This window comes from Anomalospiza imberbis, chromosome 1, assembly GCF_031753505.1.
Source record: "Anomalospiza imberbis isolate Cuckoo-Finch-1a 21T00152 chromosome 1, ASM3175350v1, whole genome shotgun sequence".
NCBI classification, from domain to species: domain Eukaryota; kingdom Metazoa; phylum Chordata; class Aves; order Passeriformes; family Viduidae; genus Anomalospiza; species Anomalospiza imberbis.
This window is the reverse complement of record NC_089681.1, coordinates 70,730,545-70,873,585: the sequence shown is the minus strand read 5'-3', so window position 1 is coordinate 70,873,585 and position 143,041 is coordinate 70,730,545. Positions and strand designations below refer to the sequence as shown.

At 43.1% G+C, this 143,041-nt stretch overlaps 4 protein-coding genes across 4 annotated transcripts; all 4 read left to right on the top strand.

Moving 5' to 3' along the window:
- The first annotated feature begins 81,480 nt into the window (after positions 1 to 81,480).
- Positions 81,481 to 95,528, top strand: LOC137477335 (myosin-7). The gene is made up of 39 exons (XM_068196275.1): positions 81,481 to 82,522; positions 82,951 to 83,094; positions 83,500 to 83,656; positions 83,777 to 83,804; positions 84,032 to 84,143; positions 84,526 to 84,618; positions 84,743 to 84,806; positions 85,008 to 85,106; positions 85,195 to 85,298; positions 85,378 to 85,516; positions 85,600 to 85,718; positions 85,826 to 85,975; positions 86,150 to 86,320; positions 86,451 to 86,760; positions 86,844 to 86,911; positions 87,032 to 87,119; positions 87,238 to 87,355; positions 87,443 to 87,566; positions 87,756 to 87,892; positions 87,975 to 88,101; positions 88,215 to 88,343; positions 88,414 to 88,656; positions 89,010 to 89,186; positions 89,300 to 89,445; positions 89,531 to 89,621; positions 90,347 to 90,736; positions 90,826 to 90,952; positions 91,061 to 91,179; positions 91,478 to 91,674; positions 91,876 to 92,059; positions 92,288 to 92,453; positions 92,534 to 92,658; positions 92,740 to 93,048; positions 93,183 to 93,386; positions 93,590 to 93,715; positions 93,818 to 94,093; positions 94,565 to 94,660; positions 95,189 to 95,323; positions 95,411 to 95,528. Exons 1-39 carry the CDS (start codon positions 82,322 to 82,324, stop codon positions 95,429 to 95,431), a joined length of 5,814 nt encoding a protein of 1,937 aa, XP_068052376.1. The 5' UTR covers positions 81,481 to 82,321; the 3' UTR covers positions 95,432 to 95,528.
- A 3,267-nt stretch (positions 95,529 to 98,795) lies between these two features.
- On the top strand, positions 98,796 to 112,164 carry LOC137477344 (myosin-6). Its single transcript, XM_068196286.1, has 38 exons — positions 98,796 to 98,996; positions 99,502 to 99,645; positions 100,208 to 100,364; positions 100,527 to 100,554; positions 100,650 to 100,758; positions 100,840 to 100,932; positions 101,054 to 101,117; positions 101,649 to 101,747; positions 101,892 to 101,995; positions 102,652 to 102,790; positions 102,876 to 103,144; positions 103,342 to 103,512; positions 103,651 to 103,960; positions 104,065 to 104,138; positions 104,272 to 104,359; positions 104,444 to 104,561; positions 104,643 to 104,766; positions 104,965 to 105,101; positions 105,191 to 105,317; positions 105,426 to 105,554; positions 105,643 to 105,885; positions 106,119 to 106,295; positions 106,396 to 106,541; positions 106,619 to 106,709; positions 106,972 to 107,361; positions 107,451 to 107,577; positions 107,680 to 107,798; positions 108,266 to 108,462; positions 108,663 to 108,846; positions 108,922 to 109,087; positions 109,166 to 109,290; positions 109,372 to 109,680; positions 109,759 to 109,962; positions 110,166 to 110,291; positions 110,394 to 110,669; positions 111,119 to 111,214; positions 111,777 to 111,911; positions 111,993 to 112,164. Exons 1-38 carry the CDS (start codon positions 98,796 to 98,798, stop codon positions 112,011 to 112,013), a joined length of 5,817 nt encoding a protein of 1,938 aa, XP_068052387.1. The 3' UTR covers positions 112,014 to 112,164.
- Positions 112,165 to 114,646: 2,482 nt separating this feature from the next.
- On the top strand, positions 114,647 to 126,499 carry C1H7orf57 (chromosome 1 C7orf57 homolog). The gene is made up of 8 exons (XM_068196263.1): positions 114,647 to 114,750; positions 115,207 to 115,300; positions 115,387 to 115,556; positions 115,794 to 115,902; positions 116,029 to 116,191; positions 122,801 to 122,901; positions 123,985 to 124,121; positions 126,228 to 126,499. Exons 3-8 carry the CDS (start codon positions 115,391 to 115,393, stop codon positions 126,296 to 126,298), a joined length of 747 nt encoding a protein of 248 aa, XP_068052364.1. The 5' UTR covers positions 114,647 to 114,750; positions 115,207 to 115,300; positions 115,387 to 115,390; the 3' UTR covers positions 126,299 to 126,499.
- A 4,276-nt stretch (positions 126,500 to 130,775) lies between these two features.
- UPP1 (uridine phosphorylase 1) lies at positions 130,776 to 142,663 on the top strand. Its single transcript, XM_068196252.1, has 8 exons — positions 130,776 to 130,873; positions 133,377 to 133,442; positions 136,310 to 136,427; positions 136,918 to 137,076; positions 138,062 to 138,176; positions 138,629 to 138,838; positions 140,306 to 140,452; positions 141,882 to 142,663. The coding sequence occupies exons 2-8, from the start codon at positions 133,390 to 133,392 to the stop codon at positions 142,019 to 142,021; spliced, it is 942 nt and encodes a 313-aa protein (XP_068052353.1). The 5' UTR covers positions 130,776 to 130,873; positions 133,377 to 133,389; the 3' UTR covers positions 142,022 to 142,663.
- Positions 142,664 to 143,041: the final 378 nt, after the last annotated feature.

The following is a 143,041-nucleotide window of genomic DNA, read 5'->3' as shown; positions in this document are numbered from 1 at the left end:
GTGAGATGAGAAGATGCTGGATAATGCTGCTCAGCACACAGTTGTTTAAAATGGAGTGTGTGCTCCTATTTCTATTTTTTATCCTACATTTAGGATAAAGTCAGTGTAAAATTCTTTTGCTCAGACACAGAAAGAAACGGATCAAGAAGGTGCTAAGGATTTTGCTGCAGCCTGTTAAGGCTCAGCATCCTCTCTGTCCCTTTTTTTACTGGAAGGAGAAACAGTTGAGTGCCCAGCCTTCCCCTGTCCTTGAAACATTTTTTGCTTAAACCTCCTTGTGAAGAACAAGTAATGAAGAGCTGTGCAGTCTGACAGGGACAGACATAGGTGCTACAGGAGTTGGACGCTGCTCAGCTGTTGGTTTATCCAACCTATAGCTCTTGTTAATTTGTTTTTTTTTTCATGCAGATCAAGGCACTGTCATTGTTAGCCAGTTCTCAGTGTAAGATGAATCACCAGTGTGCCTGAGACAATCTGTTTCTCTCATACCACTCAGAAAAGAGTCTCTTGATGGCAAAAAAGTCATCCTAGGCAGAGCAGTTGGGTTTCAGTGATTGATCTTTCTAATTCAGTTGGATGAACTGCTAAGTGGTGGGAATGGTTTGACAATTTCCCAGATATTTCATATTGTGATGTTTTTATAAATTACTTTCTTGATGAGTGCAGTTCCCAAGTGACTGAAAGTGCTTACTGTGTGATTCTAGCAGTTACCCCAGGTACTCTATAATCTCATCTCCGACTCTCCTCTGATCACAGCAATAGAGCAGATAAACCCTGCAATCCACTTCTTTTTGCCCTAAGTGATCTTTGACATTTTAACTAGATCAGATAGAAACTACTCACTGAACTTGTAGTTTTACTGAAACCTTGCTAAATAAATAATTTATTTAGTATATTAGTAAATTATTTGTTAAGTATTTTAATGGTGAATTCTATAAACAAAGACCTAAAAAAACGTGTAAGAAGTGTTCCAAACACTCAGCTTAACATCAAGTTCACAACAGAGAAATATCCCTGCCAAGAATATTTCTGGATACTCATGTTTCAACACAAAGTAATTTCTTACTCTACTATGATTAATAGCTGCAGCGTTTCTGGGCAGGTGCCAGATGTCCTTCCAGATCTGCAGAGCAGAGAGCCAAGGTGACACGTATATCTGCCCTGCTCTGAGAAAACTGTGCTTGCTGCATGTATTTCAATTACTTCCATATGCTTAAGATCCTTCTGTATATTTTCTTAATTAAAGTAATGGAGAAGCGAGCACACAATAAAGGATACTTTTGTAGCAGTTCTTGCAATGCTCTTAAATCAGTAGTCTGTATTTTCTGTATTGTGACATATTTCATACTGAGAACTAGATTGTATTTAGTCTCAACAAGATGTAACGCAGACAGTAAAAAGGAAACATCTTTCTGTACAGTATGAAAATTTCCAAAACAATTCTTTCTCCTCTCCTGGAAGAAAAGTCCCTTCATGTGTTATAAGGAATGGCACTGAAAATTTCTTTTCCTACAGACCTGACCTGAATCTACTTCACTTGCTGTCTGTAATTTCATTACATTAGACAAATTTTTCCAAATATTCCTTAAAGGAAGACAAAGCTACTTTTATATATAATCTGGGAAAAGGTAATTCAAATTAGTGTCCTGCTGCATTATTTAATAAGTTACTTGGGTGATATTTATATAATTTCTGCACAAAAAAAATTAGCATGTTAATTGTTGACATTCATAAACTTTTATTTGGAGAGTTATTAGAGATTCAAAATTCCTGTGTCTATATAAATGTAATGGCATATACCAAGCCACTTCTGTACCATCATGGAAATTTTCAGTCCTTGTCAGTAAACAAACAGAAACTTGTAATTGTCTCTGAAATCAGTGGTAGGTCCCATTTTTGCAGAGAAAATATTTTACCCTGAGTCACCTTAGAAAAACAGTGTAAGAGATTTTCATTTAAATATATGAGAAATTTCATCTTCAAGGTTATTATTTGTTTTAAAGTATTACTACATTTTCAATAATAGACTATTACCTACTATTTTATTCTATTTGACCTATACTTTTTTGAGATATTCTCTGATTTGGTCAAAGCATAAGACCCAAGAAGTTCCAGCAGATAAAAATGGTTTTGAATAGATCTCTGATCAAACACCAGATGTCACTCGGTCTAAGATTATTTAATAAAATTTGCAATCATCACTTATTAGGTTACAATACTTAAATGAATAATTGAATAGGCATCTGCTACTCAATAAAACAAAAGATGGATTCAGTGATACAGCAAATCCTGTTTAACAGAAGTATGTGAAAGAAACCCAACAACTTTTCTTCTTTCAGAGACCTTATGCATAAACGGTGTGACATTGCTTTTTACCCAGCCTGGGAATTTCTCTCCTTATGCAGCACACTGCAGAAGACACATAGCTTCACAGATACACTGTTTCCTTGGACAGACTTTCTGCTTTTATATAAATGGACTTCCTAAAGTTGCTCTGCTCTGGAGATGACACATAATCTCTATCATCTCTAGAGGTTGATACTCATGGTTGCAGAGCAATATGATTCCAAGAAAAATCTAACTTGCTGCTCAAGCTAGGTTGCAGAGCAGTATGATTCCAAGAAAAATCTAACTTGCTTAGATACTCTACTTAGATTGAGTGGAGGGGAAAGAGCCCGTAGGAGTACATGTTGTAACTCACTGAGGGCATGGTCAAAGCAAAAGAAAGGAAGTCATTAGTGAACCTCTTTTTTTTCTCTCATCTTTTTGGTTCCAAAATTTATCATAAAATCAGTTACAAAGCTTGCCATGCAAATAGGGATGTTGCTGTTACCTTATACCATTATCTGAGGAACACAAACAGGCTAAGATCACAGGCACATGAAAATTGTGCCTCAGAACAATGTAGCAGTACACAGCTGACTGACTGGCTATGCTTCCCCAGTCTCCACTGATTTAGGGTGCTTAGATGCAGCACTTGGGGACGTGGTTTTGTGGTGAACTTGGCAGTGCTGGGTTAATGGTTGGGATCAATGATCTTGAAGGTCTTTTCCAACCTTAACAATTCTATGATCCTGTGACATCATCATCTTGATGTATATTACATTTGAGTTTTATAAGTCTCAATTTTTTTCTTCCATGAATTTTTTGGGCTGCCCTCTGAATGCCTTTAAACTGCAACATCTACAAAATCTCAGAGCAGGGAGTTCCACGGTTCATATTTGCATTATGTGAAGAAGTCTGCTTTCATTTGTTTAGATTCAGTCATCCACTAATTTAATTCTGAGTGCTTGCACTGGAAGATGTATGGAGAACACATCTCCTTCTCTTCTCTTCACTTGCGGTTGTGTAGAATACTGCAATATTCCCTTCCCAGTCATATTTTTCCAGGTTTCAGGCTACTCTGTTTAGCTGTTCCTCATACAGAAACCTTTGTATGCTTCAGATCATACTTGCTACTCTGAACTGTTTCCAACATTCACTTCAGTATTTTAAAACCTGAGATGCCCTAAGATTCTTTATAAGGTATCTTGTTGAAAGCCATCAGGAATCCAAACAGAGCCTGTCTATGCATCTTTGATGTCTGACATTCACAGACACTTTTAGGCAGCTCCAACAGCCCTCCCTGTATATATGTAAAGCCTTTCCTGCAAAAGCTGTGTTAGCTTATTTCTAATACATACTTTCCTTAATATATAATATTGCTTTTGCTGTTTGTCTATGATTGTCCTTCCTTATTTCAGGATTACAAATGTAGTTGGCAAGTCAGATTCCTGACCTACAAAGATATCTGCACACACTGTATTTATCCAGAACCATGCCATTTAAGGCAAAGACAATGTACACAGCTTTTAAGCAAACATTTGCATAAAGTTTATGTCAATTTCGGTTCACATATTAAACCCTCCAGTATTTTTTCAGAGGATTTGTCTACACTGATAGAATGTTTAGAAATCCTCTTTTCTAAATGATGGCAAAGGAAAAGGACCTTAGCCACATGCGCATTTGCTGATCAGGTACATGTGCTTTTTGAGAGTAAATATTAAACTGGGAATTATTCTCCTTTGCACAAAGATCCTCCAGCATAAAACCATATTGCTGTGCCTAAGACCTCTTGCCACTTTTATAACGTTAAGTTTAATTTCAAAACAGCTTAATAGACCGAGTTTTAATATTGTAGCATGTTAACTCACCCCTGTAAGCCATCTGGGAACTACATCAGATATACATTTTGAAAAGTACAGAAAAAAAGAATTTCTGTCTCACAGCTTTGGCATTTCCTTTTCTTATCCTCTTATCTGCACTCTAGGGCTGGTCAAGTAAACACAGACACATTTAAATGAATATGTAAAAGTTCAAACTATCATAGCCTGCAGTTGTACAATCATTTAAACAGCCACAGACACATGTTAGTGATTATGTGTAAACAGATATATAAATGGTATTTAAATGTACAGGTATGCAGTTGTCCAGCCCTGCGCAACCTGGAATTGTGCATCTGTCAGGTTCTAATGGTTCCACACCACCTGTGCATATCATGCAACACTGATACTTTCTCACTTTTTTTTTTTGCTATAGGGATGTCCTTTTTTAAACTATAATTCTATATTCTCTACTAACTTATATTTTTATAAGTGACTATATGTTCTACGTAGTAGTGTTGAACATTCTCCAGGAAGCCATGGCCATATTTGTGCATTGTTCTCATATTTGTGCACGGCCAGAGAGCTGCTGCCACACATATTGTAGCTCCATGAGCTGTAACAGCTGCTTTATTTACTCAGTGCTTCAGCAATTTCATACAGATTAAAGTCCCAGCACAAGAGAGCTATTAAAAATTGAAAGGAATTATAACAATTTTGCTGGTCTGTTTTCTCTAAGTGATCTGGTAAACTGCAGAGCTAGAAAATTGCAGAACAATTTCCACGCAATTTTGTCCAGTTGTCAGTAGAATAAGAGGGGGTTGAAGTGGGTCCTGATACATGGTTAATACCCAAATACATGGCTAATGGGATGTGTATTCCCTTCAAAGAAGGCAACCTGAAGACTCATCAATAATTATAAATTGCTGCAAATTATTGAAGCTGGCTTATCTCCTGGGAATAGCAACAGAAAAAAGTATTGCAGAGGCAGCAGTATTTGGGGAGATGTGATGATGAGGCAAAAGTCTATTCTGATCCATTTTTATAGTAGTTGTCTTTGCAACACTCCTGAGGCAGCCCCATTAAGGGCAGGAAGAAAGATTTAGATTTGCCTGAGGACTAGACAATATTCTCCCATTCTTCCACTGGTCTGAATTGACTCTGTTCACTAGAATAAAAATCTTGTTTAATTTTGCATCTTTTGCAATTACTATGGAACCGAGGGACCCAAAGGCAGGGATCAGTTTACTGCCTCTTTAGTGTTTAGTTGCACTGACCAACAAATTGCTTGCTAATTTCAAAAGACTGATGTATTTTAAAGGAAGATGCTGCCCTATTGTTGCAGAGAGAATATGCAAAATTGACTGGATTTTTTCTTACAGTTGAAGATCTTATGTAACAGCAACCTTTAGTATTACTGGAACTTAAAAAAAAAAAAGCAAAACTAGAGTGACTGTAAATATTAAACCAATATTAAACCCAGAGAATTCAAAAGAAGATAAAGAACTTAATAAAATGCTTATTTGTAAGGCTGGAAGAGACAAGATCATCTTACCAGCCCTACAACATTCCTGAGAAATTCTTATAATTGGAGAACATAAGGTTTTACTCAGGCATTCTTTGACTTAGTTATAAAAGTTGAGCTAGGCTAAAGTGTTTCACTAAAAAGCAGGCAGAGTCCAAAAGTAGGTTTTAGACATGATGGCTCTGATGTACACTAAACCTTGTGACCTCCGAATTTATGAGCAAGCTCTAGCAGTTATGTGCCTGATCTGAGCTATCGAAGTGATGACTCATTGTATCCCTTGTTTTTCTCTCTGCAAGTGAGTTATCCGTGTTGCTCACGGCAGACAGGAACAGAGCCAAAACCTTAAGAGAGTAAGTCATGTTAATGGTGTGCTGGGAATAGTCTGTGAGAGGCAGACTGGGAATAGTGAGGGACAGAAGTCCATCCTGATGTCCTCTTCAACACCTCAGGTAAACACTATCATAGAATTGTTCAGATCGGAAAAGGCCTTTAAGACCATTGAGTCCAGCCATTAACCCAGTACTGCCAAGTCCAACACGAAACCATATCCTAATTGCCACACCTACACAGCTTTTAAGAAGCCCCAGGGCTGCAAATATTCAGCAGCAAAGTCCTTTCCTTGCAGAGCTGCACAGGTAAAGCTGAGGTGCAGCGTGCAGGTGCGTTAGGCTGCAATTATCTGAGGGGCTCCCAAAGTGCTCTTACAGTCCTGCCTGCAATTTCATGTCCCCACAACATCCCTACCCTGTATCAGGCATCTTCCCTGGTATGGGCTATCACATATAGACCCTGGACAGTTTTTTAAGAGTGAAAATGCCCTTGGTGCTCATTTATGTGAAGCAGCATTTGAAAACAGAACTCTACTGTGTAAATAAACAACCAGCCCACTGTCATCCAGAAAATAGCAGGAGTGAGGGTGAGGCATCAACAAAGAACAGTGAAAATACTAATTTTCACAATATTCCTTTGGCAAATGTGGTTCACATTGCAGAGTTATAAGGTGGATGAACAACATAAGCAGAGGCCACAGGCAGAGGAGATGTAGGAACTGGACTCCAGCTGCCTTCAGATCTGTTCCTCAGATAGCCTAGAAATGTTTTACATGTGCAGTACAGATAATCAGAAATCATGCCAGCCTTAAACTGAAGGAGTGCTAAACTGATCAATATGACAAAATGTTTTGAAGCAGCATTAGCTTGCAAAGCTGCTCAAATCTGTTTAGTTGAGGCTGTGTTAAAATTAATTTTAATGCATTTTAGCAAGTGTGTCAAAAGATTTCTGAGGGGAGAAGTCTATTGATACAGATCACTCACCAGCCTGGCATATAAAAGCAACTTTTGTCTATTTAGCAAGATGTCCTAGGAACCAATTTTCTAGAGCCATTGTAATTGCTCACCATGAAAATTGCAGGTTGTGTTCCAGAAAGGCTAAACACCAGCAGAACCTTTGTGCGTTTGCTCCACTTTCTGCTGAGCAGCTTTGGCTGCAGCTTTCTGAGTATCATATCTCATTTACAAGGTGACCCAGAACACAAAACCTTGTAATTAGCCTGAAAACCCAACCTGCTTTCTCTCCCTGCCTGCCAGCCCCCTCGCCTTCTGCTGCCCTTGGTTGCGATGGCAGCGTTTTCCCAGCAAAGGGGGGTCTCATGCAGAAGGAGAACAGCGGAGCCAAGATATTCAGAGCTTTTGCATGAGGCCAGATAAATATTCATGATGCAACTGTGTGCTTAAGAGCTGCGTTTTGAATTAAGTTCTGAGGCTATTGTTCACCCTCAAATAACACCCAGAAGAAACTTTTCCTTATTTAAAAATAAACAAATTCCTAGTTAGATTGAAAATGTGAAATTACCTTCATTCCCCAAAGAAGCAATAAGGAAGTGCGAGGAGAGGAGGAAGAAGGATGAATCAGGTGCTTGACCAGTGTAAATTGGTCTGTTGAGACCTGTAAAACCTCCCCAGCTTTCACTAGGTGACAATTATCATTTGGCCCATCGTATTCATGGTACAATCAAAAGCAGAATTATTCTGCTGATGAGAAGTTATGCAATGATCTATGTATTACTTCTAAGTATGTGGTACGAATTTCTTACACGGTACAAATCACAAAAGGTCATAAGTAAATATTTACATCTGCAAATGTATTAAGCTGCTGATCTTCTTTTAAATGATTTCCCATCTTATCCTGTGTGGCTTTCTCTTTTTTCATGACACTGATTTTTTTTCTTTACTGTAAGATGGTACAATAACCAAAATGTCTGAATATGCTTTGGCACCTATTTCAGCACAAAAAAAAAAGGTAAAAACTAAAAAAAAAACATACTCAGGGATGATTTCAACAGCATTTTTTGAAATAGTTAGCATATATGCTGACTAGGGCTTATTTTAGCTCATAAATCTTGTAAGCATCAAAAAAGATGCCGTACCTTCAGCCGAACACTGATTACTGTAATACGTCTTTCTGCCATGAACTGACAGAAATGCAGATACAAAAAAATATAAGGACTTGAGTGGTAGAGATGAACTTCAGGTTTGGTGACATTAAAATATCTCAGGGAAAGGGGAAAAACTGAAGAAAGAAGTTTGCTTCTATCTAGGTGTCCACATTTGGATTAAGAATTTTATATTTTTTAACCAGTGTATGAGTGTTATATATATGTTAGTAGCAGGCAGCTGTAAAGTGAAAGACTGAGAAGTACTCTCTCACTACTAAGTACATTTTGGTTTCTTCTAAATAATACAAAGTAAATTGTAATTTATTCTTGAAATAACAGAATTCACTTAATGTTAAAATTAATAACTTATGTAGTTGCTTAGCAACTCAGACAATACTAATGTCCTTAGCCAGGTATAGAGTTCCTTTTCTGAATTTCTGGTAGTATCTTTCATTTAAAGCTTTGGAATAACTTCCCTGCCTCTTCTGCTCTAAACCCAAAGCTTTCCCTTTCCTTTTCTCTCTGTACAATAGGTAGCCTTGATTTAGGGGAAGTGATTCCACAGAATTGAAAACTGTGATGTGGCCTTTGAACAATTTATAAGGAAAGGCAGCTGACTTTTGTTTTCATTAAGTAATTTGGTTAATTTTAATTGATTTTTTTCACCTCTTCTTTGTCATGAACCACCATGTTGCTGTTGTGATGGGATAAGCAGAAAAGTGGATAGGATACAGGAACAAACTTTCCTTTCATGCTGTAAAAGAGAACTTTGCACCAGACTTGGATCAGATATATGCAGTGAAATGACAAGAGGAAATTTTTTCAGCAACAAGGCAGAGCAATAGAACTGCCAGTGATGTGTAAGGAAGGAATTCTTCCATGATGAGAGTAGTTAAACACTACTTACTACTCTCAGGTTGACCAAAGAGGTGGTGAATTTCCTTCCTTGGCAATTCTCAAGACTCACCTGGATGACTTCCAGAAGTCCTTTCCAATCATGTTTTCTGTGATTCCATCTAGGGGACAAGTTATTTGTATTTTTCTGTGATTTCTGCACCGGGACACATTATGGATTACTTTCCCCACTGAAATACATTATGAAGATGACTAGGCCCCATGGTGAGGCTTAGGTAATGGAACAGAACATGAGAAAATAGGGACCATAACAAGAGAAACTGCCAAACATAACAAACAGCAGAGCAAGCAGCTGGCAAACATTAGAGTGTAACACCATGAAAAACGGCTGGATTTCACAGCTGGTTGTAGGGAACTGTGTGAGAGAAGGACAAGCTTCCCATGTAACTGTAAGAGAACTGGAAGGCAATATTGGAGTCTCTTTGTGGAGTGCAATCTTGGGAAAAAACCCGCAGCATCCAGGTTACCATATCAATAAACCTTGTAGAGGTTTGGGAAAACTTCACAGAAAGAGTTGTCAAGCATTGCAACAGGCTGCCCAGTGAAGTGGTAGAGTCACTATTCATGAAGGCATTTAAAAATGTGTAAATGTGGCACTTGGGGACATGGTTTAGAGGTGGACTTGGCAGTGCTGTATTAACAGTTGGACTGGATGATCTTAGATGTGTTTTCCAACCTTTCTGTATCATGTAAGGTTGAGATGTAATAGATAAAGCTATCAGAAATGCCAAATGTGGTTATGGATGTAGCAAAACTGGAATTAATGGGGAAAAAGTAACTACAGTTGTTTATTTGGGAGGAGACAAGGGTGGGAAAAGAGATGGGTCAAGGTAGGGGCAGGAATTAGAAGCATGGGAAAATGGAGAAAAGTGTGATTAGATGAGGACAGCCAAGCAAGCTGCTGGTTGATATGGCTGTCTGATCAAGTCCTGCTTCAACTGCAGTTTCTCTTACCTTCTTCCTAAAATATTCTTCATTCTATTTTTCCTGTGCAGTCTCACTCTCTAACCTGTGCTTGTGTGGAGAAGTCTCTGTCAGCAACCAGAGAAGGGGCCATGGGTCACAAGGGTTCACAGTGCTAACAATAGAACAGCACAGGATGTAGACATCCCTCTGTGAAAGGAGGTTTGGGCTGGAGCCTATGAGTTGCCAATATGAAGTGGAAGACTTGTCAGAGCTGCTTCTGGGAAGAGCTGATAGCTGATACCCAGTTGTTACAGCACTCGTTCCTTAGTCCCTCCTCCTTCCAGGTGGGACAGGATCAGGCTGAATACCTTCAGCAGGAATAGAACTGTGAAGGGATGGATATAAAATGTTTTGCCCTGTTCAGTAACTGTTCTCTTAACCTTGACGTTTCTGATCCAAACATCATAGTACATATTGCTGGCAAATAACAAAAAACAGGAAGAGGGCTGAGGGAAAGAAGTATGCAGCGGTAGATGTTTGCTTATTCTTTTCTTAATTGCTTGGCTGCCATGGAGATAACCGTAGTGCATAGTTCCAGCAGGAACTTCTGTAATTCTTGCACATGCAATTCTGTAGCTCTATATGTCTATCAAACCTTAAAAATAAAGTATTTCAGAAGAGATTTGCTTTATGAATTCCAAACCTCACATCTACAAACTATATTGTCTTTCAATGGTCTCTCAAAGACTTGAGACTAAGGACTGTCTCTCCATATATGAGATTTTGAAATGAGTTTTGAAGAACAAGAATTTTGTCTGTGAGTTGTTGTAATAATTTATTTTACTCTATGAGCTTTGTTCTGTGCTTTTTTTCTTGTATTTCAGTAACGCTTAAGCGGCTGAGCAAAAAGGGGGAGATGGTGGCAAACTATTGACATTTAATTTGTTTTTTGATTCCTCTTTCCATAGGCAACTCTTCCAGAAGGAGAATTTCTACACTTGACATCTCTGGTCTGGTTCCGTAGCTGGGAGGAGTATATCTGCATGTATAGACCGCTGTTCTTGTTTAAGTTACTGCCTCTGGAAGGCTTAATAGGAATATACTCATTCTCCCCATGCATTCTGATGCCTGCAGATAAGACAGAAGAAAGCCCAGCACCTTGAGAGTCTCTCCAGCTCATAAAAGAGGTTGAAGCAAGGAACGTGCTTTAATCCTCGCTCTCAAAATCTGTCACGCCTTCAACCAGGCTGTAGGAAAAGAACAGAAATACACAGACTGAGATGACAGCACGAACAGAAACTGATCTACATGAAAGCACCCCAAGAAGCACTAGAGCACAGGTTGGAAGAATGGCCAGCATCAATGGCCAATGGCGTATGTGATAGAAATGAAATCAGTAGCAGCTGAGGAAGGTGCTGCTTGCAGTAAGGCAGCAGGACAGCTGCCTCAGCAGTGGAAGACTGACTCTCTGACAGCAAGAGAATGGCTGCACGGCTATATCATGTGGGTTGTGCCCCCCCTCATCCTGGAATTCCAGCAGGAAGACAGACTCTACCACAGGACACCCAAAATGAGGAAATAACAGAAAATGGGCTAACATTTTTGAAGGCTGTTGTAAGTGAATTCCTGATGCAAAAGATTATGCTTCAGTGACTGGGGACTCCTGAGGGGTACAAAATAATTGGCCCAATACAGGTACCAGCAAAGAGATTTCAGAATACATAGCAAGGATTCAGCAGATGACACCTCACATTCTTCTTGTTAAGCAGAAGTAATCCATCCCATAGTACCAGTGTATATGTTTATATGAGTAAAACTGAGGAAAGAATGATAGGATGGGTGGAGAATAAGTTTTATTTTAAATTAATATCACCTTTCATTCTCATAGGGTTTTGTATTGATTTTCATTACTTTAATTTGAAAGGGTTACAGTCCTTGTTTTTCGAATATATCACTATCATATTGGGTATTCAGCAGCTTCTAGGCAAAGAAACTTGTTCTGAAACTTGAGCTACAGTTGCCATAAGTCTCTGATTCAATAATCAATAATTATTCCATACAAAGTAGGACAGGTTGGGATGCTGAGGGCTTTTCATCTCAGACTTTGTAGTATCAAGAATGTTCCACCCTTTTATTTGTGGGCGTAAGATCTGACTAATTAAAGGAAGGTGAATATGTACATGCAAAGGTTTGGACTGAGGGAGCAAGGACTGAGCAGTAGTGTGCCAGTTCTGCTTACTCTAGTCTTACTGCAAAAGCCTAGAAGTGATCTCTGGCCCCTCCCTCACTCACACACATTTATCACAGCCTGTGAAGTTTGGTGCAGAGAAAGACTCCTGCTATCAGCAGGATACTTGTTGGTTGCTTGCAGTTCAAATTAGCCTGTGAGGTGCCACTTGAGAAACTGCAATGAAGTTTCATGGAGTGAGTGTTCAAAAAGAGCTTTAGATTCTGATTTCCACAGGCAAAGAAACACTGTCTCAGCAGCATTGTCTCTGATGTCAACCTCAGGGTTCTTTTATAAAAGAGATGACAGCACTGCTTCTTCGACTCACTGTGTTCTCTTTCCTCCTTAGTTCCTGTCTGTGTACTGGGTGAGACCATCCTCTACAGGACTTTAGAGAATGTGAATTGTTAGCATATAAACATTGACACTTCTAGCCAGACTTTTTAGGGCTTAGGCATCAAGCAAAAGGGAACTTTTGAGAATCTAAAATTTGAGGGATAACTGGACAACAGTTGAGTACAGAACTCCTTGCCTTGCTAGAATTATTAATACCACTTCTTTCTTCCTTCACTTTGACCTTCTCAGGTCATCTGGTTATTCCCAGACCGGTTCCACTTCTGAAACAAAGAGAAGCCAAGGTGATATATATGTTCATGCTTAACACAAATGCAGTGCTACTAACCCTGTAAATCAGAATACAGGTGGAAATGATTTGATTCCCTCCTTCTAATGAAATATCTCACTCTTACTTGAACACCAAGAAGCTTAAACAGAAGCTGTAGCTCCAATAATCACCTGTTTAATTACACTTTCACTATGTAAGTCAGAATGCAAAGGGGACACCATAGGCTGTAGCTGTAGAAATCACTGAATGGAACACAGTAACTTATTCTAGTACTAAATATTTATAACTTTATGAATCTCTAGTTCACCTTTGTGACACTAGTTTTGTTGTAAATAATAATTTGCTGGGAGCATGTCTCTGCTTTGTGATAGAAGCCAAATGTGTATTATAATCGTAAGCATTGTAATTAAATGTGTATAGAAACAGTAAAACAATCCAAGCAAGGAATATTACGTACAGACAAGCAAATACACAAGCAAAAATATAAACATGTAACAAGCAATGCATGGACAAATATCAATGATTGTAATGGAAACTGCTGAAGATCCCAGATCAAAAGCTATCAGTGGAGGCTCTCAATACAGACAGATTCAAACCCACTCATGTGATGTTGCATTCAAGCCTATATGCAAAGAGGAAGCACACCTTCTGTATAAAGGCCAAGAAGTTATTGTTAGGAAAGGTAAAATCTTAAGTCTAATTCAGAAATCATTATTGGTCTAGATGTAATTATTTCAGAAAAAAATGCAGGTAGAATATTTATGTACAGATAAAAATCCATAGTAATAGCAGTAATACAAATGTAATTGTAAAGCACACATCTTTTAGTTTCTGCCATTTTCTTAGTGTTATCCTCACCCTTCCATTGATCTTCTGTGTCTGAAGGTCAGCAGTTTCATGCTGGTGTCAGCAGGGGAGGGAATATTATGGCAAGTGGACAACTTGTGGAATCCTTTACCAGGAGAAATATGATGTTCATTTTGACAGTATGATATGCATAATACCATGTACACACAAACTGTATGCTTGCTAACATGCCTGTACACCTTTCTCTTTCATCCTTGGTGCAGGTTACTCAGGACCATTTACATAAAATTTAGATTTATGTATGTTATATACTATTTCTTTGTTCTTCTTCCTGGCCCTAACCCCAGTTTTGCCCACCTCCAGGTCTGCAGATTAATTGATCATGACTGATCTTTTTATGGCATAGGATGTCCAGTGCCAATCCTGTGCCCCATCTCTTCTCATTCCATAGCTGTAATCCTGTCTGCCACATCTTGTGCTTTTCATTGCAGACCTGTATTTCTCTACTCAATAGCATTTTATTTGAGTTGTAAAATTCTTGGTCTACTTGGAACAACTGCTTTTTACTGTTACCTATAGCAAACAATGCTTCTATCAAGCAAAGATAAAGCAAACAGATCTGGTATAGATACGGCAGTTACAAAAATTGCTGCCACATCCAAACCACATGCAATAAAGCTGCAGACAGGTCACAAGAAACTAAGACAGAGCAGACAAGCCTCAGTCCTAAGCCCTTGCAGACTCAATACCAGGCTTATGGCATGTCACTAGCAGTGACAATATCACATTACAGGGCTACAGTTACACTGGCATGGTGCCCAAGGGAAAAAGCAAGTTGGCAAAAGCACCACAAAGGCACTACCTGAACTCCTATCACAGCTGTGAAACTTCATGCCCATGGCAGGAGGATGCCCTTGTACCACAGGGAGCAAGAAGTGTGAGGGAGCAACAAGAACAAGGCTTCTCCACAAGAGATGACTCAGGAGCTGAGGATGACCACTTCACAGGCAGGAACAGTGCCCTCTTCAATCAGAACAGATTTGCAGCGCCCAGGTCCAGCGGGTGGTAGTTTTCCTTCTTACCAGTGACCTCTCCTTCTCAGGTCTTTGGTTTCTACTCCTTTGAAGCCATTCTTGATACTGGCTTAATGACACTCTTGTTTGTGGGAAATGACTGTCTGGTGTGCTTAGGTTATGAGAAGAATTTATCCTTTTTCTTAGGTTTATGGAGGGTGTTTCTAAGGGCAGAAAACTGACTTGTGGTGAGTTGCAAAGGACACTTTGCTCTTCTTCAAAAATTGATGGAAGTAGTGATGGAGAACATCATCACAGAAAGCTGATAGAGAAAGAGGTCAGCATCAACACGCAGAGGTGGTAGAGTTAAAACGCAAAGGTGCGGATGGGCTGCCACCATGGGGAAAAGGCTGTTCTATGGTTGTGTTCTTGCTGTTATCTTCAGGAGCTGGACAGGTGGGGAGCTTTTGTCCCAGATGAGGGAATATTTTCTATATGCTGATGAAAGCATAGGTCTTGCCACACAGAAAGCAAGTGTCCTATTCTTTCATCCAGTGTCTCAATGCGGTCAAAAAGCACACTGAAGTCTGGGGCTGTTTCTGGCAGAAACTATTTGACAGAAACAGGAATGGTCTGTTCAGACCCACGTGAGTGTGCCTATGGGCAGAGTGGAGTGGCTTTGGTGCCTTTCAAGGATAAGCATGTTGCATCACCTATAGAGACCTGCAGCAGATGAGCTTGCCTAGAAAGGGAAGACCTTAAAAGCAGTGGTGGAGGTCAAGAAGAGTGATAAGCGTTGATAGCATGTGACAGAGAAGGTTCTCAATATGTCAGCAGATCGCCATGCAATGCCTTTACTTACCCAGATGGGAAAAGTCAGACAGTAGAAAAGACAAAGGGGAGGTGAACCTGCTCTTGGCCAAAGAGCAAGGAAAGACTGCACTCTCCAGACAATTCTTTAAACTTGCAGGTGCAATGTTGCTGGTGATTCCAGAAATGTGACTGGTTATTGTCAGGGTGAATAGAGGCTCAGAAAGTTTCTTCTACAACTACTGCTCTGACATCATCAGTTTAAAGTCCTGTTGTTGACCCTTTAGTTGTTTTTCCTCTCCTCATTTGTGGCATTAGCCCAGGTGCTCTGCCAGCCCATATCCACTCAGCTGGACGGCAGACCTCCACCAAGAGATCTGGGTGTGCACCACTGCTTATATGTGGGAGAAAATACAATACAGTGGAAATCTGTATTGTTTTTTCATGAAAATAAATATGAGAGTATCTTTCCTATATCTGCAGCATGGCAAAGGCATAAGTTGACTCACATAACTATTTGTGTGAATTCTTCCATGCCAACTCACTGTGGTCATAAGCTGCTAAGTTCCCATGTGCTAACTGGTAGAAATACTACAGAACTTTATTGGTTGTATTTTTTATTTTTAAGTTGAGAGAAGAAGAGAGTTTTAAAAAGGGCTGACAAGTGCTAAAGACAAGGTCAAAGTCATCCATTGTTCTCCCTTTGTCCACAAGTCCAGTCATTTTATCACAGACAGCAATCAGATTGTTCAGGCATGACTGACGCTTGGTAAACCCATGATGATTATTCCTAATTACTTTCTTCTGCATGGGCCCAGAAATGTGTTCCAAGGGTCCTTGGTCCAGGATTTTTGCAGGTTGGCCAGCCTATAATTCCTCATCCTTGCTCTCAGATCCTTGTAGGCACTTTTGACCCCACTGGCAGTGGGGTCTTGACCCCACTGGAGCGGGGTCTTGATCTCCTCTGGCAGTGTTATTGGCACCCGTGTGGATAAGAAGCAGGAAGTGATAGTCCAAGATCCTTGGTAGTACCTCTGCTACTTCTTGGATCTGAGCCCCTGGCAAGCCATGAATTGATCTAGATAGCAAGCCAAGGAGGCAGATGGGGGCTTCTGCCCACCACAAATGGAAACCTACCACTACTTTCCCCTGCCATTGCCTCCTGTCAATAATATGTGGTTTACACATGGACAACTTGGATGCTTCCACAGGTGCAGCATTCTGCTTCTCTCCTGCTACCAGGTCACCAAACCTATCCTACATCTGTCCTGCAAGTGGAGAAGGAGCCACCTTCCACATGCCTGAAGTCAGGTTAGACAAATCAATCGTATTTAATTCAGTAAAAAATGTTTCTTAATTATCTTTCCCTTTGATGTGTCATATTGCAAAGACTAAGCTCATGCAGTAATGCCTCGCTGCTACTTGTGGCCAGTCTTGATTCTTTGGTTAAAAAATACCAGAGAAGACAGTCTACAGTTTCCAGAAATGTATGCAAATCCTTGAATACCTGAATGTTTTACTGTCTCCAGCATTAAAATGGAGGAAGAAGAGGAGGATTATTACAGATAACACAGGGTCTAAACCTGATGGTTTAGACTATCAGACCATCTCCTGCAGTAAGAAGGCTCTGAATACTTGTCAGAATGCAGGGTTAGTAAACAGCATATGTTAAGAATACTGCAAAGCATGTTTCAAATTTGGATACTCTTGCAACAATATTTTTCAATTCAAATGAGTTTGTGAAGTTTGGGGATTATTTTTGTTGCTTACCTGTTTCTAATTTAGCTGCTATATGCTAACTGCATAATATTCTCCATATTGAAATATTTGTGGATTATTGCATTCATTTTCTATGTTATACCTGCTTTTAGGGGCTTTTCACACATCTGTGTTCTTCACTAAATGAATAAGATGGGAAGAATTTAATTTGGATCCCAGGATGTGGGACTAGTCATGAATAAGTCTTGCAAGAAAATATTTTGAAACTGTAAAAACAAGAGAGAAACTTACAGCAAATAGACTTGTTCTTGAAATTTCCTGGCTTGTTACACAAATCTTATCTTCTCATTTTGTAATACCACTTGAACAAAAACCCCAACCCCATGCTGCATAGCTTATACAGAGTGTTGTAATATTTTTTAAACCACAAGACCAGATTCATGGACCTTAAGCATAATTAATGCCTGATTGTAAAAACAAAGCATATGAAACTCCAAACACTTTCTCCCCACTGGAGCAGGCAGGCTTTTTTGTGAAGGGAGTGGGGCTGGTGCAATCATGCCTCATGCACAGCAGCCACATCCAGCTCTGTTCCTGGCAACCTACAGATGCAGCAGCTACCATTTTAATTACTTTTGTTTTCAAGAGACCTGAGCTAGCGAACAAAGGTTTTGTGAAAAAGCTATGACCAGTGCCTCACCAGTGCAGTCCATCCTGTCTTCCCCTGAAATTCCATTTCTCTTTTCCTGATTGTGGGGCTCCCTGTTCCATGTGTGTTTGTGGGGTTCTGTGTGCAGCAGCTGGGGAACAGCCGTGGGTCACAGGGGCTCCAGCGTGCTTGAGGCACCATCCAGAACAAGTGAGAGCATGTGTCGGTGTTCTCCCTTCCAGCTGCCTTCCAGGCAGTCTGCAGTTCCTTTGCAAACAGCTCATGGTGCCAAAAGGTAAAGAGAGGATGTGGCACTTCAAATCCAAACCTTTTCTCTTTGTCCTTGTCTCCCAGCTGCTATGTCCCAAACAGCCCGTGGCCTAATGACTAGGAAACTTTTTGAAGAGACAAGGAAATACAGTCCCCATTCTTGTACTCTAAGGCAGCAGAAAGAATGAGCATGAGTGCAGAATTATGAGGGAAATTTTCTACCCACTGTTACAGAAGGATGATGGAACACTTTTCAGCTGTTGTAGATCTGCCCTGGAAGCCTCCAGAGAAGACTTAAGAGTCATATGTGTACTGAATATTCTCCATCAGTTTACTTTAGGCAAACTGTAGCTGTTCCAGGTAACATTCATTTGACTAAAAGAAAAGGTTTACGATTTACATATTTACATCCAAGCAAATCACACCTGGCTCCATGTGTAACCAGCAGAGAGATGGGTTCATGTTAGCTTGAAGCAAATATTCACAACAGGTTGTCTGTCTGAGCTGGCCCTTTAGAGTCAGCATTTGGATGCACCTTAACTCTCTTCATGTTCTCTGTAGGGAACTCATACAGCTCAAAACATGCTCCTCAGCTCTGCTCTGGAAATTAGATAGTTTTACTTGACTTACTCAACTACTTTGGGGAATTTACCCATGCTTTCGTGTTCTGAAATCAGGCTGGTGTCACTTGTGCTCTTTTTGGGAAGATGGAATGTGTGAAAATATTCAAGGCTGTGAGGAACTCAAATGTTACAGTTGTGTTTTAAATAGCAGACTAGAGAATCACTCTTCGGCCTGTAAAATTTAATTTTTGTCTAGAAAAATGTAGCATCATGCTGCTGTAGTAATTTTTCTTCCATCTCCTCTTTCTCTATTGCCTCTTCCCCTTGCCCACCCCCAAAATAATTCAATTTCTAACTGCAAATGCTTTTCAGTATTGAAGGAGGTGAATAGATCAAATCTATATATGTCTGTGTTGTTTTCTGGTATATATGTAGCTGTGGAAGAAGCTGTTCTGCTGCTTCTTCAGAAATGTCCTTGTCTTTATGATTTATCTGCTTCCACATTAGAAGGCAAGAAAACAATTTTTTTTTTAAACTAAGTTTTCAAAATATTATGCCATAAGACAGTTTGCAACAGGGTGAATAATTGGACTATGAGACCCTGTATCTATAACCTTGTGTTTCAAGAGAATGTAATAATTCAGAAGTATGAAGAAAATGTAAATACAAAGATTATGAACAACTTCCAGTTTTTAATAGCAGATGTGGAACAGAGGCATTGGCTGAGAAGGTTACCTGTAAAATCATAATGAACTATAAAACTGGCTTCTATCCATACAGTTCAGGTTCCTGTCTTCTTGCATCTATTTCCATCTCTGTACTGTGGTTGCATATTGCTGTAACTTTCACACTCTACAAATTCTATAAGCTCTTCCAAGAAGACGTCACCCCCAATTGCTTGAGCAATAAATGTGCTTAAATAATGCTGCTCTGCTGAAGAAGATTTGCATTTCTGGAGAAAGCTAATTCTGCAGTAGATTAATTCTTTTTGAATTGCTGCTGAGAGGAAATGAACCTGCAGAGAGACAGCTGAGTCGTAAATTTCTTGTCTAAGGTTACTTAAGGTCTCAATGTTCATTCCATACAATTCACTTGTATTGGACACATCAATATTTATTTAACTGAGAATACACTAAGCTAAATTGCTATGATTTTACTAAACTGGCAATGCATTATTAAGCACAATAACCAAATTCAGGTTAAAATTTAAATTTGATCCATAAATCAGCAGTTTCAGTTAAGAGAAAATGATACAAATGCAGTAAACTCAACCTCTGAACCACAGAGACTGCAGTGTAATGTCTTGGGTAATTGTAGATAGATTTGTTTCAGTGCTGAGACACAGGGTCTTGGTTGACTTATGTTAGTAAATAGCTGTGCTACTGTCAAAAGTGTGTGGCTCACCTCTGAAATAATGCTATGTATAGAGTTTAATCATAGAGCAGCATCACAGAATGGTTTAGATTGGAAGGGACCTTTTGAGCTCATCTAGTTCAATATTCCTGCAATGAGCAGGGATACCTTCCACTATAACAGGTTTCTCAAAGCTCCATCCAACCTGGCCTTGGCTGTTTCCAGGGATGGAGCATCTACCATCTTTCTGGGCAATCTATTCTATATTCTAATCTATTCACTATCCTCATTGTTAAAAGTGTCACCCTTACAGCTAGCTAAATCTCCCCTCTTCTAGTTTAAAGCCACTGACCCTCATCCTACTGCTACATGTGCTTGTAAAAATTCTGTTCCCATCTTTCTTATAGGCCCCCTTTAAGTACTGAAAACCTGCTCTAAGGTCTCTCTGGAGCCTTCCCTTCTCCAAGATGAACAACCTTCATTCTCTCAGCCTGTAGGAGAGTGCTCCAGTCCTCTGATCTTCTTCATGTCCTTATCATCATAGCCCTGCACTTTTAGCACTAACCTTCAAGAAATGTTTGTTTCTTCACACACGACCTAGGTATAATCTACTGAAACAGCTTTTGAATCAATGGCTACATTGACTTTTTAAACATCTTTAGACTCATCTTTAGAAAATTGCTAAATTTTATGCCATTCCTCTACTTTTAATTCATTACTTCATCAAGTAGAAAGCGCTTCATCACAGCCTGTAAAGGTTTCGGGGTGCTCTGCCCAGCTAAGCTTCTGTCTGTTGACGTGGGTCTGTCCAATAAATAAAGTCTTTCATTTCATCTTTCTTCTCTAGACTTTCACAGGCAGGGAAAGATTTGGGGCTTCATAGGTCTGTGCAGAAGAGAAAGAAAACTACTTCTTTTCTGCAGGATGTTTGTTTCTTCTTTGAATGCCAATGTTTATTTTCATAAAGGAGTGCCACCTCTGTGCAAATGGTATTAGAAATGTAACTTTATATTTCAATACTGCAATATAATACCTCACCTTTTTAACCTTAAAAAATGGGCTTAGAGTACTCTTACCTCTCAACACTTCTTTTCAGCTTGAGTTCTGTTCATCTCAGATTGCCTTTTCTCAGAGTTTTAATTTGTTTTCCACTCTCTCTCTCTCTCTGGATGCCTTTGCAAGCAATCTCTATGAATCCTTTACTTCAGTTTTAAGGCAGCCTTTTAACCTGTGTGTTGCTGATATGACTTCAGTCTTCCCACCTGCTTCTAGACTGCTTACAACTAGATCATGTGGGGCAGGTTGGATAAGAAAACAATCTGTGCTGGTTTGGGCTGGAGCTGCTTTGATTTTCTTCACAGTGGCTGGTATGGGGCTGTGTTTTGGATTTGTGCTGAACACAGGGTTGATAATATGGAGATGTTTTTGTTATTGCTGAGCAGGGCTCACACAGAGCTTTTTCTGCTTCGATGGTGAGAGGGGTGGGGGTGCATGGGAAGATGGAAGGAGATACAGCCAGGATAGCTGACCACAGCTGATGAAAGGGATGTTGCAGACCATATGACATCATGCTCAGTACATAGAGCTGGGGGAAGAGGAACGAATAGAGAGATATTTGGAATGATGGCATTTGTCTTCCTAAATCAGTGTATAAGCATCCCCTGCTTTTCTGGGGATGATTGAATGCCTGGCTGACCACAGGAGGGGGTGAATGAATTCCTTGTTTTGCTTTACTTGTGTGTGTCTAGCTTTTGCTTTACCTTTAAACCAGTCTTTACCCCATGAGTTTTATCACTTTTGCCCTTCCAATTATTTTTCTGATCTTGCTGGGGAAGTGAGCAAGTGGATGTGTGGTACTTTGTTGTCAGCTGGTTTTAAACCCTGAGACCATCCTAAAACTGTAAAAAATGTTTTTTGGCAGAAAATTCTTGGGGTCTCTACTCCAACCTTCTGGTTGAAACACGGCTGTTTCTGCAGCAGATTAAGTAAGTTGTGTTTATGTTTAAGAAGTCTTGAAAACCTCCAAAATCATAGATTCTGACTGCCCCATGAATAACCCGTTTCAGTGCTGCACTACCTTCCTGGTGAATGTATCTTTTCCTAATGTCCACCTTAAGCCTCCCAAACTGCAACTCAAGTCTATCTTGAGCTTCTGCAGAGATGAGTGATACCATCAACTTTTAGATGCCATTTGCACAGACTTAGGCTGATGACCCCTCTTAAAGCCCAGCTCCTCTTCACAAGACCAAAGTCCAGCTCCTCACATATGTTGTGTCCCATCCTAGCTTTTATCTGCTGTACTCTCTCCAGTTTCTCCATGGCCCTATTGAACTTAAGGACCCCTATCTGCACGTACATGGGGATTCACCGATAATACTGAGAAAAAGAAGCAACGAACTTCCCTCAGTCTGCTTGCTATGATCCTAACATGGGGCAGTCCATAATCTGCCCTATCCACAGTAGTACCACACTGTCAGCTTGTACTCAGCCTGCCATTCCCTCTTGTTTCCGCGTTCTCCTCAGCAGGACTGCTGTTCATGCAGCCAGTTTCAACGCCGATTCAGTGTTTTGCACTTCTTATTGAACTTCCTGTCTCTGTTCTCCCTAATGATTAGCTCAGCTTTGGATTGCTAGATGTTTGTTACAGTCAGCAAAAGTCTGCTTTTATAAAAATATCTAATGACTTGCCTAACACATTCACTTTATTATGCCCTCTTTCATAACATGCATACAAACATTGCTCAGCTTTCTGGACTTCTAGCAATACAGCTTTTGGGATGCTAATAGAAATTCATGACTTGTCCTATTGGCTTGTATCTAAAAGACCCTGGACAGCCCTACTTTTATATTCTGTCAGAATAAATCCTGTGTACAATAACATCACTGTTTGTCTTGATCTACCTCAAATCTGTGCTCCTGACTGAATACAGTTTTCCCTGCTTTATTTTGTTCTCATGAAACACAGTGTTTCTGTTCATCTCAAAAACCAGTGGACTACACAGAAAAAAACTGTGAAGTACTGTACCTGTACTGATATACTTCCAAAGAACCAACTAAATGGCTCCCTATTGACTCTTGTAGACAGCAGCAGTTTTCTGATGGTTACCAAAGGCTTTCTGTCCTCGGCTTCAAGTATGTCTTTGTGACACAACTGCATTTCAAACACATTAAGTTTATTTTAAGCCCCATCTGCTGCTTGGTTAGATGTGTCTGTAGGGGTTGCAGAAGTGTCTCCCTGTGACAGTTTAAGAATATCTGCTCTGTTCTCTTTAGCAAATGGTCATGTGAGTGTCAAAAGTTTTATTAAAGCGATGCCACATAAACTACTCACTTCATCATAGCAAACTGGTATGAAAGTTTTCATTTAGTAGAGATGAACAAAACCTGCTCTTCTGAAGTCCAGCAATTATGCAAGAATTCTGGTTTGTAAAAGCAGTTGTGAATGTAAATACGTTATTAAACTCTGATTGTGGCTATTTAATGAATTGCAAATATTTAGCGACAGCATAAACAGAAAACAGGTGTTCTCTGCTGCCAGGACTTCATTTCCCACTTTCCTGAATCCTGTTTTATTTGCTTTATGGTTATTATAATGTCTGCCACCAAGCGCTGCCACTTCAGTGTGCTAACCATGACTCACAGAAGTGCCTCATAAATTACATCAATGGGAAAGCAGATGAGCACATGAAGAGGAGGTGCAAAACTCATTAGTCATGCAGTCTCCTTTTCTGGGAACTGAATTGCCTGACAGAAAAGCATTGTGAGCGCCTCGTGCATCTGTCAAGTCCACCAGATGCCAATCTTACTCTTGCAGTTTTTTTTGAAAGCTCTGAATCGATATGCATTATTCAGTATTGTAAAACAGGACCTCAATTAAGTGGCCGACTAAAGCAGAAGGAAAGAGGTAATCACCGTGAGTGATTCACAGTGAGTTTCTTCAGACAAAGGGAATAACATAGGTTTTGCTACTTTAAGCAATAACTAGAGCTCAGTCCTTTTATTTCTTTTTCATATACTATCTTGCACAGTGATTCAGCTGAGGACAGGTATTCTGGAACAACAGAATGAAATGAAGAATCTGTGAGCTAGACATTGATTTTGATCAATCTGCATGAAATGAAGTGCATCAGTGTACTAGATCAAAATCAGAAAAGGACACAGTATCACACTCTGTCTGTATTTTTGGAGATGAGCCAACGTCTTCATTATAACCTGTGTGATTTTGGGGATTTATAGCATACCTATAATACTTCACCTAAGGCTGAAACTGTGTAAGACCTTCAAAAGCTTTCCAGGATTTTCTTTTCTTGGTTTATTTTCACAGAAGGATCCTAGCATATTTACACAGGAGCACAACATATTTAAAAAAAAAAGAGGTACAATTTTTTTTTTTAATCTTAGCAGCTGCAACGGTTTTTTCTTTGTAAAAGAGTCTCACTAAGCTTGACAGCAGAAAGGACTGCAATCTACTACAGCCATTTTTATGGACTGATCTGTCAGTCAGAACAAGCTCCCATTTAGTGATTGAGTAAAAATGAAACTTGAAGGCTTTACCAACAGCAGCAAATGTCAAAATGAATCCACACTATCCCTTAGCCTGAAAAAGAGGACTTAAGAGACCACTTACAACAACCTGAAGAAATAAAATAATGACCATGAAAGCTTTAAAAGAGCAGTAGATAGAATACAGAAAAAAACCTCACAGAGCTGAACCCCATAAGGAGGCACAACACAGAGGTTTGTCTACCCTGAAAATATTTGTCTCTCTGAACAGAGTGCAGTGCAGGATTTTAATCCCAGAAAAAGACTAAAAAATATGACCTTTTTTTCTGTATGAGGATGCACTGAGTCAGAACTGTGCTTAATATGTCCAAATAATCTTATATTATAATCCAATATAAACCTGCCTCTTCTTCTCCCAGTTCTTCTCTGCATCCAGAGCAAACACAAATATAAACATGCTGAAGCTGCTACCTGCAGCAAGTCCCCTGCAGAAGCTTCAGGACTTCTCTGGTACCAATTTATCCAGTTGTCTGACTCTGGTGTGTGGCTGGCAAGTTTGTCTTGTTTACAGCTAACAGGCATATGTCAGTATTTCTTGGCAATGGGGCAGATATACCCAAAAGGACAAAGCCATTTGAGTCTACTTTCAAGTATTCATTGTTTAGGTGAAGCTTTAGGCAGCTTAAATGGACTGCAGCACTTGGGCAGAGCAAGAAAAGGGGGAAATAATCAGTAAGTGGTGTTTGCTTCTGGCACTTTTTGATTCTCCCCAGTTTTTACTTTACTTTGTTTTTGTCTCTTGTGCACTAACATACTCTTCAGTTTGTTTCTGTAACTCAAGAACAGAATGTGCACAGAAACTTTTGCATGTCAATATGTCTCTATGTAAACCAGCCTATACTTGCATTCATTCAACTTTTTTTTTCCTCCAATGAGGATAGCAATTTATCTCCAAAAATTTGCCATGATTCTACTCTTCATTATAAGAAATGTTATATAAAAAAAATAAAATCAGTGGTTGGCCTGCACACATCTGATTGCACCATTAGGAGCACTCAAGAGAAATGTACCAGTAAAATAGAGCATTGATCAAGGTAATTTTACTATCACAATAATAATGATGCTAAGAAAAATCCTGTTCACCAGCAGGGGACTTCCTTATTAATAGTCCACATGCTATATGCATATTCTGCATTCTGAGACTGCTTTTGCCAAATTGGTGTGTTGACTGCTTTATATGCCACAACAATTAATAATATACAGATTTACAATTGCCATCTTTAGGAGCTAAAACTGTAAAGTAAACCTAGCTGCCAGCTAAAATGCTGTCTTGGGAGGTGGGATGTGTTGCTGTGAAAATGTTCACATTATATGTTGTTTACAGGCATTTTATGAAAAAATACTCCTCGTGGTAACTGAAACTTGTAAGGAATTTTCAATTACTAAAGCAAGCTGCAGAAGGAGCATTGCTGTAAATGGACAAATTTCTGCTTTCAAAGCATTAAACAATGTGAAAGCTTGATAAACACATGCACTTTAGGAGAGGTCAAATCTGGGAGAGTTGGGAGAGAAGTGAGGAGCTGGGGCCTGCCAAGTCCAAAAAGCATCTTGGGCTGCTTTAGGAGCAGCAGTCAAGAGAGATGACCCTTCGCCTCTGCTTGGCACTGGTGAGACATATCTGGACTGCTGTATTCAGCTCCAGGCTCCTGAGGTCAAAAAGAGATGTGAACTTACTGGAGAAAGTCCAGCACAAGGTCACGGAGATGATGAAACATCTTCAGCATGAGGGAAGGCTGAGACAGCTAGGCCTGCTCATCCTGGAGAAGAGAAGGCTCTGGGGAGTCCTTTTAGCAGCCTCCCAGTAGCTGGAACTGCTTAAATGACTTGGTGTTCATTCATGACGTTGTCCTTCACGTATACTTCAAATTTCCATTCATTTCCCCTCCCTGACAGACCTGGCTTGGATAAGTGGAACTGAGCAAGGCTGGCTCCATGCAGCTGAGAGCAAGAGGACTGGTTGCCTGAACCACACCGTTGTTGTAGACCAGAGGAGGCTTGAGCCTCAGGCCAAGCCCTTGGCCCCAGGATACAGCTATTAGGTGTTGTGGGCTCTTCATTCAAAGCCTTTGGGACACCATGAAGTACTCTATCACAGCCCACCAGAATGTGTGTTTCTGTAACATTGGTATAATATGTGCCCATGTGCTCTGTGCCATGGATCCTGTGTCAAGATGGTTGAATTTAGCAGAAAGAGCCAGTTCTGCCATGCACTTACCCATATTTCCCATTTCAGTTGGTGAGGCAGTGGAACTGCATTTGCATTTTTTGCGGAGAAAACTAGTCGGACTTACTCTGAGATGGTGCTCAGAAACCAATAAACCTACAAGTGTGTAAGTATTTTGAACAAACAGGGAACTGGCATGGGGCAAACCCTTAAACTACTTGATAGGACAGATGTTCCCAGAGAGTATTTTGGATTATCTAAAATCATAATTTGACACATACTGGATCAGAGATTTGAATTCAGGAACAAAAGAAATTCCTGGAATATCAGGAAAGTGGTTGATAATTTTGCTAATAGAGCAAATCTATTTAGCACAGTGTATTTGAGCAATGGGTAACACATTTACCTCAGTGAAGTTGTCATTTATGACAGTCTTTCAATGGCTGATGTATAGAGAGAAGCAGCAAAGTAAATATTTAAATGAGTGTGAGAAGTCAGCCACTTTTTACCAAATGTGAAAGAAAATCTCAGACTGTGCCCTGCATGCAAGTCAAGCATAGGCTCCCTCAGATCTATTAAGAAAAGCACAAAATAAGTCTAAAGCTGTTCAGATTTCTCTTGGGCTGTAGACTTCTGCCTCCATGCTGTCACTTATTTCTCCTGCATGCCACACCATAAGTACACCCAGTTCTTCCCTAGGGAAGGAATCTTCTCCAGTTCCTACCAGGAGATCCTTGCACTATAAGATGATAGTCAAAAACCAAGGTCGCACTAAAAATCTAGATATTGTTGTCATATCTTCTCCAAAAGGACAATCCAGGTATGCACACAGCTCATTTCACACGTTACAAAACGTGTCTGAAAATTGTTCAGAGTAATTTGTCTTTCTCAGGACTTTGAACTATTTTTGCTTAGAATCAGAGAACTACTTTTTGAAAATTGGTTTGGGTTTGTTTTGTTTTGGGTTTGTTTTGGTGTGGTTTTCTTTTTTTTTTCCCTTGGTTGTTTTCCTGAAGAAAGGAGCAGTGAATACTGCACTAGGCTTTGCACACATGTCCAAATGAGGTATTTGTTATAACTGTAATATCTGACGTAACTGTGCCTGGGCAATCAGCACAGGTAAAGTTGTTTACAAAAATTGTTTATGGTTGTTCTGAATTATCTCTCCCCACATAAATGAATTTTCATTGTCAGCAAAATAACCACAGTCCAGTTTGTGTTCTCACGAGACCTAACTTTAGAGTTAGAAAGATCTTCGGATATTTTTGGTAAGGTTTATTTTAGAAAAGGTGCAACAGCTCTACCCCAAGGTTCTGACTAATGTGGTACCCTATCACTAAAGGAAATTTCTCATAACCGGAGCTCAGAGACCAGGGCATGCAAAGAAAACCAGACTAGATCTGCATCCAGGGGCTGGTGAATGAGTTCTAAGAGGAAGGATATGAGCACTTTAGACAGAATGACATGCAGAGAGGGAGTGGGAAAATAAGTTAGGCCAGGAAAAAAAGGAGAAATACTAATTATTTATCCATTGTAAAAGAAAAGCAATGATTACTGCACTAGATCAAAGTAATAGAAAAGTGGATAAAATTGCTTGGTTTTCTGTGTTAAAAAAGGAAGAAATAGAAAAGCTTAGCAAGATAGAAACATAAGACCGGGAGATGCCATCCTTGATGATAACAATTATGGTAAACAACTGTATCCCATGGATATTTTTATAAAATAATTCTGGATACCTATAGTGGTCTGAGCTTCCTATTTTGTTGTCTAAGCATTAGCTCTCCATCAGAAAATCTATGTAAAGGAGAAGAAAACGAGTTTGGAAGGTGATACCCGAGTAGATGGTTCTGTGGTGGATATGCTTTACTCAGTTTAGTTTTCATTTACTGAATGAATAACAAGGCACTTGCTGTATCTGCAGCACTAAATTAAAGTTATAATCATTCCAAGCTGTTAACCTACCCTGTATTCCTACCCTGTTAACCCCACACAAGTTCATAGTCCTGAGTAACTTTCACTCTTTGCAGAAGTCTGAGATCCTTGTGGTGATCCTGGAAACCAAAAGGTTCAGCGTGCTGAAATGAGAAGGAGCATTCTTACAAGCTACTGAAATCCAGATACTGTCTATACGGAGGTTATTCACCAAATATATGTGTATATGTATAACCTCCAAAGCATGAACCACTGTTTCTCACCTATGTCCTGCCTTGCAGTCCAACCACTGCTATTCCCATTTTCTTGCAAAATGTTAGAGATTGCAAGTGTTTTCAGGTTTGTATCAGTCATTTGAATCAAGATGCAAAATGTGTGTATTTTCTTTCCAGCTTGTGGCCTCTTATCGCAATCAGCAAAGAGCATGTGAGATATAGAATCCCACCAGAAGTTAGAAAAACCAGCCGGAATTTTCGTCCATGTACTTCCTATGTCTAATTGCAGCACACAAACAAGTAACCTACACTCACATCAGGAAATGTGAAGGGAAGATGCTCACACACCAGAATACTAGAGCAGCCTGACAGCTTCCAGTGGCTGACCAGAGAGAGCCATTGAAGGCAGCCAGCAAGTGTAGTTTTCATTTGCAGAGTAAATACTGACTACATTTCATGCTCTTGTGTGTGAACAATAATAGGTTATTAGTATCAAAAGTGAGAAGAAAATTATGGTTTATTTCATAAAAGGCCCTGTTAACGGAGGTAAAACAAAGGTCTGAGGTATTAAGAGATTGTGACACACTGAAGTTGTAGCAATAACATAAATTAAATCATTAGTTTTTGATAAACTCAAACTGAATTGCTAGAATGTGGACCCATCTCATATTCTTCCTGTTTATTAAATCTTTTCTTTAAAGAAATAATGCCAGGACAATGCCAGCCTTAAACAGTTCCCTTTCATCAATGTCATTTACTGTCAGAAAGGACCTGGGGATTTTCAGGAGCAAACATGATGAGTCAACTGTGCAGCCCTGTGCTAAAGCTCAAAGAATACTGAAACTGCAGAAGCAAGAGTGAAGGCAGCAGGTAGAGAAGTGTTTTCCCCTCTCTATTCAACACTGCTGAAATTGTATCAACTGTGCCCAGTTTTGCCACTCCATTACTATTTATGGGAAGGATAAGAGAAGGATCTTGTTGCTTTCTTCCACTACTAAAAGAGAAAGTTTAGAAAACATAGAGACAGATGCTTTTTAGGGATAAAAATGATAGGGTGAGAGGAAATGGGCAGACATTGCAATGTGTGAAATTCTAATTAATTGTTAGGGGAAAAAAAATAATGAGATTGCTGAGAGACTTCATTAAATGTCAAGCTTCAGAATTATTTAAAATGTAACTGCTCAATGCCCTGAATAATGTGATCTAAGTTGGTTCTGTTAAGAGGCAGAGTTTGAGCCAAGATGATCCTTATGGGCCCCTTCCAACCTAAAAAGTTCTCTAATCCTATGATCTTGTTGATGCCTGCAGAAAAAATAAAATCCTTTCTCATCTCAACAGAGCCAGATTATTTAGAATTTTTTATTTTTAAACAGTAGGTTAAATTCACCAGTGATATGGCTGCAAGAATGGAATTACATTGAATGTTCCTGATTTCTATGTAAACCAAGTATCAATTTTAAAATAAGGTAACTTTTATATTGGAAGAGTATCTGTCCAGGACAGTATGACATGACACAGTTTCTTATTTACAGACAGTGTTTAAATTCTAGATATTTTAAATAAATCCTGTGGGTTTTTTTTTTTTTTTTTTGGCTAACCAATGTTTAAATATATTTACAAAGTTGTGTTTAACCTGCTTTTGAATATAATTTTTATGTTATTGCATTAAGTCTGGATTGTGATATCTCAGGGAATGCTTTCAGAACTCACGATTCATGGAGCCCTAATCTTCAACTCAGCCTTAAGCTCTGAAACAATAATATGCACATTTTTATTTCAATTGTTCTTCCATAATTTATAGGGAATGTAATTGGACTGAGACTCTCATAATAATGTGAACAGATGTCTTCACTTGTAATATGTTGTTCCATATTAGTTTCTATTTTTATTACAGTTGAAATGGGCCTTTAATGCACATCTCCTTCCTGTGAAGTTCGAAAAATTTAGAAGTCCAGGAGCAGTGTCTAACTGATAAGCAGATATAGATGGGAAACAAAAATTTTGTATCACCCATCAGAGAGAAAAGCCATAACATTATGAAAGAAGTGTTTTACACTGGAGAGTGAAGATACTGCCTCAACATTTCTTGGATATTCCTATTACAAAATTAACAGCATATTATAAGATAAAACAACCAAAACAACAAGGGTTATTATTGTCCACTGGGTATTTCCCATTGTCTGTCATAGACACTTTAGTAAAAAGGAGCAGACAAACAGTCATTCAAAAATTTTAATAAGACTTGGGCACACACCTAAAAAAATTCAAAATTGCTCGTATCTATAGAGGAATACCTTAGTCTATTTTAGAAAATGTCTGCAAAAGAGAAGGGCAAAGAAGTACCTTCAGACTCTGCCTTCTGTAGTGTTTAATGGATTTGCCTAAACCAGGCAGGATTTGATACCAGCTCCCCACTTCACAATTGCAATTCATCTCAGTGTAATGAGACTTCACTTGACATATCCACAGAGGCGTTCCATAGGCATTCTGCATCAGGTAGAATGAGAACCCTGGATGCGGATGTATCATAGAATCATTGAGCAGAATATGCTGAGTCCAAAGGAACCCATCAGGATCATTAAATCCAACTCCTGGCCCTGCACAGGACACCCCAAGAATCACACTGTGTGCCTGAGAGTGCTGTCCAATGTAGAACCTTTCCAGAGCAACACCACATCAGTGCTGAATGACACCACTCCTCAGCTGTCCATAGCATTGCCAAAAACCAGTGCACTCTTCATGTCCATGGGACACCAGTGTACATCATTCCAGCTCAGCTGGCAAACTCTGCCTTGCAATGCTTTGCTAGAGGAGGAATTTACTGGCACACAGTGAGCTGCTGCCAGAAGGAAGGTTGTAAAACCATTACTAGGTTATTCATAGGGAAACGCTTTAGGTATTGTTTGCAGGGAGATAAAAAGTTCAATTTAATGACTTAAATGGCTTGTCCAAAACATGCTCCTACTTGTAGCACAGCAGAACTTTTTCACTTCACTCCAGTGGATTGGATTGGTCGGTCTCCCTGCTCTGCATTCCTGTACTTACTATGCATCCCCAAAGGTACCACAACAAATTGACACTGACGAGATTGGGGCAGCTTGGAAGGAGAGTGAGAGGCTTAGAAGGAAGGCTGTTTGGAAAGGTATCCTAACTACTGCAAGCATGACAGTGAATGGTACCTATCCTGAGAAAACATGATGAGCGTACATGTGGAGAGCCACCACCAGAGCTCTGGACAGGTAAAATGCCTACCAGGAATGACAGGCCCTCTGCATCTTCTCTCTATACCTGTGATTTAGAAGAACATTATACTTCTTGCTTCAGAAGTAGGTTAATCACAAATAAATCACAAGTATGTGATTCATATGGACATTTTGAAAAGGTATTAATGAGAGTTTGTTCAGTGCTTTCAGTCTGTGCAGTCAAAAATCTTGCTTTGATCCATTAACACTACAATTTAGGGGGAACAGGGAAGAAACATCTTGAGTAGTGTTGCCCTAGAGCTGGCAGAAGCCCTCATCGGTATCTATGGACAGAGGGGAAGCTCAATAAATAATATTAAAGCCAAATCAAGAGAATGCAAGACTTTTAGGACAAGGGTGATACACTTCCCTGTTCTTTTTTCAGCTTTACTTTTTTGACTCCTCTCCTTTCCTTTACTTTCATTTTCTCTCCATCATGCTAGTTTTATTTGTTTATTTATTATATTTTTTTCTCCTCAGGCTTTTTTTCCTTTGCATATTTTTCCTTTTAGAGACAGGAGGAGGATGGTACACCTTGATATAAATAAGTGAAAAAGCCATAAAGACAGTGGCAATTTGCACATTTTAGAGAATACTCTTATCTCTCTTCAAATGAAAGTTGTCTATTGAAAAAAAGAATTTAAAATGCTACCTGACTGAGTGTTGAATAAAAATTATAACAAAGCACTGTGGCTGTTCACAAACAACTGCTATTCCAAATTTATCACACTGGGAGTCCTTCCAAGTTGCTCCTGTGGATGTTTTTTTGCCCCCTGAGCTGCACAACAAGAAGAGAGGTTTAAACTGACTTTGCCCAAGTATCCTTGCCTTTCAGCAATATGATGTCTGAAAGAGACTAGGCAATGACAATAAATCAGAAAGAGTGCAGCATGTTTTGCCAAGTTTTGTTTGGCACATGAAGAGCAACATCTCACACCAGGAAAAGAACAGGCACTCTAAGTAATTGTTAAACAACAAAGACTCTGTGTGAAATCTGGTTTGGCTGTTCTTGTTACCCAGTATTGACATCCTGGAGAGATTTGAAAGCAGAGATTCAAAATTATCTCAAGTCTGAGAAGATACCTGACAAAGTAAAGCAATAACAGCCAGTATCTCCTGTTTAAAACCCATTACTTTTTTCTACAAGTAGTTAAAACTCATTAACACCAAAAAAGAGAAACATGAATTGCAAGAAGGATAAAGATGATGAAATCACAATAAAAGAATTTTAGATTACAGTGCAGAAAACCTTTCTAGCAGTGAGAAAAAGTATTGGCTGACAAAAATATTTTAAGTCTGATAGAATATGTGTAAGTATATAACCAGTATATATGCTTTTTTGTTGGAAGGGGTCTAAAGACATTTAACTACATTCTAGCATTATATTCAATTAGCCAAATTGGTTTTTAGTGCACTCTCTTCAAGCAATGAACTGCAAAATATTCAATATTCCATCTCCTTTAATAGGGGTCTGTGTGCACTCTTCTGCTTCTTCAAAAATAACAATTACTTTGGGATAAAGAATGCTTGAGCTTACATTAACTTTTTTTCCCCTCAAAAAGCAAAATAAAGACACTTAGAATAATAAACAGCAAAAAAAGGGGAGAAATATAATCTGGGATTTTTGTGCTTAGCTTTGAATGCTGAAAACTGTGAATGAAGGATGGGTACCTGATGATAGAATCATCTACCATATACAGGGAAGTTACCAGAAACTGTTTCAAGCTGAACAACCATGTGTCAGAAATACTTAGGCATATCATTGTAAAACAACACCAAAAACCCATCTGATTTTTATTTATGATATTTTAAAAAATAATGATATTATCTTATTTGTCTGTTCCAAATAAGTTTGGAAGATATGGGTAAGGTTTCATATATTTTTAATATTTGGGCAGGGGGGAGGGGGTATTGTATTAGATGAAGGTATACTTTTTTTTTTTAATAAACAGTATCAACTTTAACATTGTTATCTCCTTGTCCATAGCACAAAGTTTTTAAACTCTGATCAACCATCCTAAAGTTAAATGGGCCTGAATGTGTTCAGCATTTCTCAGCATCAAAGCATATGGTTAAATTCTAATCCCTCTCTGATTCTCCATCCCATTGCACAGATGGAAAATACGGCATGCTTTCAAGAATTATCAATAAATTGAATCTATATTATATACTACTAAAGTATGAATACACATTATCCCATAAGAATAAACAAAAATGTGCTTTTACCATGCATACAGAATTTATTTTTAGCACTCAGACTACAAGATAAACAAGCAAAGACACAATTGCTGTAGAAATATGTCCTGACCAGAATGTTTAGTAATGCAGTCTTGCAGTATTAATGATGTTCCATGTGCATGTGTGCATTTTCATGTGTAGTATGAAAAGCCACAGGTTTATTTTTGAAATTTCCATTCTCGTTTCACAGAATGGAAATTCAAGTGCTCACACAGGTGGAAATTCTTATTATGACTATAATCTGATTCATCTCATTAGGAAGCTACTTTAGCTGTAATAGCATTAGTACCTTGCACCACTATTAAATTAACAGGAAAAGTAAGTTAAATGAAAATATAATGTTATTAATATCAACAAAGTTGAGACCCAATCCCCATTGCTGAATTATCCAGATCAGCTGTACTCCATTGATTATACCATCAGTTACAATCTCAGAACTAGGTCCTTCTTTTAACCTCGTGAACGTTTATTCTGGGAATTTTTCTGCTGGCTCATTTGCAGCGTTCCTATCTTAAAGCTTAAAACAATTTTTTATCCCTGAACTGGTTTCATGTTACAATATATTGACCCTTCATGTATCCTGTAAGATGGAAATTGTAGAGAAATAATAAATTGGTGATAAGTATTTTTTTCTACAGCTGAGTTATTTTTTCTCTCTCTCTTTTGTATCTTTTCCTTATTATTTCTGCTGATTGTCTCTCTGCCTTTCATCTCCTGAAGCATTTAAAAGTGATTTATTCTTAAGTTTCATGCCTGGACAGTCCTAGGATATTTTTATATTTAATCCAGCAGTATTGATTATCCTTCCTCTTTCCTTATTGCTGAAGGATTGTAATGGTCCTTGCTTTTGTTTCTTTTACACCACCATTCAACCATTCTAGTTGCTTTCTGGCCTTTCTGAAGTTCTCCCCAGTAAGTGGAATGTATTCTGGATTTCCAAAGTGATGGATGATCAGAATGCTCTCTCTGCTGCCTGGGTGAGTAGTTTATTTAATTGATAGCTTCTTTTTTTAAAAAAAAATCATAGACTCAGAGAAGGGTTCAGGTTGGAAGCTTCTCTTGTAGTCACCTACTCCAAGCAGAGCTAACTGCAAAGCTAGATCAGGCTGGCCAAGGCTTCATTCTGGGCAGTGTTAAAATCTTCCAAGGATGGTGATTCTGTCACTTCTCTGGGCAGTGTCTAAACCTGCTTTAGTAAAGATTTCTTTGCCTCATTCAAAATGTATCCTGCTGCTAGTTGTGGCTGTCGTCTCCCATCCTTTGAGAAGCTCTCCTGTTGATGGTGTCTCTCTTGAAACTGAATGGATGCAGGGACTGTCTGTGTTGCTCCCACACTCTGCATGTGTTACAATCACTCTTACAGGATGACTCTGCAACTGCGGCATCCTCAATCAGGTCTTCATGCCCTGCTCAGAACCATGCCAACAAATGCTGATGGTATCTAAATGTTAGTCATAATCCATGCCATTTAAGCAGGCTATATGGTCTATTGTGGTTTTGGAGGGGGCTAATGACCCTTAGTGTGCCTATGTCAATCACTTTCAAATACTTTAATCCTCTCTCTAAGTAATACAAGCCCATAGCTCTTAATATAGTTTCATTTCACAGAAAAAGCACTAATTCCTTCAAAGTGACCTTTTTCCCCCACCTATTTTTGAAAATGCAAGTATATTTACTGCTGTACTGCAGGTGGTAAGAGTATCTGTAGAGAAGGACAACAGACAATATTATAAATACCCAGAAATAAATAAGCTGGATCAATATACTGTAACAGATTGTTTTGCTCATTAGAAGGTAAAAATAAAAAGGAAACTTGTCAATCTACCAAAAATCTAGCCTTTCAATAAGGATATAATTGGAACAAGCTGTCAAAAACAACTTTGAAATTAAATTCACAGCAGCTGGTACTCAATACATTTCATGACAGGTCATCAAAGATAAAAATTTACCTCTACATGTTACTTCTTTCATCTCTGTCACATATTTCAAAATGTCCAGGATTTTTAAGCAGTATTAACTATTTCATGTTATAATAACACACAAATTGTGCCTTTATCTTAATTGGAGGCTTTTTCTTTGCAGGAATGCTTCACTGTAACCTTTGTTACTGTTAATATTAATCCCTTCCTAACCCATCCCTTACAGCCTTGACTAATCCTTAGTTTTGTTGTAGCTTTATCTCTGTAGCAATAGATTAATTACTTCCTCCTCTGTAAATAATACCCAATATTTTCTATTAATCAACAGACTGTGGATACCATCTTACTTGTGAATATTTCTTAGGCACCCAAACATTCAAATCCAGAGGTATTTAGAAAGATAAGTCTGATAAAGATCACTGCAATTCTGCTCTGCAGCTCACTCTTGAAGAAACCCCAACTCACCTTTTTCATAATACTCTCATTGTAAAGAAACAACAAATTATTGTTTCTTTTCTACATTGAAAAGTCTCTTTGATATTTCCTATCCCTCCAGAAGCCTCTCCCCACTCCCAAATAGTATAAATTCCCTGGGTGACTAGTTTCCTCATTCAAGATAATCCATACATTCAGACAAAATCCTGTCTCAAGTGTGATACCTCTGCACTGCAAGGAAGTATCAGTGATGACTGTAAAGCAGAGTGGGACCTCTGACAGTGATTGCACATCCTAGGCCATTGCTTGAACTTGGGAATTTGGAGCTATAGAATAAAGAAGCCTTGCTCTCCATGGGTAGCTGCCATGCACCTGCTACAAGGTTGCTAGAAATCCAGGTGATTAGTTGGTTTTCACACATTCCACTCTTCTGTCATCAAGGTTGGTGAACGATTAAAACTTGCTGGTTACCTATTTTGTATTTGTTGTGTTTTGTACCCATCTCCACCTTGCCCTGCATCACCTTTACCGATCCTTTTTGTCATTTGCAAAAAAACAGTGATGGAGAGGGTGTGTTACAAAAGTAAAAGGATAAGAGCAAGCAGCTGGGGACTGTGCTAGACCTCAAGAGATCCCTTTTAGCAAAACTCTTCCTACAATTTTAGGGAAGCGTGTAAATCTGTTTCAAAGACCAAGCTCAGGTCCAGGGCTCCAGACTGAACTTGCTGCAAGCAGTCACTCACAAATAGTGGGAGTGGTATACTTTTAGGGCTAGCATGATGCTGCCTTTTTCTTCTTTAACTCCAGAATAATTTGACTGATTGTTCCTCTCACTGCTTCCCTGGTGTGTGAAAGAGAGAGAAGGAATGGGTAGGGTTGAAAAAAACTCATTGCACCTGCACCCCTGCACTGCCTGCACTCTTAGTCTTTAGCAAACAGGTTCATAAGGGAAGGTGTAATCTCAAAGAATTACTGTAGACCTGTAAGCCTTTGGTAAAATAGAATTCTTTACTAGGGAACTGGGGTCCCACCATTCAGGATGGTTTTATGAGCAAAATAGCAAAACCACAGTGCTTTCGGAAGTTTGAGGTCAATACAGCAAATATAATCCTGTGAAGTCACTACTTGAGCTGCCTTAGCAGTATTAGTTTCACTAATAAAGGATCCTGAATTGATTAAATTAGCAATTTTTTTTCCAAATTACAGAATACTCAGAATTTAACAAACCTTTGTCTTTATCTTATGTTACAAGAATAACACTGCATTTTATGGAATCATAAAATCATTTAGATTGCAAAGAATCTCTAATATAAGGAAGTCCATGATTATCATAATTATCACACAATTCATCTAGCAGCTGGGTAACATTTTATGGGAAGGTCTGTTACCTCAGTATTGAAAGTGAAATGTATTTTTCTGAGAACAAGTGCAATATTTAATTTTGGCCAGTTTCAGTTTATTAAATCTCAGTGAATCAGAATAAGATTTCCTCTTAGTTTTCCCCATAAGTCTCTTTACAGCATTTTGCAGACTGATTTAGATATACAAAGTTAAATACAAAGCTGTGTTTTTTGACATGAAATCTTTGACCTCTGAGATAAAGTGACATTGTTTCTGCTTGAGGACCAGTTCAGCTAATTGCCGAGTGATGGCTGTGACACAGCTGGTACATGATTTTGTTCCCAAGGTAACTCTGCCAGACAAAGTGATTCAGAATCAATAATTTGTTTTATAGGGAGACAGCAGGTGTTACGTGCTGCATATGGGAAAAATAGGCATTTTTACTGAGAGGGTCATCCTTTTATTAAAATATCCTTTCATCTCCCTTTATGATGTAGAAGGCACTTTTTCAGTGTTATAGCTGAAAAGGACGTAATGTTTTCAATAGGAAGGATACTCAGGACTTTCTCCTTTGCTTAACATGAATTCCCTGGGACTAACATGAACAAAAGAAAAGCTGTAATAAAACTGCAAAGAAATACTTTTACATCTTCTCTTACCTTCAGCAAAACCATAGAGCCTTTCCCTGTGCCCCTCACCTAAAAACAACTGTTCACAACAACAGTCAATAAGCTCCTTTATATTCACAACACACAGCAGAGGCCATCTCATTAAATAGCAATGTTTGGCAGTTAGGACTGAGTTCATCTCCCAGCAAAGTCTGATGGATTTCTGTGTTTACAGTCAGAGATGCTGGACTGCATTTGCAGTGCTGAAATTGTTGCTGGGGAAAGCAAAAAGTTCTATACAAACAATTACATGTGCCTTCTTGTTCTTGAGACAACATCAGAAATACAAAACGTAGAATTTGTTCCCCTGCCTCTGAGTGAAAGAAGTCTAATTTTTCATGTGTTCAAAAAAGAAACAATTTTAACAGAGACCCTAGCCCCAGATCAGAATTTATTAGTATAAAATAAAGAAATACTACTGTCTGCAATGCATTGAAGTATTTGTTGAACTGAAACAAGGACATGGGTTTTGAATTGCTGATCACTTTCTGTAGTTGCACAAAACAAACCTTGATTTCCATCAGGTTCTACCTGCAGGCAAAGCCCCAGAATCTGGCCTATTATTTCTAAGGAAAAACATAAAATTTTGAAGATGACATTAAAGAAGCATTTCTGAGTTGGGTGAAAAATAAATTTTTAAGAGCTGCACAAAGAAGTAATCTTTCCTTATTTTCTAAATATTTTTTGGGGTTTGTTTCTTTGTTTAAGACTATAACAAAAGGTTTCTTCAATAGTATTAAACCAAGTTTTCTTAGCTAAGAGCTGTGAAGAAAATCTGTGATTGAATTCCAATAAATTGACTTTTCTATTAAAGCTTGTTCCTTTTTAATCCAACCACAAACAAATCAGCATTGGCATAAATGCTTTGAAACAAAAGAAGATCCTGTCAGATTAATTTGAAGCTATGGGAAATCCCTTTTCAGGTTTATTATAATTTTACAAGTTTAAAACTCATTGATTTTTTTTAACTATTGTATTGCTTGGACACATTTCTTATAATTTCAATATCTTTCTTGACATTATTTTTTTCTTGAAGGGGCACCTTTCTTGCTTGAAGGTGGTGAATGGTGGGTTACCCTTGGCCAACAGCCAAACTCCTTTTTGCAAAAAACCTACCTTAAACCAAAAGATTAAAGCATTTACCTCTCATCTATTCTGGACAGAGTTGTATGTTCAATTACTTTGGTCAATATAGAAGCATGCATAAGAATTAAATAGTTGTTTTCTAGGCTCTTTTTTTTTTTTTTTTTTTTTTGGTAGTGGTATCTGTATGATACTGACTGTATTTTGGTTATGGTGCAGAAACCTGAAGATGCATTGCATCTGTCTTTTGAACTATTAGAACATGAAGCATAGGCAAATCAAAGAGGCAGATTAAGTGAAATTCAGTAAAGAACTGCATTTCTATGATAAACCAACAGCCTCAATGGAAAACCTAAACAATTTTTTGATTGCAAAAAGTAAGTGGTGGCTGACTTTTGCCCTCTTGCCGTTACAGGGCTCATCATGTTGAGATTAAATCTCTGATTCTGCAAAACCATTGTGTGATTTAAGTATCTCAGTAATCAAATCAGGAGTTCAAAGTGCATTCTTTAAAGACATGCCCTTCAGTACAGACTGAAACCTATTGAGCTGCACACATTAGGAATGGCTTAAATAAATCTGTAGAGGTGTTACTACATAAATGGAACTCTGATTGACTGAGGTTTGTGGCAGTGGAAGACAAAGCCTGTTACCATTACACTTCTCCCCACAAAAAAGGCTAAGTTTTAAAAATGATGAAGATATTTTCAGAGCTTTTTTATAGATCCTTATTTCCTATATCTTGAGAACAACAACATTTTAATGTAATTTACAAGTTCTAGAATATATTGATTCCTGAAAGTTCGATTTTTCTATAGAAAAAAAATTCTATTAGTATAGAAGCATTGATACTGCCATTATGATCTCTTCAGAATCCCTGGTATAAGGAACACATTTTCTCAATGTGTCACTCACAAGAGACATAAATTCTTTGATTCTCCTGATAGTTTTAAATGCCTTACTATTATTTTGTACTGCCTTTTTTTATCTCCAAATTACCTGTGTCATTACCTGTAGGTCCTCCTGTTAATTTCCATGGTTTTTCTGCATTCAATTTTTCCCTCTCATATTTATTTGCTTTTTATTTCTAGTAAATCTCACCTGTCCTGATCCTGCATGGCAAGAACCAGTGGTTCCAGTGATTTCTTAATCCCTTCCCTCTGCTTATGCCCTACTTTACTCATGTTGGCAGGATGCTTGTAGGTATTTTAAAAATAAGTTTCTTTTAGAAAATGATTTTTTAAAAATCTTTTCAGGCAAAATGTTTTATTCTCAAATATTTGTTCCTAAAAAACCATCTGTTTTCATTCCTTCCTAGAAAAGAACCACAAAGTCAACCCCTTCTACTAGACATAGTGATAAATTAATGGTAACCTTACATGTTTCAGACATCATAGATGCACATAATAGTTACTGTAGTAGTAGTATTCTCCTAAATAAGACAATTGCCTTGAGAAATTGCTGCTCATGAGCAAGCAATTTGAGCCTTATGTGTTTTTGTGTTTTGCTTTTTTTTTTCTTTCATTAATGGAATATATTTCTTTTTACAAAGCTGATGAAAATTGAAATGTGGGCAATTCTTTGTGATGTGTTGAATCTTTTTAAAGATTGATGACCAGATGTGCCATGACTAAATGGTCATGGATGGCTATAAAAAGCAGGAATAAAACAACAAATGTGTCTGTCTGATCAGCTATGTGGAAATTAAAATGCCATCACCCTATGTAATGTCAATTGCATTATTTTAATCAAGCCATCACTACACCACCAGACTGAAAAAGAAATTATAATATCTTCAATTAAATTGAATTTCCATATATGAGTGCTCCAAAGACTGCTCCTTTTTCCTTTTATTTTAGTGCTTCTAGGTTCCTTGCTCCAAAACAAATATCTGATTTCGTGCTTGGCCCTTCATTTTACCCTTATCTCTTTCTCTGCTCTCTCCTTGTCTTTGTTTAACAAAAAAAAGCCAAGCAAATCAATGCATTGATTTTCTGCAAAAGACTGTGTTTCTGCCTGATGCTTCAGATGCTTTTGAAACGAGAACTGTAGTACTCCACTTTTTAATGTAAATAAATTATAGCAGTCTCTGATGGCCTTAACTGTAAGGCAAAGCAAGCAGCAGATCCTTATCTGACTGGGGGATAAGGTTATGTAAGGTCATAAGGATATCCCTTGAGCTAGCAACCTCAGCTCCTGTGGGTGCATCCCATCAGGTCACATAGACTCACATGGTCTTCACCAATGATGGTGAAGTTTTTCTTGCCCTAGACTGTTCCACTGCTCCCAAGGGCATGGTGCCCTCCTGAAGGCTGGTCTTTGTGGCAAAATCTGAGCCAAGATGCACTGAGCACTTTGCTCTTTCCTGACTTGCCCCATGCAGCACTGGGCCCTGTTTTCCTATCTCACCTGTTTGTTGGTGGTACATGAGTAGAAGCCCTCCCTGTTTTCCTACATGTCCCTTGCCAGATTCAACATTAGATGGGCTTTGGCTTCCCCAGCCCCACCCTTGTGGGCTCAGACTGTGGCTCTTCTGGTTGATATCTCCCTGCTTCTACTCCTTGCACACTATTTTTCAGATGTGACTTCAGTCAGGAACTCCTTGTACTATGTTCCTGTTTTACTCAAAAGATACATAAAAGTTGCTGGCTACTTTTCCTTGAATTTCTGCATGTCAGGATGAATTATTCTTGAGCTTGAAGCCAAGAGCTATTATTCAGCAATTTGTCTTGTTCCTTCTTCTCACAACCCTGAACTCCACCATCTCACAGTCATGGCAGCTAAGGCTGTCCCTGACCTCCAAATCCACAAGAGAGTGAAGCTTTCAAAAGCCTGAAAGGCTCTGACTGCTCCTCCTGCGGAAGAGAAATATGTAAATGCTGGTACAAATGGGCCATACACAAGAAAGGGCCTAATGTGTTTTCCAATTATTGTAAAATCATGTTTTTACTTCTTTATCAGTTTTGAGATGCTATCACTTTGGGGACAAGCTAAGTAGATATAATCTTCAAGATTACAAGTTGTCTTTATTGCAGACAAGTGTTCTGGCTGCATAATTAGAACCAAAAGATGAATTTCATTTATGTACTTGGTATAAGATGTGCTAATATTTTGTTTTTCATTGTGCTGATAAGATGTGCTTGTGTGTGTTAGTAATAGCTACATTTCATTCTCCCTTATTTGTGTTTATTTGACAGAGTTCAGAGTGCAGCTTTAGGGCTTATTACTATTGCATTAAGAATGTTTTGCCCCAAAAGATACAATGACCAGTTCTATTACAAAAATCATTGTGCCAAATCCAATTAGCAAAGATTTTTTTATGAATTAACCTTGTCACAGCATAATATATACACTGCACCTGCTGTTCTGCTTTAGAGCCAGATTTCAGCCCTCCTACAGTTAAGTCCTTGGTTGTTTTGCTGATCCCTTTCAGCTCACTTTTTCCTCCTTGTGTTCAGACGTCACTACCTCCAGATGTCCAAGATTTTCTGCCTCATTTATATGTATGATTTCCCTCTTCAGTTTGTTCTTTCATCATTCTCAGTACTCTCTTGTTGCAGAAGTCTGCAGCAGATGTTTGATTTTTTTGCTTGTACCTTGCCTTATCTCCAAGGAGGCTTGCAAATTCTCCAGACAGGAAGGCAAGGCTGATCATTGGAGCCCATGAATAGCCAAAAGAGAAAGTTATTTAACAATCTAGCTGGGGAAATAGCATTACCAATTTTTTATTTATGTGCTTAAGGAAATCTGACCCCCAGGGTAGCATGAACCTCCATTTTGGCAAATGGAAAAGGGGCGTTCTGGTTTGGTGGGAATTCAGGTTCCCTCCACTTCTGGAAGTTCCCTGAGAAGAAAAAGTGCAGAAGAGGGAAGAAGTTTGCCTCTGCTGTGTTTCCCTCCCTGTCTGGAGGGACCCAGTGTGACAGTGTGAGGAATACAGACTGTGAGCCAGTGTCGGGGTAAATTTCAGAGCTCCATAAGGGGCTCCAGGAAGACTAGAGACCTGAATGGCTGATCTGGTGTAACCGGTCATGGATGACCCCACTCTGCTAATCTCACCAAATATTTGGCTGTGACATTGTACCCTGCCTCTGGGAACTAAGACCCTACAAAACCTCCTACCCTCCTTAGCTTCCATGGTCTTCAGCATCACAGGCTGCCACTTTTGGGGCCACTCCTGGGTGGTCTACTTTTCGTGCTGGATTAGACATAGATCTTCTTCTTCATCACCACCACCCACAGCATCTGCCTTGAGAACAGAGGCAGGTATGAGGAGTATCCTTCTCCCTCCGGTTGGTAAGGGAAGGAAAAAACTTGGACTTTTTGCTGGAATCAGATATTTCATGATACTGGGCAGCAAACACAGAGGTCTGCACTGTGGGCCATCTGTCATCTCTTCAGCTGACAGCTTGACTTGAAAACAAACCAAAGGATCAGTCACTGGAGAGCAGGCTTGCATGGCCAGCATCCCTGTCAGATGGACTGCTGTCTTTCAAGTACAAGGAAGATGGATGCATCTAGCACAGCAGGGCACACACGCTTCCTGACAGGGAACAGCTCTGGAGCAATATTTATCTGGTATTCAGAAAGCCCAACTCCTCCTTCTGCTCCCAATGTCTCTCCTTCTCCAGGCACTGACACTGGCTGGCCAGAACAACCTGAGCAGAGCCCACTGGGCCCAACATGCCAACGAAGTGAAAGGACAGGGGTAGTACCTCCTCTACCTGCCTGGGAAAGAAAAAAGGAATCATGACCTTAAATGGCAGGAGGAGAAATCTTTCCAGAGTAACTAGGGAAAAAAAAATCATTTGCCAGGATTTTGGGCTTCTCTTGGAGCACAGCATAATGCCCAGACTCTGCACTGGGATGAGATGTACTTCTGCATGAAGAACTCTGGTGTTGGTGCCCTAGGGAGGGCAGCCAGTGGCCACCACTGCACCCTTTGCTGGAGCACTCCTGGGTCTGCCCAGACACCAGCACTGAATAAACATGTCCACAACAAATGGGTACAACCTTCCCCCATTTCCAAGACATGCTCTATTCTGGCATCTGTGTCGTAAATATTCCTGCTCCCAAGATGTCTCTCTGGCAGCGGAGCCCTGGACAGCATCCACCAGGTTTGCTCTGAGATGGTGGGGGCAGCGCAGCCTGCTCAGAGTGCTCAGTGACCAGAGGCCATCGCTGACCAGCAGTGGGCAGACAAGGCTGCTTGAGAGCTGATTGGGCACCATATGGTGAAGTGGAAGGTGCTCCATTCCTTGAGGTGGAAAAGGAGGAGGTAGAGAAACCTGCAGTGGAGTCGTGGCTAACACAGGTGTGGTGGGAGAGCTGTTGCCATGACCACCGCTTCACCCCACTGGTACTGTGCAAATCCAGCAGCATTTGTTGCTTTCCAGAGAACCTTTCTGAGGTCAGCATGTATGATACCTCATCCTCTTCCAGGGCAGGGAAGTGGAATCCTTTGGGTGTTGTGCCTACAAAGCTTGATCTTGTCTGGGAGATGCATGTACCTAATCAAATTGTTCTGTAATAGTAGTGTGCATGCATGAGGAGGGGGTGTGGGACCCTTGGTATGACATAGCTGGTTGCTATGCAGCTGTCTGCCTCTGCAGCTACTGCTTTTACTGTTGCAGTTGCTATAGGAGACTATCTGATGAAGTGATGAAAGATTTCTCCCCTCACTCTCGATGGCATATTGCCCAGCTTTGTGTACACTGCATACCAAGCATCCGATCCCCGCAAAAATCTATCCCCGTTTTCTTCCTTCTCTCCTGGAAACCATGGAAACCATGCTGACTTGATTCTGCCATGGACAAAGAATAGAGAGGTAGCCCAGAGATGTGGCTCTTGTCAGCACCACTGAGCTATCCCCATTCTTTACCTACAGGAAAGAGTTAAGGCTTTATTTTATCAGAGTTGAAACTCAATTTAGGATACTATTTACAAATATTCTTTGACATGTTACTAGTTTCTCTATACTCCCTTCCCTCATATCAGACATCTCTAGCCATGAGGGAAAAGTACGTAGACTAGGAACACTCAGATTCATGCCATTCCTTGATGTTTTTAAGGTGTTTGTTAAATAGCCAGATGTTAGGCAGAGCCACACCTAGTCAGCCACACAGAGTCATCTCCTGACTGATCCATCATTTGGCAGGGGGTTGCAACACTGGTGCTTTCTGACTCACAAAATGATTTGTTGAGCTGAAACATTTTCAGGGTTGCAGATGGGCACAAACAATTAGTTTTCCCGGCTGAAGGGAGGACCTGACATCTCCCTGGTCAAGAATAAAATAATGCCCTGCATGCAATCACTCGCACTCAAGGGAATAGTGCAAGTCCTCTCATGCACACCCTCTAGAGTGCATACCCTCTGAGTGGAAGCAGCCCTTTATGGCATCCTCAGCCTCTTTTTTTCCCCTTCCAGCACACAAGAGGCATAGCTGAAAAATGGGACCCTGAATGGGAGCCACTGCATTCCAGCCTCAGTTGCCAGGCTCTGGCAAAAAAGCTCTGTATTATCAAAGAAGTGGGATTCACGCTGAGCTACACCAGAACATGGGCTGCAGTCTTGATCCTTTGTATGCCCTGTCTTAAACATTTATATTTTTCATGGCTGCTCATCTGTGTGTGGTTTATCTGTCCCAGCTGCTGTGTTAACTCTCTTCGAGTGGCAAGAGACACAACAGCTGTTATCCAAATCTTCTTCAAACCCTCAATCCTATGGGAGATCTTAACAAAGAGAGGCAATGGTTGCTATCTCCTTAGTGTACACAGCTATCTGTTGTCCTTTGACTGTAATGAGAACTAAAATGTTCTTCTCCCTTGAGCTGACATTCTAGGAAGGAAGAAAAATAGGTATTTCCCTTGTAATAGAGAAAGGGCTAGGGCTGTGTTTGATGTGGCCCTAAGGAACAACCCCAACAGAAGATGGAGATGAACAGATCGAGTGCAGTCCTGCCCAGAAGGACTTGGGGCTGCTGGTGGATGAGAGGCTGGACATGACCCAGCCAGGGGCACTCCCAGCCCAGAAAGCCAAAAGTGTCCTGGGCTGCATCCAAAGCAGCATGGCCAGCAGGGCCAGGGAGGGGATTCTGCCCCTCTGCTCTGGTGAGACCCTACCTGCAGGGCTGCATCCAGCTCTGTGGGCCCCAGTATAGGGAGGACATCAACCTGTTGGAGTGAGTCCAGAGGATGGACATCAAGATGATCAAAGGGATGGAGCACCTCTCCTACAAGCAAAGCCCGAGAGAATTTGGATTGTTCAAAATTCTTCCATTTGAAGAAGAGATGGTTTAGGGGTGACCTAATTGCAACCTTCCAGTACCTGAAGTTTAAGAGAGCCTACAGGAAGGCTGGAGAGGGACTTTTACAAGAGCATGAAGTGATGGGACAAAGGGCAATGGATTAAAATTGAAAGAGACTAGGTTTAGATTAGATATGGGAAAGAAATACTTTAATTTGAGTGTGGTAAGGCTCTGGAACAGGTTTTTCAGAGAAGCTGTGGATGCTCCATTCCTGAAGGTGTTTCAGGCTATGTTGGAGGGGCTATGAGCAACCTGGTCTAATGAAAGGTATGCCTTTTGTGGTGGGCTGGAACTTTAAGGTCCCCTCCCTTCTTACCCAAGTCAATCTGTGATTCTCTGATTCTATTAAGTATAAACATGGAAGAGAGGTTATTGTGTCAAGGTCAACTGGACTAGGGCTCCAAGACTGCCGGAGTAAACATGGCAGAGGGCATGATATTGTCCATACTGCCTGCTGGGATTGTTTCCACATCCAGACCATGCCCAGGCATAGCTGACGAGTGTGCCAGTTGGAGAGGCTAAACACTTGCCACAGGGCTTATTAAATGTTAATCAGCCTGGAGAATCCTGTATCACTATTAGATGATGTGCTTGGCACAGTTTGATTCGTGTTATGTCAATAGACTCCATGGACTATGTTGACACTGGCCAGAAGATTACAGAAGAGACAGTAGAGGGGATCTACTAAGCTAACAGATTTTCATGCAGAGACAGAATGAAAATGCGGTGCAATTATCCTACATAACACAAATTGACTGACTTCGTAAGTGGTATAAAAATGCTTGCCTTGCTGAAGCAAAACCACATAGCAGCAGGGTCCTAATCCTGGTCTCAGTAATCCTAGCTGCAAGAAACAATTATTTTTCTGAAAAGGAGTCAGATTGAGCACATCAAAGAGCAGCAATGGGTTGCTGCTCCCTAAAGGACAGAGAGACAAGAATCAAGAACAGTAATTCAGATGACAGGGCAGGGATCTCAGCCAGAGCCCAGTCTCACAGCTCCTATGCAAGGTGAGTAGAGCAGAACCAGGGACAGTGACTGGCTTCAGCCAAGGGTCCAGACCCCCAGACATGTTCATGTTATTGTGGCAGGTCCCAGGTCAAGCCAGAAATTTAGTCTGCAGGACAGGGACTGGGTCAATGGAGACTGGAGCTGAACTAGAGACCAATACTCCAGTGACTGCACTCAGGGAGAAGCAGAACATTCGGAGCTGAGTTTAAACAGAGATCCTGGTCCCTGGAACAGGGTGTTAGGTGGAGGTCCCAGGCAGCACTGGGTCAGGGCTGTTGAGCCTTATTTCTGCCCTCAGAACTTAGGGCAGATGGTGTCTGGACACAAAGAACACAGGCAGAAAGCAGGCAGAGCCAGGCAGTCTGCACAAATGCAGATCATCCATGGTCAAAAGGACTTCACACAAAAATCACAGAAGAAACAGCAGCAAGAGTTCTCTGTAGAAATTAATCAAAAAACAGCATGGGAAAGGAATATTACACTGAAATCTAACAAGTATTTCTATCAGCAAATTGAATATGCCTGGTAGCAAACATATCCAGGCGCTGAGGCCAGCTGGCATGAAGTGGCCTGTGCCTGTGCTTGTAAGCTGCCTTGGCTTTTAAGTATTAAACTACATCCAGCTCAGGAAATTCTCCATGGAGCATACAGAAGGCAGGGCAGTACTCTGGGCATTTTGGGAACTTTGGCTATCTGGCAAGAGGAGAGCTATTTTTCCAGTCCCAGAGGTGTCAAGTGTCATGAAAGTAGTTGGCTGATAGGACATAAGACAGTAAATGCATGTGACAAAATGATATTGAGATCTCCTTCCCAGGTGAGTGCCTGCTCACCAGAGTGAGTTGCCATTCTGCATTCCAGCAGTGGGGAACCTTAGGAGTTATGGGAGCATCCAGAGCTTGCTCCTGCTCTGCCTCAGCTCTGGCAAAAGCCTGGGCAGCACATGTACTGATAAGCTCTGATAATCTCTACTGAAAAACTCTGTGCCATCCCAGGCTGATGGCAGAGGTCGTTCTGGGACGTCCTCAGCCTCCACTTTGCTACTATTCAAACTGAGTCTTTGGCCTGTGGAGGGCTACCAGCCAGGCTGTGATTGCTTTATGGCTGAGGAGAGACCTCCAAAATAAGAATAGGCACAAAAGACAGAATGACATTTCACTTCTTTGAAACCACTTGGGATTTTCCATTTTCTGATTTTCTGACTTTCTGCTCACTGTTATTTATTTCTCTGTGCCTTTAAGTTGTGACTCATCCTTTAAAGACTGTGCAGCCAAACCGGCAAACAGTATTCTGGAATGGACTGTGGATGTGCACAGTAAAATAGTATTTTTGTTCTCTAATTCACTTTTTTTTTTCCTTCCTTGGGCACTAGTGTTCACCAAGATGATTGTCAACAGCTCCAAGATTCCTGTCAGGAGCACCAATGGTTCATCCCTGTACCTGGGCAGTCAGGGCTGTTTCCTGCTGCCTTTCCCACAGCTTGGTAATTAGCAACACTGAATTCCCTCTGCCATTTGATCTCATGGTCTTTTAAAAGTCTAAGACATTTTTCAAATCTTTGAGATCAGTTTTAGTTTAGTCAACTTTGAATAATTTTGACTTCTCATTATTCAGTGGCATTTCTAGGTAATTTGTGAATATATTGAGCCTACATGTCAGGGGATATTCTTGTTAATGTAAGAGATTTGTGGTAAGAACTGGCTATTTAGACTCAACCTTTATTTCTCTTTTAATGAGAAATTTTATTTCTCTTTTAATTTCTCTTTTTATATTTTATTCTTTCTATTTTTTCTTTTTTTTAATGAGAGTGTTTTTGAGGATTTTTTTTCTTTTAAAAAATACAGATATACTTATCCATTTCCTTGTTCACTGCCTAAAAGAACAATTCATCAATTTGTGAAGGATAACTTCTTTCTACAAAAACTGTGTTGAGTTTTGCTTGTTTAATCATTGATCATAGATCTATTAATTTTCTCTTACATTCCACTTTCACTCAATTTTTCTTACATCATAGACAGACTTCCTGATTCGTACACCTAGGGGCAGTTCTCAAAATTTTCCGTGACATTTACTTTCTATTTTACTGGTAGCAAAATAGATTTAAGCAATAGATTACACACTTGGCTGGTTGGCAAACTGTTTTACAATCTGGCCAAGTAAAAACCACTGATTTTGAAATAGTTTTACTATTTTTCACTTCTTATTTGTGTTTTCCAAGATGTTTTTCTTCCTTCACCTTTCCAAGGAATACTGTATTTGAGTTCCCAGTTTCTAAAGCCCTTTTTGCTTGTTGAAAGTGATAAAGAAACGTTATTAAGAATAACCTTGAAAATTCATGGTTCAGAAAAATCTGTGTGAGGAGCATTGCAGGAGGAGTTTGACCCACCTCTTCCATTTAATTTTGTTTTGATCCACATGTGTATAACCTTTCTACCAGCTACTGATCAGAACCAAAAGAGGTGGGTTCAGCTCTTGAGTGATAGTCTCTCCCTAGATAGTCTCTGCCTTTCCAAGCAGATTTTTAAAAACTAATAAAGACATATGTCTTTTCTCTCAGAGCTTTCCTAAAATCTAAATATAGATGCAAGGGTAGGTGAAATATAAGAGTAGAGTGTGTATATATATATATATATATATATATATATATATAAAGATATTTTTCTACATACACAGACATATATATATATAGCTGATCAGGAAACTAGTTTTGCTGTAACATCAACCAAATGTTTTTCCCTGGTTTTTGGCTATGTTGTCTGGTACATAACAAAAAGTATTTAGCTAACAATATAATTACTCAAGATGTCTTTATCCTTGAAAAGGTCCATCTGGAACAAAATAAAATATGCTGTAAATTTCCATTAATCTATATCACACAGGCCTAATCAAATTACTTTATATATGGGCTTCTGATTAAACACAGAAGTTTCAATCAAGGATCTCCCCTCCCATACATTACTAAGAGGAGCAAAACTTTTACAAATTTACTATATCCTGTGATACAAGAGCAGCCTACTTGGGGATTCTTTTGAGAAATCTAGATAAGTCTATTACAATAAAATACTCTTTCAATGTTCACAAGGTAGACTTTGGGAAATTTGAAATCCTTCACCAAAAGTCATGTTGCTTGATCATCTTGTTATGCTGATCACTTCGGGTTTAGTTTATCTCTCAGGTGGACAACAGTACACAGTATTCTATAAAGCACTCATTGCAAAAAATGCTCAATTGCTATGAGAACTGTAGGTTTTCTAGGACAAATATACGGACAGTTTTTTCCTAGTCATAGATTCAAAGTAGGGTCTGGGTTTGAAGGGACATTCTAAAGTCTGAAGGGACGTCTTAAAGTCATCTAGTTTAGTGCCTCAACTGAAATCAGGACTAACTTCTAAATCAATCATCTGTTCTTACTGGTGTACAGAAAACTTCGGAATAAATGACAACCAGAAAAGAGGGTAGAGATGAGTGATCCTTGAGCCTAAGCTGTAAACAGACTGCTCACTACTCAGATATAACTTCAATAACATGGGTTTGTTTTGAATGTAGTAAGAAGTGAACTATGGAAGCTCCTGGGCCCAGAATCAGTGGCATATGAGATGTACACCACACCACAAGGGAGTAGTGGGAGCCCTTTTCCCAGCTGAAGTGTTTCAGCTTTGCAAAACTGTGAGTAGAGAATACTTAGGCCAGAGAGCTGAGTTGCATTGCGGGTAGGTTAATAAACAGAGCACCCGCATAGATGGAAAGGTCACAGTGACCTTGTTTATTGAAGAAAAAGAAGAAATTTTATATTTTTATTACTATGAGGTTGTTCTTTGGCTGGAAATGACATGCTGGCTAAATTATAATAATAATGTAACCATGGTAATGTGGGCTTAGTGAAAGTGATTTGCTTAACTAATTTTATTGAATGTGTTAAGTAAGGACTCAAGTAAAGCAAGACAAAGAAAACTCAAGCAAAACTCAAGACAGAAAGCAAGTCTTTCTGTCTTTTCCTAATACAGTATCTCCAGAGAGCACACTCCTCTGCTTCCACTGGTGTAGGACATGATGAAGGAGGCAGGCTACTGTTCTGGCACTAGCCATGATGGCTGTGTGGCAGAGTGCTTTAGTTTGGGTCATAAGGACATTCCTCAAGCAAGTGTCCTGACCACTCCATTCTGCTGCTGCGGGGCACGTTGTGCAGGGGTGTTAGAGGATGGGGACTGAATTCTTTTGCTGTGAAACTAAACAAGAAGTTGTGTGTCAACAGCACACCTAATGTGCTCCAGTTCAATACACGAGACCAGGCCAAGGCTTGATCAAAATAAAGCTCCCAGAAGCATATCTATGTCCAGCATATTTGGACATTGCTTCCTTGGCATTAGGTGCTTCATTCCACCTATGTGTATTATTATTTAAAGCAGATACACTCAAAAGATGTTAACTCTGTTTCTTGATACCTATTTAATTGAGCCTTTGACTTCCTGCAGGAATTTGAATGTTAGATCAGCAACTGAACCCAGAAAGAGTTGTGTTAGTTGATGCTACCCCTTTACAACAAAGTCTGATGGTTGGCAACCACAGGGGTCTTTAATATAATCTTGATTGTTTTTAATTGTCTAGTCCCTGAGGTTTCTTTCCTGTATATCTTTGAGGTCTGTTGTTGGTATTTTACACCTCTCAGCCTTGCACAGCTTTTCCTGTGCGGATTGTATAGTGGAAAAGTTACCCATGGCCTGAAGAAAAGAGTACAAAGCTACAGACTAAAATACCATAGTGTACTTCTTTGACATTGCTTATACAGAAGGTAAGAAAGTGGAAAAAGAGGTCTTGTAGAGGCAAGAGAATGTGTTTAGTGCAGAAAACAGAAACAAACATAATTCAGGAAGTGCTTTCTCCAGTGTAGCTTGAGCACATACACCTCATACTAACAGCTAAAATGATTCCATGGTTTGCAGGAATGGAATCACAGGGTATTCACAATCTTATTGTATCAATATTGCATCAAATTTAAACAGGTTTATCTAAGTTATACCTCCTGCAGAAGCTCAAAACTGGGGGAAAAGAAAGCCAAAACACTGAAGGCAAAGAAAACAGCAGAAATAATGCATTCATTATTGGCATGTCTGAGTTTGTAAAGCATTGGGCTGGGTGTTCACCATTTGATTTGAAATGACAGAATTTGGACAGTACCTACAGCTGCTGTAATGCTGTGTAATCTGATGAATCACTTCTACATTTAAGGACCGAGTAGATGCTGACTAAGACTGATTGCAGAATTATAAATTAAAATAATTTTATCAGATAATGTAAATGAAAGATATTGCTCTTTTTAATCTTCAGCTATTAAATTCTATGTGACCATTCACATGGAATATAGTGATATGACTGAAGGACTGGTACAAACCCATAATTTTTTCCTGATCTTAGAAGTCATTAAGCCATAGCATTTCCTCCCTTATGAATGCAAATGGTCTTTATTGATCCCATTTTCCTAAAACATTTACCTCTTTATGCTGTGGTGTGAGATTTTTCAAGATGAAGAGCTCACATCGTTAAGTAATTCATTGTATCATCTTCCTTATGTTCTCAGGGGAAGCACAGACAAGGAGGTATGACGAAGAGTATTGACTAATATTAAAGCTAATAATGTATTTTTTTACATCTGTGTTTTATGCCCATCTATGATCTTCTTTTACACGGTCGCCTCATTTTTAATTTACCAGTTTCTCTATCCACACTCAATTTCTCATGTCTTTTTTTTCCTTACTGTTTTGCTCCAGAGGTCTGAACACATTACTCACGTGGAGCAATCGGGTAGGACAGGGGCTCTCACTGACTTTTGTGTCATGCTTTGCCCTTCCAGGTCACTTTTTAACACTTATACCTGCTTTGAACCAGTACAGGAACAAGGATTGTACTCAGATCCTTAAAGAAGCATGTGTTACTAACTTAGCTGTAGCCCACTTTGCAGACACACAAACATTCAGAGAGGTGTCCTCATTCCATTGTATGTCAAAAGCCTAATACAACAGGGGAGAAGAAGGAAAAAGTAAAAGTCTCATGAGGAGCTGCAGAAATCACTGATATTTCAGGATCTGGAAACTAAAGAACTTAGTAAAGGGTAGAATGGGTAGCAACTGATTGGGTACTGCACTGATAAAGGTGGGTAGCATATATCAGTGAAGCATTTAAAAAACACATATTTAAAATGAAAGGACATAAACACAGCTGAAAGGAGAACAAAATATCTTTCAAATGTTAAAACCATTTTCTCTCTCCTTTCATTTGGAGAGAAACACAGTAATAGCAGAGTGAAGTAGACTCAGGCTTCCAATAAGCATTTAAATAATTAAGATAAAAAGAAAGTTAGATATAACTGAAGAGATGAGGAAGAGAAAACTTTAAAAATCTAAAGGGGCTTTAGGAAAGTTTGAAGTTAAATATAGCTTAAACAATAGCTCTTTACAAACTTACTAACTGATGGACTGGGGAGCTAAAATGGGACTTGGGAGAATATTGAAAATAATTCCCCACAATATCTTTTGTGTGAGAAAGAAAGTTCACAGAAAAAACAAAGAGCAAAAATGTGATCCAGCATTGCTTTAGAGTCTTATGGGGCCACAAGACAGAAACTTGAGACAAACAGAGCCAAAACCCTATTAGTCTGGACAATGAGTCATGATCCAGAGTCATGCTTCTTGAGTAATGATCCAAGACTGGCAGAAGAGGAAGAAAGAGAAGAAAGAGAAGAAAGAGAAGAAAGGGAAGGAAGGAAGGGAAGGAAGGAAGGGAAGGAAGGAAGGAAGGAAGGAAGGAAGGAAGGAAGGAAGGAAGGAAGGAAGGAAGGAAGGAAGGAAGGAAGGAAGGAAGGAAGGAAGGAAGGAAGGAAGGAAGGAAGGAAGGAAGAAGAAGAAGAAGAAGAAGAAGACTGCAGCCACCAGACACCCAAAATGAGGAAACAAAAGAAAAAAGGCAGTTTAAGATTTTACAAAGGATGAAGCAGGCTTTCTTAGGTAAAAGACAATGTCTTTTTGAGAAAGCTGTAACCAAGAGTTTCTGCATGGTGGGGGTGGAGGGCATGGATTACTCATACTTGGTGATCAGACTAGTGATGTTTTGCCTTGGTGGAAGAAAACTTGGGCTGCCTGCATGACGTCAAGATTCCTGTGATCCTCAGATTCCATTCCTTCCACACTTACTCATCACTTTTCATCTTCTCATTTGCTATCAGAGTGTATCAAATTATCTAAAAATATCCATGCTTTCTGGTATCTGGAAATTTGCCAAAGTATATCCTTCCAACAGAAAAAAATGAACAAGAATCAGCCAAGCAATCCTTTGTACAGAAGTTGCAAGTAACTAGAACACTGCACAGTTTTTTTGAGGATGGCAGCACAGCAGTCAGCATCGACACCACACATTCTTCTTTTTTTTTTTCCCTGAAGTTTACTGCTGCCATTCTTTTTAAGTTCTAAAAGGTGTTTCTAATGTACATTTGTTTTCTAGAACAGCTGGTGAGAAATCTTTTTCTGTGGTAACCAATCTTTCTGGTTAGGTACCTAACCAGAAATTTAAAGGTTATTTTGATAATTTCCCCCTGTTTTTATTCTTCTGCATGGTTGATATATGTGTTGCATCTCTTTTTTAAGATCATTTTTCCCAGCCACAGTACAGCTGGGGACAACCAGCTCTTTCTATATAGTCAAAACAGAGTTATTTACCTCACTGGTTTGTAGCACTTCAAATAATTCCTTTGACTGTCATGTAGCCTCCCACCCCTATACCCAGCTGGAATTTCTTGGGTGTGGTAACACAAGCATGATGTGCTGGGGGGACCAGGTGCTAGCATAGGGGTGTCTCCTAAAACACCTTCTGAGGAAAGTTCTGCTATCCCCCTGCATCAGAAATGCCACAGAAGCTGCCATGTGTCCATCATCCCAAACAAATAAAAGGACAGGAAAATAGCCTCCTAAAACATGTATTTCTGACAGATGCATAATAGTCTTTGGCATACTTCCAAGATACCTGCTGTGAGGACATAGTCTTAAGCTGTGCCAAGGGAAATATAGGTTGGATATTAGGAAAAAGTTTTTTACAGAAAGGGTGATAAAATACTAGAATTGTCTTCCTGGGGAGGTGGTGGAGTCACCATCCCTGGATGTGTTTAAAAAAAGACTGGATGTGGCACTCAGTGCCATGGTTTAGTTGAGGTGCTAGGGCTGGGTTGGACTTGATGATCTTGAAGGTCTCTTCCAACCTAGTCATTCTGTGATTCTGTGATTTCACCACTGATTAAGACAGAGGATGAAACCAGTTGTTCTGTGAAGAAAAGTGACAGCAAAAACAAAACAAAACAAAACAAAACAAAACAAAACAAAAATAACCCACAAAAACCAACCAACCAACCAAACAAACAAAAACACCTTAAAATAAATAAATAAATCTGTATCTCTCATGGCACTGAGATGGTAAAGATTTGTTCTTTGAATAAGTTTGTCACAGATTTAATAAGATTTTTTCTCAGGCAAATTTCATTCAGTACTATGTGCTGCAATGAGGGTAAACACAGGCTTGTTCCTGTACTACATGCTACTATTCTGTACGTATTTTGTGCCATGGAAATACACATCTCACTTTTGGTGGAGTTTCTCTTGTCCCCTATCATCCCAAGCACTGTATCATACAGGGAATTCCAAACCCTCTTTCTCCTGCCTGAGATGTAATTTCACCTAGTTAGAAGGAGTACTTTATCTCCAAGCAGTGCTGACCATGCTCATGCTCCTCCCGTTACACCCATCATGACCTGTGCCCAAAGGCAATGAATGTTTTCAGGCAGTGCGGCTGAGCATCCTCTCCTGATGGATTTTCCCACCTGAGGGGTGCAGAGGGAGAGCTGAAATGCATTAAGAAAAGCTGTCCACCCAGCTCCAGCACAGCCTTTCAGTCGTATTCCCAACAGGTCCTTCAGTGAACTTGTATCTAATTAAGATATTCAATCTTGTTCTACATCTGGCAATAAAGGAAATAGTAGTTTTTCTTTAGTTAGGCACTCCTCTGTGTTTCACAATAGCTAAAATCTTGGAAAACCAGTCTATATTCAAAGGTGTTCTGTCAATAACTGTGTAACTTCAAAAAAGAGCTGTCTTTTAATTCCACTCCCATGATCTATAACAAATCTCAGGGTTTCTTTTGCAAGATATCTGTCCACCACTGTATCAATAAGACTGTAACAGCTGCCTGGAGATAGAAATCCTATGCCTTGTGCCTTAATTACACAAAACTCTATACAGCCACACAACTGGCAGGTTACTTGAAAAGATCTGTGCACCCTTTTTCTTTCTCACTTCTATTTTCTTTCCATGAAAGGGGCCTGCTTTGCCTTCTCTTTCTCATAGAGAGTTCAGGTTGACCTTAAAATTTTAGCATCTCACAGCAATAAGTATAAACAATTCTTCTGAAGGGTAAAAACCTCAGTTGTGTTCTGAAGTTTTTAATTAAACCTCCAGCTTGTTCCTGGACTTCATTCCATCATTGTCTTTGAAATGGTTAACAAAATGCAAATTTTAAAGCATATTATAAAAAAAGAAAAAAAACCCCAAACTCTCTAGGGACTTTAAACCCTATAGCATGGTGTGGAGTTCGTTAAATCTTAAAGTAAACAAAAATGCAAGGAAATACTCAATCCAGAATCTTTAGTTTTACACATATCAGGTCCTGAGTGATCAGATTTTCCTTTTCTTCCAGCAGCTAGATATTATAAAATGGCCTTTTCAACCTGTGAAAATCTTTCCTGCATCCCCACATTTTATGCCTGTACATCTCCTAACAGGCTTTTCACTTTTAAGTTCTTAAGGTTCCTCCAGCTCCAGGCTCATCCCAGAACTGCATTTGATTATATGCCTTCCTGTCTCAAACATGCACTCAGAATTATTGCAAAAGCTATTTTCTTGAGTCTTCCAGGTCTGTAATTTGGAGACTGACATGCAAAAGACCTTTCATGACAAAATGCAGAAAATAACACTCATTGCATTGCTTTATTTTGCCTTTGTGATTCCTGCCCATACCAGAGTGGCACTAGCACACACACGATATTTTAAGCTGGCCCTTAGCACAGCTCTTACTGGCACACAGCTGCCTGTGTGTTTAAGTGCTTTTCTGAACAAATATACTGCAATTAGGCCAATTCAAAGACCACTCACCCAAAGTCGTTTGCACATATTGTGCTCAAATAAACAACAGCGGGGCCAGCAAGAGGGCTATGACCACCTGATGTCCAGCCAGAAATTTCACTCTCTGGCAAGCTATTCACATCTCAAACACCATAGCAACACCAACCTGTAGCATGGCAAAATACACTGGAATATATTGGAGTGTCATCCATTTTGAACACATCCCAGACTTTTGCTCACTGTCTGGAAGCCCCTTAGTAATAATCAGCAAAAGTTTTTTGAAAACCATTTGGTCAGACCATCTCATACCTTGGGTTTTGGCCCTGCAAGTAGTTTTGTATCTGTGCTGTCCCTAGTGAGTATGAAGGCCACTGCAGAACAGCTTATTGCTTACATCGTATGCACCTAAAAATTATAACTTGGCATGGCACAGCCCATGTACTTCAACTGCATGCCCACTGTATCTGTATGTTTGCTATAGAAACTACAGAGGAAAAAAAAAGAATTTTGGAGACAAGAAAGTTGGGGAGGGACTTTTTAAAGGCCATGTATTGACAGACCAAGGGTAAATTGCATTAAAGTGAAAGAGGGTAGGTTTAAATTAGATATTAGGAAAATATTCTTCACTATGAGGGTGGTGAGGTACTGGAACAGGTTGCCCACAGAGGCTGTGGATTCCCCATCCCTGGAAGTGTTCAAGGCCAAGCTGGATGGGCTTTGATCAATCTGGTCTAGTGGAACATATCCCTATCCATGGCAAGCAGGCTTGGACTAGATGATCTTCAAGGCTCTTTCCAACAGAAACCATTCTGTGATTCTGTGTCAGGGGATGCAAGGCAATTCTCCTTCCTGCCTAGTGAGGGCTGGGACCCTGGGTATTTCTCCAGCCCCAAGTGGTGGTGCTCAGTGAGGGTGGCTCAATCTTTATGTGGAGCTCACAGCAAGGTTGGGTGCAATTACTCAGCACAGACACAGACAGATTCCCACAGACCTCAAACTTTTCACAAATCTCCCCTCACATGCTCTGTCCCTCACAGTGCTTTTAGCAACTTTTGGCCACTTCTCACTCAGATACTTATTAAGTCCATGATTTTTTCATGTCACATTCAGCAGTTTAACATGTTCAGTTCAGCTACTTTGTGCTCAGGCCAGGGCCCTGGCACTTGCACATACTTCAGGAGGAATGGTACAGATTACTGAACTGACTGAAAAGGTAGTCACAGGCAGTCAGATAATCCCAATTTATTTGTTTGAAGGGCAAAATATCAACCACATCACAGTCCTGCACACTGTCCCATATATCCTTTCACACACCCCCACACCTATAGCCTAGAAAAGACTCCTGAAAAAGCTGGCATATCCCAATGGATATTCTCCCTTCTTAAGACACGGGATGTCTTGAATTCATTACATTCATATCACACATGTTCCAGGAAGAGCCCTTTTTGGTCTTAGGTTTACTAATCAAACAGAAACTTCCCCAACCATTATTCTACAGACTCAGCCGAGGGTATAGATACTAATGAGTGGCAATGGAAAGCATAGAACAGATATCAAAATCATGTTAACATGGACTGAACATCTGAAATTAATGCCTAGCTGACTCGATTCTGCAGACAAAAAATGGAAATTATCGCAGATTGAAAAAAAAAAGTTTTGAACCACAGAAGTTCCAGACAGAGAGAAAACTCCCAGTAAGGATGGCCATTTCTACACCTCCATAGGCACGTTGATTGTAGACAAAAAAAAAAAAAAAAAAGTGAATTAGAGAAAGAATATATCTATAATATTTTGAATATAAGATTCAGATCCATGATTCCACCAGAAGCTAGAGGTAAATCTGAATCTGAGTTCAGTTTTCTGTCTAAAAACTCTATAGACTATTCTTTGGTGAAGGAACGTCCCATCAAAATATTAAGGATTAAGAGGTTCTATCTGTGCCCTGGAGAATACAGATATCAGTTATTTTATGACTAATTTGAAGTATGAGAAGTCTTCACTGCAGAAGTCAGAGTGCTGGAATACATGTGCTACAGTCAACATACTCTGTTGAAGTGTTGCACTGAAATATATTGACAGAAACGCTGTGGGCAAATTTAGAACCCCAAATGGTCACCCATAAAAACTACTCGTGCTCATGTTCAAGCTATTGGCAGGCGTTAAAGTATCTCAGTAAACAAGCATTTTGTGGCATGCTGAAAGTAATTACCATATAGAATACAAAAGTTTCCTAATGACTGAAGACACAAATTTCAAAAGCATAAATTTTCTGGAGTGGTATTAAATTAATGCTGTAGATGAGAAGAAAGAAATGCTAGTTATATGCACAATCACTCCTTTTGGCAAGGATTTTCTGAAATCAGAGGAAGCAAAAAAATCAATCTTTAGAATCCCTTGAGAAATGTGATCATGTAAAGCCTCAAAATGTTCTCTGGTACAATTATCATTGAAAGGAAAGGAGACCTATCAAACTGTGAAACACCTTATGTTGGTCTGGCAAAATTGCTCTAATAAATGTTAATCAGAAAATGTAATGAAATTCTGCACAGCATTTTATTGCAAAGCATTGATGTAGGCATCAGTTCAGCTACTGGCCAGTCAAAGACTATGAAGTGATGACAATCCATGCTAATAATAACACAGAGATTGTTAAAAGGCAGTGTGATTTTAATACAAATGAGAGACTATTATACTTGCCAATAGCATGTTTTCCAATGGATTCTCTCATGATGTGTATGTTTTCCTCTCCTTCAGATGTTTCCCAACACCTGACCATAATGATTGTGTCCAACAGACAGTCTCTTTAAGCTAAACAAAAAGTAAACTTAGCTGGGGCTTGGGTTGTCATTTTGGTCCAAAATTACTTGTGACCTGTTCAGATTTTTATTCTTTTGGCATCATTATATTTTTTCCCTTTTATTCTTTCCCATCTCCTCCTATGTAAAAGCCAGTTCTCCTGATGTGCTTTGGAAGAGCACATCAGATCTGCACCCAGTTACCAATCTAAACAAATGAACCCTGATTATTTACTATCTCTTCCCTGTTTTGTGGGATATCATGTGTGGGAATATCACTTTGGTATTTTATAATGAAATTCGGTAGATAAAGTTTTTCCAGTTCCACTGGGAATTCAGAATTTGGAGTGCCTGAGTCCAGCATGTATTCCCAGCAAGACTGTGTACACATGCTTGCACACACAGAGTATACTTCCGTACCTACATACAAGGCTGGGCACGTGAAGCAGCACAGACAGACACACTCAGCACACACACAGACACAAATGGCACCAACAGCCTCATCCTGGCCTCCTCTCTGGCTGAGTATGAGGAAGGTCTCTGTGGGACAAAGACCAACTGTGTATGATTGAATCCAAACTTTACCATGAGATTTTAACTTTTACTTCTGCTTATTCATAGTTGCATCATCATAACAAGATGGCTTCTGCTTTAGACAGAGTGGATATCTGCTTTAGACAAGGGCTGTGGAGGGGCTTTTGTTTCTTTACGTACATGACATTGCAGAGATCAGATAGAGAAGTCAAAGTATTGTGCAGGTTTTGGTTCTCACTAAACAAAGGAGGTGGAAGAACAGCCTCTCCATGTTAAGTCTGCATGAACACTGGGAGCTAAGTAAAGGCATGGAGTAATGATTGAATAAACTCTGCAATAAATCTGTAATTTATAAAGCAATTTTTAATATCGTGTATTTCCCATTATAAATTGAAACAGAAATGTCAGGTAAGATTTAGAAAGAATCTGCTTAGCAGCTGGTTCATAAATCAATTTTTCGATGTAATATTGTTCTGAAGTGACTTTTTGTTAGCTTATTTTATTCTTTAGAACAGGGAGAAAAAATAATCACACACTGTACTGTACATAAAGTCTTCATATCAGGTTATCTGACAATATCGCAGACCTTTTCCTCACAGTATTTTATTTTTTCTGAGCAGCCTTGAATGCTGGGTAGGAGAGATTTGCTTAGAACTTAGATGCTACTAAAACCATAGTAGTTAAATTCCTACTTACAATATGAATGAGACAGTAGGAACTGTCTTTTGGGAATGACAGGATGCAGTAGCAGGAAGTGACAGAGGATAAATAGCCTCATTCCAGTTTCTAAAATGCTGAGGGCAGAATATTCTGTTCCTGGTGGATAGTTGACTTTATTGCAAAAATATATTGCTTAAATTTTGAGTCTAGCAGAGAGATTTTTAAAAATTGGAATGTGCTTCCAATTTTCACATATTCATTCTAAAACCCTATTAAAGTCTGAAATCTAGACTACTTTCTGAAAATAGGTGCAGCATCTAAAAGGCATGCACAGAGCTCAGACAAAATCCAGCATAAGCTACTCCTAACTGTAGCTTGTTGCAGGAGAGTGAACACTATGAGAACAGCAACATCAAAGCACTTGGTCAAAGCACATAGGGCAAGAAAAAAGAGCCTGAAGGGAAAATGCAGTTTTCTGTCTTGCATATGACCTGAATACTAATTTTTCACAGGAAAAATCAGGTAGGCTATTTACAAACAACAGAATTGCTTTGAAGTGCTTATTCAGAAAGAATGCTTCCTCTCCTGTGCTTGTCCCACTCGTCCTCCACTGTGAGCTGCAGCCACTTCTTCCACCTTCCAGTTTCCACGAGGCTAGGATGCATTTGGGATCTACCATAATGCCATAAGTCACTGAAGATTCCTGCCTGGAACTTGATGACTTCTTGGTCTTGATGTGCTCAGGGACCAGGAAGCATTTAGCACGGTTTAACTCTCAATCATCCAGAATTTTTCAGTACTTCAGGAAAAATGAACATTTAATGATATCATTAATGATATCATTTAAAAATGAACATTTAATGATATCATTAATGATATAATTTAAAAATATCATTTAATGATATCATTATCAAAAAGGGCAGATGACAGAAGAACCCAGCAAACACCTACATTTATGAAACTATTCAATTAGTTATGTTTCCAGATTGTACCCAACTGTACTTTTTAAGCAAGCCAAGGTTAAAGAACAATTTTGCAGCTAAAAGGACAAACTGTGAGCTATTTCTGTAATCTTTCAGAAAAGAAAACACTCTGAGAGCTTGAGCCCTTAAGGGAAGGCAGTCAAAGCATTTGATATCTTGTTTATCCTACCAGATGATCTTTAATATTTTCTGTCTTTACAAACCTACCCAATATAAGTGATGCAAAAAATTGACAGAAATATTGTTTCCCCCACACCTATTATTATTTAAAATCAAAGATCTATACAGAAGTTTACAATATCTGGTTGGGGAAAAATTTTCCCTTAAGATGAATGCACTGAAGTTGGCACACATCAATGTAACTTTGTATTTTTCCATATTCTCAACCCAGAGCTCAAAACTGTTAACAGCACGAAAGTGAACTGAAGAGGGCAGTCCAGCCTCAATCTTCATAGCTTCCAATGTCATCAGTTCAGCCGTTCAGAATGCCAGTGAAGAAAAGAAGAAGAGAGAATGTTATCCCTGTCTTTGCCTTTCATTTTTTTACAGTTGAAATAAAAATGTAGTGGCTCAGATAATAAAATGAGAAAAAAGTTTGTATGTGCGACTAGTCCAGTGATCATTTCAGAGCATATATAGGCAACTAGCTTCTAGTCCTTGATCCAGTGCATGACTTCATATTTCATTACAAAATATCTTGGTGGCTATAATGTGCTGCTGCTGAGGACTTACAGAGTTCTGTCCCACATTAACAAAAAAAAAAAAAAAAAAAAAAACAAACGCAAAAAACCAAAAAAAACCCAAAAAAAACCCCAAAAACCAAACAACAAATCCCCCCCCACAAAAAAGGAAAAAAAAAAAAACCAGTATCTAAATCCATGTAAAGACAAGTTCTTTCAGCAGTGGAGTATTGCAGACTGACAACTACCACCCTCAGACTGGTTTTCAGGAAGGTAGGAGGCTTTGGCAATATCTCTGAACCAATTGTCTTGTGTTGAGTCACCTGTATGAATTAATGGGACAAATCCTGAAGGAGAATTGGCATTCTTCCAGTTCCTCACAGCCCACACAGAAGTGATCCTGCACATGCCTGCCAACAAACCTATAGAGACAGTGAGGAAGATTCAGTTGTTTTATTTGAATACCTACTAAGGCAGGAAGGAATACAAACCCTCCTAGTGAACCCATAATTCCCTTCACTTCCAGAAACATACACTCAGAACCTGTCATTCAGTGCTTGTTTCATGAACTTGAGAGAAAGAGATTTCACTGACATGATGTTAAGTATCTCTGATGGATTTGTTCCAAGGTAGCTTTATTTAAGAATAATTCACTGGAATAGGACACTCACTCATGTCTTATATCTTCCTGATGTACTTTATTCAAGTAGAGGCTTGGCTGTGTAAGCTATTTTAATTAACACTTAAAGATAAGCCTTCACCATCTGCTCTCCTTTATAATTACCAATGTAAAGGGAATCTCATTCTCAGTAGTATAATTAAAATACAAGATAATAAAGAAAATACATAAATGCATGCCATTTTTTTAATTCCAAGGGCACTCATTTGCTGTGTTCCTTTTTACTGGTTTTGTCTCATCTAGGACTCAAAGGACAAAGCAGCACTAAATGGTGCCCAAATATTTCATTGACTGAGCCCTTGGGACTGCCTTTGAAACAATGTATGACACACATGAGCTTCTGAATCACAGAAGAGAAAATTGTATTGTACCAATATCATTCTGGACCAATGAAACTTTGCTTTAAAGAAATTACATGGAATTTTTCTTTATTAAATTCCCCACCTTTATCTGTTATGAGGGGAAAGGGTATTCATCAAGAACATAAAAGTAAAAACAGGAATCATGCCAGCAAAAAATGAAAAAAAAATAATGAGAGAAGTAAATAAGTTTCTTGAAGTACTGTAGTATCCAAAGTTATAATTTCCATTCTCCAGGTACTTGGAACTCCATTTAATTATGGTTTTAAGCATCCTGCAATGACCTCGCAATGTCTTGCAATGACCTCGCAATGTGCAGAGCAATCTAACCATCCTTTCCATCAGCATGGCCAGCAGGTCGAATGCTCAGAAGTGTCCCACTGCCTCCTGCAGTACCAGCCAACCATAAACAATTGTTATCAGCTGTACACCAAGGACAAAGCTGAGACAACAGCCAGCAAACCACTAGAACTGAGGGGAAAGAGCCCTCAGAGCAGCACTGACCAAGAAGATTTTGTGTCATAAACAAGGAAACTCTTAGCAGTTAGTTCCCAGTATATTTGGGAAAAGTTTATCTTTTAACTGTCTTTACTGAAAAAGACAATTGCATGAAAGAAGGGATCCTACCATTTTCCCACCAGTTTCTTTTGCTAATGGAAGGGAGACCAAACAGAGGACTCTGTGAACATGTTAGTTTCTTGGCTCCCCAAAGGCCCTCTGGAAGGCCCTTTCCCTGACTTCCTACACCCAAAGAAACCATCAGAATAGTTTTTCAATTGTTCAAGTACAGAGACAGATAAGGTTCCTTTGCAGAAAGGCCATCGGTGATATTTTGAATGAAAATAATTTTACTAGCTATTAAATTACTAGTACTATTTTTAAATGTAAACAAAGAAGATGTCATTCTATAAATTATTCAACAGCTGTCAGATAGAAACAATAGGACTCACAGAGATTTTAACTTGCCCAGAACTGGAGTCTGGTTTGTTCCCAACTGCAGATTTTTTTTCCCAAAGAAAAAACAATGTTTTTGAAATTAATTCAGATAAAAATTTTCAACTAATATATTAATCTTAGATTTATAGCTCATAATTCCATCAGTTTCTTCATTACTTCAACATTTTATTTCTAGCTTTACTTTTTTCCTGCAGTTTTTGATAGTTAATACTAAATAGTCTTAATTCATAAATGTCTCTAATACTTGGACATATGGAAAGATTTCAGCTTTTTTCCATATTTCCGTCAGAGTTGATCATTCCTGATATAAGCGCATTTCATTAATCAAACTAAAAATGAGACCTATCAAATGTCAGCAATAACTTAGATATGATCTGCTATCTCTTTAGTCACAGCAAGTGAATTCTAGTCTGTTACTCAATATTTATTTGTATTTTTTCATTTCAGTGTGCTAAGGTAAATTACAAAATATGTGAAGTCATTCTAAATTTCCTTGCAACAGTGAAAGATAAGAGGTGAATACCATTTGTGATTTTCTTTTAACTTGAGGATCCTTCATATCAAACATGTTGAAGTTACATGAAACTTAACTTTGAATTTCTTCCACTCATGGAAGGGCTTGGGACAAGATGATTTTCAGAGGTGCCCTCCAAATGGATTCACTTTCATATGAGTGAAATCATTCCTTTGTGAAGCTCAAGGCTATGATGATAAAATGCATCAACACCAGCAGGAGCAGACAGGCCTCATATCTTGCTCCTGTCCACACAACTGACTTGATAGAAACTAGTTCCCACCCAGGAGTGGTATCTTCATATAGCTTAAAATTATCTAAAAGAGCTCAGAACCACCACCTTGCTCTCACTGGTATAAAGTCTCTTTCTTACTGCTCTCCTGCTCCACCAGAGGGTTACACTAATTCAGAAATTCATAAAATAATACATGTTGGAAGGGATGTCTGGAGGTTATCTGCTCCCCTACTACCAGCCTCCCCAGGTTAGGTCAGCCTAGATCAGGTTGTCCAGGATCTTCTCCAGCTATGTTTTGAGTATTTTTTAAAATGGAAATGCCACATCACCTTTGAGCAACCTGTTCCAATTGTGTATCAGTGTCTGACAGATGCAGCTAAGGTACCCCTAGCAGTACTTTGCACAGAAGGTGGTCCTTTGGTAAAACTCTAGTTTGTTGTAAAACACTTGTACAGGGCTAGACATGAATGCCAGCTTCATAAATGTGAGGCCCAATCTTTCAGACTTTGTTATATATATCATGTTTATTCCTTCAAGCCAGGCAGGAACAGCACTATCTACATAAGAGCAACAGAAAGTACATGTTTACTCAACATCTCCGCACAGCCATTGCTTTAGCTCCTGTCCATGAATCTGAACCACGCTGATATATCAGAGACTTTTCTTAATCAAGGTTCCAGGACTACATGGAGGAGATAAAATGCAGACTTTCATTTTTTGGAGTCAGGAAACTGTTATTGAAAGGACTATACTTGAACATGATGAAAGTAAAACAGGATCTGAAGAATTTCTAAAATCCTTTGTTATTGAGAGTCAGCACAGAGAATTTGCTGGCATCCTTTTATTTGTCAGGTTTTATACCAGCTCTTACCAGATGCCATTTTAGAAGTAGTTGGATATTTTTGTAGTGTTGTTTTTTTTCCCTACAGTTTTTTGGGTAAAACTTCTTGTTTGCCTGAGAGTACACAGACATTTTGAAGATAACATAGGGATGCTGTATACTTAGATCTTTAATGCTACTAAATCATTCCGTACTTTGAAGTTTACAAAAGGGCTCTAGAAGCTGGGATTTAAATGCGCACCCCAGAAATATAAGATATCATAGCCACATACTTGTGATTCCTGTGCATTGCATGAGGATGATCAGACACTACACAAAACAACCTTAAATCCAGCATGTTTACCAAGAAACTAATGTCAGTAACAGAATGAACAGTCCTTCTCTCTGAATAGCATAAGGTACTTGAGTGGTTGCAGACGAGCAATGCATTTTTTCTTTAAATTCCAGAGGGTTTCCTGAAAGTGCCAGCACTGCTCCTGACCATGATCCTGTAGCTGCAGATAACCGGTTCTGAAGTGAGCAAGGCTAAAGGCCTGAAAGTTCCTGCCCTAAGTTGTTTGCCCAGTAGTGGGACTTCTGCATTCAGATCTCTGCTAGAGCAGAAATACAATTATCTTAGAGATCCACAGAGTCTAGGCTGTTCTTACTTCTTGTCCTCTTGGCTCTACGAGTTTGGCATTTTCATCTGGTAATACATATGCACCTATGGAATTCACCTTCTCCCTGCAGCTCTAAGACCTGGCTACTTTTGAGGGTGAAGCACAGGTTCATGACAGAAGGATGGTCACTGACACCACTGTCCAAGGGAAAACTAGGCATAGCTTGGGATTTCACTGTTGTTCTTTCCAGTTTCAGCCAAGAGATATTTTAGCAGATGAAGAACTTCAGTTGTAGGATATATAGAACCTTGAAACTTCTCTGGGAGATGACTAGTGAATTTCAAGTGTTTTCAAGTTTAGCTAGCAACTGAGCAGATGTTTTCTCATCTGTATTTTGAACCTTGACACCCTGAGATTTACCCATATATTGTATCTGGCACTGAGAGCCTTTTCTGTATGTTCTCCTTATTACAATTACCACTGAAGCTGATGATAGTTGCCCTTTTTATATCACCAAATTCAATTCCTGCTAGCAGCCTTTTAATTAACTCTGATGTTCAGTAGACCAGTCATCAGAGAAAGGCAAAAGGGGATAACAAAATTTCATTTTGCCTATGCTTACTCCTACTGAAAATTATGACTCAGTGGGAGAAGAGGAAGCCGATATGTAGCAATGAATGATTCATTACAAATATTTCAGAACTCGGACAGCACTTACCATTAAATTTTTTATAAATGTGTTTCCTGGAGAGAATCCCATGTCCAGATCACTCTTTCAGTGCAGGCAGGCTCAGTTTCACTCAAAACAAAGGTTGCCAACAGCAGCTTCAAGCAAGCCCTGTAAGTCTTTCAAATTTCTAGTCTCCTTTGAGATAATCTTGAGAAATTTTGGATTTATGTCCATTTTCCCCAGGCTTTTAGGGGTGGTAAGTAAAGACTGTATGTGTTTTGTAGATGCAACCCAAAACCAATTTCTGGGGAAATTGGTAGTTGGTCGTAAAAAAATGAAAACTTCTTGACAACTAGGAGAATTGGACCAACTTGCATAAACAGAAGATATAAGAAAATGTTAATGTACAGAAACTTTGTATTGAGCAGAAGGCACAGATTTTAAAGCTTCACAGAAAGTTTAGTTCTTGTTCTTGTGCAAACCAAAAATAAACATGTCCTTATAACTGATAATTTTTCTATGACTTAAATTTTCTGCCTGAATCTTTTAACCAAAAGAAAAGTAGACCTCTCCCAGATGATTTCTTGTTGTACAGTTAAAATCTGCAGCAGTTGAAACAAATTAGTGATTTAGAATCTTCATCTAAAAAGAAAAAAATTAAGCAGAAAATGACTAATCTTGCATCACAAAAAGTGTAGTTGAGGTACAATCAATACTGACAAGCATCATCTTGTTCCAGGTGCCATCTGCAATTTCTTTACAGATAAAAGCTGTGGGTGAAAACCTTCTTACAAGCTCCTGCTGCCAAGGGAGCTCACCCAGCAAAAACTGCCCCTGCTCTGAGTCAGCTTTATTTCAACATCCACTCTCTAGAACAAAGTTGTCGTGAAAAAAGGGGTCACTGTGGAAGGGTCCCAGCTGTTTAATCCTCCCACTCTGGTCCATCACAGCTGAGCATTACCTAATCCCTGATCACCAATACTGTTCAACATGAGCTTCCTGCTGCCCAGGTATGTCTTTGGAGAAAACAAATATGTGGGTAGTTGTAGCTGAGAAACAACCAGATGGCTGAATGGTAGGAGAAAGAGCTGCATCTCTGGCGTTTCAAATCAGATTTGGGGTTATAAATCAGCCCCACTCTCTGAAAGAGCCTGTAGGTGCTCCACCACAGGCCAGCAGTGCCTGAACAAGTGGTATTACTGTGGCTCCTATCTGCAGGTCTGTGGCCTTTTCTCAGAGCTGTGCAAGCCTTCACTTGGCTGCCCAGGCAGCACCTCCTGTTGCCTTCCTCAGGCTGTCGCTCTCAGGCTGTCACTCTAATGCTGCTGTGGCCACGGCCTTGTCTCTGCAAACACCAATACCCTTGTTATGGTGGGCTGCCATGGACAATGGTTTCCAGCAGTGCAAGAATCACCCCTTCTTTCCCACTTTTCCTACTCCTTGACTACAGTTTCAGTTTGCGATATAGGAAAAATACTACCTGGGGTGGTGAATAGATCACCTTTATTCATGTGTTTTCCATTTCTTGGCACAGCTTGTTGTTGTTCTTCTTGTCCTGACCAGGCTGCTGCCCTGTCCCACCCTAATTTCTATTTCAAGGGGCTGGGGTGGGCCTTAACTCTGTGAAGGCAATGTGTTTATAATATTTTTTAAAATTTTCCCTGAATAAAGACCAGCCACAGCCCTCCTGTACTGTTAGCATTTCCGACTTGTCCAGGATGATCTGAAAAAAGTGTCTGAGCACAATTTTTGCAACGTAAGTTTTTGCAATTGCTCCTGACTCAGGGGCAATCACTTCCTGGCATAAACCCCAATGATACTGTAAAATTAATTCTAAGGGGAAAAAAAATGCTTGTTGCAAATAATTTGATAAAATGCATAATTTCTCTCAGGAAAACTAAGCTGTACAGAAAGCTGGCATGCTTTCATTCACCTAACTGTAAAAAAGTTACATTTCTTTTTAAAAATGAGAAACATTAATTATGAATGGCTTAGGCTATTGCAGGAAAAGAAGAGATACATGTATGGAAAATGAAGTTTAACTATACTTTTCTGTAGTGTTTCTATTGAAATAAAGTATATTGTTTAGCACGTGACTAACTCTCTAATTATTTTGGTAGGAAAAAAGTATGTAAAATTATATACCTTATTACCATACAATGTGTCTGTGATCGTGACTTCTAAAGTTGGAATAAAAAAGAGACCTTTCTTACTCATCACTTGGTGTTAATACAAAAGCACCATAAGGAGCAGATGAAACAAACCATTTAAGTTAATATACACTTGTCAAGCAAGAAGCAGTACGATGGCATGACTCCAGTCTCTCAGAGGAAGGAATTTTTTTGTTCAGAGAAAGCTGATATCTTAGTGAGCCACCCAGCACAAAAATAGGAAATGAAGCTAAGAAATGCAAAGCTCTTCCATTCCTCTCATCTTTTCTCTTTTCTCCCTGCACCAATAATTGCTATCTTTAATTTTATGGGAGTATAGAAAGAAAAAAAACAAGCCATAGCTTGTCATCAGAGCTTGACAAAACTGGAAAGTTTTCTTTTGTTGTCAACATACAATGACAACTTTCACAGTACTGTTGCAGGTATCAGCTCCCTATAAATATTTCTGTCCTATTATAGCTAAGCAATACTTAGGGGACAGAAAGCAGTTGAATGCTTTCAACTGAATGAAAACCTATCCCTTGCTAAAGGAACAAACAGTCAGTGGACTGGCAGCAAAGTCACATAGCAGATTCTAGATGACATGCATGCCAGAGTTCATTTGGATCTCTCAAATTTAAAGGACAATGCTCTCTTGTGTGCCAATCTGTACTTCATTACCTCATTAGGTAAAAAGCAAACAAGGGCCCAATCCTCTCTCAGCAGACTAGTCTAGTTGAAAACTCCCTAATTCATATTTTCACTAATTCACAAATTCATTAGCTGACAAAGGCAATAGCTCACAAATTCAGTCTCTCAGCCAGTGACCTGTTGCTCTCACTTTAGCTTAGTAGTACTGCTACTGCCATACATCAGACTTTAGCATGAGCTGTGTGTTGGGCCAAAATCCGGGCAGGAGTCAAGTAGTCACCCACACTCTACTTAAGTATAGGCAAAAAGTCTGGTAAGTCCCATGCTGCAGTGGGTAAAGTACTGCTATTCTTCCTGCCTCACTGTGAGTGAGGGTAGTGCAAAGCTTTGAGCATTGGAAAGTCCATTTCCATTGGAAAGCCTAGCATCACAGTTTATTATTAGATAACATTCTTTCAGCATGATGTTAGCACTAACTCTGGATGCATAAAAAAAAATACAATGATCCTGATTTTCAACCTAAGATGCAATATGCCAGTTGCAGATGGTGCACAATCCATAAAAATCTCATATCAATGATATTTAGCAGTTTGTTCAATTCCTGGTACAGTCTTGACAGTCTGGTCAGTATAGGAGCAGTCATTTGCTCTTGATAAGCAATTGTTTTCTCATACTTGTTGACTAAAATTTTCAGTTCTTCTGTTTGAGAATGTACCGTGACCCACAATATTCCTAAGGGTCCTGTCCAAGTTGTAAGATAGTATTCCAGCAGCAAAAACATGAATTAGATTTTTAGTTTCTATAAAGTCATCCTGTCATTACAGAAAACATCACAAAGCAAACCAAATGCATATACAACCCAATTTTTACTTGAGTACAACCATGCAGCGATCACAGACTTAGCCTAAATAGCAGTTACTTGAGGCCATATTATTTGTACAAGGGTCTTGTAGTTCTAATTGTTCAGGGCAGTACCGTTAGTGCTTTCCCCATTTTACATCCATGAGTATCAACTGGGTTACCTTTGTTATCCATGCTTTTGGCCCCCTGAACTCTCAGCCACATATAATAGGGAATAGGGTGTGTAAATGGGTACATTTTCACTTTCCTTACTTTAGCACCTACTGGTGCTAAACAGATCTACACAACAGACTACTTTTGCTTGCTACTCCTAAGCTTTGATAAATGGAGATTACGATACTGGCATCAATTCAAATAATCACAAGATTCCCATTCTGGATCCAATGGGCTTGCAGTCCTATTCATTTATAATAAAGGTTTGCACAACAACACAAGCAATGGCACTGCTGAAATTTGAAACAGATTTGTGAACACCAGCATACATTTCCTTGAAAATCTTCTGGAGTTTTCTCCAAGGGTTTAGGTTAATTATCAAGATGTCGGTAGTTGCATCCTTGCCATTTATTATATCCAGGGTCTGTTCAATATAGTTTGTCTGCTTAACAGTCCTAGACTGGACACTTAATTATTAAGGATTACTGAACTGATAAAGTTCAATGTTCCTGTGCCCAATCTAACTGTTCCTAATCCTCCAGAAAGATTCCTAACTTTGCAGATGTTCTGGTAGAACAGCATCATTGTTCACATATAAGTACTATCCATTATGAGCAATGGGATTATACTTGAGATAATGTTGTCCCATCAAACCCGAATGGAACATCCAAGAACTTCAGAGGTAAAAATTGCAAATCTTTTTGGAAATCCTTGAGTAACTATTACTGCTGTAGTAGTGGGAATGGGAACTAGGGAAATTTCAAATTTTGTACTGCCCCCTGTGGGACGCAACCTTGATGACTAGTTGGCTCACAGGCCTACAATGAATTCTAATGGTTCTGTTTCCCAGCAGGCATCACCATCCCTTGTTGTGTTATCTGTTATTTCACACGTGTACAACTGTGCAAGAGGAAAAACTTATGCAGAAGAGCAGAGCTTCAATAGTGTTGTGATTGTTTTGGGGGGGTCCTTTATAATATATTAATTTCTCCACCCAAGTCCAGGTTGACAGATTCTGGGAGAGATCATTCAACAAATGTAAGGTATAGGCAGTCAGATGGATATCTGATTCTTGCTATCTCACTAGTGGGTTTTGAATATACTGGGCCTCTTAGCCTATGTCATAGAAAAGGTGTGCTTAATTATACCATCATCCATATGTGTGCTTGATTACTGCATTTGTGCATCAACATTTCTCTAACAGTATCTGAGAATTCCCAATGGAAGGGTGAGGCTTATTTGATATATGAAGGATACTGACTGTCTAGATGTTGTCAGCATTCTCTCTGGTGATAACACCCCACCACAGGGAGTGGTAATGTAGTACCAAGAAATAGGTACTGTACTTGCTGGATTGACACTTTCCACAGCAAACAAATACAATTCACTCATATGTACAGAATATCAGTGGCTTCTTGGGAATGGGAAAGACCTATGAATTGGACTGTATTTACTCTATAATGATAATTTCACTTCCATTTCCTATGTTAATTTCCCTCAAACCCACTGCAAAGTAACCCAGCGTTTTCAGAGCAACAGTGATGAATTCTCACTTGATGTCCTGGATGCCACACTGTGGTGTTCAAAGCATCCTGCTTCTGTTGGTTCAGCACAGGAGATTGTTCAAAAATTTTATGCAGTGATTACCAGTTGCTGTCCATCAGGATTTTAAAACTTGCATGGCTTCTCATAAATTTATTTCCTAATTAGTGTCACAATTTTTTTAAACAACCTGCTTCATCTTTCTCCTACACCATGACTCTGAGGTCAACATAGTGCAAAGTCCACGTAACTCCATGCCCAAGACAACATTTCTGTATTAATTTATTTTAAAAGCTACCTGACTGTGCCTGTTGTGTCATTGGCTGTGTAGCAAAACCTGGTGGCAAAACACTGTATAGGAGTCTTACATGCTACACTTAAGGTACTGGCTTAACAGTCAGCATAGGTTTAAGAACAGGTGTTGGCAATTCAATTTTATGCTCCTTCCCTGGAGCAAGGGTTCAGTCCCTGCCAGTCCTTTGCAAGCTGGCAAGAGCTTATTTTCGAAAGTGGAATGACGGTGCTTATCACTGCCACATGCACACATACACTGCCCAACAGTGACCTCCTGTGGCAATGGGAGTCCTTTCGACAAAACAGCAGTGGTCAGACTGATTAAAATGTGAACAAAACGAGTAAATGTATGTAGTGGAATCCCTGCCACGTGGAAGCAAATTGCTTTCTATCTCCTTCTGGTACATGTTATAGAATCATAGAACCAGAGAATGACAGGCTGGACGATCGAACCTTTCTTGTCAAAGCATTGTCTAGACAAGATGGCCTAGGCACCTTGCCCAGATGGATCTTAAATGTATCCAGGGTTGGGGAACCTACTGCTTCCCAGGGGAGATCATTCCAATGGCTGATTGTTCTCACTGGGAAAAATGTTCTTCTTGTGGTGAAACAGAACTCCCCCAAAAATAACTTTTACCCATTACCCCTCATCCTTTCCATGGGATTCTTGTAAATATGGAATTTCCATCTTCTTTGTGCCACCCTTCAAATACTAGAACATGGTAATAAAGTCTCCCATAAGCCTCTTTTTCTCAAGGCTGAACAAACCTACTTCCCACTGAACAAACCTAACCTCTCTTCATATGTCAGGCTTTCCAGTCATTGGGTCATCTTCTCTGGACCCTCTCCAGCCCATCTGTTTTGTGTACCAGGGACCAAAACTGAACAGTATTCCAGATGTGGCCTGATGAGGTCTATAGGATGGGATAATGACTCCTCTGCCTCTGCTGGTGACATTGTTTTTGATGTAACTCAGCATCCTGTTAACTTTCTCTGCACTATTCACCCATATTGAGCTGCTTGTCCACCAGGCCCCCCAGGTCCCTTTCCACATAACTGCTCTCCATCCATGTAGATCCCAGCACTCCTGGATTTTGTTTGCCCAGGTGCAAGACCTTACACTTCTTCTTGTCAAACTTCATAAAGTTCTTGCTAGCCCATTCTTCCAGCCTATCCAGGTGTTCCTGCGGGACATCTCTCCTTTCCAAAGGGTCCACTTCTCCACTCAGTTTGGTGTCATTGACAAACTTCAACTGAGTAAAGAAATGCTGCTGGAGAGGAGAAACACAAGCCCTGCTGGCTGTTGAACTCTAAAGGCACTAGGATGACCCTTGTCTTGAGATGGAGAGGAGAATAGCAACAGCACAGGTACCAATGGGATGGTGACAGGAGCGATGAGTGTTCATTATGTCCCTTCCACTTCCAAAGAACTTCTCTCCACCCCCACAGATGAGAGGTCTGGCCACAGATTTTATAGCAGCTCCTTACCCTCCCCTGGAGCCAGACCCCTTCATCCCTAACAAAATGGTGCCAAACACAGCCTTTCCAGGTGACCTTTGGTGCACTTGGTGACAACTGACTCAGGCTTATGCCGGACCAAGCTGATCCAAGCAAGGGATGGCAGGTTCAAGAGCTGCAATCCCTACTGCTGCTCTTGAGTCTGCTGCTGAACTGCATGGGTACTGAAGGCTTCAAGGTGCTTTTTCTCCTTGCTGCCCTGCAGGAAAACAAAGGCAGGACCCTGGTGTTGTGTGTCTGCTTGTTCTTTTTCAACAAGTCTCTCTGCAGCTCACACCTGAGGGTGGTGCTTTAGGATATCTCCAGGGCTCTGTTCTGCATTGGTCCACTTCCCCTGCTGTGAACAGAGGAGTCCAGCTAAGAGCAAATTTGACTGACAGGGATGTGCCAGTGTCCCCTACCTCAGAGGAAGTGGAGGCTTAACTTCCGCAGGAGGGCTAAGCCAGTTCTCTGAAGCTAAGGGAGAGGCAGTAGCCAACATCACCTGACCCATGAGGTGAGGAGCTCCTCAAGCCAGGTTGAGGAGCTCTGGATCTCAGAAGCATGTTCTAGGGTAGGGGATGTCCATCTGTTGCAGCTGCTGTAGTGCCATTGTGACCACAGAAAGAGGAGCATGCACCCTGAGGCATGACCCCATCTTGGACTGAGTTCCAAGCCTAAGGAGAGCTTTGGCATGTGTCTGACAGGTGTTTACCGTGTGTGACAGCTTGGAGAATGCCTCCAGAGGAGGCAGCAGTGTGCCGGGCCTGCATCTCCTTCTGTATTTGTCCCTTCAACAGTGGGGGACGTTGGGGTTTCTTCAGGCCAAGGCTGGTTCTGCTGGTGCAATGCCAGAACACACAGTGTGTCTCACTCACAGCCTGTGGTCAGGGCTGTGAATGGCCACCCTCTGGTCACCCAGTGGCCACCATGGCCATTCAGGCAAAGGTCAGATGGACTCAACGGCAGTGTCCCCACAGTCTGTGGCATTGCACACAGCTGACAGAGAGTAGTGCTCAGGTAGAACTGGGCCTGTGAAGGTTGCAGCAAAGCACTGTATTGGCATGAAGACTTTTATCTTTTGGTTTTGCTCAGCATTAGAGTCCTGCTGCCCCAACCTTCTGCATGGGGCCGTTTCAGAAACTTGGCCATGGGCAGAACTGCTTGAGCCCAGATGGACAGGGAAGGTTTTTTGGAGAGCACCCCAAAGGTCTGAGCAGTTCAGGGCTGGTGCAAGGAAAGAGAGTGGGGCAGGGCATTCAGTAGGACCAGTGTTCAGGGAGGGAAACAAGCAAGAGAGCAGAGGAGAGCACTGTCATTGATAGGAAACACTTGGCAACAGCAGCAGCTTTCCCTTGCTCTTTGTGCCTTGCATTCCCTGTCTCTGCCCGAGCTCACAGCAGGAACTGTGAGTTCAGACTGGGCAGACGTGCACTGGATCAGAATGCTGTGCACCTGTCGGGTGTCTCTGAACTCACAGTAGCCCAACTGGAGACTGCTTTTAAAAGAGAAAAGCTACCCACCTGTGGTTTCCACGGCTGTTTTCTATAGCAACTGCCTTCCCATGCCTCTATTGCTCCCTTTTTCTTGCCGTGCAGAAAAAAAGTTAAGAGAGGTGCTGAGTGAAGCTCTGACTTGAGACTTGTTATATCACTGTCACACTTGCTACTGAACTTCATTAACTCACTTGTGTATCAATAAAATCCACTGTCCCTTCTCTTGAGAGTGAAGTGCAGGACTCCATCCATGATGGCAGCACGAAGGCTGTAGCCAAGCTTGGACCAGGCTGGGGTCCCAGGCTTTACTGGAGTTGTGAGGAAGGGCATACTGCAAAAGTCTTGACATAGAGGTTTCTCTCCTCCCTCTAGCATGTATTCTCCTCTAGTTTCCTGTCATAGTCAGCCAAAAGGCTGTTGCTGATGAAACAGGCCCTGTTTATGGCCACACTTCCTTTTCCTGTTGTCTCACACTTCCTGATAGAGGAAGAGAGTGCCATGGGGGGAATCAGAGTTGCCTTAGTCATACCTTCCTCTTCATCCATGTCTTGAGTCCTCCTCAAGGGAGTACTGAAAAGAAAGGACAGTCTCAGCAGTCTGTATTTACACATGCTGCTGCGGTCTGAAGTCTGTGGCACTGCTCTGTCAGCAGTCATACAGCACTGAGGAAAAGGCCACTCATTTCCCCTTCTCATTTCAGAAGGAGCCCTCTGGGTTTTTTTCTCACCTCAGGCTGCAGATGCTGGGCCACTGTGGAACTTGAGCCACAGTTCCTGCCTGTCTTGAGTCAGGTCCCACAGGGATCCTGCTGAAGAAGAGGGGAAGGTATTGGGACAGTTTTATCTGGCAATAGATCCCATTTATTTTCCCCAGACTGAGTGCAAGGCCATTGTGCGGGGGATGCAAATGGGCAGGGGAGCACGGCTGGGGTGGGTGGGAGGTGTTTCTGCTGGCAGCTGGCAGCACTTGGCTCATGTGGAAGGCAGGATGGCAGATGGGGCAGCACAGAAACAGCTCTGTGTGATGGTCAGGGAACACAAATAGTCAGATGGAATAGATGAGACCGCTCGCTCTTGGCACTGAGGAAGCTCCAGGAAAGGAAGCCCTATCATTAGAGAGTGGATGGGGCGGGAGGGGGTTGGAAGCCCACAGAAGTTTTGTCTGGAGAGACACAAAAGGCCAAATTGCCAAAACTAAAGCCAAGGAAAGCTGTGGCTGTTAGTCAGAACCAAGTTCAAGTGCTGTTCAGCCAAGGGAGAGGCAGTAGCTGACCTCACCTGTCCTGGGAGGATGAGGAGCTTCTACAGGACCAGGAGCGCACTGCAGGGAGGGAATGTCTGAGAGGGACATGCCGCTCTTGGTTTATGGGGGCCTTGTTCTTGTTCCCATCCCACTCTTCCAGTTCAGGATCCTGGGTGTGCTGAGAACAAGTGCTCTTACTATTAAAGACTGAAGCTGAGGAGGCATTAAGTACCTGAGCCTTTTCCTCATCCTTGTCGCTGTGTTTCCCCCCATATACAATAAAGTGTTGGAGCAAATCAGGTAAAATATGGAGAAAACAAGTTATGAAAATGTTGGGGAAAATCAGGGGCAATTAAAGTGAAATTGAGAAAATTTTGGGAATGGTGAGAAAATAAAAGGAAAATTCAGGAGCAATTAGGGTGAAATTGAGAAAAATTGTGGAAACTGAAAAGATAAAGAGGAATTCAGGGAAATGGGGAAAAATTGGGGAAGATTGGGGCAAAGTAGGATGGAATTAGGGGAAATCTGGAAAAAGTAATAAAAATTAGGATAAATATATTAAAAATTTGGTAAATTGGGGAAATAAATTTCAGTTAGGGGAAATTAGGGATATATTCTGGTGAATTTTTTTGAAAAATAGAAAGAATTGAGGAAAAATCTGGGAAATTTGGGACAAATTGGGGAAATTTGGGAAAAATGAGATACCTTAGGGGAATCAGGAAAAATGTATGGAAATTTAGGGAAGTGTAGGGGAAATAAAGAAAAACTTGGTGATAGTGGAGCAAATTGAAGGAGATTAGGGGAAATTCAGGGAGAATAAGAGGAAATTTAAGTGTAAAAGGTCAGAATAGGAAAACTGGGGGAAATAAGTGAAAGTGGGAAATAATAATAAGTGAATAAGTGAATAAGTGAAACTGGGGGAAATTAGTGAAGTGAGGGAATTAGGGGGAAATTGGGAAAAACAAAATTTGGCCATAATCTGAGGAAATCAAGGAAAATTGGGGAAAATTGAAGAAAAATAAAATAAGAACTTTTAGGGAAAAATCTGGAAAGTTTGGGAAAATTAGGGGACACCAAGAAAATTCTGGGCAAATTGATGGAAATATAGGGAAAGCAGGGGGAAACCAAGGAAATCTATGGCAAACTGGGGGAGATTTAGGAAAATCAGGGGAAAAACAAGGACATTTGGGGAAAAATTAGGAAACTTTGGCAGGAATCAGGAAAATTAGGTGAAATCCAGACACCTGATCCTCTATAGGGCATGTAATGGGATTGATGGGGCCTGGATGCTTGGGTGCCCCTGTCTATTCTTAGGTGAGCTTTGGGGGTCGAGGGGGGGAAGGGGAACCTGTAGGGCCAGCCCCATATATGGTTATGAGGTGAAGGTGCCCACAGCCCCACTGGCGTCACAAGCTGATCAGATGTCAGGGGTTGTGAGGGGCGACATCCCAAAAATATCCCATTGTGGGGGGAGGGAGAGGGAACAAAGGGATGGGAGGAGGGGCACAGATGCCTGAGTTCCCTTGGAGGGGGAAGGGGGGGGGTCACACCTGTCCTTTGTCTGTCTGTCCCCTCCCCCACCCCAGGGGGACCCAGGCATCCAGGCATGTTTTTTGGCTTGCCTCATCTATCTTGTAATAAACTGGGGGGTGGAGGGGAAGGGGAGTTAGAGGGGGCCCCTATAGGGGCTGAGAGTGGGGTATCCTGTGGGTCTGGGGGGTCCTATTGGTCTGGGGAAGCCCTATGGGGATTCTGTGAGGCTAGGAGTGGGTTGTATGGAAAGTTCATAGGGCTGGGAGTGGCCTGTGGTAAGGGGGGGAAAAAATATGAGGGTCCTATAGGGAAATATTTAGCGGTCCTATGGGAGTGGATATGGGTCCTATAGGACCATGGGACTGGGGAGGGGTGTCTGGGAATGGGTTCTATGGGGCTGTGTGCAATTACAGGGATCCTACAGAAAGGAAGTAATGGGAACCCTGTGGGGCTGTGAAGGGTTCTATGCATGTCCTATAGGGCTGGAATGGTATCTTATGGGGCTGGGGGAATTGTATGGAACTGGAAGTAGGTCCTATGAGGTAGAGGGGAGCTATAGGGTCCTTGTGAGTGTGAGATATGGGGGTCCCATGGGATTGGTGGAGCTTTATGGGTCCATAGGGGTCACTGGACCGTATGGGGCAGTGAAGGTCCTATAGGACTACAGAGCAGAGGGAGGGCCCTATGGATTTGGGGAGTGTACTGTAGATCCACAGGGGTCACTGTGTCCCTATAGGGCAGTAAGGTGGCCTTGAGGTCACCCGTCTGTCCATGCCCCCCCCCCCGCCCCGGTGACGCAGCTGCAGGGGGGAGGGGGGGATATAAGGGGGGTCCCCCAGCCAGCGCCTGCAGACCCAGGGGCAGGTGGGGCAGGGGGCACTTGGAGCACCGTGAGGGTCTGGGAGGGGGTTATGGGGGAACTAGGGGCAACTGAAAGGAACTGGGAGGGAACTGGGAGGAACTGGGAGGGAACTGGGAGGGTCTGTGGGTGAACTGGGAGGGACTGGGAGGGTCTATGGGAGAACTGGGAGGGTCTATGGGGGAACTGGGAGGGACTGGGATTATACTGGGAGGGTCCATAGGGGGACTGGGAGGGACTGGGAAGGACTGGGAGGATCTAGGAAGGAACTGGGAGGGTCTTTGCAGGAGACTGGGATGATACTGGGAGCATCTGTGGGGAAACAGGGTGGGACTGGGATGATGCTGGGAAAGTTTATGTGGTAACTGGGAGGGACTGGGGGAGGATGGAGGGTACTGGATAAATCCTAGGGGGATACTGGGACTTACTGAGCAGTACTCTATGTGTGTGTGTGTGTGTGTGTGTGTGTGTGTGTGTGTGTTTGTGTGTGTGTGTATGTGTCTGTGTGGTGGTGTACTGGAGAAGTACTGGTGGGCCTGGGCTGGGATGCTGGGATGTAATTGGACATATTGGGATATACTGGGACATACTGGGACATACTGGGTGGGGGGGTGTTGTGTTCCGGAACAGGACCAGAACCGCCCTGAGTCTGCACTGTCATTCCCTGACTTGAAGACCACAGAAAGAGGTGGGGCTGAGTAGTGGAAGGAACTGAGGGTTGTCTGGGGAGACTGGGGGTGACTGGGGGGGTCTGGGATGATACTGGGAGTGTCTGTAGGGAAACTGGAAAGGACTCAGAGGGATGCAGGAGTACTGGGGGGTACTGGGAGGTGCTGGAGTGGGCAGGCAGTGTGAGACACTTCAAGGAACAGGGAGCACTGGGGAGGGCACTGGGACTTCCAAGAAGGAATTTGGGATGGAGATGAAGACTGGCAGGAACTAGGAGCACTGTAAAAAAACTGGGAGCACTGGAGAAAAATGGGAGAATATGAGATCACCAAGGATGGACTTTGGATGGGGCTGACTGGGAGCACTGGAAGCATTGAGAAGGAACTCTAGATAATGGAAGTACTGAGGATGGACTTGGTATGGGCCAGCTCGGAGGAGTCGGAGCATTGGAGAGGAACTGGGAGCACTGGGAAGGAATGAAGGAGTTGGGTTGACCAGGAGGAAGTGGTAGATGTGGAGAAGAGCAGGGAATGATGGGTTCACCAAGGAAAGAGCTGCAATGGGGTCAGCTGGGAGGAACTGGCAGCACTTCGAGGGTCTGATCCTTCCTACCCCACCCAGCCCTGTCCAGCGCCACCATGCCTGATGTGGAGATGGCTGAATTTGGGGAGGCCGCCCCCTATCTCCGCAAGTCGGAGAAGGAACGGTTGGCTGCCCAGACCCGCCCCTTCGACCTGAAGAAGGACATCTTTGTCCCTGATGAAAAGGAGGAATATGTCAAGGCCACCATTGTCAGCCGTGAGGGCTCCAAGATCACTGCTGAGACCGAACATGGCAAGGTGGGGGGACCCCAGCCACACCTGGGACACCAGAACCTCAAAATAGCAACTCTATTCCACATGGGACACAAAGAACCCAACCCAGCTTCTCTAGAATCCAAGAGACATCTAGACCCCAACATGCCTTCTCCAGCACACACTGGACGCTCAGATTCCACAGCATCTTCTCTAGAACCCAGGAAATATATAGACCCTTATCCACCTTTCCCAGAACCCACTGGACAGCTAGACCCCATCCAACTTCCTCTCTTACCCCAGAGACATCCAGACCCCAAAACATCTTCTCTATCACTTGAGGGACACCTAGACCTCCTCTGGCTCTCAAAGGAACACCCAGATGCCCAACTCCCAGCCCTTTGGGAGGGAACAACTGGGGCAACTCCTTGCCCTGTGTTCCTGCTCCATGGGGTCTTCCTTACATTGAGCAGACAGTGACGGTGAAGGAGGACCAGATCATGCAGCAGAACCCTCCCAAGTTTGACAAGATTGAGGACATGGCCATGCTGACTTTCCTCCACGAGCCTGCCGTCCTCTACAACCTCAAGGACCGCTATGCATCTTGGATGATCTATGTGAGTTGGGAGCCCACGAGGTTCTTCAGACCCCATCCAGAACTTGGATGCCCCTTTTGTAGACCCCTTGGGCCACATAGGTGCAAGATGTCCCTTCTCCAGATCTCATGGCTCACCCCTAAATGGGATGATCCTTCTTTACACCTCTTGAGCCACCCAGATCCAAGATATCCCAGACCCTTTGGATAGTCAAAACCAGGATGTCTCTTCTCCAGATCACAGAACTGGGGCATCCTCTCTTCAGACCTCTTTGACCCCCCACACCCAAGATGTCCCATCTCCAGACCACAGGGGTGACCTAAACCCAAGATATCACATAGACACAAGAGGTCTCTTCGGCAGACCCCTTGGACCACCTAGTGGGGTGGCACCTCCTGACTCTGACCCACCTACTCCTTTCTCCAGACTTACTCAGGGCTCTTCTGTGTGACTGTCAACCCCTACAAGTGGTTGCCCGTCTACAACGCCGAGGTGGTGGCTGCCTACCGGGGAAAGAAGCGGAGTGAAGCTCCACCCCACATCTTCTCCATCTCTGACAATGCCTACCAGAACATGCTAACAGGTAGGGACCTTCTGCAGGGACCCCATAATCATTTTCCCTGATCCTTTTTGGGGAGCAGAGATGTGGGGCAGAGCCAAGGTGGGCTTCAGAACCTCATGTTTCTTCTCCTCATCCCACCAGATCGGGAGAACCAATCCATCCTCATCACGTGAGTAATCTCATCTGTAAACACTGTCTTAATCCTGCTCACAGCTCAGACCCCTTACCTGGCACACAGCCGCTCCCCTTCCCTCTTGAAGTCATGCCCACTGGCCAACCCTTTTTCACTACATGGACTTGTCTGTGGAGGTCCATTATCCTTCCCTCCCCAGTGAGTTCCCACCCCCAGCACCATAGCACCAGTATCCAACCATTGCTCTCCTTGGCTACCTTCAGTGGAGAATCTGGGGCGGGGAAGACTGTGAACACCAAGAGGGTCATCCAGTACTTTGCTGTCATCGCTGCCATCGGTGACCGTGGCAAGAAGGAGGCAGGGGCCCCGGGCAAGGTAAGGACAGTGAGTGGGGGAATGACACCCAGGGGTCTGGCCAACATTCTGTCACCTGTCTGTCCAAACAATGACACAATCAACCACCCAAACAATTACCTGGCTGACCACCCAAAAATCCAAGCAATCATCCAAACAACCAACCAACCAGCCATCTACCCAATCTTCCATTCATCTGTCCCATCCCTATCCAACCAGCTAACCATCCCTCCATCCACCCATAGCATCAACTCACATCCCTGACAATCAACCTGACCACCCACATAAACCTTCATGGACCACTGTGTTCTCCCATCCATCCATTTCAACCTCCCATCCCAACCCAACATCCCCTGCCCCTGCCACTGTGAGAACCCCCCTGACACTGTCCCACTCCATCCAGGGCACCCTGGAGGACCAGATCATCCAGGCCAACCCTGCCTTGGAAGCCTTCGGCAATGCCAAAACTGTCCGGAATGACAACTCATCCCGATTTGTGAGTGTTGGGGGTGGAGTCTGTGAGGAAGAGTCTATGAGGTGGAGTACTTGGGGAAGGGTCTGTGGGTTGGGTTGATCTGGGAAAAGGTGGCCACCTCCACCTCCTTCCACTATTCTTCCAGGGGAAGTTTATCCGGATCCATTTTGGGGCCACTGGGAAGCTGGCATCAGCTGACATTGAGACCTGTGAGTAGGTTGAGGGCACCATGAAAGGACATCTTGTTGTCCACCATCCCTTCCTCTATCTCTCCATCCAACTGTCCATCCTTCTCCTCATGCCACCATCCATCTACCCTTCCACATCCTCAAACCTCCCTCCATTCATTCATCTGACCCTCCATCTCCTCATCCCAACTTCCACCCCTTTTCTCTTCATCCCCACCCCAGACCTCCTGGAGAAGTCCCGTGTCATCTTCCAGCTGAAGGCTGAAAGAAACTACCACATTTACTACCAGATCCTCTCCAATAAGAAGCCAGAGCTGCTGGGTGAGCCATGCTCCCAACCTACCCGCAAATACCTGATCCTGCATCCCTTTTGGGACCTGCCTATCCCAATCCCTTTTTCTCCTTTCAGACATGATGCTGGTGACCAACAACCCCTATGACTATGCCTTCATCTCCCAAGGAGAGACCACAGTTCCATCCATTGATGATGGAGAGGAGCTCCTGGCCACGGATGTGAGATGGGAGGCTATCAGGCAGTGTGTATGTGCCTCTTTGGGCTGGAGAAGATCTTGAACACATTTTTGCTCCATAGAGTGCCTTCGATGTCCTGGGCTTCACCCCGGAGGAGAAGAACTCCATCTATAAACTGACAGGAGCCATCATGCACTTCGGCAACATGAAGTTTAAGCAGAAACAACGGGAAGAGCAGGCAGAACCAGATGGCACAGAAGGTTGGGTCCAGCCAAGGTTGAGGTGGAAACTGGGTGAACTCCATGATCCTTCCAGGTTCATATTTTCTCTTCTTCATCCTCAGAGGCAGACAAGTCAGCTTACCTAATGGGGCTGAACTCAGCTGATCTTCTCAAGGGGTTGTGCCACCCTCGGGTCAAGGTGGGCAATGAGTATGTCACCAAGGGGCAGAATGTCCAGCAGGTGAGTAGGACATCCCCAAAATGTCCTCCTTATGGGGTGACATGGTGCCATCTCCAGCAAGGAGAACACCAAGAGGCCCTCTCACTGGTGGGATATCCTTCTTCCAGGTGATTTATGCTGTCGGAGCCTTGGCCAAAGCCGTGTATGAGAAGATGTTCAACTGGATGGTGACCAGGATCAACAATTCACTGGAGACCAAGCAGCCACGGCAGTACTTCATTGGCGTGCTGGACATTGCTGGCTTTGAAATCTTTGATGTAAGCCCTGGTTGACTGTGTTGTGTTGACTCCATTGCATGTAGATTAATCCTACTGGATGGTCAGATGACTTTGTTTTTATTTGTGTTGACCCTGTTGGGGGTCAGGTTGACCCCGCTGAACATATTAGTTGTTCTGTTGACCCCACTGGCCATCTTCTCTCTCCTTCCCCAGTTCAACAGCTTTGAGCAGCTCTGCATCAACTTCACCAATGAGAAGCTGCAGCAGTTTTTCAACCACCACATGTTCGTGCTGGAGCAGGAGGAATACAAGAAGGAGGGCATTGAGTGGGAGTTCATTGACTTTGGCATGGACCTCCAGGCCTGCATTGACCTGATTGAGAAGGTACCACCTCCTTAGGGCCTCATGGGGCTGGGGAAGGGCCCCTTCAGTTGCAGGTTGGCAGGAACCCCAAAGTTGACCAGTTGGGTTGTACTTGGTGTTCACTGTAGCCAACAAAGTCTTTTCTTCCTAGCCCATGGGGATCATGTCCATCCTTGAGGAGGAGTGCATGTTTCCCAAGGCCACAGACATGACCTTCAAGGCCAAGCTCTTTGATAATCACCTGGGCAAGTCGGCCAACTTTGGGAAGCCACGAAACATCAAGGGGAAGCAAGAGGCCCACTTTGCCCTTATCCACTATGCTGGCACAGTGGACTACAACATCATTGGGTGGCTGCAGAAGAACAAGGACCCCCTGAATGAGACAGTGGTGGGGCTCTACCAGAAATCAGCCCTGAAGCTCTTGGCCAACCTCTTTGCCAACTATGCTGGGGCTGATGCACGTAAGAGGAGCCCCCTTCCTCAGCATCTGGGGTTCTTTCCACCCTGTCCCTGTCCTATCTCATCCTTTGTTTTTCTCCAACAGCTGTAGAGAAGGGGAAAGGAGCTAAGAAGAAAGGTTCCTCCTTCCAAACTGTCTCTGCCCTGCATCGGGTGAGAGTCCAAGGGTTATTGGTGGACCCCAGGGTGTGTGGTTGTGGAAGGATGAACCTTGGTGGGACAGGCTGGGGGGGTATCTTCATTCCCTTCATCATCTCCTCCTCCATTTTTCAGGAGAATCTCAACAAGCTGATGACCAACCTGCGGTCTACCCACCCTCATTTTGTCCGCTGCATCATCCCCAATGAGACCAAGTCTCCTGGTGAGCCAATCCCTGAGGGTTGATCCAGAGGACAGTGCTGGGCTCTGGCCAAAGGTGGTGGTGGGGAGCAGTGCTGTGGGGCAGGCCTTGGATCACCACAGTCTTGATGACCCACTAGGTGTGATGAACAACCCCCTGGTAATGCACCAGCTTCGCTGCAATGGAGTGCTGGAAGGCATCCGCATCTGCCGCAAGGGCTTCCCCAATCGCATCCTCTATGGGGACTTCCGTCAGCGGTAGGCACAGAGGAGAAAATGTGGGGATGGGGTGGACAACCCCTCTGGGACTGATTTCAGAGGTTTCATGTCCTCTCTGGTCACCAGGTACCGCATCCTGAACCCTGCTGCCATCCCTGAGGGGCAGTTCATTGACAGCCGCAAGGGTGCTGAGAAGCTCCTGGGATCCCTTGATATTGACCACAACCAGTACAAATTTGGACACACCAAGGTGAGGTCACTTGGTCTCAGTTCTGGTGGTCCCACCATCTACAAAGTTTTCATGGGGGGGCAAGATAGACTCTATGGTCCCATCATCTACTTTTCCACCTGCCCATCTGAGCTTCCTCCATCCCCACCACCACCCACCACCACCACACCTTCAAATCCCAGCAGCAGTTATCTTCATCTTTCCTCAAAGGTCTTCTTCAAGGCTGGGCTGTTGGGGCTGCTGGAGGAGATGAGGGATGAGCGCCTGGCCCGGATCATGACCCGCTTGCAGGCCCAAGTCCGTGGTTTCCTGTCCCGTCAGGAGTTCAAGAAGATCCTAGAGCGCAGGTAGGTGGTGAGACGGAGATGGTGTTGAATCCCTGTTGAGTGGAAGCCTCTGGTGACCCACATCTTGATTGGGCTTCTCCAGAGACTCATTGCTGGTGATCCAGTGGAACATCAGGGCCTTCATGGGGGTGAAGAACTGGCCTTGGATGAAGCTCTACTTCAAGATCAAGCCCTTGCTGAAGAGTGCTGAGACAGAGAAAGAGATGCAGGTAGGACAGAGCCATGGGTAGGGAAGGTGGGTGTGTGGATGGTGAGAGGAAGTGGTAGGTGGGGACAAAAAGGAAGAAATGAGATTTACATGGCACCTTTGTTCCTCCCACAGAACATGAAAGAAGAGTTTGGGCGGCTGAAGGAGGCCTTAGAGAAATCAGAAGCCCGGCGGAAGGAGCTGGAGGAGAAGATGGTCTCCATGCTGCAGGAAAAAAATGACCTTCAGCTCCAAGTGCAGGCTGTGAGTGACCTAGATGTCCTGGCCCTGCACTCCTTCTTCATTCACCTCAAACCAAGCTTATCCCTTTCAGGAGCAAGACAACCTGGCTGATGCTGAAGAGCGCTGTGACCAGCTGATCAAGAACAAGATCCAGCTGGAGGCCAAGGTGAAGGAGATGACTGAGCGGATGGAGGATGAGGAGGAGATGAATGCTGAATTGACAGCAAAGAAGAGGAAGCTGGAGGATGAATGCTCAGAGCTGAAGAAAGACATTGATGACCTGGAGTTGTCACTGGCCAAGGTGGAAAAGGAGAAACATGCCACTGAGAACAAGGTGAGTGTGGGGAGAGGTCTTGACCTCAAATTGCGGGGAACTGAGCTGACTCTAGACAAAGTGAATAGAGTCTGGTGAAGACCCAAGGTTGGTTGGGTTGGATTGCCAAGAATCAAGGCTGTTTAGGCTGCCAAATACAAGGCTGGATGAGTTGGGTCATGAAGACCCAAAACTGCTTGGGTTGAGTTGTGATAATCCAAGACTGGTTGGATTGCATCACCAAGAACCAAGGCTGGTTGTGTTTTTCTACATCTCCTGACTTAAACACAGGTTCACAAAGAGCAAAAACAACCTCCTGTCTCTTGTCCTACCTCTGGTACCAAGCTAGAGGCCTGATATTTCTTCTCCTGCAGGTCAAGAACCTCACAGAGGAGATGGCCGGGCTGGATGAGATCATTGTCAAGTTAACGAAGGAGAAGAAGGCCCTGCAAGAATCTCACCAGCAAGCTCTGGATGACCTGCAGGCAGAGGAAGACAAGGTCAACACTTTGACAAAGGCCAAAGTTAAGCTGGAACAGCAAGTGGATGATGTGAGTATATGCCACTCCCACGACTGGCACATAGCTGGTCCCTTGTGGTATGGAAGTCCTTCTGGAGTGTGTGTTTGTGAGTGCTGATGAATGTGTCTATTCCACACTTGCAGCTGGAGAGTTCACTGGAGCAAGAGAAGAAGATCCGGATGGACCTGGAACGGGCCAAAAGGAAGCTGGAAGGTGATTTGAAGCTGGCTCAGGAGAATATCATGGACCTGGAGAATGACAAGCAACAATTGGATGAGAGGCTGAAAAAGTAAGGGCCGGCACACTTGCTTGTCCTCTACACCTCTGCTGAGCACTCAGAAGAATGACTTACTGGTGTTTCTCCCCACACCTAGGAAAGACTTTGAGCTCAATGCCCTCAACGCCAGAATTGAGGATGAGCAAGCAGTTGCAGCCCAGCTCCAGAAGAAGCTCAAAGAGCTTCAGGTGAGGTGGGCTTCAGCTTGGGGGTCAAGCAGAAGGAGGAACTGGTCCTCCCCATTATCTTCATATATTTTTGAGAAGAACCTAAACAAGTATGCCACCCACCTGAGGTTGGAAGCCCATGGCATATCCCTTGTCCCAGAACCTCTCTGTCATTTATTGCCTTGAAATGACTCATGGGCTCCTGGACAGGTTGGCTTTCATGGGGGTTGAGCTGAACTAATGAGTTTGGAGTACTCAAGGTATGGGGAGCATCTTGGGTAGAATCATCTGAGCTGAACCAATGGGTTTGCAGTACTCAAGGTATGGGGAACATCTTGGGTAGAATCATCTGAGCTGAGCAGAGCACCTGGGTTAAGACACGTTCATTCCAATGTCCTTAGAGAAGTTTGTGCTGAGTTGTTAGTCCAATTAGAATGGACCAATTGGAATGTCCTCAAGACCAGCTGAGTTGAAGAATCTCAAGGTAATTTGAGAAGGTGGAGTGTCTTCAAATAAGGTCAGGTTGGTCTGGAGAGCTCAGAATTTGACTAAGTTGAAAAGAACTGGATGGGATTGAGACTGGTTGAGATGAAGGGTCTACAGCTGTCTAGGTTGAGCAGAAGAGTCTGCAGTTGGTTGGGTTGACTTGAACTGACTTAAAGACTCTCCAGCTCAATTGACTGAGTTGAGTGGAGGAGTTGGGTGAAACCAAGTCTGCTGAAAACATGTTCATCCCTGGAGCGCAGGCGCGAATTGAGGAGCTGGAGGAGGAGTTGGAAGCAGAGAGGACAGGCAGAGCCAAGGTGGAGAAGCTACGCTCAGACCTGTCACGAGAGCTGGAGGAGATCAGCGAGCGTCTGGAGGAGGCAGGTGGTGCCACATCAGTGCAGATCGAGCTCAACAAGAAGAGGGAGGCAGAGTTCCAGAAGATGCGGCGGGACCTGGAAGAGGCCACGCTGCAGCATGAGGCCACGGCTGCTGCACTGCGCAAGAAGCACGCTGACAGCGTGGCTGAGCTCAGCGAGCAGATTGACAACTTACAGCGCGTCAAGCAGAAACTGGAGAAGGAGAAGAGTGAGCTCAAACTGGAGCTGGATGATGTTGGCTCCAACATGGAGCAACTGATAAAGGCCAAGGTAGGAAATAGGTCTCCAGCCATGAAGGAACAACACTTCCACTGCCCTCTCAAGGTTCCCTTTAATCTTCCTGCCCTTCCTATTCGTAGGCCAACCTGGAGAAGATGTGCCGCACCATGGAAGATCAGATGAATGAGCACCGGACCAAGTCCGAAGAAGCTCAACGCATGGTCAATGACCTCACCACTCAACGAGCCAAGCTCCAGACAGAAAATGGTGAGGGCCTTGCTCTTCTCTAAGCCAATTGCCTAACTCTTGCCCAGTGGAGTGGGTCTGCAACTGGGGTGTGTCCTGCAACTGATTATCTGCCATTCCACCTGACAGGTGAGCTGTCCAGGCAGCTGGAGGAGAAGGAAGCCTTCATCAACCAGATGACACGAGGGAAACTCACCTACACCCAACAGCTGGAGGACCTCAAGAGGCAGCTAGAGGAAGAAGTCAAGGTAGGACTTTGTTAGGGGGGTCAGTGAGGCTGAAAGACACCTCTAGTGCCAAGGATGTGGTTGGTTTGGGATTGAGAAGTGTATCACGAGCCTGCCCTCACAGTAGGAGAAAATGAATTGAGGGTCCTCAGAAATTCAGTAGGGCTGGTGGCTTACAAGGAGGTAGGGTTGGGTTAGGTTGGGTCGGGTTGGATTGGATTGGTTGGCAGGTAACTAGGTAGTTGGAGTTGGAGAATGCCAATACAGCTCAACTTGATATGGATGCAACTTCTCACCTCGTAACTCTCTCTGCTCCCAGGCCAAGAATGCACTGGCCCATGCCCTCCAGTCAGCCCGGCATGACTGCGACCTTCTGAGGGAACAGTATGAGGAGGAGACAGAGGCCAAGGCTGAGCTCCAGCGCTCACTCTCCAAGGCCAATTCTGAGGTGGCACAGTGGAGGACCAAGTATGAGACAGATGCCATCCAGCGCACTGAGGAACTGGAGGAGGCCAAGTGAGTCATCTCCCTATGAAGGGAGCTGCTATGGGGCAGGGGAGAGTGGAGACTATTCTGCAGTAAAAGGATCTGGAAAATATCTCTGGAGATGGTAGAGGAGATCCAGAGCAGAGCCTCAGCCAGCTAGTGGGTGGAAGAAATTTTGAGTTGGCCCACTTGGTTCATGGGACACCACAGCCAGGTTTTCTTCCATGGTAGGAAGAAGCTGGCCCAGCGGCTGCAGGAGGCTGAGGAGGCGGTGGAGGCAGTCAATGCCAAGTGTTCCTCCCTGGAGAAGACCAAGCATCGGCTGCAAAATGAAATTGAAGATCTCATGGCAGACCTGGAGCGGTCAAATGCAGCAGCTGCTGCATTGGACAAGAAGCAGAGAAACTTTGACAAGGTGGGAGAACCAAGAAATGATGGAAGGATGGGAAGGGGGTAGAGAAATGTGGGTCCCACGAATCAAAAAAGGTAAGAGAAGTCTAGAAGAAAGCTGAACAACCCTCAAGGGCCATGTTTTAGCAGAGCCTCAAGTCCCTTTCAGGAAAATATTGGGGAAAGGAGGAGGAGGATGGAAAGAGGGTTCTTCATGGGCAAAGCAGCAGCTGACCAGGTAGTGTCCTCATAGATCTTGTCTGAGTGGAAACAGAAGTTTGAAGAGTCACAGGTGGAGTTGGAAGCATCGCAGAAAGAGGCCAGGTCCCTCAGCACCGAGCTCTTCAAGCTGAAGAATGCCTATGAGGAGTCACTTGATCACTTAGAGACTTTAAAGAGGGAAAACAAGAATCTCCAAGGTGAGACCGTAGTCCTTCCCTGCCCACCTTTTTGTATTCCACTACCTTCCACCAAGTCTGATGAGATCTCATCCGAGCAGAGGAGATCTCGGACCTGACGGAGCAGCTGGGTGGCAGCCACAAGACCATCCATGAATTAGAGAAGGTCCGGAAGCAGCTGGATGCTGAGAAACTGGAGCTCCAAGCTGCACTGGAAGAGGCTGAGGTGAGCCAAATCACATCTCCATGAGTCCAGTGTTGTCCTAGTCTTCTCTGTGTCCCTTTAATTTCTCTCTGTCTCCACCAGGCCTCTCTGGAGCATGAGGAGGGAAAGATCCTGAGGGCCCAACTGGAGTTCAACCAGGTCAAGGCAGACTATGAGCGCAAGCTGGCTGAGAAGGATGAGGAGATGGAGCAGGCCAAGCGCAACCACCTGCGGGTGGTGGACTCACTGCAGACCTCTCTGGATGCTGAGACCCGCAGCCGCAATGAGGCCCTGAGGCTGAAGAAGAAGATGGAGGGTGACCTCAATGAGATGGAGATTCAGCTCAGCCATGCCAACCGCGTGGCTGCTGAAGCTCAGAAGCAAGTCAAGACACTGCAGGGCTGCCTCAAGGTACCCATAAGACTTCCATCCCATAAGCATGTTGACATGTAGTAAGTCCCACCACCCCAAAGTGGAAGAAAAGTAGACCTTAAGCCACTTCCACACCATCCCCACTCACCCTCTTCCTCCATGCCGCCTTGTAGGACACCCAGCTGCAGCTGGATGACATGGTACGGGTCAATGAGGACCTGAAGGAGAATATTGCCATTGTGGAGAGGAGAAACAACCTCCTCCAGTCAGAGCTAGAGGAGCTGCGGGCAGTGGTGGAACAGACTGAGAGGGCTCGCAAGTTGGCTGAGCAGGAGCTGATTGAGGCCAGCGAGAGGGTCCAGCTTCTCCACTCACAGGTGAGACATCACATATCTTCAAGGACAGAGGTCACCTCCATCCATGGGTGTGGGCTTCTAATGGGTTGAGTTACCAAGAGCTCCATATCCTTTAAGTCTGCAGATTTGGCAGGGAGTAGGGGGGCATTAAGTACTGGGGGGTTGAAGAAGGATGGGTCAGCAGTTCAAGAGACACCTCCTGAGATCCTCTCCTCTAACTCCAGAACACCAGCCTCATCAACCAGAAGAAGAAGATGGAGGCTGACATCTCCCAGCTGCAGACAGAGGTGGAAGAGGCCATCCAGGAGTGCAGGAATGCTGAGGAGAAAGCCAAGAAAGCCATCACTGATGTGAGTGCCATGGTGGGACCAGCATCTAGGACATCTTCCAGTGGAGGATGATGGAAAACATGCTTTGGTCCTCTTTCTCTGCTTGCTACTCTCCTCGGACAGGCGGCCATGATGGCAGAGGAGCTGAAGAAGGAGCAGGATACCAGCGCCCATCTGGAGCGGATGAAGAAGAACATGGAGCAGACCATCAAGGACCTGCAGATGAGGTTGGATGAGGCTGAGCAGTTGGCCCTCAAAGGGGGCAAGAAGCAGCTGCAGAAGCTGGAGGCTCGTGTGCGGGAGCTGGAGAATGAGCTGGAGGCTGAGCAGAAGCGCCATGCCGAGAGTGTCAAGGGTCTCCGCAAGTCTGAGCGTCGTGTCAAGGAGCTCAGCTACCAGGTGGGTTGCCTGAGGTGGCGCTGGAGGTCATTCACTCTGCCTGTGGTCCCAGGGCCTTTTGCCTCATGCTGTACATGACCTAGAACATGGCTGATCTGCTGTCCAGAGAGACACAGGCTGTCTAGGTCCATTACTAGACCACCCACTGCATGTATGTCTGCTACTGTAGTGGGATCCAGAATATTGTCTGGGTCATGAGCCACCCAGGCCACCTCTCAGTGTCCCAGCATCCATGAGGTCTTTGCATGATCCAGAACCTCAGGTGGGACCTCACCAGGGGAACGAAGATACCATCAGACAGGGAGAGAACTCACTTTCTGCCCCACACTTGAGGCCTCCCACAGATCTAGAGAAGCTTCACTCCCCAAGAACATCATTAACTGTCTCCTGACCTACATTGACCCGCGAGAGCTCATGGTGATTCAAAGTGCAGGTAGGGTCATGTCCTGACCCACATGTCTCACCCCACAGACGGAAGAGGACCGCAAGAACCTGGTCCGGCTCCAAGACCTTGTGGACAAGCTCCAAATGAAGGTCAAGGCCTACAAGCGACAGGCAGAGGAGGCGGTGAGTACTGGAGGGACATCTGTGGGACCACCTCCAGTGTGGGATGGGCTGTGGGAGAGGGTGTGGGGAGTAGTAGGGGACCTTGGGGAGGTCAAGGGGTGGGGTGTCAGGGGGTGAGCAGAGTACATCATGAGAAAGTAGAGAAAGTGGGTGGGTGGTGGGATGTGGAGATGGTTGGGTGGGAAGGAAGGAAGGAAGGAAGGAAGGAAGGAAGGAAGGAAGGAAGGAAGGAAGGAAGGAAGGAAGGAAGGAAGGAAGGAAGGAAGGAAGGAAGGAAGGAAGGAAGGAAGGAAGGAAGGAAGGAAGGAAGGAAGGAAGGAAGGAAGGAAGGAAGGAAGGAATGTTAGATGGATGGTTTGTTGAGGAGGTGGTTGGGTGGCTGGAAGATGGGATGTCTGGAAGGACAGGTGGGGGTCCATGGTGGGCCAGATGGAGCAATAAGAAGATAGGATGGACGGACAGCTGGCAGGGTGGCAAGAAGCCAGACAGAGCTGTGTGGGAGCCTCACTGGTGTCCCTGCCCCCTCAGGAGGAACAGGCCAACTCCAACTTAGCCAAGTTCCGCAAGGCACAGCACGAGCTGGATGAGGCAGAGGAGCGTGCCGACATCGCCGAGTCCCAGGTCAACAAGCTGCGGGCCAAGAGCCGCGACATTGGAGCCAAGGTGGGACTTTCCCCTGCCCCACAGCTGCCCCATGGCTGCCCCACAACTTCCTCATGCTCACAGTCCCTTTTTCTTGTTCTCTGTCAGAAGGGACTCAATGAAGAGTGAAGCTCTGGATGCCCAACAATATCCCAGGACCTCCAAGTGGCCCTCCCTGACTCCCAACCCCCTAACCTTGGTCAGCCAATAAAAAGCATTGAGCAGCATCAGTTTTTATGGGGCTGTGTTTGTGTGGGGAGGGTGGGGTTTCCCCATGGCATGGCACCCACAAGATGTCTTTAGCCCACACGAGATCACCAACCAGTGTGCAGCACAGTGTGCCCCACAGCATGATGCAACCAGACCCACAGTACAATGTGATGTGAACCATGAGCTCAACCTTGAGCTGCCTCACAGTGTATCTGCTGTGGGGGAGATACTCCATCTGCTCCATGGTGTTCTGTAACTTCAACCTGCTCCACACCAGCCTAGATCCATGCGGGGAGACACTTGTCTGGGGGTAGAAGTGGGGGTGGGGAGGGGGGACCCCAGGAGGTGGGGGACAGCATCTGGGATCTCCACATGTGGTACAGAGCCTGAGTGGACTCCTCGGGCATGTTTTGGTTCCTGAGGTTGCACCTTGTCCTGCTGCAGGTGCGGAGGTCCCTCTGTCCTGGCTTCAGTGTTCCCCTAGCCGCCAGCTGCTCCATCCCACTGCACACCATGTCCCATAACCCCCCATTCCCTACTGACCTGTCCCTCCATTGCTCTGGACTTGCCATCCATCCCCGCACTAACTCTTCGCCCACCAGCCCTATGTCCTCCATCTCCCATAGTCCTTCTGCCTCCTCCATGTCCCCCTGATCCCTGCAAGTTCTCTATGTCCCACTGTCCCTCTGTCTCCTGTCTGTCCCTCCCCACCAAATCCTCTGTCCCTCCTCCCTTCCCCCCTCACCCTCCCTTTCGCCGTCCATCTGTCGCTGCCCCATCCCTCCCGGTCCCGGCGGCGCCGCATGATGGACCCCAGGGGACCCCGGCGTCCGGGCGGCTCCCCTCCCCCGCCAAACTCGGGCCGAGGACGGGTGGGTAATGTCTCTATGGGGTCCTGTGTGGAGTCTATGGGGCTCTAAAAACACTCTATGAGGATCTGTGGAGGCTCTCTGTGGCTCCATGGAGCAATTATGGGGCTCTGTAAAGGCTCTGTGGGGCAGAGGAGATGGTCTGTGGGGCAGGAGAGGGGGATGTGTGGGGCACAATGGGGAGGGGGGGGAACTCCGCGCCCACGGGAATGTGTCACCTCGCGGGAACACTTGTCACCTCCTTGATGACAAAGTGGACACGGTGTTCGGGAACTGCTGCCAGACCCGCCCCCCCCCCGTCCCCCCCGTCCCTCAGACCCCTGGCGGCCCCACGGCGCCTCACTGGGTGGGGACAAGATAACAATCTCCCCCCCACTCTCCAGCCGTGTCCCAATATAGACCTGGCAGGGGAGAGCTGTCACCACCCCACGGGTGACAGGACATTGGCCAGGGACCCAGGCATCTAGGCCCCATAGGCACCCCCTCCACACAGGTCCCTGGAGTCCTAGCCCCATAGATCCCCTCCATGCACAAAGAACCCAGGCATCTGGGCTCCATAGATCCCACGCACACAAGAAACCCAGGCATCTGAGACCCACAGAATCATCACAATCCCCACCAAAGCACCCTGGTCCCCATAGATCGCCCACACACACAAGGGACCCTGGCGCCTGGGCTCCCTAGTTCCCCCCCCGCCCCCCTGCCCCCCTGCCCCCACACGAGGGATCCAGACGTCGGGGCTCCATAGACACCTCCTACACAAGGGACCCAGGCATCCAGGCCCCCTAGCCCACCCCAGATCCCACCCCTACAAGGGGTCTGGACAGCCCTTGCTCACCCCTATAGCTCTGCCCCATAGATCATCCTGTGGGGTGAATATGTGGGTCCTGGATGCCAGAGTCACTGGAGAGATGCCACCTTGTGGTTGGAGAAGCGGGGGGGAGGTGCCCCCCTCCTCCTTTATCAGCCACCCCCTCCCCAGGAATGCTCCTCCCCATCCCATGATGGTCTATAAAGGCCTTAGGGCTGCGGGGCTGGCATAGGTGTCAGCGTGGGGCAGAGAGGGAGAGGGTGGGGGACATAGTGGGAATGTGGGATGTGGATATGAAGGGCTGAGGGAGGATATGGGGGGCTATGGGGTGCACAGGAGGGTTATGAGGCATATGGGGATCTATGGGGCACAGGAATCTGTGGGGGATATGGGGCACAGGGGGCCTATGGTACACATAGGGGTTCTCTGGGGTTTGGGGACCTTTGGGGTATACTTGGGGTTATGAAGCACAGAGGACCTAATAAGCACTGAGGGGAACTGTGGGGGAAAGAGATCTATGGGGGCACAACAATCTAGGGGACACTGATGGTCTGTGGGGCACCCAGGGGGCCATTGTGGCACAAGCAGGGCTATGAGGCACATGGGGTCTATGTGGCAAAGTGATCTATGAGGCATAAAGAGTCTACAGGGCAAAGAGGATCTATAGGGGGACATGGGGTATAGCCCTACTGACCTTCTGCGTGTTCTTCCAGCTCACTTCATCTTACCTGCTAGATCCAGAGACTCCAGGTGAGGGTGATGCTGTGGGGCAGCATGGGGATGGGTGCTTTGGGGTGGAGGGGGTGCTGTAGGGTGTATGTGTTGCTATAGGGTCTGCATATCACTACAGGGGATCCATACTTTGCTATGGAGGTCTGCATGTGGGGCTGTGCAGGACTCTAAGGTTCCCTGCATTGTTATAGGGGTCCCTGCACTGCTATGGGTCTCCATGCATCACTGTAGGGATGCCTGAATCGCCTTGGGGGTCTGTGCTTGGCTATAGGGGTCTTTGTGTTGCAGGGGTCCATGCACCATTCCAGGGGTTGGTGGTCCCTGGTTGTGGAGGTGCCTGCATCAGTACAGGAGTCTGTACATGCAGCTGTGCATGGGTATTGGGGTCCCTGCATGACTATAGGGGTCTGCCTACAGCTATAGGGGATCTGTGCACTGTACAGGGCTCAATACATGGGGTCATGAACAGCTATAGGATTCTGTGCATGGGGCCATACACAACTAGGAGGTCCTGTGCATCACTATTAGGTGTCCTTTAATGGCTGTAGGGGTCCCTGCAGGGAGCCACTGAATCACTACAGGAGTCTGGTCATGGGGCAGTGCATGACTACATGGGTCTGCAGAGGGTTATAGGGCTCCCTGCACATCTGTAGGGACCCATGCATGGGGCTGTGCACAGCTGCAAAGCTCTGTGTCTGGCTCTAGTGTCTGCCACAGCCATAGGGGTCTGGGCATGGCTACAGGGGCCCATGCATGGCAATGGACTCTGGCCAATGGGGTTGTGTGGAGCCATGGAACAAGGGGCGAGACCCTGTGGGCACAGCCTCACAGCCCCCGAGGTGATGCAGGGTCCCTGTCTGTGTGGGGCAGGATGGCGGACGCAGTGCTGGCAGCGCTGGGGGCAGCAGCCCCCTTCCTGCGGCCCGGGGAGCGGGAGCGGCTGGCAGCACAGACCAGACCCTTCGACCCCCGTAGCGAGTGCTTTGTCCCCCACCCCCGGGAGGAGTTCGTTCGGGGACGGGTGATGGGGCGGCAAGGAGGGGAGGCCACCGTCCAGACTGAGCTGGGAGAGGTGGGCAACTGGGGGATGGGGGGTGAGGGGAGGGGGGCAAGGAGCCATATGGGGCAAAGTATTAATGGGGGTGAGAGGGTAATGGAAGCAGGGGTTAAGGATGGGAAGGGTTGATGGCAAGTGGGGGTATAGGGGGTGACTGGTGGGGGAAAAAAGAGGGGGTTGGGCATCATGGGGGATGAGAGGTTGGTGGGAATTAGGGGGGTGAAGAGTTAAGGAGGGAGGGATTAATGGGATGAAATTAATGGGGGAGGGGTTAAAGGAGGGAGGGGGGGTTGAAGATTTGGGGGAGAGCAAATGGAGGAGGGGGAAACCAGGCTGATAGTAGTGGTGGTCCTGACCCATTGAAGTCTCATAACCAATGGGGGGTACCCCCCAAACCATAGGAGACCCCTCTCAACCATGGAAGAAATCCTACCAATGGAGCACCCCCTACCCCACGAGGCACCCCCTAAGCCATGGACATCTCCCAACACACACCCCCATGTCTCCCCATTCCCCCCAGACGGTGATGGTGAAGGAAGCTGACATTCACCAGCAGAATCCCCCCAAATTTGACAAGATTGAGGACATGGCAATGCTGACCTTCCTCCATGAGCCTGCTGTCCTCTACAACCTCAAGGAGCGCTATGCCTCTTGGTTGATCTATGTGAGCCTTCCCACAAGCCCCTGGAGCACCTGGGAAGTAGGCGAGGCCTTCCTCACAGCCTATGGGGGTGGATGGAAACTAGTGACCTTTCCCTAAAGCTCTATGGGATACCTAGTACCAGATGGGGCTTCCAGAGAATCTATGGGCCACCTAAAGCCTGGTGTGGCTTTTTCACGGACTTTGGGACACCTAGAACCTGGTAGCCCTTCTCCAGCTCCCTTGAGCCACCCAGACCCAAAATATCCCATTTCTAGAATGTCTCAACCATCAACATCTGAGATGTTGCATCCCCTGGCCCCTTTGGCTACCAGATCCAAGATGTCAGTTCAATAGACCTCTTGATAGGACATAATATGTCCCATCCCCAGATCCCTTGGGCCTGACACAAGATCTCTGCATGTTGTGGGCCACCCAGACCCAAGATGTGCCTTCTCAAGCCCCTTTTCAGACAACCAAGATCAGGACATCCTGTCACCACATCCCTTGGGCCACCTAGACCTAGGATGTTCCCAGCTGGTGGGGTGCCACCTCCTGGTTCTGACCCACCTGCCTTTTTCACCAGACCTACTCTGGGCTCTTCTGTGTGACAGTCAACCCCTATAAGTGGTTGCCTGTCTACAATGCCGAGGTGGTGGCTGCCTACCGGGGAAAGAAGCGGAGTGAAGCTCCACCCCACATCTTCTCCATCTCTGACAATGCCTACCAGAACATGCTGACAGGTAAGGATGTCCTGTGAGGATCTCAAACTAGCAGACTCCACTCCAAAAAATGGCTCCTGACTTAGAAGTGGTTCTCTTCTGGGAGGATGGAGAACTTCAGCCTCAACCCCAAGACCCCAAGTATGTTTCCCAACTTCATTGCACCTCTCTTTTTCTTGGCAGACCGAGAGAACCAGTCCATCCTCATCACGTAAGGCCCTGCTTTGTCCAGCCCTGCCCCATAGCAGTGGGGTGGGATGAAGGACACACCAGGTGTTTATCCGATATCTCACTGTTGCTCCCCAGCGGAGAATCCGGGGCGGGGAAGACAGTCAACACCAAGAGGGTCATCCAATACTTTGCCAGCATTGCTGCCATTGGTGACCGCAAGAAGGAGGTGACCAATAGCAGCAAGGTGAGTTCTTCAGTCCATGTACCCTTGGCAGAGAGTGTACCCCAGTGGTATCCACACCCTGCATTGTCCCACCCCATCCAGGGCACCCTAGAGGACCAGATCATCCAGGCCAACCCTGCCTTGGAGGCCTTCGGCAATGCCAAGACCCTCCGCAATGACAACTCCTCCCGATTTGTGAGTGATGGGGGTGGGTTGTATGAGGAAGGGTCTGTGGGGAAGTTTGGGGACAGGGTCTATGGTGTGGGATCAGCTGCATGAAGGCAGCCACCTCCACCTCCTGCCACTGCTTTCCCAGGGGAAGTTCATCCGGATCCATTTTGGGGCCACCGGGAAGTTGGCATCAGCTGACATTGAGACCTGTGAGTGTGTTGAGAGCCCAGTGAGAGGATGTCTTGTAGTCCATTATCCACCCATCCATGGACTTATCTATCCATGGATTTATTCATCCATCCTAGGACTCATCCATGTATGGACTCCTCCATCCACCCATGAACATCATCCATCCACCCAGGAACTCCATTCATCCATACATATCTCCCTTCCTCCCTCCATCCAGTCACCTCTTCATCTCCATCTCCTTATCCCACCATTGACCTGACCCTCCATCTCCAATTCTTTGTCCCTCCATCTCCTTGTCCCTTCCCTCTTTCCTTGCCTGCCTCTCCTTCACCCATGTCCATCACTTCATCTGTCTTCATCGTTGATGGATCTATCATCACATCCCACTATCCATCTGACTTTCCATTTTCCTCTCTTCCTCCCTCCATCTCCTCATCCTGCTATCCAGATACCCCTCCTTTTCCATCTCCTCATCCTACCATCCATCTCTCCATATCTCAATCCATCTCCTCACCTCAACCTCCATCCTCCTCTTTCCATACCCACCTCAGACCTCCTGGAGAAATCCCGTGTAATTTTCCAGCTGAAGGCTGAGAGGAACTACCACATCTTTTACCAGATCCTCTCCAACAAGAAGCCAGAGCTGCTGGGTGAGTAGGGTGCTTGGCCTTGAGTCTTCCACTTCCTCTCTCCTCCAATTCTCTGCTCCTTTCTCGGGCAATTGAGGATGATTTGGGGCTGTTTAGCCAGTGCAAATGCTCAGTTTTTCTCTCTATCCTGGGCTCACGGAACAGAGATGCTTCTAATCACGAACAACCCCTATGACTACAGTTATGTCTCCCAAGGAGAGGTGACTGTGGCATCCATTGATGACTCTGAAGAGCTGTTGGCAACCGATGTAAGTGGTGGGGTGGGCAGGTGGACATCCCCATGATGAATTGAAGGTGAAGTGCCAGGTGGATGGTTGAGATAGTAGAAGATGGATGGGTGGGTGGAGGAGAGAAGGAGCATAAGGATAAGAGGTGGAGGATAGGAAGGGTGAAAGATGGTGGGTTGGTGTAGTGGGATGATGTGGAGTGAGAGATAGAAGGTAGGACAGGAGGCAGGGGGTGGAGGAGGTTGTGGGTGGAGATAAAAACAAATGGGGGAGTACTTAGGTGGACAGATGTGTCCATGAGTGAACAAGTCCTCAAACAGATAGATGAGTCTATGGATGCGTGGATGGAGTTAATGGTGAATGCATAAGTCCATGGATGGATGGATGGATTCATGGTTAGAAGAGTCCATGGATAGGTAAATGGATGGATGTAGTCCTCAGATGTTTGGATGGATCCATGGATGGATGGACAGACAGATCCATGGATATATGAGTCCTCAGATGGATGGATAGATGGGTGAATCCATAATGGGTGAGTCCATGGGTAGATGAGTCTGCAGATGGATGGAGGAGTTGATGAGCTGGAAGGGCAGAGAGACATAAATGGTGGCCAGCAGAGAGCCATGACCACAACTGGTGGCAAGGCCCTCTCCCACCCACCTCCACCTATCACCCAGAGCGCTTTTGATGTCCTGGGCTTCACGGCTGAGGAGAAGGCTGGTGTCTACAAGCTGACGGGTGCCATCATGCACTTTGGCAACATGAAGTTCAAGCAGAAGCAACGGGAAGAGCAGGCAGAACCAGATGGTACTGAAGGTGAGTGGGTACGGGATGACATAGGTCTTGGGGTCACCAGGTAAGGTAGAAACTGACAGCATGTCTTTTTCTTGATGCTCTGCAGATGCTGACAAGTCAGCCTACTTGATGGGGCTGAACTCAGCTGATCTTCTCAAGGGGTTGTGTCACCCCCGGGTGAAGGTGGGCAATGAGTATGTCACCAAGGGGCAGAATGTCCAGCAGGTGTACTACTCAATTGGGGCCTTGGCCAAGGCTGTATATGAGAAGATGTTCAACTGGATGGTGGTGAGGATCAACAACTCCCTGGACACCAAGCAGCCAAGGCAGTACTTCATCGGTGTGCTGGACATTGCTGGATTTGAGATCTTTGATGTGAGGACTGAGGGGGTGGCAGGGTATTTGTCCTCTTCGAGGTTGTGTTGATCCTCTTGATAATTCATTGATACTACTGGGCATTCTGTTGACCCATTTGGGGCTTAGGTTCACCTATGAATCTCATCGAGCATTCTGTTGACCTTGTTAGGTGTTGAGTTGATCCAGTTAACTTCATCTCCTCTCTCCTACTCCAGTTCAACAGCTTCGAGCAGCTCTGCATCAACTTCACCAATGAGAAGCTGCAGCAGTTTTTTAACCACCACATGTTTGTGCTGGAGCAGGAGGAATACAAGAAGGAGGGCATTGAGTGGGAGTTCATTGACTTTGGCATGGACCTCCAGGCCTGCATTGACCTCATTGAGAAGGTACAACCTCCCCCAGGGTCTCGTGGGGGCTGAAGGGACTTCGGGGGAAGGGCCCTTTCCAGCTGGAGCCTGCCAGGGGCCCCAGAGTTGGTCAGCTGGGTTGTGCTTGGTGTCCTCCACCATGACTTTTCTTCCTAGCCCATGGGGATCATGTCCATCCTGGAGGAGGAGTGCATGTTTCCCAAAGCTTCGGACATGACCTTCAAGGCCAAGCTCTTTGATAATCACCTGGGCAAGTCGGCCAACTTTGGGAAGCCACGCAATGTCAAGGGGAAGCCAGAGGCACATTTCTCTCTTGTCCACTATGCTGGCACAGTGGACTACAACATCATTGGGTGGCTGGAGAAGAACAAGGACCCCCTGAATGAGACAGTGGTGGGGCTCTACCAGAAATCAGCCCTGAAGCTCTTGGCCAACCTCTTCTCCAACTATGCTGGAGCAGATGCTGGTGGGTGAATGGATGATGGGGTGACGGAGGGATGAGTTGATGGAGAAGACTACTGTCCACTAGTCACCCTCTTTCCTGTGTTACCCTACCCCTCTTCTCTGCAGGTGGTGATGGAGGGAAGGGGAAAGGAGCCAAGAAGAAAGGTTCCTCCTTTCAGACCGTCTCAGCACTGCATCGGGTGAGGGACCTACATAGTGGACCCAGTTTGGGGCAGTGAGAGGACAACCTCCTGATTGGTGGATCAGCCCTTCAGTCCCACAGACCCTCTCTTGCTCTCTCATTAGCTTCTTCTCTCCTTCCTCCCTCAACAGGAGAACCTCAACAAGCTGATGGCCAACCTCAAGACCACTCACCCTCACTTCGTCCGCTGTATCATCCCCAATGAGCGGAAGGAGCCGGGTGAGCAAAGGGCAGGGCTGAGGGCAGGGAAAAGGGTGGTAGGTGTGGCTTGTGGCTGACACCACCCCTCTAACCCACTGTCAGGTGTGATGGACAATCCCCTGGTAATGCATCAGCTGCGCTGCAATGGGGTGCTAGAGGGCATCCGCATCTGCCGCAAGGGCTTCCCCAATCGCATCCTCTATGGGGACTTCCGTCAGCGGTAGGCACAGAGATATGAGGAGGTGTTGGACAAAGCGACTGGGGCTGACCTCAGGGTTTTCATGTCCTCTCTGGTCACCAGGTACCGCATCCTGAACCCTGCTGCCATCCCTGAGGGGCAGTTCATTGACAGCCGCAAGGGTGCTGAGAAGCTTCTGGGATCCATTGACATTGACCACAACCAGTACAAATTTGGACACACCAAGGTAAGGGCACATGGTGTCTCCATGGTCCTACCACCCATGGGGTCATGTGGACCCCATGGTCTCACCACTGATGTGTCCATCTGCCTATCCACCCCATCATCCATCGCTTCATTCCCCCAACAACCCATTAACCCATCCATCTGTCCACAAACTCTTCCCAACCAATTCATCCTCTCATTTGCCTCCTTCCTCCATCAGGTCTTCTTCAAGGCTGGGCTGCTGGGACTTCTGGAGGAGATGCGGGATGAGCGCCTCTCCCGCATCATTACCCGCATCCAGGCTCAGGCCCGAGGGCAGCTCATGCGCATTGAATTCAAGAAGATCCTGGAGCGCCGGTGAGAGGGGAAGGGTCTTTCTCCTTGAGAAAGGACGTCTAGTGGGTCACCAGATTTGTGGTGTAGTGGCATCTGTGTCACTATTCTAGGGATTCACTGCTGGTGATCCAGTGGAACATCAGGGCCTTCATGGGGGTGAAGAACTGGCCTTGGATGAAGCTCTACTTCAAGATCAAGCCCTTGTTGAAGAGTGCTGAGACGGAGAAAGAGATGCAGGTGGGAGGGGGTGATGAGACAGGCAGCTTGGGATCCAGAATGGGTTGGGTGTGCTTGATGGATGGAGGGGATTTGATATAGCTACTGGTCTCCTGGGCTTTGCTTTAGAACATGAAGGAAGAGTTTGGGAGGCTGAAGGAGGCCCTGGAGAAGTCGGAGACCCGGCGCAAAGAGCTGGAGGAGAAGATGGTCTCCATGCTGCAGGAGAAGAATGACCTTCAGCTCCAAGTGCAGGCTGTGAGTGAGACTGCCCCAAAAAAACATGTCAGGGAGGTGACCAACAACCCTCCAGGACCAACCTACTTCATCTACCACTCCAATACAGGAGCAGGACAACCTCAATGATGCTGAGGAGCGCTGTGACCAGCTGATCAAGAACAAGATCCAGCTGGAGGCCAAGGTGAAGGAGCTGACAGAGCGACTGGAAGATGAGGAAGAGATGAACGCAGAGCTGACAGCTAGGAAGAGAAAGCTGGAGGATGAGTGTTCAGAGCTGAAAAAGGATATTGATGATCTAGAGCTGACTCTGGCCAAGGTGGAGAAGGAGAAACATGCCACTGAGAACAAGGTGAGGGTGGAGAGAGGCCTTGACCTTAAGTTTTGGGGAGTTGGGTCAACACAACCTGGTTGTGTGGGGTTGAGGACATCCACGGCTAGTTGATCTGGGCTCCAGGAAGACTCAATATCCTTTGGGTTCTCTACCACTGCAGTTGCCTCATTGGCCAAGGACAACAGCAGCGCCACACAGCTTTGCCCTACCTCTGGTACCAAGCTGGAGGCCTAGTGTTTCTCCTCCTTCAGGTCAAGAACCTCACAGAGGAGATGGCTGGGCTGGATGAAACCATTGCAAAGCTAACAAAGGAAAAGAAGGCCCTGCAAGAATCTCACCAGCAGACGCTGGATGACCTGCAGGCAGAGGAAGACAAAGTCAACACCCTGACAAAGGCCAAACTCAAGATGGAACAGCAAGTGGATGATGTGAGTGTGGTCTGGTCCTACCATGATAGTGCTAAGGAGCTTTCTGGGACAGATATGATGGAAAACTGAGGTTTCCCCCCATTTCCATGTTTCCACACAGCTTGAAGGCTCCCTGGAACAGGAGAAGAAGGTCCGGATGGACCTGGAACGGGCCAAAAGGAAGCTGGAAGGCGACTTGAAGCTGACCCAGGAGAACATCATGGACCTGGAGAATGACAAGCAGCAGCTGGAGGAGAAGCTCAAGAAGTAAAGATGGTTCTCTTTCCCCAGTATAAACTGGGGACAAGGGCAGGGACCTCACTGCTAACTGCTTTCATTTGCAGGAAAGAATTTGAGATCAACCAGCAGAACAGCAAAGTTGAGGATGAGCAGGCTCTGGCTCTGCAGCTCCAGAAGAAGCTGAAAGAGCTGCAGGTGAGGGATCTATTCTCTGCTTATTTGGGCTGGACTGGAGAGCCTTCAGCTGTTTGGGTTGAGGTGAAGAGTCTTTATCTGGTTAGGCTGAGTTTAGGAGTTTCCAGTTGGTTTTACAAATGTTCAAATGTCTGGCATGTGCTGAAGAGCTTTCAGCTTATTGGGATGAGTTGGGTTGAAAAGTCACCACAATTGGTTGAGTTGAGTGGAGGAGTTGGGTGGAGCCAAGTCTGCTGACAGTAGCTCCATCCCTGGAGTACAGGCGCGAATTGAGGAGCTGGAGGAGGAGTTGGAAGCAGAGAGGACAGGCAGAGCCAAGGTAGAGAAGCTGCGCTCAGACCTGTCACGGGAGCTGGAGGAGATCAGCGAGCGTCTGGAGGAGGCAGGTGGTGTCACTTCAGTGCAGATCGAGCTCAACAAGAAGAGGGAGGCAGAGTTCCAGAAGATGCGGCGGGACCTGGAAGAGGCCACGCTGCAGCATGAGGCCACGGCTGCTGCGCTGCGCAAGAAGCACGCTGACAGTGTGGCCGAGCTCAGCGAGCAGATTGACAACTTACAGCGCGTCAAGCAGAAACTGGAGAAGGAGAAGAGTGAGCTCAAACTGGAGCTGGATGACCTCAGCTCCAACATGGAGCAACTGATAAAGGCCAAGGTAGAAGGAGGCCAAGGTAGACATCTTATCTCCAGCATGGGCATCATTCTCCTGCTTCATTCCTCCCCTCCATTCTTTCCTCCTCCAAGGTGGGCATGGAGAAGATCTCTCGCACCATGGAGGACCAGGCAGCTGAACACCGGGCCAAGCTGGAGGAGACACAACGAGTCCTCAACGACACCAGCACCCAACGAGCCAAACTCCAGACTGAGAATGGTGCGAACCCTAACCCACCATACCCCTCACCCCACATCCTCAGTCCCTGCCCCACATCTTCAATCCCTGCCACACCCTTGAAAACCTGCCCTACCTCTGCAGGAGAGCTGTCCCGCCAGCTGGAGGAAAAGGAGGCCCTTGTCTCTCAATTAACTAGGGGCAAGCAGTCATACACCCAGCAGATGGAGGACTTGAAGAGGCAGCTGGAGGAGGAGATGAAGGTGAGGTGTGTGGGATGACTGATAGGGTCTCCAGGAGGGCCACAAGACAAGGTGTCCTTCACCCTTATGGTGGTAGCACCAAATGGAAGTCAAGTTCAGGCCAGTTCAGTGGGGTGGTTGCATCTAAGAGTGGTTGAGTGGGGTTGCATTGGTCTAAGAGCTGAGAGGTAGGGCAGAGCAGGTCAGTTCTGAAGCAGCTGGGTTGGTCTATGGGCAGTTGGGTGGCACTGGATGAGACTAGAGGGTCTATGGGCCAGACTAGAGATAGATTGCTCTGGGTCTAAATGTGGTGAATTTGGTTGGGATGATCCTAGAGAAGGTTTGGTTGAGAAAAGATTGCTCTGGGTCTAGATGTGCTGAATTTGGTTGGGATGATCTAGAGAAGGTTTGGTTGAGAAACACCAGTGCTTACTGAGTTTGACCTACACATAGGTCAAGTTCACCTACTTCTTGCCTCTCCCTCCCAGGCCAAGAATGCACTGGCCCATGCCCTCCAGTCAGCTCGGCATGACTGCGACCTTCTGAGGGAGCAGTATGAGGAGGAGACAGAGGCCAAGGCTGAGCTCCAGCGCTCACTCTCCAAGGCCAATTCTGAGGTGGCACAGTGGAGGACCAAGTATGAGACAGATGCCATCCAGCGCACTGAGGAACTGGAGGAGGCCAAGTGAGTCATCTCCCCATGAAAGGAAGCCTCTATGAGGCAAGGAAGAGTGTACACCCTTCCATTCTAGAAGAATCTGGAGAAGGTATAGGGATCTGGAGATGGTAGAAATCCAGAGCCGCAGCCAATGAACAGGTAGAATAAGTTTTGAGTTGGCCCACTTGGTTCATGGGACACCACATCCAGGTTTTCTCCCACGGTAGGAAGAAGCTGGCCCAGCGGCTGCAGGAAGCTGAAGAGGCAGTAGAGGCAGTCAATGCCAAGTGTTCCTCCCTGGAGAAGACCAAGCACCGGCTGCAAAATGAAATTGAGGACCTGATGGCAGATGTGGAGCGATCAAATGCAGCAGCTGCTGCGTTGGACAAGAAGCAGAGAAACTTTGATAAGGTAGGAGGACACAGTGGTGAGACAGGAGCAGATGGGAGACATGGGGACAGAGGGTGACCCCTTGCTTTGCTCCAGATCCTGTCTGAGTGGAAACAAAAGTTTGAAGAGTCACAGATGGAGCTGGAGGCATCGCAGAAAGAGGCCAGGTCCCTCAGCACCGAGCTCTTCAAGCTGAAGAATGCCTATGAGGAGTCACTTGAGCACCTGGAGACCTTCAAAAGGGAAAACAAGAACCTCCAAGGTGAGACTGTGGTATATCCCGTGCCCATCTTGTTCTCCCCCACTTTCCACCAAGTCTGATGAGATCTCATCCGAGCAGAGGAGATCTCGGACCTGACGGAGCAGCTGGGTGGCAGCCACAAGACCATCCATGAATTAGAGAAGGTCCGGAAGCAGCTGGATGCTGAGAAACTGGAGCTCCAAGCTGCACTGGAAGAGGCTGAGGTGAGCCAAATCACATCTCCATGAGTCCAGTGTTGTCCTAGTCTTCTCTGTGTCCCTTTAATTTCTCTCTGTCTCCACCAGGCCTCTCTGGAGCATGAGGAGGGAAAGATCCTGAGGGCCCAACTGGAGTTCAACCAGGTCAAGGCAGACTATGAGCGCAAGCTGGCCGAGAAGGATGAGGAGATGGAGCAGGCCAAGCGCAACCACCTGCGGGTGGTGGACTCACTGCAGACCTCTCTGGATGCTGAGACCCGGAGCCGCAATGAGGCCCTGAGGCTGAAGAAGAAGATGGAGGGTGACCTCAATGAAATGGAGATTCAGCTCAGCCATGCCAACCGCGTGGCTGCTGAAGCTCAGTCCCACCTGAAAGGAGCCCAGGCTCACCTCAAGGTGGGATTACCCACCTATAAGGAGGTCTTCCTAACCCCCTGAGCTGCTGTCTGATGTCCATGCTATTTATCCCAACAGGATACCCAACTGCAGCTGGATGATGTGGTAAGAGCCAATGAAGACCTGAAGGAGAATATTGCCATTGTGGAGAGGAGAAACAACCTCCTCCAATCCGAGCTGGAGGAGATGCAGGCAGTGGTGGAACAGACTGAGAGGGCTCGCAAGTTGGCTGAGCAGGAGCTGATTGAGGCCAGCGAGAGGGTCCAGCTTCTCCACTCACAGGTGAGACATCACATATCTTCAAGGACAGAGGTCACCTCCATCCATGGGTGTGGGCTTCTAATGGGTTGAGTTACCAAGAGCTCCATATCCTTTAAGTCTGCAGATTTGGCAGGGAGTAGGGGGGCATTAAGTACTGGGGGGTTGAAGAAGGATGGGTCAGCAGTTCAAGAGACACCTCCTGAGATCCTCTCCTCTAACTCCAGAACACCAGCCTCATCAACCAGAAGAAGAAGATGGAGGCTGACATCTCCCAGCTGCAGACAGAGGTGGAAGAGGCCATCCAGGAGTGCAGGAATGCTGAGGAGAAAGCCAAGAAAGCCATCACTGATGTGAGTGCCATGGTGGGACCAGCATCTAGGACATCTTCCAGTGGAGGATGATGGAAAACATGCTTTGGTCCTCTTTCTCTGCTTGCTACTCTCCTCGGACAGGCGGCCATGATGGCAGAGGAGCTGAAGAAGGAGCAGGATACCAGCGCCCATCTGGAGCGGATGAAGAAGAACATGGAGCAGACCATCAAGGACCTGCAGATGAGGTTGGATGAGGCCGAGCAGCTGGCCCTCAAAGGGGGCAAGAAGCAGCTGCAGAAGCTGGAGGCTCGTGTGCGGGAGCTGGAGAATGAGCTGGAGGCTGAGCAGAAGCGCAATGCTGAGAGCATTAAGGGTCTCCGCAAGTCTGAGCGTCGTGTCAAGGAGCTCAGCTACCAGGTAGGTCTCCTGGGCTGGCCCCGGTCAGTTCCTGTCCCTTGGCCATAGGGCTTCATATCTCACGCTGTACATGACCTAGAACATGGTTGACCTGCTGGCCAGAGAGACATAGCCTGTCTAGATTTGATACTAGACCACCCACTGCATATATGTCTGCTACTGTAGTGGGATCCAGAATATTGTCTGGGTCATGAGCCACCCAGGCCACCTCTTAGTGTCCCAGCATCCATGAGGTCTTTTTATGATCCAGAACCTCAGATGGGACCTCATCAGGATCAAGAAGACATCCCACCTCCTGCTTCCCCAAATGAGGCCACCCCCAGATCTAGAGAGGTTCCACTCCCCAAGAACATCATTAACTGTCTCCTGACCCTTGCAGCTCGGGTGGTGATTCCAAGCGCAGGTAGGTCCTGGTTGTGATCCTGATCCACGTGTATCTCACCCTACAGACGGAGGAGGACCGTAAAAATATGGTCCGGCTCCAAGACCTCGTGGACAAGCTCCAAATGAAGGTCAAAGCCTACAAGCGACAGGCAGAGGAGGCGGTGAGCATTAGGCGGGCAGCCATGGGACCACCCCCCAGGAGGGGACAGCATGGATTTAGGATGGGGGAGAGGATGTGGGGAGTAGCTGGCAACCTTGAGATGACTTGTCAAGGGGTGGGGTGTCAGGGGATCAGGAGGGTGGGTTGGTGGTGGGATTGAGAGATAATGGTTGGAGGAAGGAAGGAAGGAAGGAAGGAAGGAAGGAAGGAAGGAAGGAAGGAAGGAAGGAAGGAAGGAAGGAAGGAAGGAAGGAAGGAAGGAAGGAAGGAAGGAAGGAAGGAAGGAAGGAAGGAAGGAAGGAAGGAAGGAAGGAAGGAAGGAAGGAAGGCATGTGGGTGGAAGATATGATGGATGGATGGATGGATGGATGGATGGATGGATGGATGGATGGATCATTGAGTAGATGGTTGGGTGGTTTGAAAATGGGATGTGTGAAGAAACAGGTGTTTCTATTGTAGGCCAGATGGAGCAATAAAATAGTCAGATGTATGGAGAGCAGATGGGGTGGCAGGAGGCCAGACAGAGCTGTGTGGGAGCCTCACTGGTGTCCCTACCCCCTCAGGAGGAACAGGCCAACACCAACCTGGCCAAGTTCCGCAAGGCACAGCATGAGCTGGATGAGGCAGAGGAGCGTGCCGACATCGCCGAGTCCCAGGTCAACAAGCTGCGGGCCAAGAGCCGCGACATTGGAGCCAAGGTGGGACTTTTCCCTGCCCGCATGTGGCTCATGGGCCACCCCATGGCTGCCCCACAACAGCCCCTTTTTCTCCTCTATCAGAAGGGACTCAATGAAGAGTGACGATCCGGATCCCCAAGTATTCTACCTGAACTTGCAGCTGTCCCATTTAGACTTCCAAGTGTCCAACTCCCCCTAGCCCCCCAAGCTTGGAAAGACAATAAAAACCATTGAGCAGCAGCCATTTGTGCGGGCTTGGATTTGTGTTGGGAGGGTGGGGTTATCCCATTGTATGGCACCTGTAATATGGATGGAGCCCATACAAGTTTCTAGTAAATTTGAAAGAAGACATTTATGGGATATGGAAAAAGGGACAAGCCACGTGGGAGTATTATAGGAGCATTGTCAGCGTATTCAGGGATGTAGCAAGGAAGGCCAAAGTCACCTTGGAATTGAATCTAGCAAGGGATATCAAGGACAACAAGAAGGGCTTCTACAGGTGTATCAGCAGCAAAAAGAAGATTAGGGAAAATATGAGGCCACTGCTGAATCAGATGAGAGAGCACCTCTTTGGAGAAGGACCTAGGAGTCTTGGTGGCTAACAAGTTGACTATGACTATTGGCAGTGTCCTTGGGGCCAGGAGGGCTAGTGTCCTGAGTGCATTGGGAAGTGTGTGACCAGCAGGTTGAAGGAGATGACCCTGCCCCTCTATTCAGTCATAGTGAGGCCATATCTGCTGTGGTTCCAGTTCTGGGCTACTCAGCACAAGAAAGACAAGGAGTTACTGGAGAGGGTCCAGGAATCCATGAAAATAATCTGGGATCTGGAGCATCTCTTCAGGGAAAGAGACTGAGAGGGCTGGGCCTAAGTCTAGAGAAAATTCAGAGGGGATCTCATCAATGCATCTCAAAGGCAGGTGTCCAGAGGATAGTGCCAGACTTTTCAGTGGTGCCCAGAGACAGGACAAGAAGCAATGGCTATAAACTAAAAAACAGGAAGTTCTACCTCAACATGAGGAAGAACTTCTTTACATTGAGGGTGGCAGAGCACAGGAACAGGCTGCCCAAGGAGACTGTGGAGTCTCGCTGTCTGCAGACATTCAAAACCCAACCGGACATGTTCCTGTGTAAATTTTCTAGGTGACCCTGCCTTGGCAGGGGGGTTGGACTGGATGATCTGAAGTTCCTTCCAACCCTAAAATTTTTGTGGACTGCCAACCCATGTGAACCTGGTGCACCCCACAGGATGTTGCATCCCACCCCACAGTGCAATATGATTTCACCCATGGGGTGTACCTCGACCTCAAACTGCCTTACAGGGTATCTCAACCTGCCTCACACCAATTCATATCTGTGTTTGGGAAGAGATTTGCCTGGGGGCACATACAGGACTGAGGAGGGAGGGTCCCCAGGAGGTGGGGGGCAGCATCTGGTACCCCCACATGTAGCACAGAGCCTGGGTGAGCCCTTCAGGGACCTCCTGGTTCCTGAACTTGCAGCTTGTGCTGCTTCTGGCCTCAGTCTTCTCCTAGCCACAAACTGCTCTGTCCCACTACCCAGCATATTCGATTGACCTACACGACCCACTGCCCTTCTGTCCCAAATGCTTTCATCTGTCTGGCCTCTCTATTGATCATTCCACCATCCTTTGGCTCAACAGCCCTGTCTCCTCCAGCTTGTTACCCTCCACTTCTCACTGTCCCTCCATCTCCTCCATGAGCCATTGTCCCACTGTATCCCACCATCCCTATATCTTCTCTACTACTCCATTTCCTCTATGTCCCTACACATCCCACAATCTCTGTCCCACTATCTGTCCATCCTCTCCACATCTCAACACCTTCATGACTCATCATCCTCCCATTCCACCACCCCTCTGGCCCTCCATCTCCTTGATGTCTCACTATATCCTCCATGTTCCATCACCCCACCATTTTTTTCAGGTCCCTCCATCCCTACACGTTCTCCCACTATATCCCATCATCCTTCCATGTTGTCCAGGTCCCAGACATGGAAAGATGAAGAAGCAGAATTGGTGGATAAAGTGGCTTGCCAGCTCCAGGAACACAAAGAAGATCTCACATGAGGGCATTTCAAGGACCCAAAAGAATACCAGCAGTCTTTCAGTATATGGACCAGCCAAAAAGCAAAAATTAAATAGTACAAAATGGTAAATGCCATGGAAAAAAAGGATGGATTTTGGCCTCCTTTCAGCTCGGATGGAGTTTCCCAGTAGGGACAAGGTCCAGGCGGGCGGTCGCAGTGGGAGAGCGTCCTCCCCTCTTTGGGAAGAAGGCGTCCCGGCACGGCTCCCGCGGCTTCCCAAGCCGGGAGTACGCCGGGAGCCGCCCCCACTCCGCTCTGCACCCCCGCTGCTGCTGCTGCTGCTGCTGCTGCTGCTGCTGCTGCTGCTGCTGCTGCTGCTGCTGCTGCTGCTGGCCAGCAACACGCCGATCTTCAAGCCCCACAGAAGAAAGGAGGGAGGGCGGTACCGTGGGCCGGGCTGTCCCGCTCCGCCCCCGACGGGGTCCGTCCCTCCCGTTTCCCGGGGGTTGCGGGTCAGCCCTCGGGGAATCGGCGTTTAGTCTCTGAGCTGCCGCCACGGCGGCAGCGGGGAACGCGAGCATCGTCAGCGGCAGAGCGCCGGGGGACGGATCTGCCCGGGAGGCGGCAGCGGGCGCCGGCTGGTGCCTCTGCATCCCTGACCCCGGGGAGCGGCAGCGCTTTGGCTTGTTTCTTGGAGTTGAGTTTGGGCACAGCCAGCGCGTGTGTGTGCCAGGAGCTCCTCAGCGAGCTGCTGCCTGGAAGTGGTGTTCTTTACACCGAAGGAACGGCATCAGCTGCAGCTGGAGTCGCTCCGGTAAGTGCCTCTACACCGTCGACGGCACAGTACTTGGTACTGGCTTTTTCTTATTTATCTGCTGTCCACTTTCCCATTTTGAAGGATTTGTTTCTATTTTCTTTTGCTCACTAGAAATTGAGAAAGTAATGTAATGAAAGTAAAGTAAAGTAATGAAAGTAGGGCTTTTGCTGTTGATTTTTATTAATTTTTTAATTTGGGGATCGGGTTTGGTTGTTTTACAAATAAAGACCTGCCAAAGGACGGTCTTTGCTTTTAGTTTGTGCATGTGAAGGAAAGGAAACCAGAGGCTGAAGTGTTTTCTGCTGTCTCATGTGCCTCTCACTGCTTTTGATGTGTCCTTGGAAATAGTTTTCTGAATGAAGAGGCACGATTCTCTGTATGAGAACACTTTAGAGGAAAACTTGAATGCTGTCTAAGAACTGAAACAACAGTGTTTTGCATCTGATTCTCTAGAAATTTCCTGTGATATATCCTCCAAAATGAGCAAGCCTGGTCTTTTGTTTTCATGATGAAATGTAGCACCTCATTCATGTTCCAGGTGGGCTCACTTTGTTAAGTTGCCTGAAAAAGGGATACTAACAGTTAACTTTTACCATAAATATTTTCTTTCCCATTATTGCAGATCAGCAATACCCCCATGCCACTGAAACAACCAGAGAAGAGCCTATTTCCCTCCCAGATTCTGGGTCTCAGTGACCTTTCAAGAGCTCCCCATGAAATGCCACTGTCTGGGTGCCACAGGAAGCGGATTAAAGAGACTGATTCAGCCTACGTGAGGCTGGCAAAACAAGGAGGCCGACCTGGTGAGCATCTGTCTTGCTTCTTTGGTTTTCCTTTGTTTTGTTTGGCTTTGCTTGAGTGTGGTGTAAAACGCTCGTAGATGCTGCAGAAGGATCCTCTGGACTTTTTGAAATAAACTAATGGAAAAAATGAGGGAATTAATTTCTTCCTGACAAAACAGCAATCTAAATACAAAGGTAGTGCTTTTGCAACTAGATAAGAACTCAGAAAAGTACTGGCTTTTGTCTTTTTCTCTCCAGACTTACTGAAGCACTACACTCCTGTGGTAATGAAGTCCCCTCCAGCAGCATATGCTGCACCTGTCTGGTACTCACACTGTGCCAATCCTGCAGGGATTGAGAAGCCACGGTAAGATTGCTGAGGCCCAACACATCTTGGCTTCTCTCTTCACCTATTAACATTTCTGAATGCTTCTGTACTAAAGTGCAGGATTTGTATACCTTGTACAAATAAACATTGAATCTTTGCCTGCAGGACCTGTGTTTCATCTCTACCAGATTATATGGTTCACAGAGAGTTTATGGCTGATGACCAACATGGTAACAGTTATGAGACAAGAAGAGGGCCTTTTGAATTTGATACAAAAAGTGTTTGGCAGCGGGAAGCTGAGGACAAAGAAAATGCAGAGAAAAAGAAGGTAGGATGGAGAGGCACACTGTGATGATGCTTTGTTCGTGAACACATCTCTGTTGCTTTTTATAAGAGGGAAGCTGTAATCCATGTGAGTTTCTGCATTCCAGAATCAATTTTGATATTGCAGTTAGAGAACAAGAAGAAAGCCACATTTTCTTAAGTGCTGCAGGCATAGTGTAAGAATCAGAATGCAGTTTCTCATCACATTATATACTATATATAGTACATATACTACAGTATAAAGAAAAAGCAGTAGTTAGTTTCTATCTTCTTATGCCTCATTTCCCCTGCAATTCATTCTTGGTGAAGAGACATCTTGTTTAGCAATCTTGGGTGAGGAGGAAAGAAGATAAGAACAGAAGACTATTCTGAAAAAGGAGTTTAATTTAGTTTGAAATGCAGGAGTGTTCCCAAAGATACTGTGCTAGCTGTCTTTGAATGAAAGATGTATCCAAGACAAAGTTAAGTACAGCAGAAGCTGTGCCCCAAACAAACCATTCTGTACTGACACTGGTGTTTTGTCATGGAGACCTCTCTGCTATCCTCCCTCTTACATCCTCCCTGCCCCTGCCCAATTTAGATGCTGAAGTCTTATGTTTTTTAAATATATCTGTAATTTCAGTTGCTGCATCTACCATAGGCCTTTGGGGTATACCTGGAAAGGCATTTGATGTACTTGAACACTAGTACCTCCCTTCTTCAACAGAAGGGCAGATGTTGGACATTTTAGGAGAAAAAGTCCTCAGCCTTTGCTGAGATGAATAATTAGTGCAAATTCAGAATGATATCTTGTGTAAATGGGAACACCTCATTACTGAATAGGCTCGGGAATGTTTACTGAGTCTGTAGCAACAGGCAAACAAGCAACATATGTTTAAACTGTAATTTGCCTGATGCTTGTAGATAAAGCTGCTTTTTTTTTTTTCTATCATAAATTTAAGGCACTGAAAATAAAAACTTGACTTACTGCTGTGCCGCTTAAAGGATTTAAACTAGGACAGAGAATAAGTGCTCTTCCTCACTCCCTTACTTAAGAACCAACTATGTTCAGTGCTCTAAGAGTCAAACTTAACTTTGATAACAGTAATTCAAGCCCATGTGCTGACTTGTAAAGTGAAACCGAGGTTCATTTCAGTTTTGGGGGAGTTTGGTTGAGACCCAGTTCCATTCAATCATGTGTCTGAGAGTTTTATTTGTTCCCAGTTTGATTAATTTGTGTGCTTTATTTAGGACTAAATGCAAAGTGAATATATGTTATATATTCAGCTCAGATTGTGAATGTGCTGAGGTCTTCATATAATAATTTACACTATTGTCCTGGAAGCTGAAGTTAAGTTTTGCCTAAGGTTCTAAATCTACCAAGTCTTTATCTGTAAGATTATGTGCCTGTGAAGACAGTGCCTATGTTGCTACATTTAGCTCTACCTCCATACCACCATCTCTCATTTGGCTGTATTTCACAGTATCTTTGTTGTACATTGAAAAGTGTATCACGAATCTTGAAATGTCACATGGGGCTTCTTTCACAGCTACTTCTTGAATATCGTCTTTTGGGAAATTTCTATCCCATGAGTACCTTCCCAAAGAGTCTTCCAAGTGAGACAATGGAACTAGCCCTATCAAAGAGTCTCAATTTTAGTTTTTCACAATACATCTGGTATGTTGAAAGGTAAGAATAATGTATTCCAAAACACTACAGGCAAATTTCTAAGGAATATTTATTTGACTACGTGATGACACTGCAGCAGCAAGCTACCTCAAGTATTTCTGGTAGTATGAGACTGAATGTATTGAAAATATTTTTCAGTTCAGTATGACTAAGCAGTTATTCTGAAGAGAGATGCATGATGCAATTGTGGAGCTAAATCCCAAAGGGATTTAGGAACAAGTGCAAAACCATTTAACCTCCAAGGGTACCACTTCTGCTCGCTTTGGAAAACATTGTTCCCAAGTGGGTCTTTGCTCTGAAGGTTTAAGCCTTTATGCTGCTTTGTTCTGAAGTATTAAAATCTCTGCTGTTCCTTGTGGTTACTGCTGTGTAAAGGAGGACTGGAGATCGGGGAACCATTACATTGGAATATTGCAAATCAGCAAAGAGTATTAGTGCATGAAGGATTTAGCCTTTGTGCTCATGTCAAAGTAATGGACTTCTGGCCCAGGGAGAAGCAGCCCATGGAAATCTCACAAGGCTAATAAGACCAAGTGCAAGATCCTGCACCTGTGTTGGGATAACCCCTGTTATCAACACAGGCTGGAGGATGAACAGATCGAGTGCAGCCCTGCCCAGAAGGACTTGGGGGTGCTGGTGGGTGAGAGGGTGGACATGACCCAGCCATGGGTACTCACAGTCCAGAAAGCCAAACGTGTCCTGGACTGCATCCAGAGCAGTGTGGCCAGCAGGGCCAGGGAGGGCATTCTGCCCCTCTGCTCTGCTCTGCTCTGCTCTGGTGAGACCCCATCTGCAGGGCTGCACCCAGCCCTGGGCACTCCAGCACAGGGAGAACAGGGAACTGTGGGAGGAGTCCAGAGGAAGGCACAAAGATGGTCAGAGGAATGGAGCAACTCTCCTGTGAAGAAAGGCTGAGAGAAATGGGATTGTTCATCCAGGAGAAGAGAAGGCTTTGGGGTGACCTAATTGTGCCATTCCAGTACCTGAAGGGACCCTGCAAGAAAGATAGAGAGGGACTTTTTACAAGGGTATGTAGTGAAAGGACAAGAGGGAATAGATTCAAACTCAAAGAGAGTAGGGTTAGACTACATGTTAGGAAAAAGCTCTTTACTGTGAGAGTGGTGAGGCACTGGCACAAGTTGCCCAGTGAAGTTGTGGATGCCCCATCCCTGGAAGTATTCAAAGTCAGGCTGGATGGAGCTCTGAGCTACCTGGTCCAGTGAAAGGTGTCCCTGTGGCAAGGAAGGTGGAACTAGATGATCTTTAAGCCAAACCATTCTGTAGTTCAGTGATCCTTTTGCCTGTGCATCTTATGGCCCTTATGAAAAAGCTGTGACCTTAAGAAGGAGAGTGGCCCATATGGGTGAGAGGTCTGTTGGAGGTGTCATCAGAGTTCGCATCAGCATTTGGCAATATCCTTGTGGCACCAGTAAGATTACTCCTTCATCTCTGAAGTCCTCTCTTTCAGGCACTTGCCTGAAGTGTCTGTGTATATATGCATATGTACTTAGGTATGTATGTGCTGTAGCAAAATGGTTGCTTATCTGAGGCCAGGATTTTACCTCAGAGAGAGATTTGAAATACAGTCTAGAATTTAGTCCTTGATCACACAGGAGCCAGGATTTAATCTAAAGGCTTTTATCTTACCACGCTTGTTGGGGAAGATGAAATAGGAAAACCTTATAAATATGATTGCCTGGCAAAAGTTTTGGAAAATACAGACATTGAGATGAGAACTAGATTTCAAATAACAAACCTTGACTACTGAATAACTAGAAAACAATAGTATAGCCAGGCTGAAAGCAATCCCCCTTTCTGATTAAACAATGCCCTTTACCTGCAGATAGGTCCAAAAGTCACATGGAATGCTCTGTCTCACCCCGCAATGTATGGTTCATCCTACACCTGTAACCCTCCCCTGAAGTATCAGGTATCTGTGACCCCATTGGCCCAAGTCCTGTTCCAGCCCACCTTGAAGCCCCCTGATAAGGCGTGCCAGAGGGACCGGACGCTCTCTTGGATCTTCCCCTGGGACCCTCACCTGGAACCCTCTCTCCCTCTCTCTCCCTCTTCCTCTTTGCCTGGCCCTGCCACGAGTTGCGCCTGGCAACTCCAAGCAGGGCCTTTCACCCCTTTTAATAAACCACATCTTCTAAGACCTGACTTCAGAGATCTCTCATCCATCCAAACCGTCCTGGAGTCCCACTCTCTCTACAACGCTGGCTGCAGATATTCATTGTTCTTCATATACTAGCCAGGCACTGTACATATTCTATGTCATGTTTCTTGAACACAAGATTAATAACTGTGTATTTATAATAAACATAGTGATTTTTAGAGTATATTGTTGCTATCTCTTCACAGAGGGAGAAAACACTTTAAACCAAGAACATGCCCTGTGTAGTTTCTTTGTAAAAAAAATGCCCTGTGTAGTTTGTTTTATCTGGGAAAATTCATGGCTGCTACTAAATAGGGACTTGTCAAAAGCAAAAAGCCCCCTCAGCTGTAATCATTGGAGTGTAGTGGCACAAGCTTTTAATGCTGAATTTGCATTAAATGCATTAATGCTGAATTTGCATTTGATTTTTAATTCAGCTTTTAATGCTGAATTTGCTCAGCAAAGTAACAAATAGCACCTGAACAGATTGCAGGTGGCCTCCAAAGCAATTTCTGATCCGTTCCCTTGCTACTTTTGTCATTAATTAGTTTACTTGAACAGTAGGGAGTGTTTTGATCCCTGAAGTATATCCTAGCTTTTCATTTAATGCCAAGAAAGGTAACATTTAAAACAACACTCTTGCTCACAACCTTCAAGACTTTTTTCTTTGCCTTTCCTCTCCCCTTTCTTTGTCTTGACATTATTTTGGACAGTTTGAACCTTTTTCTGTCTCTAGTCAAAATCTCTCTAGCTTCTGCTCTGCCTTTGTCCTTTAATTAATTCTTTAATTACTAGACCTCCTTTTCTTGTGCTTCTGTTTGATGCCAAGAGGAAAATCTCATCTCTCTTCATGTGCTGTTTGTGTATCCTGACTATCAAACTGAGCTCTGTTTCTGTGTTGCCCTGTGTGTCATCCTGCCTTCAGCATGTGACAAATGTCACCTGAGGTTGTTTTTGTCAGTTGAAACTGTAGGCAATTGTGTCCTGGATCTGAAACTTGCAAGTCAAATCTGAAGTGGTCCAGTCTAGTAATAGAGGGAAGGCAGTGCTAGCATTTCTGCACAATGGGATGGCATTTCTGAAATGTAAAGCACAAATAGGCTGCTTCAGCAAACAGTGTGAACAGACTTGAAAAGCAGTTCTAAACAGCTAAAGTGGTTTTTAACCTCCAGGTTGGTCAAAGACCCTCCTTTTCATCTCACATAGCTGCCGCTGATATCACTTCATGCTCTTGCTAATCTCATCTCTTCTTCTTTGACAAATGGCCCAGTCTGACTCCACCGAAGTCTGAAGGGGTTTCAGCACTGACTTTACACGTGTTTGCATTGACATCCTGGCTCAGAATCAGTACAACTGCCTGTCCAGGCTTCACTTTCTTTGAGATGATAAGAAAACTTACATTCTCTGAACATTCATACCTGCTTTGTGGCTTCCTAATTAGTTCATTGATTAGATGTATTCAAAGGCCTTTATACTTTTGTTTGCTTTTTCCATACTCACTGTACACAAGCTCCTTGAGAAGTCCTTGGTGTGTTTACATTTTGGAATCTTCTCCTTACAGAGGTTTTCATAGTTGTTTTATAGTATCTGCAATCCCAGTGTGACTACTGTTCATGCATCTAATTTTTGCACTTCATAATTTTTTGCTCTGTTAACTGTTTTGCCATATCTATGTCCACGTAGGTGGAAAGTATTGTTATCCTTAATGTACTTGTAAGTTTATGGAGCAATACATTTCACTTTTAGTTACCCAAGTAATATCTCTTATTCCATGGGCCACTCTCCTGTGTTGCATGTTTAAAAAAGAAAATGGTAAAATAATATGTAGGTTTTAATTAAAAGAATATATTAGTGTAACACAAGAACGTTGTTAATAAGCTTTGCAAATTTTATGCTATCTTCAGGACTTCGCCCTTGTCCACTTTTCTTTGTGCAGTGATGGAATTTCTTAGCAACTATTAGTGTAAAATATCTGGGAGTTGTTAAGAATGTTTAATTTCATGATTTTATTTGAGAGGGAGGTAAATTGACCCTTTAGTAGCTGTTGATTTTGATCAAAGTTAAAATAAAGAGCTTTGGTATGTGTTGCTCATGTTTCTCCACTACTTATTAGTTTTCCCACTTTCAGCTCTGGAGTGTGTGTTGGCTTTCCCTGGCTTTCTAGGTGTCATCTTTCAGTCTTTTAGTCAACACTGAGTTTCTTTATCTGTCATTGGAAAGATCATAAAAGTAAAATACATTTTTCTGTTGTAGGCTTCCCCCAATATATATGTATTTGTTTGAATATCAAACCTCTAATTAATATACCACAATATTTTTCTTATTATATAGGATGTTTTATGCTTTTTATTAAAAAACAAAAATCAAACAAACTAAAAAAGAAGTAGCAATTAAACCATAAGTTATAGTACTCCTGACTTTAGTTAGACTGGTGTGTTTTCATATTCTGCTTACAGGCAAATGGACCAAGATGAGAGGTTGCCATGGATAAGTTTGAATTTGAAGCTTAATTTGAAATGTACTGTGAGGGAAAGGCTTGTGGAGCACATTGTGAAGAGAGCAAATAGCTAATCTCATGTAGAATAACTAAGGGGCTGCTTTATCTTTAGTTATTCCTCAGTGATTCATTACTAGTATTTATGGAAATAATGTAGATAAGACATGGAAATTTGAACATATTTAGGCCTTTAATATCACCCTCGCTTTTGAAGGCTATGATATCATATAATTTTCTTGGTTATTTTTTTCATAACTCCTTTTTTTGAACTAAGATTTCTCTAACACAGGTAAAGCTTCCACCTATAAGCCCTAAATATCCAAGCAGAATTCCAACTGTTTCTACAAACAAGGAATTTAGTGGAGAAAATAAGCTTTTCTTCCCACCCATGTAAGTAGTACATTTGTGAAAATCATTGAACACCTAAGCCTGCAACTATTCATGTGTATAAGTAAAATTGCTCCTTGTGAAAATGCAGGAATTAGCAGATATGTGTATGGACCTTGTGCATCTTTATTGCTGTTAAATTTGATATCATATGTGATGTTAAAATAGTTTTAAAAGTGTCTAAAGCAACTAAAATAACAGTACTTTAACTCATATTAGAAGATTATTCAATATAACTTTGTGTTAGGGAAACTAAGCATAGAGTGGCATATCTTCATGTAGCAGAATTTTTTGGTATTCTAAATTGGGTTTTTTCTTAATACCAGTGAACAGGTGAAAATGATAATCTACATTCTTAGTTTTGGCAGTGTAGGTTACAGAGAAACAAGTAAGACTGATGCTTCAAGGAGAGACATAAACTGTAGCCTTTATAAGGTCATACAGAGCAAAAATACTCTGACGAACACCTGAAAGAGGAATTTTATGTAATTTGTGATGTGATGTTATCACATCATCAGCTGTGTGCACAGCTGAATTGCTTCTGCATACTTTGTCTTAAAAAATTTTTGCTCAGTCATCAGTAGTCCTAATAGGTTTTAGAACTATGTTAATGCTGCCAAACAAGTGATTAAACTGTCAAAGGAATTAAGAGAAAATTTTGGACATAATTTCACTTTTGTGCACCACCGAATGAGTACTGTCAACCTTTTTCACTTATGCATTCTTTGTGGGATTTCCCTTTTGCGCTTTTTGTCTTTAAGACCAGAACTGTGTAAGCATTATATGTGTAAAATTCCAATGAAACAGATGGCTCTTCTCATGTAAATTTACACAGTACTAAATCAGGCATAGTTCTGTGGTTTTGTTTGTTTATTTTTGGTTTTTCTTCTGAGATGATTACATGTAGAATATATGTTTTGTTATTATAAATAAATTATAAGTCTATACATGGTTATATTTTTAATTAATGGTATAATTATAAATTATATTATAAGGCATTTTCTGTGTAAAATATTATTTTTCCACCTAGCCCCCATTTTTGTTTACTTTTGCTTTTGTTTTCCTTTAATATATTTGTATTTACAGGCCTGCTCAGAGAAAAAGTGAAGCAGTAAATTTTAGCAAATTAATAAGCAATGGTTATGGGACTGACTGGTTTCAGCAATGTACTGGATTGGAAAAAAAGATTGAAGAAACCTCAGAAAATAGTGAGCACTCTGAAGGTAATGTTATTGAAAGCTGTTTCTTTTAAAATGAGCTGGACTCTCAAGGTAACAGCAGAGGGCAGCCTCAATATTTGTGTGGCTCTCTGAATATGGTGAGACACATTGAATTATTGTGCTTAGTGTACAATACTCTATGACCAGCTAAAGAAAGGAGTGCTCCTGTTTGTAGTCAGCAATGGCAGGCACTTTCATGGACTTTTTTCATCTCTACAATTGCAGTGTGCTCTGTTCCAATCCAGGGGCTTCTGTGTTCTGATCCAGGGGCTTCTCTGTGTTGTGTTTCCATAAAATGCTGCAGAGACACAGCCATCCTACCTAAATTTAAGCAGACTGTAAAATATTTGTTGCCTCATTGTTATGAATATTCTTTTGCTCCTAATATTTTTTTGAAAACTTCTGTCACAAGTGTCATTGATACTCGTGTTTAAGAAATAGATCACTGCTTGTAGAAATTTGTCAAAATAAATATTTGCACATCGTTGAAGGCAGTGGAATTTCAACAGTTTAAGAGGAAAAAGTTATCCAATGTCATGCTTTCAAACCATACTTTATTATGCACAATAGTGATAGCTATGAAAGACTTCACTTGGAAACAAATATAACGATTAAAGGGTGGGAAAATTTCTCTTACTTCTGTCAAATACCTTTTGCTTTGGTAACCATGCTGGCTCTATCAGTTTTCTATAGAAATGCTTGGAAATGCTATTGGACCTCCCATTGCATGCACCAGAATTTTTTTAAAATTTGTGTCAGGAAATCTGTTTGTATACACTGGCATTGTCATTATTCCCTTGACCTTGATATATTAATGTATGAAGTCTTAGAGACTAGGTATTTTAATTTCTCTGGCACTTCAGCTCTGTCTGAATTAACTTTTGTGTCTTCCATTAATGTATCTACATGATTTTTTTTTTTTGTGTGTGCAAAACCTCTTACTCCAGGTGAGTATCAGAAGAAAACAGAGAACTAGGAGTTGTGTGGATTTGTTCAGAAGAAAAAATGTCATAAAACTGAGGGATGAAGCCAGATCTCGGTCTGGATCTGAAGGAGAATGTGTAACCTTAGAAGCCACTCTTCAAGTTAACTTAAGTATCCAAACTCTGATCATGCAGAGGATACTGCTTTGAGAGGCTCAGTGACCTAACAATTCAACCATGAAGTGCTGTTCCTCAGTATGAAAGAAAACCTTGAATATTCTTCTTTGTTTTCAGATTCTATTCAACTTTGAATTGAATAGAATTCAAATTTTTTTTCCCCCATTACTCTGAGTAAAATTAAAGGAGATTTAAAAATCTCAATTTCCTTAATTTGGTGATAGTAGACTTCTTTAATGTGTGTGCCTCTAATGAGACATCTGAGATATAAAGAAAACTTGAAGATTTTTCAGAGTAAGCATGAAATTGGTTTGGTTATACTAGTTAGGCAGTAGAGAAGAAAAATATGGGTATGCTGTAAAGGCTGATGAAAAGTCAGTGTGCTGCATAGGTTGACGTATAGATACATCAAATTTTTGAGTTGCTTTTCTTTTTCAATTTTTTTGATAAAGTGATACCTGCTTTGCTTCTATTGGCTTTGTTTGCAATCATAGCTATTCCAACTGAGATTGGTTCTGTATCACAGTGTAAAAGGAGGTTGCTTTTAATGCTCTTAACAATATGGTTTCATCCAGATGTTTATCTTCCTTCAGTTTTGACCTTGTCCTTTTTATTCTTTTAGGTTATTGCTGACTGTAGTGCTTTTACTTTTTTTTCCCCAGTTGCGTACTTTTTTTCTGTTCATCCAAAGCAATTGGCAGCATGAGCACCTTGCAGCTCCCTTTTGAGATGGAGCTTTCTCTGTTCTCACTTGCACAGAATAAGCCCTAGACACATCAGGAAGGACACACAACCCATTCCATATGTAAATCTATAATCCTTTTGTTTTGGGATACAGATTTGCATCATACTGTAAATTTCTTAGCTTGTTTATCTTGTTAATTCAAAATTAAAAGTAGTGGAATTTATGTGTACTTTGACATGAGGAAGAAACCAAAAATTTTAGATGACTTTTTATCATTATGGTTGAAGTTATTCTGTAAACTTTAATCTTTTTTTCCTATTGCAGATTCAGAATGCTCTGAATCACCACCTGCAAGCAATGAGTTAAAGCCACCATTTCAGGGATGTAATAAGTAACTTGAAACATTCTTGGGGAAACTAAAGCTTTGTGTTCTTTATATAGCTCTATTTGCTATTGTGTACTATTTACATGTTGGGTAGATTATTTTTGTAATTTAACTCATACCTGATTGAGATGTTTGCAAGATGGATGAACTTCATTGGGCTTGATTACAGCAAATTTTAAAGAGCAGACAACAGCTGTCAATGCTTAGTCCTAGACCAAAATAAAGCAAAGCTGAGGTTTTCTCCTGCACATGACTCCTGCTGCTTTGCTGTTCTCAAACAGGGTTACCATATTGCTGCTGACTTGACTAGACACAGGCATGCTATTGATGTGTCCAAATCAGCAAGTGTCTTCAGTTAAGTACAGCTGTACTCATGAATTATGCCACAAAGAAAGGTGAAGGGGAACTGTGTGGTATGGGAGGAAATGCAGACAGAAAGAATTGAACTAGTATGGATACTTGCAGTAAAAAAGTTAAACCTTGACTGAAAAGACTCTGCTTCCTCATTCCAAAAGCTCATTTACTCTGAACAGACACTCGGCTCTCTAGGACAGATCTATTGCTGTGCCTGCTGCACAAGAACTAGTTGATCAGTCATAGTGTTCAACCACATAATTAAAGACCTGGTGGCATTTCCTGGTATAGTCTTGTTGTGTAGAAGTTGAATTGTTGGTTAACAGTTCTATGGACTCAGCTATCTGTGATGTCTGCACTTTCAGCTGTTAGATAAAAAAATAATCTATCCTGAAGTCTTGACTGCAACAAAAATATTATATGCTAGATCACTGTGTTTATTCACATCAGCAGAAGTTTGTACTTTGAAATAGCAATGTATAGATGTTGTACTTTAATATATTGAAAAAGTTAAGATACACTGATACTTCAACTCTTGCTATTTTATCTACTTGGATTAGGATATATCCCTGAAATCTTATTAATAATTAAATATTGATTATAAAGTCCACTAGAAAGTGGGTGCAATTTTATTACCATGTTTTTTTGCTAATACCATGAAAAGTAAATACTTAATTTTTAGGAAATACTTAATTTTTAGGATTTCCTCTTCAGATTACATTCAGTACATTTTACACCTTTGAATCCAAGTCCTGAAGGTTCTAAAATTTATTAATAAATATAGATTTCTTTGAACAGAATGTTTAGAATATTTGGTTTAACGCTGTTCCTTTAGAACCTTGATGTAAAAATTGATTGGAAATAGGTAAACTATTGCTAATCTGAAGCCTCAAAATTTTCAGCAAACTGTAGAAATTTTGCTGTTGATGTTGTTAGACCTAGCACCCGAGTCCATCTTTGCTATCCAATATTTTGAACAATTCAACAAAATTGAATTGTTCAAAAAAAATAAAAGGCTAAGACGTGCAAATGCTTAAATGTACAGTTACTGGCTCAGCAAATTTCTCTAAATATAAAAAAGCTTACATCAAGCTGTTACTTTAGTGGTGTGTGAGATTACTTAGCTTGTATCTGTTTTCAGTTACAATTTGTGTTACGAGTTATGTCCAGATACATTGAAAACATTCATTTTGCTGTGAAGGCAGAACTTTTGGGGAAATCCAGTTTTCTAGGCCACCCTTATCAGGGCATGCCAGAGTTGGAGCTCATAGCATTAAAACCTGACCAACGGTGGTGAGTTGACCTTGGCTGGACACCAGGAGCCTGCCAAGCCTCTCTATCACTCCCCTTCCCAGCAGAACAGGGGAGAGAAAAGAAGGTGGAACACAACTCGTCGGAGTGACTCCAGTAAAGGGCAACAAAGCTGGTGAAGGTTCTAGAAAGTAAGTCCTATGAGGAGCAGCTGAGGGAGCTGGGGTTGTTTAGCCTGGAGAAAAGGAGTCTTGGGGTGACCTTATCACTCTCTAAAACGACCTGTAATGAGTTTGTAGCCAGGTGGTTTCTCTCAGCCAGCCATTGACAGAATGAGAGGAAACAGCCAGGGGAGATTCAGGTTGGACATCAGGAAGAATTTCTTCACTGAAAGGAGGGTTAAGCATTGGAATGGGCTGTTCTCCAAGGGACGTGAAGTCAAAGTGGTATAACAAATCAAAAAGCTCCAGCTGAACCCAAGGATGGAAGTGTGCTGCTTGAATTCACCTTATCACAGTAATCATGTTGTTCTATTTACTTCTGAGTCAATGCAGTCATGAAGCTGGCAGTTTTCAAAGTCATCAGCAGTTCCATGTAAAAGCAATGGAAGCTTCTGGTTTTCCATTTCTGTTTTTCAGAGAAATGCCAAAGTCAAAAGCTGGGTACCTATTACAAAATCTTGCCATATTGTTTTAAATGCTGAAACATTTGTTTCATTGTCTTGTGCTCTATTTCTGCCCTGAATGCCTTTAAGTAATACGAATTTTTTTTTTTTTTTTTTTTTTTTTTTTTTTTTAATACTGATTGCTTTACAAGCCCAAAGATAAAACAAAAGTGCAGTTACATTTTATGAATTGCATCCAAGATACTGGGCATGTGAGTGTTTCTAAAAGAGAATTCCAGATAAAGATTTAACAACTAGGCAGTTTAGCGACTAGAGAGTAATTTTCCTTTTATATATAGCCATTTCACTGTAGTGAAGTCTAATATATATTTAATACATAACTCTTACCACTTGTGTCTTTTTGGACTAGACTAAAATATAAACATACTTTCAAAGATCCAGGGTACATATGCATTAACTTTCTTTGTGTAGCAATACAAACAAAAATTCAATTGCCCTGTGTGCTTCTGAAGCATCTAAAATTCCCTTGATTTGGGCTTATCTATTTCTTAAATACTATCATCTGTGCTGAATGTGCAGGCTGAGTTGTAAAAGACGTAAGATGAAGCCAAATTCCTTTCTGTAAATAAATAGCTTCATATTCTTGCTCTTTTCTGCAGATATTTTTTCAGAATGTAATTACATATTATGCTATAGTGTGGGAGGAAAAGCTAGAAATAGAAATAAAGAAGTTCAGTCTTAGCACATTTTGTCCTATTAATAGTTGTCATGATACAAAACATTCAGAATAACTGAAGAATCAAAATGAAGTGGGTAAAACAGCTGCACTGAATTATTTGTGTAATTGACTGTGAAAATGGTTTATGGTGAGCACAAGGGAGAATATGTTTGATTATGACAGACAGACTTATTTTCCATAGCTCACATTTTTGTTCATGCAATATAAAAAACCTGAAAATGGACACCAGTTACATATTGTTGTTATTACCTCAGTATGTAGCTGTGTATTTTTCACCCTTCTGAACAACATTAGTATCTTTCCCACTAAAATACAAAATTGAATGAAAACTCAAACACTACACTACAAAACCAGGAAGCTAAAAGGAGATTTACATTTTTTTAGTGATGACTGAGAGAAAAGGTTGCTACCAATTACTAGACTCATAGAAATGGATAATTTATTGAACATTTCAGGCAAGGTAACTATAGTAACCTTATTATTTACAAAAACAATTTAAATTGATTCTCTTAATTTATATCTGAATAGAAAACAACCTGAAAGCTAAAGCAGACTTTTCACTGGATCCTGAGATGAAGGGGTGTGTAATATTCCTGTTTAAAGGAAAACTTTCTTCCACAGAGTTAAACACTCTCTAAGGTGTTTGGCCACTACTATAGCTTGGAAGTCTTGACAAATATTTAAAGAACAGGAAAATGGAAGTTGGATTTGGAACCTGTCCTTCTGTTTCACCCACTGGAAATCTAAACAAGCTGAACAGGTGACACTTTTCTGAGTTTGTTAAACAATTCCTCTTGCATGTCGTTTATGCCTATGCATCTATGCAAGGGATCTCTCTCTCTTATATTCCCATACAAAGTCCTTTGGTGTGAGACAGGATATGAATAAATTTTACTCTAAATGCCCTGTACATGATTTTGTAATAAATACATCTCAGCAATGCCTTGTGCCTAATATGTTTACTGTCCTGAGACACGGAAAGTTCTCTACCATGAAGATGTTAGTTGCTCTATGACAAACTACACTGTGGTTCTGGTATGCAAACTTACTTCTAAAATTGCACTGCAGGATTGTGTGTTGGGTGTTTTCAGTTACTGTATGAACAATGTTAAATTTATGCTTCCAGTAGCCAAAACTGTCTCTGCTCTTTTCTCGGACCGTGCTTGCCGTGCCCACATGCCCATGAGAGCGGGAACACGGTGTGTGCGCACCGACGCGCGCAAGGGCAGACACAGGCACCGACCCGACTCCGCCATCCTCGGCCGACACCTGCGTCTGTATCTCTATATCTCTGTCATCTCTATCTATCTCTATGATAAGGTCCTCCCGAACGTCCGTGCCCTTGGCAGCACCTCTCCTGCCGATGCCCAGAGCCCCGCGGTCTCCACACGCCGGCTGCATCCCCACCGGTCCCAGCATCATTGCCACAGCCGCGCCCCGTGCCCGCCCCGGAGCACGGCGCTTCCCGCAGCCTCCCCGGCGCGCAGGGAGTTAACCGGGCCCGGGGCGGGGCGGTGCCGCCGCTGGCGGGAGGTGGCTCGGCCGGGCGCCCCGCAGCCCGCCCGGGAACAGCGAGCCGCCCTCCTCGTTTCCCAGCGGCGGATCCCGCTGCCCCGGTGAGAACCGCGTCCCGCCGTGCGCCCCGGCAGCCCGCGGTCCGCTCCCGGGTGGATGGTGGGATGCCCGCCGTGTCTCTCACCCCCGGTCGCCGGACCGGGGGCGGACAGTGGGTAGGGAACGAGGGGCGGCGGGCGCAGGCGTCGGTCCGGTCGAGCGCTCGTTTCAGCGGTGCCGCGGCGTCCGGCGGATGAGGCCGCTTGCTCTGTCTGCTGAGCCGGGGGAGCGCTCCGCCAGCAGCGAGGGGACCAGTAGGGTGAAATCAATTTTGCAGCGACTTCAGCTTTTCCTGATAATGGACGAACACCGAACAAGAGCTTTTCCTTGCAGAAACCATTGGCTGTGGGCTTCCTTCAAAAATTACGGATGGCGGGGGAAATGAGAGGTGGCAATTATAGTGGATTCTGCACGGGTTTAAAGCACCAGTCTGAGGATTTAGATGCTTAGATGAGATATTAGGAAGAAATCCTTCACTGTGAGGATGGTGAGACACTGAAACAGGTTGCTCGGGGAAGTTGTGGATGCCCCATCCCTGGCAGTGTTAAAGGACAGTCTAGATGGAGCTCTAAGCAATCTGGTCTAGTGAAAGGTGCTCCTGCCCATAGCAGAAGGGTTGGAACCAGGTGATCTTTAGGGTTCCTTCCAACCCAAACCATTTCAGGATGTGCACGCACCGTAAAACTGCAATCTTTCTTTATCTGAGTCCAGCTGGGAACACAGCAGTTGAATGCCAGTTTTAACCTTGGCTGAAGAAGTCTGCCGAAACTTTTGACATGTCTGTAAAAATTTCCATTTGGTTAGACAGCATGAGAGTTTTGTGGTTTTACATTAACTGGTTGCTTGTCAGCTACTACCTGATTGATGTCAGGGTCTGCCATGGGAAAGCTGCTGTATGCTTGCTCCTTCCTTCAATTCCTGCCAAGACACCTCCAGCTGGGTGCTCTTGAGGGGATAAGCTGGACCTTTGGACTGTCAGAACTTTGTCCTCAGCTTTTTGAAATGTATCATCTGTGATTACTTAGGTGATCAGAACCCAGAACACTTAAAAATCTTGTGGATGCTTAATACTGTGAACAAGAGCTGAATTAATATCCTTGGTTTATTTGCACCCATTTTTCTTCTTGTTACATAAAAATCACTTTTCGGTTTCTTCTTCCTAGCTTCTTTAACTCCTCTTTATGAGGACTCGTGGCACTGTAGGAAGAAATGATGTATTTTTCCTGTAATGTGTGGTATAATGGTGATGCCCAGTAGTAGCTGACTATACTTCATACCACCATAAGGAAGTGTAATTGATTATAAATGCAACTTTTATACTTCCCCTCCTTGACCATAGATGGTTGTATACATTTAGTATTCCTAGTACCTGTGAATTTGGGTCTACTTAATAAAGGTTGATATTTTAAATGAAGACAACTAATTGTCCTTATAATTTTTAATACATTTCCATTATTCAATGGCTTTTAAGAGGCAGGTCTTTTGTTTATTTTGTTAGGTCATGCACTTTGTTAGAAAATAACATATGATGTAATTCTGTTGCAAGATTTATTTCTTCCTCTTTCCTTCTGGTGTAATCCTGGGGTTTTCAAGGATTACAGTCCTGTCTCTGTTATAATCTCTGTGCTGTCAGGCCCTTCTTAATGGAGGGTAGCGCAAAACATTATGATTCAATACTTCCCATAAGGGCATTCCCAGAAAGTACCAACTTCGGCATGTAGCCTTAGTCACATCTGAAAATAATAACAAATTAATCATCCTATAATTATAATTCTGTCCTTGGACCAGCATGAAAGCCTCAATGATACATTTGTCTATTTAAATGTAAAGAAGAATGCAGCAGTGAAAAGGTTTTGCATATAGGTTAAGGTAATGGATCAGAAAAAAGGGTATTCAGGATAGATGATAAACTGGAGAGCTGTGTTTTTTGAAGTCATGTTTTAGTTTCATGTGCCTTGCTTCATGCTGGAGAAAGAAGTGCTCTTAAGGTCAGTAGGAGGAGTTTAGCGAGGAGGATATTATGAGTAAGATGCTTCCTGGACTCAGGTTTCAGGCGTCCCAGCTAGAACTGAGCTTTGGAGACCTTCTGGAGCCAAAGGTGGAAGGGGAGTGAAGCTGGTATGGCACTCACTGTTGGTGTGGGAGGTATGGAAGAAAGAGGGTGAGTTAGTTAGCAATGAGACTTGCCTCTCTGTGGCTGATGAACCTGCAGCTGTTCACCCCACAGAACAGAAGTAGTGGTGAGCTGGGGGTTGCAATAGCAAGGGATTAATTTAGGCTTGTGGGTTTGAAAGTGGTGATGCTCAGCTGTAAAAACTGTAGATGCTCATTTTGCTCCTTTTGCTCCAGTTATAAAAACTGTAGTGTGGCTGGATTATTTGGGGAATTTAATATTCATGGTAGTTATCATCAATACAGAAGGTTTCTCTCTCTGTTAATGCTTCCAGCTTTGTAGATGGACAATTCTGATGTACTTATATATATTTTTTAAAAATATAATTCTAGGTATAAAATATACATGGCTCCTGGTTCCTCAAATGAGAAGAATACTGATGATGGACAGGCTTCAAAGTAAGATTGAAAAATTATTTTGTCCAAGTTTACACTTAAACTTACTCCCTAAATTAATTACAAATTCATTTAGTTTAAGATAAAATTTATGATAATAATGCCAAGTATCCAGTCTTTTTGACAATTGGATGCTTTATTGTTTTACCACCCCTATAGAGAGGACTTTGCTGGCCAGCCCTTTGAACTTCTCTCAACAGTGAATATTTCAAAGCAGGGTGATGTTTTTATTTATTTTTATTTTAATCCAGTGAACTGATGAAATGTTGACTTTGGTTGCTGCTTCAAGAGGTCAAACAGATATTTCAATGTGTTTCTCTAATCCTTACTTTAAGCTTATTTTACTAAAACCTGTTACATGCTTCTTTTATCTTTGGATTCGTATTTTGCTTACACCCTTAGAAGTTGTAGGTGCTTTACAACAGCTTTAGGGAAATAAATTTTCTGCTCCTGTGCTTTGCATGCCAAGGATTTTTATCAAGCAAACTTTGCCTCTCCTGTAAATCTATGGCATTGATCCTATGTACATATAACAATATGCTAGTTTTTATTGCTCATTTTACCCCAGGGTCCAAGTCTGCAATCAGATGTGTTGATAAGCTGAGCAAGTTGACAACAGCCTCTCACTGTGTTGAGGCAGTGGGTCAGAGAGTGCTGTTGGTGGGCTGTGAGATGAAAAGGGTGGAATATAGCTACTGATGAGGAAGCAGGCTGTATTTTGGCCAGGCATGAGGACAGTGGTGTTGGCACATATCACATGAATTTCCTTACACTTTTAATAGAGGCCTCGCCTTTCCCCGATTTATTTCCTGAAGAGAGGCTTTTATTGCCAGGGTTTTCATGAAGAAGGAAATAAATTTTTTGCTCACCTGAGGATAGATTATAAAATGATTTCAAATCATATCCTATCCTATTTGTATGTGACAACCATTCCAATGATATCAGCACAGCCAGATATTGAATCTGCATTAGTGAGTGACCCAGTAAATAAATGTAAAGAGTTCCACAAAACTGAACAGGAATAATTCAGGGGAGGCGGCCTAGAAATTCTGCTAATAAGAGCTGGTGAATTCCTAGGTTGTCTGTGTCTTCATGACAGGCCATAAACCTGCTCTTTAGTTCTCCCAGTGTCAAACAGGTCTCTTGGAATGAAGAATAAAGGCACCCAAAGCCTTTGGTTCCACCTCAGGCAGGATTTGTATGAAGGGAGGCAAATAGAGACCATGGGAAATGGAAAGGAATTCCTACTGAAGGGGACTGGCTGCCTGGGTGGGCAGCTCTTTCAGTTGCTGTAGGTGATTGTCTGTGGTGGGCAGGGACAGATAGAGTGGGTTGGGATTACACCTCTTCCCTTGGTTGTGCAGCTGTTCCTGGATAATTAATGATGTTGGAGAGAGACCATCAGGAACAGAAGAAATTGCTATACTCAGAATATCTGGGTTGTAACTATTTGCTTTCTGAGGAACAGTTCAGTAACCTCAGCACGGGCATCTTGGCCACTGTAGACTTCCTTCATCCTGCACAGGCAGGTAAGGCATAGGAACTATGGGAAAGCGTAGTTCTTTTCTGCCTTATCTCCTTTCTGGAGAGGCATTAAAAGGCAGACAAGATAACCTAGTGACCTAGACCATCTAAAATAGCTCTAAACACCTCTGTTTAGGCTTCAGAGTTGTTCTTGAGTTGTCTTAACGATTTTCTGAATGAAGTCCAGGTGAACTCTTTAGTTTGTCTCCTCTGACAAAGCAGTTTGAATTTGCTGAGCTGTGCTGTGCCTCCACTAAGCTTCATTAGCCTTCATTAAGCTATTAAGTCATCTTCTTGTGTCTGGAAGCTATTTACTGCTTGATTCCATCTCTCAGAAATTACTTTGAAGTACTTGCCAGTGTTCTGCTTAGGCTTGTGCTTATTGACTAGTCTTTCCTACCTGTTTCAATTGAACTTAAAACATCAAGCGCAGAAGGCAGACGTTTTATAAACCATTCAGCTTGTTTAGTTAGTCCACTACTGAATTTTCCATGAACGTGATGCCACAGGCCAAGTAGTTCAGGTTTCCCTTCTTGCCCTGTCATTTCCTGTCTCTTCAGACAGATTAATTTTTATTTTTCTTTCAAGATGTGTCATTTCTTTACAAGAAGCACTTAGGAAGAAGTGAATTATTTTTACCTCTTCCTCTCTTTTCCCTTTTCTTGAATTTTTTTTTCACTTCTATGGTTTTCTCCTTGCTTCAGATCTCAACTTTTCTCTGTCCTGTTTCAGATCCTCTGTACCCTTGTTATCAGTTTCATGCCATAGGGTTTTTTTTTTTCCTCCTGTCTGTATGACAGAGTAAAATGAATTGCGAGAAATCTAGTTTGTGCTTGTCCACAAAGCCCAAATCATCCCATCCTTCTCAGGTGGCTGGTGGAGTTTCAGTCAAAACAGAGGTCAAGTTTTGCTTTTCAGCTTTGCTATAGATTGCCTCCGTAATATGGTGGGCTATTGAATTTTCCCTGGTCCTGCTCCCATTTCTCTGCTCACCATAAAGACCCACTGTGGTTCCCGGCTTTGATACTGTTTAAAATAAAGATTGCACTGTTGCAAATGCATCTGGACATCTGGGCTTTTCTTCAGCAATTTTGTCCTGTGTGATGAATGTAATGTGAAATGTCATACGTGATATTTTATAAGATGTAAAACTGTTATGAAATTTAGGGTTTCTTTTACACAATGCACAAGGAACCAAAATAAGGTAGTACAGGCATTTGCATGTATGGCATTTCCCAACTTTTGACTGCTTGACTTTGAAGAATTGTCATCTGTTCAATGTTTGTATATATTCTATATATATTTGTATATATTCTATATGTTTCACAATGCTGTTGTCGTGGTAGAGAGAATTTTATTCATCTCTGCAACCCTCACCTGGAGAAAATGAAAGAAGACATCCTGTACCATTTTGCTCTTGGGACCGGTACCCATGATTTTCCAACATTGTTTGGGGATGTAAAGGTAAGATGCTTTGCTTTGTTCAGCAAGCCTGAGCTTTTCTGCAGAAGGTGAAAGTGTAGCTGTCTTGAGAATAAGACTAAATGTGTCAGCCTTCCAGTGACTGAGGAGTACACGCAAAAGGGAGAAAATTTTGTGGGTTCTTGTCACTTTTGGTATCCAGCAAAGCTGAGAGTACTTGGTTTTGTCTGTCTCTTTTCATCCAGTAAAAAGGCAAATGCTATAGAGTCTATTCAGATACATACTTCTATTTGTTGGGTCTTCATGTCAATATTTGTCTTTCATTAGTTTAAACAGGGTGAAGGCATTTGAGTGCTGTAGACAGCTGAGTTTTTTCCCATAATTCTTCTTCATGGCATTTTAGAATGATTATGAGAAGAACCATATCTGGGGATAAATCTGTGCTAACTGAAGGTGTTTGCATACTCATGTTGTTCTTTGACATATGGAATCATGCAATTGATTTTGTTTTGTTGAAATCTGTCCACCCCAGTTTGTGTGTGTTGGGGGAAGTCCTTCCCGGATGAAAGCTTTTATCACCTACATAGCAGAGGAGCTGGGGCTCGGGAGCCCCGGGTGTGACTACCCCAACATCTGCGCAGGCACCGACCGCTACGCCATGTACAAAGTGGGGCCCGTGTTGTCAGTGAGTGTAAGTACTTCCCTCGTCTGACACGGGACACGGTTCAGCTTTGATGCTGTTCAAAGCAGAGAATTTGAATGCATGTTTCTTTTAAATACTTCACAGTCCCACTCAGGCTACTCAAAATAGTGCAGTCAGCTAATTAAGTATTCCTTTTTAGCCTCTTTTTGTAAGAGGGAAAATCTCCAATACCTTTGCTCTTTCTTGCATCCCTTTTTCCTCAGTGTACCACTGAGGTGTTGCATAAATGGCCTTATAGATTTTTTGAGCAGTTACTGTTGCCTTATCCCTGCTCTGTACCCTGAAAAATCGGTGAAAAAGGTCACTTGGTGAATGTGGGGTATTGGAAAATATATCTGTATCACATGTTGAATGTGCTTAAGAGTAGCATTCCATGGGACTTGTGCTGCCAACCCATGTATGCATTTTAAAGAAATTTGTAGCTTCAATTTGTAGATAGAATTACATGCTTCAATTGCAATTGCAAAACTGTAGTATTATTTTGCACCTTTTCTTGTGAGCTGTAATTATCACAATATTGTGCAAGCTAATGTGGATTTCTATTTGCTGAATGTCAAGACTAAACCATGGTGTCTGTGTTTTGAAAAAAATTAGCTTAACTATTCACTAGCACTTCAGGTTAGTGAAAAATCAGAGTGGGATTTTTCTTGTATTTAGGAAATGCTCCATGATAAAGTGTGTTAGTCAGTTATTGGAAAGGACACTTTATACTTTTGAGAATGTAAATGTTCTGTAATTAATGATTTTTAGAAATACTGTATTTCATCCATAGTCTGCCAAAGCTTGTGAGAGTCTATTTGTAGGCCCTTTCAGTATCTTTCTGTAGGCCCAGATCTTGGGGGTTTTGTGGGAGTGAGTTACGTGGCATTTGGAAAAACAGTATCAGGCAGGAGATAATGTCCTGCTGATTCTTCCATATATATTTTGTGTTTTCTATGTGAATGTGGAATATTAATTTGTGTTTCCTTTTCAGCATGGTATGGGCATTCCTTCTATTTCAATCATGTTGCACGAGCTGATCAAACTGTTGTATCATGCCAAGTGTTCTGATATAACCATCATTCGCATTGGCACCTCTGGTGGAATAGGTATTTGCCCTCTTGATTCCTTTCTTCCTTTCTGCAAACCAAAGTATATTTGCAGGAGAATAAAGCATCTCTCTGCATGTAAGAAATTAATAGTCAGAACAGTTTTCTACAGGAGATGCATCATTTTTCTTCTGTAATTTTGAAAGTAAAGGCAACATCTGCTTTTGCATAGAGAAAATGCACTTAAAGATCTGACAATGTTAGAAAAAGGATGCTCCTGTCCTGTATGGAAAATATAAGAAAGAAGTGAAAAAGGAAACATTTCATTCTTTCAGAAATTATTTGTAATAATAAACTGAAGAAGGTAGGCATGGACAAAAAATTCTCTTGGATTCAGAGGCAAAATTCCCACCTTTAAGAGAAGCAGATTTGGGTCAAGATGTATGTTTTATATGTCTGGAAACCACTAGTTAACTGCATTGTGAAGAAATATTTATTTCCTTTTGCTGCAGGTCTGGAGCCAGGCTCAGTGGTTATAACTAGGCAGTCTGTAGATGCCACCTTCAAGCCTCAGCTGGAACAGGTTGTTCTGGGAAAGACAGTAATTCGCAGCACTAACCTGGATGAACAGCTGGCTAAGGAGCTCATGCAGTGCAGTAAAGAAATCGGTCAGTTTAATACAGTCATTGGAAACACCATGTGCACTTTGGATTTCTATGAAGGTAAGACTAGTGATAGACTAACAGGAGAGTATTGGTAAGCAACAATAGATAAATATTGAATAATATATTAACATTTGGCTTCCAGTTCACTAACAGAATGCATTCCCTACTCTGGCTTGTCTCACAAATCTCAAACTATTTTTCATCTACTTAAAATCAAGCATTGTAGTTACCAGTTGGCTGTATGAAACTTTTAATTTTGTGAAGATTTCTCTCCAACTGTAATAGATCCTTTGAAGTACATATAGTCTACTATACACTTTTCAGGTACCCGTCAGGTATATTTGTCACAAAATTTATGTGATTTATTGAAGCATCCTAGGGGATTAGTGGAGTGGGAATTATTTGTGACTTGTTTAGGGTTGGTTTTCTATGCACTGGTTAAGTACCAAAAGTAAATATTTTATGAAAAAAAGTGTTGGAACTTGTTTCAGTTTGAGCAAAGCAGTGATCAGACAACCAAAGATATATTTTGCTGAGTTGTGTCAGTGCTGCTATGTAGGAGACACAAACCTACAAAGCCTGTTTTGGATAAACATACAGGCATTCAGGTGCTTTTCTGATCTCCCAAATCTAGATGTTCATTCAGAAACACCTTTCAAACGTAGTGAGAACAGAATGTAAGTGGCACCTCATCCCACTTTCTCTGTCTTTTGCTGAGTAGATGACAGATGATCTTCATCGTAGTGCTCCAGCTTGGGCAGAAGCACAAACTGTCAGTTCGTGTATCTCAGGCACCAACCACAGGTGCAAGCAACACTAAAGAAAGTGTCAGGGATGTTTTGAACTCATACAGCAAAAGCTGAGAACAGGATCGAGAACATTAATTTAGGAGTACATCTCCCAAACCCAAGAAGAGACTGAGTAAAATACAGTGTATTTCAACTCTACTGTACTTAACCTGCTGGTGTCTTGTCTGTAGGTGATAGTCTTGAATAATTTGAGTAAAAATTTTCTCAAAAATTACAATAATGTTAGCTAGTTAGCTTAAGAGAGTCTACGTCTCTTACCTTGGAAAGTCTGTAAGTAATAAAATGTTCATCCTTTTAAGGTAGAAACAGGAAAGCCTGGTGGTTTTTTTGGACAGTGATTAAACTGTCAAAAATGCAGCTCTTTCATACAACTTAAAGTTTCTTGTGGAATTTTGGTACTTGTTGAATGTGTGGGAATGTATGACATAGATTTTCCTGTTGATGAATTTAAGAATTGAAGCTGAAGAAGACTAATTAAGTTACCATGATTCACCAATTACCATTAAGTTACCATGATTATAAAGAATACAAATAACATGTATACACTCTAGCAATAGCTAAGAATCACTTTGTCCTATTTGTCTTGTGCACAAAAATAAAGAGTAGTAGTAAAAGCTGAGCACTGTATGCAGGAGACTGTAATAACTGTGTTTTCAAAATTGAATTTGATCTGTGAGTTCATCACTTTGAAATGCTCTACAAAATTACTTTCTAGGACAGGGGAGGTTGGATGGTGCAATCTGCTTATATGATGAAGAAGAAAAACTACAATATTTGAAGAATGCTTATGAGTCTGGTGTCAGAAACATTGAGATGGAGTCTTCTGTATTTGCTGCAATGTGTAATCTCAGTGGTGTCAAAGGTAAACTAACTTAGACACTTTATCCAGCCCATAGGAAATTTTCTGTATTGCAGGGGGTTTGTGGCTAAAAACTGCCAAACAATGCTAACATACCTTCTGCACATATACATATATATAATAGATATTTCTGCTTGTACTTTTGTTGCTATGATTTTTTGATCTGTGTCAGTTGTGTCACAATTTATCGTAATTCCTCATGCAGTTTTTACACAGTTTACTTCTGTCATTTGCTGTTCCAGCCCATGGCAACCATGTAAATCATTTAAGTACCTAATTACCCTGTGGCATTCATTTGTTTTTTCCAGTTAGCTTTTGAAGTTTACAGAAAGCAACTGCTTAGTTTAAGCAATCAGATGATTCTCAGATCCATATGTATGTAACTATACTCAGTTTCTATACTTTCATATCAAATGGAACATATAATTATTTTCTGTAGACTTAAGACTATGATTCTTAAACAGTTGAGGATTTTTAATAGCATCATGAATAAACCATTCCAAATCATAAAATGAGTAAAAGTTTTTTTTAATGCATGCTAAATAAGAAAGGGAAATTAAAAATAATGTAATGCAGTGTATTTCTTCTTATCATAGTAACTGTCTTTTCTCACTTTCCTTAGGAAGGAATATGCCAATTTAAAACACTGATGTTTCTCAAGCTCCTTTAAGCTCAAGGAGGTCAAAATTATGAAATATAAGCAAAAAGGCCAATGGTTATATCAAACACATTCAGTTCTTACTGGCCTGAAAGGGATTAAAAACCCAACCAGTACTATCCCTAAGCAATTCAGGAGGCCTTTTGCTGTCTCTTCTTTGTAGGTCTGTAATATGTATTCACTGTTTGTGCTCAGCAAATTGCCACTGGCAGAAACCTCAGACAGAGCAGAGTTATAGGGTTGAGGGACAGAGCTGAGCTTTAGTGAAAGGAGGGGTTTTGCCTTTGGGGCTCTGATTACTGAAAGACAGCATGAACCTGAGGTGATCCTTGGGGCCTTCATGTGCTTGCAGTGTTCCCTGTCCATGATTGTGGAAGCAGCTTATCTGCTGCTTCCTGAGGGATGGCACCTACAGCACAGGCACTCAGTGGAGGACTGCAATTGGCTCTGCTAGAACCGTGTCTCAGGCACTTCCTATCAGTCATGTCCTGGGTACTTGTGAAATGTACTTCCTATCAAGGAAAACATAAGAATAATGATTTAAGTGTCTGCAGCTGCCTGAGAGCTCTGGCTTTATTAGTGTAGCAAGCAGTTCCCTTAAACTATTTCTACAGCATGCTAGTCCCCTAGCATCTCATGGTACTGCACACTCATTTTTGGGGTTTGTTTTCTCTTGTATTTCTGTTCTTTTAGTGGTTTGTTCAAATTTTTATGCTTTTGGACTGTAAAATGCAAGAGTGTAATTCCTAACTAATGCTGTCTTTTTGTTTCTAGCTGCTGTAGTCTGTGTTACTCTTCTGAATCGACTCGAAGGGGATCAAATCAGCAGCCCACATGATGTCCTTGTGGAGTACCAGCAGAGGCCGCAGAAGTTAGTGGGATATTTCATTAAGAAAAGTCTTGGGAAAGTATGAAATATCCATCTCGTGTTTTAGGGAAGGAGAAGGCTTTTGTACAGATCCAGTCACAGTTATGACTTGTGTGCATTACAGGTCTTTGCCTCACAAAAATTTACAGCATTCCGTGTGCCAGTAGAAGTTAATCATTTATGTAACTGTTCTTTGGGAACTGAATGTGCTGAAGGACTTCACTTAAGTTTTGCTTAGTTATGAATTGCTGGATAGAAAACTCACTTTTCTGTGAATTGGAAAGTGGATCTGTTGTGAAGGACAAGCCTGTGGTAATACATGAAAAATCTTTATTTACATCTGCTGTCAAAGAAAAACTAGAAAGAAAATCAAACTTTATAGCCAAGTACATCCATACCAGCAAACTAACTTAAAAATTCAAATAATTTTCTTGTTGTTGTAAAAAAATATGTAAGTTATAATTGTCTTTGTTGCTTCACTTGTAAAGAAGATTTGAAGTGAATGCAGTTTAGTTATTTTTGCAGACTTTGACAAATAAACAATACTATTTTCATATATTAAAATTTCATGAAATTGCAAAGTGTGGGACTGAATTTTCTAAGCATTAAGGAATTGACACTGAGCTGTTGAATAGTGGTACTGCCTAGATACTGATCCAGCAATATTTTAACTAAAGAATTGAATTAATACCCAGGAAATATTTATGAATCAAGTGATTTTGCATTGAAGTACTAGCAATCTTTTGCTGAAGCAAGACTCCGGCTTATGAAGAAGAACTGGAGGCATTCAGGAGATGCACAGCACGTTCACAGGCCTGTATTATGGTAGCCCTTTTTTTGGTTTTTTGTTTTTTTTTTTTTTTTTTTTTTTTTTTTTTTTTTTTTTTTGCTTTTACTTTGTCTCTTTTTAGAAAAAATGGTATTCATCTCCATTCTCAGGATGTAACACTCACTGTTGCAATGGTTCCCAGTTCATCTGAAGAACTGGAACATACCTCTCAGTAGTACATACCATCAAAACACCTTCTGCAATTGCAGTTTTTTCCACTAACATTGGCCTAAGTGT

Bases quoted from the DNA above. Each gene is read 5' to 3' on its own strand.
- LOC137477335 (XM_068196275.1), top strand. From the start codon at position 82,322: ATGCCTGATGTGGAGATGGCTGAATTTGGGGAGGCCGCCCCCTATCTC. The intron at 85,517-85,599 runs GTTGGGTCCAGC...CTTCATCCTCAG, and splicing joins AGAACCAGATGGCACAGAAG to AGGCAGACAAGTCAGCTTAC. The intron at 86,912-87,031 runs GTGAGAGTCCAA...TCCATTTTTCAG, and splicing joins CTGTCTCTGCCCTGCATCGG to GAGAATCTCAACAAGCTGAT.
- LOC137477344 (XM_068196286.1), top strand. From the start codon at position 98,796: ATGGCGGACGCAGTGCTGGCAGCGCTGGGGGCAGCAGCCCCCTTCCTG. The intron at 102,791-102,875 runs GTGAGTGGGTAC...GATGCTCTGCAG, and splicing joins AGAACCAGATGGTACTGAAG to ATGCTGACAAGTCAGCCTAC. The intron at 110,670-111,118 runs GTAGGTCTCCTG...CTCACCCTACAG, and splicing joins TCAAGGAGCTCAGCTACCAG to ACGGAGGAGGACCGTAAAAA.
- C1H7orf57 (XM_068196263.1), top strand. From the start codon at position 115,391: ATGCCACTGAAACAACCAGAGAAGAGCCTATTTCCCTCCCAGATTCTG. The intron at 115,557-115,793 runs GTGAGCATCTGT...TTTTCTCTCCAG, and splicing joins AAAACAAGGAGGCCGACCTG to ACTTACTGAAGCACTACACT. The intron at 122,902-123,984 runs GTAAGTAGTACA...TTGTATTTACAG, and splicing joins AAGCTTTTCTTCCCACCCAT to GCCTGCTCAGAGAAAAAGTG.
- UPP1 (XM_068196252.1), top strand. From the start codon at position 133,390: ATGGCTCCTGGTTCCTCAAATGAGAAGAATACTGATGATGGACAGGCT. The intron at 136,428-136,917 runs GTAAGATGCTTT...TGTCCACCCCAG, and splicing joins CATTGTTTGGGGATGTAAAG to TTTGTGTGTGTTGGGGGAAG. The intron at 138,839-140,305 runs GTAAGACTAGTG...ATTACTTTCTAG, and splicing joins CACTTTGGATTTCTATGAAG to GACAGGGGAGGTTGGATGGT.